The following is a 144,179-nucleotide window of genomic DNA, read 5'->3' on the forward strand; positions in this document are numbered from 1 at the left end:
TGGGCCTGAGGAGACAGCTAAAGCGTTGAAGGCACTGGACTGCAAAGCCAGATGACATGGGTTTGACACCTCAGTTTCCAGCTAAGACCAGATGCACAAGGGAGCACATGTGCCTAGAGTTTGTTTGCAGTGGCAGAAGGCCCTGATGTACCCATTCTCTCTCTCTCTCTCTTTCTGTTTGCAAATGGATACATAAAAATACTAAGAAGAAACAAAGGAAGCATTCTGAGCTGGAGAGATGACTCCGTTGTTAAAGGCACTTGCTTGCAAAGTCTGCTGCCCCAGATTTGATTCCCCAGGACCCACAAAGAAGGAGATGCACAAAGTGGCACATGCATCTGGAATTCATTTGCAGTGGCAAGAGACTCTGGTCCATGTATTTATTTATACTTATTCACTCACTCATTCATTCTCCATTGCTCCTAAGTAATATAAGAAATACTTAAAAAGAAAAGAATCAGGCTGTAGAGATGACTCAGAGTGTAAAGCACTTGCCTGCAAAGTCTATGGACCCAGATTCAGTTCCCCAGTACCCACGTAAGCCAAATGCACAAGGTGGCACATGAAACTGGAGTTTGTCAGCAGTAGCTAAAAGCTTTGGCAGCACTTTCTCTATTTCTCTCTTTCCCCTCTCAAATAAACAAATATTTTTTAAGACTGAATCATTCTGAGGCTGGAGAGATGAATTAGTTTTTTAGTGCTTCCCTGTAAAGCCTAAGGACCCTAGTTCAAGGCTCAATTCCCCAGGACCTACATAAGCCAGATGCACAAGGTGGCACATGCATCTGGAATTTGTTTGCAGTGACTGGAGGCCCTGGTATGCCCATTCTCTCTCTCAAATAAATAAAACAAAATTTAAAAAATAAATCATTCTGAATATAGTGAAAGTTTGTTTGTTTGTTTTAAGGTAGAGTCTTACCCTAGCCCAGGCTGACCTGGAACTGGAACTTACTCTGTAGCCCAGGCTGGCCTCAAACCCATGGCAATCCACCTACGTCAGCCTCCTCAGTGCTGGGATTAAAGGGAAGTGCCAACACACCTGGCTTGGTTATAATTGGCACACCAGAGCCTCAGCCACTGCAGTCGAACTCTGGACACTTTCGCCACCTAGTGGGCATGTATGACCTTGCACTTGCCTCACCTTTGCGCATCTGGCTGATGTGGGATCTGAAGAATCGAACATGGACCCTTCTGCTTCAAAGGCAAGCGCCTTAACCACTAAGCTATCTATATAGCCTTTGGTTATACTTTTTCACATCATTCTTGAGCCACTAAAGAGACTGCTTCTATGAACTTGGTGTACACTAGGACCCTAAGCATCAGGTCACAACACACACATACAGGTTTGAATGCCTTAAACTTCCTATTTCAAAATCATTACCTGTGCAGGCTTTTGGTAATTCTTTAACTTAATATTTGTACTGTTGGCCTCCATTAATATGCCTAGCTATGAATTATTCATCTTCTCTGCTATGTAACTTCCATACGGGTTAGTTGAAATGTATTTTCTAATTGACAGACATTTCAGATTTCTCTGTTACAGAAAGTGTGTGGTGGGTGACTTCATTCACTCCTTTTGGAGAATCAGTCTTGCCACCAAAGCCTAGCAGTTTGTTTATTCTCAAAAATTATTCTGTAGATGTGTAGTACGGCCAAGCCTATTCTGTGTTCAATTACATTTATTTTCTTCTAGAATTTATATACAAGGTTAAGTTTTTATGTGTAGACCTTTCCAGATGCTTAGTATGCATAAAAGAAAGAAATGAAGTATTTTATAAGCCAAGCCAGGGAAGAAGTTGAGGGCAGCAGGAGAAGGAATTGCTGGTTTATTTGATGTTTAGTTAACTTTTCCCCATTCCTCTCTTTGTGCAACCTTAAAACAATGCCAAGGAAATGCTTAACACTTTTAACATTTTTGAATGAATTAATAATTAACAGAAAAATATTAATATTTTATAATTTTTGGAGTTCAACCAAATTACAAAAAAACCTTGTGGGTATTTTGGTTGCTTCACAACTTCCTGTTAAATATGATGAAGGCTTGGAGAGATGCCTCAGTGGTTAAAGGTGCTTGCTTGCAACACCTGAAAGCTTGGGATCAATTCTCATGTACACAGGTAAAGCCAGATGCACAAGTGGCACATGCATTTGGAGTCCATTTGCAGAAGCTGCATTTCTTTCTTTTGTAAAATATTTTATTTTTATTTATTTACTTGCCAGAGAGAAAGAGGGAGAGAAAGAGAATAGGCACAGCAGGGCCTCCAGCCACTGTAAACAAACTCCAGATGCATGCGCCCCCTTGTGCATCTGGTTAATGTGGGTCCTAGGGAATTGAACCTGGGTCCTTTGGCTTTGCAGGCAAATGCCTTAACCTCTAAGCCATCCTTCCAGTCCCAGTTGTTTCTTTGTAATATTTTTATTGATTCTCTCCTAAATAAATAATTTAAAATACACGATGAAGATGAGAGAAAGCTTACACTCCCACACTCCCCTGTGATTTTGGGAGCCACATTGCTAGAACTTAAGAATATTTATCGCCCACAGGCAAAGACAGCCAATTAGAAAAGGCACAATGGGCATTGGGGAGGGAGCTTCTGGAAAGTTCTATCCTGCCTTCCTGTGGGTGAAGAGCTGTGATGTGCTGAAGCCAGCACATTGTGATTTGACACAGCCAAACACTAAATCATCAGGGATTTTGCAAGAGGGATGCTGAAGTGATTGAGACTTGAAATCAACAGCGTGTACCCTACAGGAATCATCACAGGCGATTGATGAGCACACCAATCTCTAGCTGCTTGTTGAGCATCCAGACCCCATCATGCCCCCCAGCCTCCCTCCTGGCTCCCTTCCACCCATCATTCCACCCATCGGGATTCTAAGTGGCAGCTCTGTACCACTCAGACCCTGCTCTCAAAGCAGCTAACGCCTGGTTTGTGGGGTTGGTTTGTTCATTTGGGTTTGTTGAGGCAGGCTTTCACTCTGCAGCCCGGGCTGGTCCAGAACTAACCTTCTAGCGCAGGCTGGCCTGAGCTCAAGTTCATTCTCCTCAAAACGACCTATGAGCATAGGACTAGAATTTCACTTCACTTTGGGCATGTAGTTTCCCACACAAAGCCTAGGCAAACAAAGTTCCTTGCAACAGTGAACATTTTTAAAAAAAGCACACTGCTGGGCTGGGGAGATGGCTTAGTTGTTAAGGTGCTTGCCTGCAAAGCCAAAGGACCCAGGTTTGATTCCCCAGGACCCATTTAAGCCAGATGCACAAGGGGGTGCATGCATCTGGAGTGCGTTTGCAGTGGCTGGATGCCCTGGTGTACCCATTCTCATTCTCTCTCTTTCTCTCTCTCTCTCTCTCTCTCTCTCTCTCTTTCTCTCTCCCTTCCTCTCTCTCTCTCTCTCTCTCTCTCTCTCTGCCTGTATATATATATATATATATATATATATATATATATATATATATATATATATATATATATATATTTTTTTTTTTTTTTTTTTTAAAGTAAACTGCTATCCAAGGTGTGGACATGTGAGCATCCTGTGCTGTGCAGGTCTCTGGTTTTAAATTTCTGCTCTGTGGCGGCCCCAGAGACATGTCCCTTCCCTCCTACAGTTATTTAATTTTAGCTCCTAAAGCAGCAAGAGGGAAAATACGTCACGGGACAACCTCAGGTTCCACTCACATGCCAACCCTTTGACTTTTGGTTTCCATTTTATTTGGAAACTTACAATTTGTCTCTGCTGCGTTGAGAACTTAGCCACGCATTTAAAATAAGCTTTAGAATACTTTACTCACCAGATCTAGGTATGTGCTTGTACTAAGGCCCCCAGGTGCCTTGACCAGCTGTCCTTTTGGAGATAGCAGTTGCCTCTTATAGCCATGAAGAGTGATTTAAAATAAATTATTTCCCTGGTGGAAATAGCTATGTCTAATGAAGTTGTTTTGGAAGAATAAGATGTTGTTTTCTACTTACTCTTCAAAAATTTGGGTATTTCCTGAAACTTGCCACTATGCATTGAATTTTAATTTGTAGAATTCTTTCTAAATTCAACAAAGAAATGCCTTTAAACAATAAATTTAATTTAAAAGAAACAAAAAAATAAATACAGGCTTGATTTAATGGCAAGTATTCCTAAGAATGTCACCGGAAGGTTAAAGAGCAATAAGCCAACCTGACATGATATAGTTGGTAGCTGGATGTGACGTCACGTGTCTTGAACCCCCACAGCGGGAATTAGAAGCAAGAGGGTTTCAAGTGGAAGGTCATCTTTGACTACATAGCAAGTTCAAGGTCAGGCTAGGCTAAATGAAACCTTGTCTCAAAATGAAATAATATACATTGGTGACAACATGAAATAAATTTTTTCAGCATATATGAGTTAATACCACAGCTAACAGCTGAGCTTCAAAGGTAGTTGTATAAAAAGATCATTGGAATATAACGTACGCCATTGCCACATTTCAGTTCAACTTCACAGACATAAGTCAGGCATGGTGGCTCATGCCTTTAATCACATACTCAGGAAAAAGAAGTGGGGGGGGAGTGGTCAGTAGTTCAAGGCACACCTGTGCCATGTAACAAAAACCTGTCAAAAATAACAAAATGCAGGAAGCCGGGCATGGCAGCGCACACCTTCAATCCCAGCAATCGGGAGGCAGAGGTAGGAGGATCGCCATGAGTTCGAGGCCACCCTGAGACTCCATAGTGGATTCCAGGTCAGCCTGGGCTAGAACAAGACCCTACCTTGAAAATAAATAAATAAAATCACAACAATAATACTGAGGCATACAAACAACAATTGTAATCTTTCTAATTCATGCCAAACACTAATCTGAAAATACCACAATTGTTCTCAGTGATCATAACTATTTGAGGTCATAGCTTACACAGAATGTATTGAAAGATAGCATATACAAGGAGTGGAAGTGATCGAGGGAGGAAGCTTCCTTTCACCAGGGCAGTTGAATTCTAGCAAGGGTTTTAGCAGCAAATGTAAGCCGACAGGGGAAGGTCATTGCCGACCACAGCACAGGCATCTGTCTGTCCTGTCGATGTGCAGCTCCAGGACACGCCTGGATGAGAGGCTCTGGTTGCAGAGCATGTTGGCTCATGGAATTGTAGCCAGAGCACTTGGCAAGATGAATCCTCAATGGTTGGGTTGATATATTTATTTTTTAAATATTTTATCTTTATTTATTTATTTATTTGACAAAGAAAGAGAGAGGAGGGGAGAGAGCAAGAGCGATAGAGAGAGAGAGAATGGGTACATCAGGGCCTCCAGCCACTACTAATGAACTCCAGATGTATGTGCCCGGTTGTGCATCTGGCTAACGTGGGTCCTGGGGAATAAAAACTTCCTTTGGCTTTGTAGGCAAATGCCTTAATTGCTAAGCCATCCCTCCAGCTCTGATATATTTATTCAACAAGAAAATATATGAAGGGCTGTTGAGATGGCTAAGGACCTAGGTTTGATTCCCTAATACCCATATAAAGCCAGATGCACAAGGTAATTCCTGATTCTGGAGATTGTTTATAGTGGATGGAGGCCCTGGGGCACCCATTATCTCCCTCCCTCTCCCCCGCTGTCTGTCTGCCTCTTCTTCTCTACCTTGTCAAATAAATTAATTAATAAAACATATATTTTTTAAAACAGAAAATATTTGAAAAGTGAAACAGGTTTCCCATAAAAGGAGACCAGCAAGTTATACCATCAAGTAGTAAATGCCAGGTTTGTGACTATCGAGCAGATAGTTGGTAAGGTCTGTGGTTTGTCAAACTAGAGCCTGTACTCGAAGGGGACAGGGGTGGTGTGTCATCTGACAGTTACAAGAGGGGTGCCCGGCCGTGGCTCCATCCTCTGTGTATGTGTTTATGTGCGGTAGTTCCAAACGTCTAAGTCTGTACTCTACTTATCTGTGCAAAGAGAAGACAATTATTGCATCTACCTCTGACAATTACGCAGCGTATGTCAATGTGTGTACGTGATTTAAGAAAGTAAGTGGAGGGGCTGGAGAGATGGCTTAGCGGTTAAGTGCTTGCCCGTGAAGCCTAAGGACCCCGGTTCGAGGCTCGGTTCCCCAGGTCCCACGTTAGCCAGATGCACAAGGGGGCGCACGCGTCTGGAGTTCGTTTGCAGAGGCTGGAAGCCCTGGCGCGCCCATTCTCTCTCTCTCCCTCTATCTGTCTTTCTCTCTGTGTCTGTCGCTCTCAAATAAATAAATAAATTAAAAAAAAAAAAAAAGTAAGTGAGTGGAATTTAGTAAATATGAAGCCGTTCTGTTCTGGCCGCATGGGTAATTCATTCTGGCTCTGCTGCTTATACCGTCTACAAAGTCTCTGTTCGGAAAAGCATTTTACATTGGCTGGGCGCGGAGTGCTCCGAGATGGTGGCAGTGGCTACCTGTGGCCGTAGCATGGGGCAAGGGTGGCTTGGCAGGTCCTAGGTTCCTGAGCAGCTGGGGTTGGCAGGAGCAACATCGCCCAGTTTCCAGAGGAGGGTTCCTAAGACCAGCGGTACGACCAGCGGCAACTGTCCTCTGGAGCCCGTCTCAGTGGGCCACGATAGCTGCGGAACGGACAGCTGCTGTTGTCAACTGGGTTCCTGGCCCTGGACCAGATCTTAGGCGAAGGCTCTCTTCTGATTGAAGAGGATGAATGTAGTATTTACTTGCCTTCGCTCCCCCAGGAGCTGCTGGTGGAGGGGTCGTGGTAGAGTATCTGCTGAAGGAACATAAGCATACGCACATCATCGTGATTTGATGGCCACTGCCAAAAAGAACTGATGGAGATGCATGGAGTCAGTACACACCCAAAGCTAATAGGAGCATGAGATTAGCTGGCCGTCACCCGTCATGCCCCAAGATGGCACCATCGGCTGGAACCAATGTTGTCTTCAATATTTCATCACTCAACAAGGAGACCTCAAGAACTATTTGAGTTTTGAAAAATAACATGGGTTTTTTTTTTTTGGGGGGGGGGTTTGTCCAGAAGTAATTTTGACACTTAAAGCAGCATCTTGTCTTTTGACCCTTAGATAGGTAAAGCTGCTTCTGCTTACCTGGCATGTAATTTATTAGAAAGGATTTGACGAATCTACAAAACCATTTGAAGAATAAGAACTCAATCTTGTCTCATCTCTATGGGAGGTGCATTTGCTGTACAAAAACAAAAAAAGTGGTGACACAGTCTTACTAAATTTCTCTGTGTTTTCCTTGGTCCTCTGTGAACGTCTCCATCAGCCTGCTCCAGGAGAATGCCAACGCGTCCCAGCCAGAATAAAGTCATTATTGCTCAGTTTAGGAACTCACCAGAAAAAGCAGTGGCTCTCCGTCTTTTACTGGTCCTGAGAAACCAGCCCCTCACATGAGGATTGTCCTGAGTCACACCCAGCAGGTTTCTTGGCGTAATAGCATGACTCGTGGTAAATCAGATGTCAACAATAGCTCTTAGATGAAAAAGGAAGCTATTCACCACCGAACAACGGCATTGGCCTCTAGACCTGTCAGACACAGGCTCCAAGCAAACAGCTCTGATCAGATCCATTAAACTAGCCATACTGTGGCATGATGTCTGGAGTCAAGAAGCACCCAGGCGTCTAGGTATTCCTCCTAAGGATGATGGTCAATGGTGTATGTAAATATTTTTTCTTTTTTAAAATATATTTTATTTATTTATTTGAGAGAGAGAAAGAGGGAGAGAATGGGCATGCCAGGGCCTCCAGCCACTGCAAACAAACTCCAGACACATGCACCCCCTTGTGCATCTGGCTTATGTGGGTCCTTGGGAATCGAACCTGGGTCCTTTGGCTTTGCAGGGAAGTGCCTTAATCACTACGCCACCCCTCCAGCCCTCACTCTGCTTCTTGACTGGGTTGCCTATGGCCAGCAGCTTTGCCTTCCTGCCTCCATGCCTCAACGGCCACGACGGACAGTGTCACCTGGACTGAATGGTATGCTGAAATCAATCCCTTCCCCCTTAAGTGGGTCCTTTGTTAGGTATTTTGTCATAGCAACAAGACAGTAACTAACACAAAGAAACTTAGCGTGTGTGATATGCTCATTACAGCAAGAAACATTAAAACATGAAATACAAGTTGTACATAAAAGCTTTTTATTTTTATTTCTGCAAAAGTCACCAAAATGTTAAGACATTTTGAAAAAGAAAAGTTGTGCTGTATATTGTGGGAATGAACTATGGAAAAGAACAGATCTTATAGCTCTTATAATAACTTTTCTGAGAATATTGCTGTGAGATGATTTCTAAATTCCTGACTTGTAACTTGCCCTGAAGCTCATCTTACCCCATGGAATCCATCTGCCTAAAGCAGTGTGGCTAGGCTTCTCTGCCTCGGTTTACCTGTGGCCTGACCAGCACAGATGGTCAGTATTGATGCGCAATGCTCAGAGCTGCTGACCGATCACACGCTGCGCTCTTTGCCCATTCCCCGGGGCCTGGTTGGGCTCTTGGCCAGAGCAGGCGTGCTGCAGGGGAGAGCTAGCGTGCCGTTGAGGACAGCACGGTCAGGAACAGGCTGCCCCAGCCCTGTGGAAGAGGACAGGCGGCTTTAGTGGGAGTGCACTTGTGAGCGTTGGTGGAGCGTGAGCTCTGTCTGCATCGGCAGAGCCCCGCCGGCTTCACCGCACAGTCCCTTCCTTTAACAAGTGTTGAAGGACTATGCCGACTTCATTCTCCGTGGGAGAATCTGTTCTTCTTTTCTCATTAGGTAGCGAGACCAGGGGAGATAAACCACCCCTCGCTCTTCAGCCAAGCCACAGTTGAATCCACAGAGGAATGGGGAGAGGAGCAAGAGTGCTGCTTCCAGGCTGTTCCTGACAATCAGCGCCAGGGTGCAGGAGACAGACCCCAAGGACACGCAACGCCTACCAAAGCAGAGATCCAGAGGCTCAAAGAGCTCATCACTGAAGTAGACTTAAAACTCACCCACCACGGCTCAGGGAATTTGGGCACAACAGGGGGCTGAAAAGATTGCAAGAGCCACAGGTTGCGATATCATGCCCAGAGCATTCCCTCCCCCAAAATTACTGACGCTGCTCCTGCAGCAGACGCAGCGTGTTCACCCTTGGTTGGAATGGCCCCAAGGGTCAGTTATCTCTACTCTCAGCCTCTGCCACAGACGCAGCTAGCCCACTCTTGGGTAACCCCAAAGGTTAGTTCTCCTTGTTCCCCAGGCTCAGCCATGACAAGCAGCTAGCCCACCCTCGGGTAGATGAACCCAACAGTCAGGCTCTGCTTCTGAAAGCAGCTAACCCACTCAGGTAAAATCCTCCGAGGGTTAGTTTCTGTAACTCCAGGGCTGGGCTCCTCAACTGGGCCATATCTAAAATAAAGGTGCACTTTGACATGACATGATTAAAAGTGGGGAAGACAAAATAATATTTTGGATTTAGAATTAAAGTTAATTGGCCTACCAAAGGTGTTAGGAAAGAACTTGAGTTACCCAAAGCATAGATTATTGTTCATCTGTGTGGTTCCAGCCAAAGTTAAACCAAGGCAGATGAGCCTGGTCACATTGCTTTAAGCAGGTGGGCTTCGTGATGGTAAGATTAACTTTAGGGTATCCCTAAACAACTGAAGTCAGAACACTGAGATTATGTCAACAGGCAGAATTCGGGATTGACTTTCCAGCTGACAGCTAGCTACATTCATACGAGGGGCCCAGGCGAGGCATGTATGAAAGCTTAGTGAGAGATTTTCATCTCCCATAGGTCTGAGATAAAGTGCTTGCATGAAACCAACACATTTCACCTTCCCAGCACGAAACACTTTGTTTATTATAAACACTGGTTGAGCTGTAAACTTCTTTAATTTTTTAAAATATATTTGAAAGCTAGAGGATGGATGGGTGCTCCAGGGCCTTTTACTACTGCAAATGGACTCTAGATGCACCCATCACGTTTTGCACCTGGTCTTACGTGGGTCCCGGGGAACTGAACTCAGACCGTCAGGCTTTTCAAGCAAGTGCCTTTAACTGCTGAGCCAAGTGTGTAAATTTGTAACCATTTAAATGTGTTTTGAGCATGTAGCATATGATAGTTAGTTGCATAGAAAACATTAGGATTTGGAATCATGCTTCCATGTTCTCAAAGTTTTTAACAAGTAAATAGGTAAAAAGTAAAAGCTACAAAGCATCAATATTGGGTTGGAGATCTAGCTTAGCCCTGCATCTCACCACCACCACAGCATAATGCCAGGTGTGCTGACGCACATGTAACTGGGAGGCAGAGGCAGAAGGCTAATAAGGTCAAGGCCATCCAGGAAACCAGCTTGAACCAACATGAGACCCTGCCTCAAAAAAAAAAAAATATATATATATATATATATATATAAAATATAAATATATATTATATATATAAATATATATAATATATATAACATATTATATATATATATTTATATGAAGTGTATGTTATATATATGTATATATAAATATATATATATACATATATATATAAACACATATATATATATACACACATATATATATATGACAAAAACTAAGAATCATTGTTACTCATGCCTTATATAGTTAACTACTGGGCGCTGGTTATTTAGATTGATTACAGTTTTCCTTTTTAATTAGTGAGTAGATACAGGTAAACAAAAATACGAAGTGTCCACATTCAAAGCATCTTGACAGGAAGTGAGCATTTTGGGGGGCAGGCTCCTGAAAAGCACAAAGCAGCAATCCGCATCTATGTGAGCAGAAAGACAGCGGAATGCTGACTGCACTTTTAAATCTAGCTTGCAAAGGGAGAACGGGCGTTTTCTCATTTTCGTGTGTAATTTTTCAAAAGGAAAGTAAAATCTGAACTATATTGGCTAGAGGTCAAAACGGGGCTCTGAACAGCTCATCAGATGGGCTAGATAGATAATCCATGTCTGACCCAAATAGACCCAGAGTGAAGAGGAAGTAAGATTTATGTCAAGGTTTCATGGTGGTTGAGGGATTACTTTTTCTTTTCTTCTTTATTTCTTTAAGTAGGAAGCAAAAAAAAAGACATACCCCACACAGAATAACAAAGACCACTGAGGAGAACTCTCAGGGAAAGCGGGTCTGGGAAAAAAAAACTACCACCTTTGCCAAATAGATATTTACTAAGGATATTCTGTGGATAATTAAATTTATTTTAAAATATTTTTGTTTTTGTTTACATAATTGGAACGAGAGAAAAAGATGCAGACGGAAAGAGAATGAGTATAGGTGTACCACGGCCTCTTGCTACTGCAAACGGACTCCAGATGCAGGTGTCACTTTGTTCATTTGGCTTTATGTGGGCACTGGAGAACCAAAGCCAGGCTGTTAGGCCTTTCAAGCAAGGGCCTTTAACTGCCAAGCCACCTCTCCAGCCCATAACTAAATTTTGTAACAAAGTGTTTGATGAAGACCTGGAGGGATGGCTTAGCAGTTAAGGCATTTGCCTGCAAAGCCAAAGGACCCAGCTTCGATTCCCCAAGACCCTTGTTGGCCAGATGCACAAGGGGGCGCACACATCTAGAGTTCATCTGCAGTGACTGGAGGCCCTGGCATGCTCATTCTCTCCCTCTCTCTCCCTCTCTCTCTCTCTCTCTCTCTCTCTCTGTCAAATAAATAAATAAAATATTTTTTTAAATGCCTGATAGAAATTGGAAGTTTTCCTTCCTTCCTGCCCCCTCCCCAGACTCTCCGGCAAGCGTTGCCTTCGTAGAGACGTCCCTCCGCCTCTGCTCTGGAGGAAGGCATGCGAGGCTCCAGCTTCATTTCCCAAGCGCACCAGTTCTACGGAAGACTTGCGAGATGTTCTCACCCTGTTTTATTCTTCAAATTTCACCGAGTTTGCTTGAACTGTCTCATATTAATTAGCTTTGTGTTGTCTTTACTATTCTCTGAAACATTACATAAGAAATTTTAAAAAGGAAAGACTTTATCGTTTTTTTTTTTTCAATTCTAACAGGTTTATAGTAAACGCAAGGCAGAAAATTAGCTGGTGTAAGCAATGTAAAAGGCCACTCTCTTCAAAGATGACGGCAGGTTCTCTCAAATGAGTGGGTTTGCTTCAGGAGCCTGTGTCCTCTCTAATTTGCCCAGGTTGGCCTGGAACTCGTGATCCTCCTGCCTCATCTTCCCTGGGGCTGATGTTACAGGCGTGAGGCACCATGCACTGCCCTGAAGTTCATTTTACTTATTTATACCATTTCTTTTCCTAAGAGAATGTATATTTGTATATCAAACCTGAAACAAGACAAAGGAGGTCAAGTGAATCTAATTTATATTTTGAGCACATAATTTAAAAATAAGCAGAAAGCTTAATGACTTGAGTTATTTTTTATAAGAGAGAGAGAGAATTGGTGTGCCAGGGCCTCTAGCCCAGCCATCGAACTCCAGATATGTGCATACGTCACCTGTGCACGTGTATTACCTTGTGCCTCGGGCTAATGTGGATTCTGAGGCACCGAACCTGTGTCCTTGGGTTTTGCAGGCAAGTGCCTTAACCACTAAACCAGCTCTCTAGCTCTGATTTGATTTTTAATTTCCCTCAATAGCCTTAACTCTCTCTCTCTCTCTCTTCTTTTATTTTCTAACTAAGGCCTGTTTTTCTTTGCCTCTAGTGAAAGAAAATTGTCTGTATCAAAACATTGTACCATAAGTGTTTAGAGATGTGTTTAGCAGTACTAAAAAGAGGTCATTATTGTGAAAAAAAAAAAAAAAGAGAGAGAGACTTGGAAGAAATGGAAGTGCTTTAAACACAGTCATTCCTGTATGTATGCATTCCTACAAAAGTCCTGGGCTGGAAATTCACTTATCAAGACAAAGGAGTTGAGAGGAAGAGTCCTTGGGACAGGAGGAGGCCAGAATGGTTTTCCTTTCGCAGATGGGATTGATGCCCCTCGGTCCCCTCCCCCTGTGAAAACACAGACTTCAAGGCACAGAGGCCCTCACCAGATTCCAGGGTCCTGACTCCAGATATCCAGACCCCAGAGCTGTGAGGCATCAGTTTCTATCTGTGGAGATGCCCTGCCCCACCCCAGTCTCAGCTCTGTGTGGCATTAGCACAAATAGAACCACAGGAAGAAAGACACATCCTCCTGTAATGGAGCTGTTTGCCTCCGCTACTTGCTCTGTGAGGTTATCTACATGAGTCTCCGGGAGCAAACTTCTGAGCGATGCTTCCCCTAAAAACATAAGACCCTACGAGGAGCCCCTGTAAGAGTGAAATGGAATTGACCATCTCGGCAAGCTTTAAATCTAAGCTAAACTTAAGCTTGAAGTGGGCTTGTCTGTTTCTTCTTCATGCTGGCTCCCTGTATCTTACCAAGTACACTTACATAGCATCTACCCTTAACTGTTTGGCACTTTTTATTTCTCTTTAAATAGTACTCTTCCTGGGAGAATTTTCTTTTGCTCGTTTGTTCAGTGGATCGCTGGGTCAGTGTAAGGCCTTCCCGTAGAACACTGGGCTTCCTTTGTTTCATTCACAATCATTGCTCACCAAACTTGTTCAAACTGTCAAAAGCACTGTTTTTATAGTGAAGACACTTAGTCAAGAATCACAAAAGGTCCCTATTGTCATTTCAATGGGAAAGGGACCTTGTGCAGAAATCAGATGGCAAGTCCAACTCCTATGGCCTATTAAGACTTCTCCACAGTTAAATTAATAATGAAGTAGGTCCCACAAGTAATCCCAGTGTTTGGAAGGCTGAAGCAGGAGAATCATGAGATCCAGGCCAGCCTTGCCCACATGTGGACATGCAGTCTCAAGAAACAGATATAGGGCTGGAGGGATGGCTTAGCGGTTAAGACGCTTGTCTGCAAAGCCAAAGGACCTCAGTTTGATTCCCCAGGACCCACATAAGCCAGATGCACAACGTGGCATATGCATCTAGAGTTCGTTTGCAATGGCTGGAAGCCCTGGCATGCCCATTCTCATTCTCTCTCTCTCTCCCTCTCTCAAATAAATAAAAATATAAAAATATTAAAAAAAGAAACAGAAATAAGGGCAGGAGAGATTACTTAGTGGCTAAGTTGCTTGCCTGCAAAGCCAAAAGACCCAGGTATGATTCTCCAGTACCCACACAAAACCAGATGCATAAGGTGGCGCATGCATCTAGAGTTTGTTTACAGTGACTAGAAGCCCTGATATGCCATTTTCTCTCGCTCTCTCTCTCTCTACTTCTTTCTCTCTCTAAATAAATAAATATTTAAAAACCAGAAATAAAAGCAAAAAATTCTCAAGATTAATAATAATAGCATTTACCTCATGGAGTTGTTTAAAAGGGTCAGGACAAAAAAGAGGTAATATATTAACCAGTGGTTTTAAAAGTGGAAAGCGATATGTAAATAGAGCAGTATTCATGTCCTTCTGGTGAAATGAGAACCACACACACACACACGTAATCTTATTTCCCATCTTCATTCTATAGGCACTCTGTCCTGGTCACTAAAGCTCGCTGTCCTAACATGTCACGCTTGTCTCTCTCTTCATTCTTGCTTTTTCATCCCGCCTGCTCACTTCTTCCAGTTTCAACTCTGCTCACCTGCCAGGTGAGATGTCTCCTGGCACCCTGACCTCCTACCTGCATGTGTAATCCTGTCACATTGCAGAGATTGGATTCACTGTCACATCAGTAAACTTGAAACAGCTGACCAAACACTTAGTAGATGTGCAGCAGATACGTGTTAGTTAGTGGGCTGATTTTCATATGAGTCCCTTCTCTCTCCTAGGAGGGCTTATGACAGTCATGAGTTAGCTTGAGACAGTAAAAGAAACTGTTGCTCAGTAATTTTGTGTGACAATTCGACTGGTGAGACATGATTCTTCCTGCTCCTCTGAGGGTGTTTTGGGATGTAATGTGAATATTTAACCTCTATAAAGTTGGAAGTCTTTTACATCAACTCAAAAGCCTTAGTAGACTGAAAAAGACTGACCCCTGTCTTAGGAAGAAATGATGCTTCTAGAATGAAGCTAGATCCTTATCTATTACCCCACACAACAATCAGCTCCCGAAAGGCCTTGGTGTAGGACCTAAAACTCTAAAAACTATCACAGGAAAATTACTTGAAGACATAAACATAGGTAAGGGCTGTCTTAAGAGGCCTGCCTCCATTCAGCAGGAAATAATGCCAACAACTAGTAAATGATATTAAACAGTTTCTATGAGGCAAAGGAAACAGTTAGTTGAGGGAAGAGTTGGTCTAAAGAAGGGGAGAAAGTCCTTGCCAGCTATGTATCTGAACATACAAAGAACTCAAAAAAAAAAAAAAAAAAAAAAAAAAAAACCCTGAAAGAACAAGAAGTAGAAGAACACTATGGATCAATTAGCATGGCCTCTCTGTTATACCACAATTTATAACAAACTATGGAACCAACCTAGGTGAGCAACCACAGAAAACCATGTAAAGAAAATGTTCTGTATCTACACAGTGGAAGTCTTCTCAGTCATGAGTAAGGATGAAGCCACGTCATCTGTAGGAAAATGGATTCGACTGGAAAGGGTCATATTATGTAGAACAAGCCAGTCTCAGGCAGAAAAATATCCTGTGTTTCCTTTCGTAGGTGGCTCCTAAATTTTATATAGTTACAAAAAATCACGTGTGTATGTGACATGAAGGTAGAAATAAGACTCTCTGGGAGATAAATGAAACTAATGCAGTGGGGGGGGGGGGCGGGATGGCTTAGCGGTTAAGATGTTTGCCTGCAAAGCCAAAGGACCCAGGTTCAATTCCCCATGACCCACGCATGTGTCTGGAGTTCGTTTGCTGTGACTGAAAGCCCTGGAGTGCCTATTCTCTCTCTCTCTCTCTTTCTGTCTTTCTCTCTGGTAAATAAATAAAAATAAAAAATATAAAGAAGACAGAGGATGTAGACAAAAAATTGGTAGGAGGAGGGACATGTATTCCACATAAAATACATACTAGGCAAAACTTTAATAGATGAATTGATTAAACAATGAACTCTCCTTGAGTACCTTACAACTGAAACAATGGCTTTTTTGTTGATTTTGACCTGAGTTGAAATGCTGACCATTCTCAGGTCCCCGCCTTGCTGGACTATGATATGGACTTCGCCATCAGCTTTGAATCTTCAGTTGTCGCCTTATTCTGCAGATATCGTGAATTTTCACCTTCCATAAGCATGTGCCAAGTGATCCAACTCCTTGTCGAAAACATATTTACTTATAAATATATGTACATACGTATATGTACATATGTACATACAGTGAGAATATATAATGTGGAACGTTAGTATACATTATACACAGATCATCATTATCATCATCATCATGCTGTCGGTTCTGTTTCCTAGGAGTAATAATCAGTGCAATGGGCTCTTTAGGGGGCTTTGTTTGTGGGATTTAAACAGCCTGATGCCAGGGAGGTGGTGCATGAGTATGATCCCGGCGCTTGGGCAGCTGAGGCAGGAGGACAGGGAGTTCAAGGCCAGCGTGTCCATATAGTGAGTTCCAGGACAGCTTGAGTGGCACCATGTGAGAGAGCAAAAATTAATTAATTAATTAGTAATAAATATAGTAGGCTGCTCTAAAAGCTGCACACAATAAGTAAATAAGACAATGCCTAAACAAAGACAAGAAGAGAAGGAAAATCCAATGGTCAAAAGTCCCAATCATGGGCTGGAGAGATGGCTTAGCGGTTAAGCGCTTGCCTGTGAAGCCTAAGGACCCTGGTTCGAGGCTCGGTTCCCCAGGACCCAGGTTAGCCAGATGCACAAGGGGGCGCACACGTCTGGAGTTCATTTGCAGAGGCTGGAAGCCCTGGCGAGCCCATTCTCTCTCTCTCCCTCTATCTGTCTTTCTCTGTGTGTCTGTCGCTCTCAAGTAAATAAATTAATTAATTAATTTAAAAAAAAAAAGTTAAGCCAAGCGTGGTGGTGCATGTCTTTAATCCCAGCACTCGGGAGGCAGAGGTAGGAGGACCACTGTGAGTTCAAGGCCACCCTGAAACTACAAAGTGATTTCCAGGTCAGCCTGAGCCAGTGTGAGACCCTACCTCAAAAACCAAAAAAAAAAAAAAGTCCCAATCATGGGCTTCTGCATGAGAAGGAAAAATCTCAGTAGCAGAGGCCAGTAAGTTAAAAAGGAAATATAAAGGAAGAGAAAGGAAGGGAGGAGGGAACTTAATAGGTTGGTATTGTATATATGTAAGTAGAATGATTGAGATGGGGAGGAGATATGATGGAGAATGGAATTTCAAAGGGGAAAGTGGGGGGAAGGGTATTACCATGGGATATTTTTTATTATCATGGAAACTGTTAATAAAAATTGAGGAAAAAAAAAAGTCCCAATCATGAGCACAATGTTGCCCTTTAAGAGAAAGAAGTGTACCGGACAGACCTCTCTCCTTATTGTTCTCTTTTCTTTCAGGCTAGTAGTTCCGACATCAGAACGACGTGTCTTGGTTACTTCGCTGACCTTAGAAGGGAGGTGATAACATTTTATTTATGGGAAGTATCTTTCTACGCCAGGCTCCAGGGAGAACTGCTCACAAGAGTTTTTAAGGGAGCATGAAATAATGTCATCAGTCAAACCAGGGAGGCTTGAAGGCTACGGGTGATTTGCATTTTCCCCCCATATTTACAGTCTTATCATGATCAAGGACAAAGCTGTGTGTGGGTATATTAAATAGTTTGCGATCATATTTTGAATACTTGATCTACTTACTAAATCATGCAGTTTATTACTCCCTATATTTCTTGAGTTGTGCTTTGGTACTATATTTCCTAGTTTATAAACATAAAATGCAAGTGTTTCTGATAACTCAATTTTTTACGGCTTAATATAGCTGTCCTCACAATCTGTCTCTTTCTGAATCTATATGGTTTAAGATGATACTTGATGTTAATTTTTTTAAAAAATATTTTATAAGCTGGGCGTGGTGGCACACGCCTTTAATCCCAGCACTTGGGAGGCAGAGGTAGGAGGATCGCCGAGAGTTAGAGGCCACCCTGAGACTACATAGTGAGTTCCAGGTCAGCCTGGGCTAGAGTGAGACCCTACCTTGAAAAAAGAAAAAAACATTAAATAAAAAAGGTCATTTAAAAAATATTTTATTAATTTATTTGAGGGGGGGTTAGTTAGAGGGAGAGAAAGAGCAAGAATGGGCCCACCAGGGCCTCCAGCGACTGCAAATGAACTCCAGATGCTTGCACCATCTTGTGCATCTGGCTTACGTGGGTCCTGCTGGGGATTTGAACCTGGGTCCTTAGGCTTCGCAGGCTAGTGCCTTAACCACTAAGCCATCTCTCTAGCCTGGTGTTAAATGTTTTGAGACAGAGTCTTAGTAGGTTAGCTAAGGCTTGATTTATTTATTTGCTCTGTCACTGCTTCCACAGTGGTCCTTGAGCTTTGGAGGGGGTGGTAGAGATGTCCCAGTGCTGAACATGACACTGTCACCTCCTTTCTGCACTCTGAGGAGTTGTTTTGAGTCACCCTAGTGGTCATCACTGTCCAGAAGAGCTGCTTCTCTAACAAGAAGTGAGCGTAGCATTATTAAAGGGGGATAAACTTAAGCATGTAAAGCGCAGTCTAAGGGCATAACACATCCCTTTATCCAGACAATAGCAGTGCAAACTGAGTAACTTAAACTGAGATGAGATTTCGTGCGCAGAGCCATCATGACAGGAGGGGCTCTCTTAAAGACAAGGATCCAAGCTGGCACGCAGGAGAGGTTCTCCTTACAAAACCAGCCTTCCCACTGCTTCCTATCCAATCCTTGACAAACAAGTGAGTTTTTGATAACATGAATTTCATACAAATCCAGGGCAGAGGTTGTACGTGGAACTCCCACTAGAGGGCAGAAAGCAGGGAAGGAAAACAAGACTGGGTTTCTAGCATTCTCAAGCCCTTAGGCAGCCGTAATAATAAGAGCTATCACTGTAGTAATAGCTGACATTTTCAAGATGACTACCACGGGCCAGGAACAGGTCTGCGGATCATGTGAAGTTTGATAAAAATCAATGCGAGGCAAAACGGAATTTAAGCAGTGGGAGACCATGAAGCCCATGAACGCACACTTTGCCCCTCTGCCCATGATAAACATACTTTATTTATTTGTGTTTTTCTCACAGGGAGAATTGTGCATGGTTACCATCTGGCCTGTGAGAGAGTAAAAAAAATGTTTCTTCTGGTCTCACACATTTGCAAGCTAGATTGTCTTGACGAAAGGGGTATTTATCTGGTTGATGTCATACACCACTTGAAAACAAAGATCTAGAATATGTTTCAGTTTGCAAGTATCGTATGGGGAAGTTTTGTGTCTGGGTTTATTGTGCAAGTTTATGTACAGTTGTGTGTGTGTGTGTGTGTGTGTGTGTGTGTGTGTGGTGTTGTTTCCCTAGTAATTTTGTTGTCATGGTAACACTAGCTTGATATTGCAGTGGGGAAAGGGTTAACAAGTGATGGATGAATTCACTCTTTAGACCCGAAAAAAAAAAAGAATAAAAAAGGAGTTGTCTGTTGAGTATACTGCAAGAGGGCAGTGAGCTAGGCGACAGCTAAAATACTGCCTGCCTAGAAATACACTTTATTGATGTTGAAAATTGCCAATACCATTAACTTATGGGGACTTTTGCCTGTTCTCTGGGTTTCCGTTGTGACAGACACTGTTAGGTCTGGACAGGCTCACAAAATGGAGTCCCTGGGGACAGCAGGATGGCAAGGGGGCGCACGGAAGAGGGTCATCCACCTTCCTGAAGGAACCGCCCGGCCATCATCCCTTCCTCGCCCAACAGTGGCCCAGGTCTAGGTTTCCGGCCCCTTGTCTCTCGGGTCACCTGGTCCCTGTTCAGGTCTCTCACCCTGGCTGTTTGAAATGGCCAATGAAAAGAACACAGGCGCTCTTTTCCCTTCCTCCCTTCCCCCACCTGGGGGGCTCTGCAAGTCTGGCATCTCAGGCTGGCTGCGCTCCACTCTTGGGAGCCAGGCCTGGCAGCTGAGTTTTGCCCTCTCAGGTTGGCCTGAGTTCAGGGCTCACCCCTCCTCCTGGAAGCCATGCTGGAGTGCCAGACTAGACCCCTTGGCTGCTTTTGGGCCCCCACCCCAGGTCTCGAGAAAGACGCACTCTCGACACCACTGGGTCTCTCATTCTCTGGTCTACCGCACCCTAAGGGGGGGGCCTTTGGATTCAGTTGCACCATCTCAGGACGCCCCCTCTTCCTCTCGCTCCTGAGCTCTCTTCTATCTTGCACCGCCTGCTGCTTCCACAGCCAGCAGCGTTGAGCATCGCGGGGTAACAATCGCCCTCCTCGCCCACTAACAGGCTAAAGAGCTGACAGTTGCCCGCGTGGAGGCACAGGCCCCACTCACCCTAATGCCCGTGTAAACCCAGCTTAGGCCCTGGTTAATTTTTCTCTCTCCCTTGTTTTGCTCTTTCCCTGTCTCCTTTAAGGCCCTGTGACTCTTGGGCCGCATCTTACCTTTCTGTGCAGCTCTGCCTGGCCACAGTATAAACTGGTCAATGGATCCAAGTGGTCTGAACATAGTACTTTTGATTTCCAAATTCTCACCGATTTAAAAAACTTCTGCCAGTGTACCGGCAGATGGTCCGAAATACCCTATATCCAAGCATTTTTCACCCTGTGTGCATGGCCTTCCCCCTGCTCTAGCTGCTTGTCTCGCCAGGTCCTTCTAGCCCAGGTCTCAGGAAGGCACTCTCACTCAGCCCCTGCCCCAAATTCGCCCTCACCCTTGGCTTTTGATCCGGACGACATAGAGGACCTCACCCCACCAACTCCTCCAGCTCCCTCGGCCTCTCCTGGCTCCCCTGCCTGGTAACAAGGTTTGATTTCGATCTCCGAGGTTGTAAATAGAATAGAAATTTAAAACGGGAATGCATAGCTTCTGAAGGAATGAATGAAGGAATGAATGTGTGAAGGGGAAAGGGTTGTCTGGAGTCTATAGGAAAAGTGCCCTTGAAATGAACGTGTATGTTTGAGTATGTACGTGGCTCACAGCCCTAAGGCTGCAGAATGATTTCGGTTCTGAGCAGTACCATTTCATTGTGGGGATGGTTTCCACTGTACAAGATGGCATAGCCAATTTTTACTGCTAAGTGTCCCCCAGAAGGAACACTGAAAGTGATTAAGATCATAGGCAAGAAAAAAATACCAAATTCTCCTACTCTTTTTTTTTTTTAAGAGTGACAGAGAGAGAGAGAAACAATCAGAGAGAGAGAGAGAGAGAGAGAGAGAGAGAGAGAATGGGCGCGCCAGGGCCTCCAGCCACTGCAAATGAACTCCAGACACATGCACCGCCTTGTGCATCTGGCTAACCTGGGTCCTGGGGAATCGAGCCTCGAACTGGGGTCCTTAGGCTTCATAGGCAAGTGCTTAACCCCTAAGCCATCTCTCCAACCCTCTTCTACTCTTAAAGAGTTGTAAAATGACAAGATCAGAAAGCTGCCTTGTAGCCCTGAGGGGAGACCAAAACTCTCCCTGGAATTTAGGAAGACAAACTTAGCTTCCCTGCCCTGAGAAGCCGGGGGGCTGCAGGAACAGGGAACCTCAGGATCCTGGCCCAACATGATGATGATGAATGCAAGTCGCTGTGAACAGATGGGGACTTCTCATAAGAAATTTGTAACTGTTTACATTTACTTTATCTTTCTATGCTTCTATGAAATTACTAACAAACCATAGCCTCAAAAATTATTCTTAAATTTAGAAGTACTCTATACTGAGTTTGTAAAGAATTTTTTTTTTAATTTCTAATAATCTTTGAACCTGCTTTCATATTTTAAAATAATATATATGCTTCAGGAAAGTTATAAGAAACAAAGTTCGAAAATCAATAAATGATAAATTCTGTATGTTTATTCTGGGTAAATAGTATTTACTCTTTATTCCCTATTTTATAAGGCAAATGGACCACATTTGGAGACACTGAACAGTATTTATCTGTCACACACTTAAAAAGCTATTTACTTCATGGTAAGCAGTAAAAGAAAAAAAAACTTAAAAAAAGTTATGTTGTGATTTAGGATGTAATACCTCAATTCTTCCAACAACGAGTCTTAATACTTTGAATTTAACTTATACCATCACTGAACAAGTTTACCAAAGTGCCACAGGCAGAATTATAGATTTGGTTAAGGTTTGAATAGTCATAGATTGTGTCATGAAATTTTGTGTATGCTTGTATTTTGATATAGTTCTATAAAATTGATGTGAGGAGATTAAAAATATTTCTTTTTGGCTCAGTAGCTAAAGGTGCTTGTTTTCAAAGCCAGATGCACATACGGAGCACACATTTGAAAACTGTTTGCAGCGGCAAGTGGCCCTGGCACGCCCATTCCCTCTCTCTCCATGAGACTCGTCTCCTTTTCCATGACATCATGGCAGGTTAGTCCAGTTCCTCTGTTCTTTGGGTATGTTAGATATAGCTGAATTAATTTCAGAAACTGACTTATAAATTTGATGGACATCTTATTTAGCTTTTAAAAGTGCTAAGTCATATATATATGTGTGTGTGTATATATATATATATATACATATATATATATAAATTTTTTTCTGATAAGCTGTAAAAATTATAAAATTTTGGGCTGGAGAGATGGCTTAGGGGTTAAACACTTGCCTGTGAAGCCTAAGGACCCTGGTTCAAGGCTCAATTCCCCAGGACTGATGTTAGCCAGATGCACAAGGGGGCACACGTGTCTGGAGTTGTTTGCAGTGGTTGGAAGCCCTGGTGCACCCATTCTTGCTCGCTCTCTCTCTCTCTCTCTCTGCCTCTTTCTCTCTCTGTCTGTCACTCTCAAATAAATAAATAAAAATAAACAAAAAATTATAAAAATTTTTATACCTTCATATTTAAGCCAAAATGCTAGTACATGATATAGATTTCTTGTTTATTTTTAATTCTGTCAGCAGATCTTTTGTTTATAGTTGACTCTCTATAGCCTCATGTGCCTTAAATATGTAAACTCTACTTTTTGTTACTATCAGACTTTTCCAGATATCAGGATATTGTAATTTTCTTTATACAAAGTACATGATGTTTGGCTGTCAATAAGCATGCATCACTATGCCTGGCTAAAACTCTGTAATTTTAAGATGGTTTTGTCTTGTTCAGCCTGGTTTTGCTGGATGATTATCACTGAAGTTGTAATCAAAGTTTTATAAAAAATGAATTATTGTAATTTTGTTCTTAGGGAAACTGAAAAAGCTCTGCATGTCTTAGGAAAATCCACTACATACAATGTTAATATAGTTTGTCTCAGCTTTATGTAACAGTCATAAATATTTCCTTAGCTAAGCCTTAAAATTGTTCAATGACAAAAGGTACTTATTGAAAAAATTACTTTGGGCTGGAGAAATGGCTTAGCGGTTAAGCGCTTGCCTGTGAAGCCTAGGGACTCTGGTTCGAGGCTTGATTCCCCAGGACCCACGTTAGCCAAATGCACAAGGGGGCACATGCGTCTGGAGTTCCTTTGCAGTGGCTGGAGGCCCTGATGCGTCCATTCTCTCTCTATCTGCCTCTTTCTCTCTCTGTCTGTCACTCTCAAATAAATAAAATAAAAAAAATTTAAAAGAAAATAAAAGAAAAAATTACTTTGTGTCCGTCATATTGTCTTTGATGTATGTTAAAATCTGGCTTGCTTAACTCAAGTTTGACAAGTTTTATTTTATTCTTGAGCTATTTATAATCAGTCTCAGTCAAGGTTTCACTTAATTACTTATGTCATTTCTGCTATCTTAAATTCATTGCTTATAAAGATATTGATACTTAAGACATGTCTCTTGCCCTGGAAAAATAATCTTAAATTGATGTTCTGCTTCCCGTTTGGAGAGTAATTGGTACATACCTTGGTATATAGAGTAGCCAAAGTTGTTTTCAAATATAAATGCCAAATTTTTATACTATCTTGTCTTTTTCCTGGCATACACTTCCTAGATTAAATCAATTGCCTTAAAGTTATTGGTAAAATAATTGATGAAAATGTTTTTAGGGGGTCTGGAGAGATGGCTTAGTGATTCTGAGGACCCCAGTTTGAGGCTTGATTCCCCAGGACCCACGTTAGCCAGATGTACAAGGAGGTATATGCATCTAGAGTTCATTTGCAGTGGCTGGAGGCCCTGGTGTGCCCATTCTCTCTCTTTCTCTATCTCAGGAGATGATGGGACACTTGCTAACCTCTATCCACTGGCAAGTTACCTGTTTTTTTGACCAGACAGGATATGGGGACACGGAGATAAATTGTGAATCAGGGTATCTGCAACAGGAGAGTCGCATCAGAGGAAAATTAGTCCTCCTGGCTTTCTAAAAGAGGGAGGGCCACTTGATCAGCGTGGCCTTGGCTTATCCTAGCAGATGACGATGCTGAGAGTCATAGAACTCTCACAGGTCCCTGAAAGTCTCTCCTACAGAGCCATTATTGACCACCAAAATAGACAGTTAGCTCTGGCAGCCTACATACATGGTCTTAATTACCCAGTAAGAAAAATATAACTACAATATAAACAATGATTCAGACTAATAGCTTCTCCTTCCTTGGTCCTTCCCCTGCCTCATCCAGGAATAAGTACACTGCCACCACAATGGGCGCTCTCAAACTTAAACTACTCTCTCGTGTTCCTACTCTTCCCCTGATCCCAAATTGCTCCTCCTACATACACTGATGCCCCCCTGCCTCGTCTTTTCTTGCCCTGAGCCCTCTATCTCCACCTCTGAGAGCTCACCCTGCCCTTGCACCTGGCATTCTGATGCCATCACTGTTGACAAGGGTAACACACTCCTTAATTCTTCCTTCTGTCCTCTCACGGGGTGTGCAGAGCCCATCTCCCTCCCCTTCTCTATAACAAGTATCTGCCAGTGACTGCCCCGAAGCCAGATCAGTGCAGGGATGGCACAAGAGAAGTCTCCGTTTCGTTCAGGACCAAGTCATAACAGCACGCTACACTCTGCCACCTCCAGCCACCACGGAACAGCCTCCCCATCACCTGCCCGGAAGAGAAACCCATTGACTGCATTATCCAGCCTCTCCAGTAAGAATTCATCACCCCTAAGGTCAGCACGAAGAAAGTAACCTTTCTCCCTTATCATTAACAAAAGACTGGAATGTTAGATCAGGACAGACTCCCAAAATGGAGTCACCAAGGACAGCGGATGGCAGCAGACATAAGGAAGTGGATTATCCACATTCCTCCATTATCCCTTCCTTGCCTAACAATGGTTATGGTTTCCTGCCCCCTGATCTCAACCGTTGCTATTCGAAATGGCTAATGTAAAGAACAAAGGAGTTCTCTTTTCCCTTCCTCACAGTCCCCCCCCCCCCCACTGAAGAAGCCCTAAAAAGCCCTCTACCTGAAAACTCAGGTGGGCTGGGCTCCTCTCTGTGAGCCAGCCCTGGCAGCTCATGCCTTTCCTGAATAAAAGCTTTCCTCTTTGCCTCAGAGTGGTTTGCGTGGTCTTGGTCACTCCCAAACCTTACAAGCACAAGATTCTGAAAAGAGGAAGCACTAATGCTGAGATACAAAGGAATTGTGGAATGTAAGAATAATCCATTTCACAGCTCTCATTTCATTTCATTTTCATAGAAAATTGTCACAGTTGTGCATTAAGTAACTGATTAACACAACAAATATTTTAGCCATCATCTGCAACTATGTGCTGAGCACTGGAAATAAAACACAGATGCATTAGATGATGGGACATTTTAGACTTAAAATGAATTAAGGTCGGTATAGCCCTGTGGCATTTTAACTGCTGCTCCTATGCAATAAACCAAACAAGTTTTTTTTTTTTTTTCATATCTCGAGTCACCAAGTTCTTCTTCATGTGATTATCGTTGCTACCCCTTCAGATCCCATTTCATTTCCCCCCAGACCTTCTTAAAATGCAATTCCCAGAACTCACTGTAGGTGCTGCTTCCCGCATTATTAAGTATGAGATGACAGATGGTGAGCTCTTTTTGAAAGTCAACAGTGGAGCGTGACTTTTAGGGACTTTCCATGTGTTTGAATAAGGATGCTGGGCTCCACTTTCCATCACGCTTTTTTAGTAATATTAGGGGGGACCACACAGGAGTTCCTTCAAACATTCAGAGGGCTTCCGGAAAGGAAGAACAAGCTGTTTTGTTGCTGATCTGCTGATTCAATTTTGGGGGTGAGGTCAAAGCTGGGCCTGTGACAGTGTGGCTTGCCTTGGGTTAAGTATGTAGTTTCTAGTCTGTGACAAAGACCTGGATTCCCTCAGGTGCCATTGATTCCAGGGTCAGAGGCTGTCAAACCTGCAGTGACATTCACACCATCCGCCTGATGTTCTAGCTTGCATTTATTATTTAATTTAATTTTGAAATAATTCATGGAGCAAAATAATAATAATTCATCAAGCAAAACACTACATATCCACGTGATTCCAAAGTCTTTTAAAAAATATTTTGGGCTGGAGAGATGGCTTAGCGGTTAAGCGCTTGCCTGTGAAGCCTAAGGACCCCGGTTCGAGGCTTGGTTCCCCAGGTCCCACGTTAGCCAGATGCACAAGGGGGCGCACACGTCTGGAGTTCGTTTGCAGAGGCTGGAAGCCCTGGCGTGCCCATTCTCTCTCTCTCTCTCTATCTGTCTTTCTCTCTGTGTCTGTCACTCTCATATAAATAAATAAAAAATTTTTAAAAAATCTTCAAAAAAATATTTTATTTGTTTGTTTGTTTATTTATCTTTCTGAGAGAGAGGAGGGCAAATAGAGAGAATGGGTACACCAGGGTCTTTAACCAGTGCAAATGCCCTCCAGCGCATGTGGTACCTTGTGCATCTGGATTTAACATGGATACTGGGGAATTGAACTTTTGTCCTTCGGCTTTGCTGGCAAGCACTTTAACCACTATGCCATCTCTTCAGCTCCCAAAATGTTTTTGACCCATCACCATCACACTCTTATTTCTCTATGTTCTTGTTGTCTTTGGTAACCCCTGCATTAAATTTCTGTTCATCATTTGCTTGCTTTCATAAAGTATTTAAATATGTGTGTTTAGAGCGTTTTGTTTTATGAATGTTTGAACTTCATTTTTCTTTCACTTTTGAACTTCAGATGATATTTTAGGAAGCCATGTGAGAGTGATGTCTCGTAAAGCTACTTGAATCTGTCCACAGAGTACGGGTACAGACACCGGAAGAGGACATCGTGTGACCTCCCTCCTCAATTGCTCTTTGCCTTGATTCCCTGAGACAAAGTATCTTCTGAAGCTGGGGTTCTCTGGTTTTTCCGTTAGACCGGCTGGCAGGGAGACCCAGCACGCATCCTTCCTACGCCCTCCTCAGCTGGGGTCACAGGCGTGGGCTGGGCACATCTGGCATTTTAGGTGGGTACTGGGCATTGAACTCACTTGAGTAGCCAGCACTCTTACATGCTGAGCGCCCCCTCCCCCTCCATTCCCCAATCAAAAGCGACTTTAAAGTCAGGTGTTTTCCTCCCTGTCCCATGGCATCCCATCAGCTTTCTTGCATTGACTTTGGACATTCACTATAGATATTATTGATATTACTAGGAAACTTACATGCATCTCTAGTTTTGTTTTCCCTTTAGTTCTGCTTAGAATATTTTCTACATTTCTCTACATTGCATCCCAGTGGTAAAATCACTAAGAAGTTGGAGGGCGACGTAGACGCGTGCTGCCTCACTCACTTTGGCATGGCCTTTTGCTTTAATTCGTCTGCTGCCTGCCTGGGTTACCAAAATTCTCTCGATGTCACGGCTCTCGGTCTCCTCGTGAACTGCCGTCGTTGCCCCCTGAGGCTGGCTCCTCACTCATCTCTCTCGGCATCGCCTATACCTTTCTTCCTTGTGACTGGTTACTTAATTATCTTCCCTGGCATCACTGTTATTATGCCTCATTGGGTCTGTTGCTTATTGATCTCAGTCTCACTGCTCTTATGCCTCCTGATGTCTTGGCGTCACCACTGTTGCGTCCTTTGGGATTGGTTACTATTTCTGTGAGCATCAGTGCTGTCATTCTGCCTTGTGATGGGTTATCTGATAAGTCCATGCGATATGATAAGTTAGATATTATAATTTTGACAAAATGTGTTCACAGATACTCTTCTTTTTTTTTAAATATTTTTTTAAATTATTTATTTATTTATTTGAGAGCGACAGACACAGAGAGAAAGACAGATAGAGGGAGAGAGAGAGAATGGGCGCGCCAGGGCTTCCAGCCTCTGCAAACGAACTCCAGACGCGTGCGCCCCCTTGTGCATCTGGCTAACGTGGGACCTGGGGAACCGAGCCTCGAACCGGGGTCCTTAGGCTTCACAGGCAAGCGCTCAACCGCTAAGCCATCTCTCCAGCCCTACAGATACTCTTCTTAAGTGTGGTAGAGGATATGTAAGGCACAGAGCTGGTCCCAGTTGTGCGTGTTCTGCATGCACTATTGAACTCACACACACTCACTACTGTACATGTTAACTAGATTCTGTGCCAAGAAACACTGGAAAATTCAAACTCTAGAGAAAAAAATGACTACTGCTATCAAATAAGCAGTAACTGTTCATGTAGAGATGCTTATCCAGCCAAATTGTGATGCAGATTGAATTATCTACAAAGTTAATGGGATCATCGGAATCACAAAAGCTTCTTAAAGCGGAAAGCTTTGTTCATATCAGGTTGCCAGGAAACCATCTTCACTTCTGACTTTCTCCTTCTGTACTTATAGAAGAGGGTTACCTGTCTCCCCATACCCAGACTTGAGCTCATCAGAGACATGAAATTGGATGGATGGTAGAACTGTATTTGCTTTAGGGCCAATGTTATCTGATCTCCAGCTACTCTACTTCAAAGATAAATAATTGCTGAAATAGGAAACATAAGGAATGGAATTTCACTGATAAGGTGCAGTTCTTAGAAAGTACTTCAGAAACTGTAAGAGTACTATAACTTTTAAAATGTATTCAGCATTAAGTTAAAGTAATTGTTTTCAAGCCAGGCGTGGTGGCTCACGCCTTTAATCCCAGCACTCAGGAGGCAGAGGTAGGAGGATTGCCATGAGTTCAAGGCCACCCTGAGACTCCATAGTGAATTCCAGGTCAGCCTGGGCTAGCATGAGACCCTACTTCGAAAATCAAAACAACAACAACAAATAATAATAATTGTTTGCTTTCTATTCATGGCATTATTTCTGGTAGGCTTTTTGTGTGTGTACGTCTGTTTTGTGCGTGCGTGTTCACATGTGTGCGGGCACACTTGTGTAAGCAGAGAGCATGTGTGTGTGCTTACATGCAGGTTGGAGGGCTGAGTGGAGGTTGGGTGTGTTCCTTGGTCACTCTTTACCTTGTGTTTGAGGCAGCATCTCCTCCTGAGCGTACAGCTGACCAGTGAAGAAAGACCAGGTAGCCAGAGAGCTCCGGGATTCTGTTCTCAGCTTCCCCAGCTCTGGGATTTGAGGCACAAGCTGCCATGCCCTGCTTTGTACACGGGTACTGGGGATGTGAACTTAGTTCCTCAGGCTTGCCTGGCAAGCCCTTTCTTTACTAAGTCATGTCTCCAGCCCTTTGCTGATTTTTTAAATGTAAAAATACTGTTAACTTTAAGGATTAAACATCTTCATGCGCTAGACAAGCTAGCACACATTTGCATTCCAGTACTTTGGAGGCAGAGGCAGGAAAATCAAGAACTCAAGATCGGAGCTGGAGAGGCGGCTTAGCGGTTGAACAGTCTTGCCTGTGAAGCCTAAAGACCTAGGTTCAGTTTTCCGGTACCCAAGAAAGGCAGATACTTGCAAATGGAGTTCGATTACAGTAGCAGAGGCCCTGGTGTGCCCAGTCTCTACCTGCTTGGCTCTCTTTCTCTCTTTCTCTCAAATAAACAAATAAATAAGAATAATTAAAGAATTCAAAACCACTCTTCGCTACGTGGTGAGACAGACACACACCAGCCTGGCCACATGAGACCCTGTCTTAAAAAGTAAATAAATGAGAATGCTGGCGATATGGCTCTGTGGTCGAAGGCTTGCCATCCAAGAATGAAATCCGGAGTCTAGATCCTGAGCTCCCGTGTCAATGCCAGGCAGGCACTAAAGAGGCAGATGCGGAAAATCCACGGGGCAAGCTGGCTAGCCAGTCTAGCCAGGTCACCCAGCTTTGGATCAGATGAGAGAGCCTGCCTCAGTAAATAGAGCGGAGACACTGCGGGAGACATTCCGCATCAGCCTCGGGCCCCCACATACGTGGGCTCACGTATGCAAACGCACCTGTAGACACATGCACGCATACATTTCATGCATACCATATAAACACACACACACGCACACACACCAAAAATAGAAGAAAAATTATTTCTGTTATGATTTCTAAAGTATTACTATATAATTTTTACTAAAAATAGCAGTGCTTGACCTCATGTGTCATTTCTGGGACGCTGAGAAGTCCCCGCCGCCCTGCTGGGAAGCCTGCTCGGAGCTCGAGGGCTGTCTCTGAGCTGGAAAGGGCTGGGTTGGCCCCAGGCAGGGAGAATTTCAAAAGCCGGTGCAAACCACTCCCAGGCCAACCTGAGCAGCTCAACTGGAGAGGTTTCCCTTTGTCATCAGACGTCCTGGCTCTTGCTAATTTTCTTCTCTGTGGGAGACGGGATCCTTCCGCCTCTCTTTGGTGGTTGAATCCCTTAGCAAACAACCTCCTGGGTTGATTAACTAAACACTGCTTTAGCAATCAGGAGTCTTCCAGAAGGAAGACAAAAGCGCTTTTCTAAGAACCCATATCAGAGCCACTATTGATTGATGTATTTATTTATTTATGACTTATTCGTTTAATTAGCCCCCACTTTCAAAACGTCACGCCCAAAACATCTAACATGTTCCTAAAACGAAGAATACAGTTTTTCTCTACAGCAGTTAAGGAAGAGAATTGAGAACATCACTATCCATGGCTAGACAGTAGCCACAGAGATGAGTTTGTTTTATGTGACTTTCATATTTTCAAAAACAAAATAACAAAATGTTTTCAATATAATATGAAATAGTGGTATTTTGGCTCTGTTTTCATATCAGCAAAGGCTTAGGTGAAAACTGAAGCTTTTACATCATGGACAGTAGAAAATGTTGTCTTTCATGCTTTCTTCACTGCAACATTGTAAAAACTGAGATAAAATTCCACACTGGCCCCATTGTAAGGACTGAGATAACACTTCGCGGGAGGACTTTGGAATTTCTGGTTTTGCCTTCGATGAGCTGCTTACCTGTGAATGCAAACACAGCGACATCCCTTGCAACTGGAGCCAGCAAAGCAGTGTTTACTCCGGCTGGGCTAAATAACTCTGAACTCAATGAGTTCACATTCCTTTCTAATTCGGGTGTTTTGTCAGCTAAGACTCCCTGGAGCTTTCACTACAGCTAAGAATTTTAAAGAATGGGCGAGGGCCTGAGGGTGTGGCGTGGGGTCAGAGCGGCTGCAGCTAGTATACTTGTGGTCCTGGCTTCACTCCCAGCACGGCAAATGACAGCAAAGAGCAATAGGGATGATGTAAATGACTGAGTTACTTCACAGCTACAAGTGTACAAGCAAGCCACGGAAAATTCTAAAGTAGAATATGCCAGAATTTGAAGGGAAATTGTGTTAGAACTACTAGAGATAAGGCAGCAAATGCATTAGATTCAGACATAAAATGAGAATGCAAACAAACAAACAAATAAACAAACAAACCTAGAGAAAATACAAGATATTTTGATTCTCTTTTTGTTTTTAAGGCAGGGCCTCACTCACCCAGGCTGACTTGGAATTCATTCTGCAGACCCAGGCTGGTCTGGAACTCAAATAATCCTACCTCAACCTCCAGAGCGCTGAGATTAAAGGGGTGCGCCACCATGCCTGGCTAAATCTTGTTTTAAACAATGAACGTTTTTCTAAGTCTGACATAATAAGCAGAAACTATTTTTTGAGTGATTAATTTGACTATACAACAAAACATTCCTGGTGATAATGCTGCAAAACAAAAGGCAGACTGGGAAAAGTTAATTTAAAAACACACATGCGCACACACACACACATATACACACACACTCACACACAGAGTGAGAGAGAGAGACATGTAAACAGACAATGGAAAAACAACCCAAGTAACTAGTTAGTTATTTTACCAAAAAAAGCAAATATAACCCTACCTGTGTTTCTCCTGTTATTAGAGTCCCATTATCTTTTGAATAGTCATCGTTTTAAGAAAGTTTTCTGAAAATTTATTTTTTAAAATCTATTTATTTGGGCTGGAGACATGGTTTCGCAGTGAAGGCACTTGCCTGAGGAGCCTAAGGACCCAGGTGTGATTCCCAAGCTCCCACACAGGGCAAATGCCTAAGGTGACAAGTGCATCTGGAGTTTGTTTTCAGTGGCTAGAGGCCTGGCACCCCCATTCTCACTCTCTCTCTCTCTTTCAAATAGTAAGTGAATAACATTTTTAAATCTATTTACTTATCTATTTGCAAGCAGAGAGATAGAAAGAAGAGTCACAGAGAGAGAATGGGCACACCGGGTGTGCCAGGGCCTCCGGCCTCCACAATGAGCTCCAGATACATGCCCCACTGTGCATCTGGGTTTACGTAGATACTGTGGGAGCGAACTGGGGTCCTTGGGCTTTGCAAGAAAGTGCCTTAACCACTGAACCATCCCTCCAGGCCATGAAAAAGTTGCCTTTTATGTTAGCGTACAGAGTAAGGTGTTTTATTGTAACATTTTCTTTCCTTTCATTTTAAATATTTTTTTTTATTTATCTGAGACGGCGGGTAAGAGAGAGAGATAGAGGGAACATAAATGGCCACGTCAGGGCCTCTAGCCACTGCAAGTGAATTGTAGATGCATGTGCCGCTACATGCATCTGGCCTACATGGAACCTGGGTCCTTAGGCTTCACAGGCAAGCATCTTAACTGCTAAGCCATCTCTCCAGCTTTATTCTTTCTTTCTTTCTTTCTTTTTCTTTTCTTTTTTCTTTTTCTTTTTTTTTTAATAGGGACTCACGCTAGCCCAGGCTGAAGAGGAGCTCATGCTGTGGTCCCAGGCTGGCCTCAAGCTTACAGTGATCTTTCTACCTCCTACCTCTGCTACTTGAGTACTGGGATGAAAGGCCTCGCCACTGCGTCTGGCAATTCTGACATATTCGTACATATATTTCATTATATTTTTTTTTCTTATTCATCCTGCATAGCTTTCTCATACTCTGGGAAACATCCGTGTTATGAGTTGTGTTTTCCCAGCTAGTCAGCACAAAAACATGTGACCAGCTAGTAACACAAACATGTAGCCCCCTCCATTCACATAAACACCCCTTTGAATTGATTCAGAAGTCAGCAGGAATAGGGAACTGGCTTCGAGAAGATCTCACTCTGCTGGCAGGTGTCTCATTTCATCGTGAGATATCATGATGGCCCACTCATGGCTCATCGCCTAACACGGAGAGATACTGGCGTTCCCCACGAGGCAGTTACAAAGGGTTTGCATTTGTGACCTCTGATGACTCGTGGAGGAGGTAGTGACCGAGGTGTTGCTGTCCTGCTTAGGTGAACAGCGCAGCTTAACTGAGGTTTTCTTACCTGCACAGACTTGAGTCTTCTCTTCTAGTGTGTAGTGTGATTTTTGTTGTGCCAAGTTCTCAGCACCCCCAGTGAGCACCAAGGAGAACCAAACACGTACGCAAGGGCAAGGAGCTTTATTCTGGGCTTAAGCTCGGACTCCTGACTTCACTAATGCAGTAGATCTGTGCAAGAGTCCCAAGTAGTGGGAAGGCTGGGTTTTTATAGGGATTTGAACATAGAAGAAGGGGATGGGTACATGATTGGTTGATTTAAACAGTGTACTCTTCTGATTGGCTTAGGATTTTGGCTGGCAAAGTTGGCGGGCTGGGGCTAGGGGAATTGAACTTATTTATCTATGACTACAGGAATGTATGCCGGAAGCAGTTTCCAGTAACTGTTAAGCCCACCCTTACCGGAAAATAAAACCTTAGACCTTGCAGGGAAACAGAAACTTAGGCCTACTGAGGATTCTGAAGCCTGTCATGGCATTCATCTGGTTCCTGAGTCCTTCAATTTTGTCCTTTTCAAGCTCTTTCCTTGGCTACTACAAGTTGCAATGATATTGGCATATAAAATCTGTAGAGAGAGCTGGGCATGGTGGCACACGCCTTTAATCTCAGCACTCGGGAGGCAGAGGTAGGAGGATTGCTGTGAGTTCAAGGCCACCCTGAGACTACAGAGTGAATTCCAGGTCAGCCTGGGCTAGAGTGAGACCTTACCTTGAAAAACCAAAAAACAAACAAACAAAAAAACTGCAGAGAGGAAAGACAAGAAATGGAAAATTGAGATTACTACTGGGGCCATGACAAGGCTTTCTCATCAAAGGGAAATGGTGAAAGAAGGCCTTGAGTGTCAAGGGGAAGGACTTGGGCGCTGGATGGCTGCTAATTCATCAGTTATTTAGAATGAAGTGTTATCTGACGTGGGCTTGGGTGTCAAGTGCTGAGTGCCAGAGCAGGGTGTTTAGCTCGGGAGTTCAAGTTCTGTGGGTCTGGCTGCTGGCTTCCAGTTGGGCTGCAAAACCTGCACTAAGAGGCTGTTCAGAGCATCCTTGGGGATGGGGAGAGAGCGAATGTGTTAATGACCAGATCGGTCCTGAAGCCTTGTTGAAGTCGCTGTCACAGCAACAAGAAAGTTCTTTCCGTTCTACAGGAACATGTTGTCATGAGCAGCCTCACAACTTAAAGGAGCCAGAAGCCAAACGGACATTCTCATCCTTGGACTATTGATAAGGAGGTATCTTGGGGACCTCTGTGAGAATAGTCTCTCCTTCCCTCCATTCCTCTCTCCCTCCCTCTCTTCCTTCCCTCTTCTTTCTTCCTCTCTCATTTACAACTCACAATAGGAATTATTTATAAAGCCGTGACCTCAAGCTCATGTATTCCTAGGTTCCTTCAGGAGAGCTCAATAGGAGTGGCAAGTCATAGCTTAGGAGGAAAAAATATAACAAGGCACTTTTGCTCATGGACTAGCTCAAGGTCAAGAATCCCTGTTCAGAAGGGTAACGTGGTGGACAGGCATGTTGAGCTCGGCACATAACCATGGCAGATGGCAGCATTGCTGGGCATGCTCAGCTTACACCATAAGGTTTTAGGTTAGAAACAAAAAGATGGGGACTGGAGAGACGACTCGGTGGCTAAAGGCACTTGCTTACAAAGCCTGAATGCCTGGGTTCAATTCCCCAGTACTCACATACATAAAGCCAGATTCACAAAGTGGCGCATGTGCCGGTTCCTGTGCAAAGGCAGGAGGCCCTTGCACACCCACATGGGCCTTCTCCCCCCTTAAATAAACAAACACATACATAAATGGTTAAAAATATGTTTTGAAGGTGTGTGTCGGAAGGGTTTCTGGTGAGGCTTTGGGTGACTGTGACGGGACTAATTTACTGCATCAAGCACATTACACTGACAGCCAGAACCTTGTGAGATGGAAGCAGCAGTTCCGCATCCATATTGTTAGAATCCAAATGTCTCCATTTCTGTTTTTCAACTGTGATTGTACCTCTCTGTTTCCCTCTAGTGTCCCAGGCCACTCCCCTAACTGTCATTTCCCCGGAATGACCATGATCACCCATCCCAATGGTCACTTCCTGGGAATGGGCCAAATCACCTGTCAAGTGGTGACTCCCCACCCACCCCGCCCCCGCTCCCAGCGCGGCCCAGGCCCTGAGGTGAGGGCCTTGCCCTGCGAAAACCCCACTTGCACGTACGTGCCCCCAGTCTGTAAGAAGAGTGAGTCCCGACCTGCCTAGGCCGAGTCCTTCTCAGGATTTTCCGGGCGGAGCCTGTCTCAGCGGTGGAGTTGTGGAGTCTTCCCTCTTGCTTCATGTCCTGTTGCTTTCCCAATGCAAACCACAGGCCCCCGACCTCCCTCCGCCCAGATGAAGTGGCTGCACCTCCACGAACCTATTTGAGTCTTGTGCAACTTCTAGGCTGGGATAGACTGCGGTTTCCTTACCAAAACAACACACATGGTACAATCGTATCTCCTTCCCTCGTTCTATTTATTATTTTATTATATGTGTATATAGGTATTTATATATTTGTTTTGTTTTGTTCTTCGAGGTAGGGTCTCACTCTGGTTCAGGATGTCCTGGAATTCACTATGTGTTCTCAGGATAGCCTCAAACTCTGGGAAATCCTCCTAACTCTGCCTCCCGAGTGCTGGAATTCAAGGTGTGCGCCACCATGCCTGGCTCAAGGGCACCCTGAGACTCCATAGTGAATTCCAGGTCAGCCTGGGCCAGAGTGAGCCCCTACCTGGCTACCTGGAAAAAGCAAAAAAAAAAAAAAAAAAAAAGAAAAGAAAAGAAAGAAAGAAAGAAAGAATACTTCTGGGGGCTGGAGAGATGGCTTAGTGGTTAAGGCACTTGCCTGCAAAGCCAAAGGACCCAGGTTTGATTCCCCAGGACCCATGTTAGACAGATGTACAAAGGGGCTCATGCATCTGGAGTTCATTGTCAGTGGCTGGAGGCCCTGGCATGCCCATTTTCTCTCTCTCTCTCTCTCTCTCTCTCTCTCTCTCTCTCTGCCTCTCTCAAATAAATAAATAAAAATAAAAATATTTTTTAAAAATAAATAACACTTTTTCAAGAGCAGAGGACCATCTTGCAGGAAATGGTTTTTATTCTTTAAATCCGTGTTTTTATGGACACAGGTACCAAGCAGTAGAAACTATGAATTTTTGTTTCTTATTCTTACTTAAGGTTCTTTGCATCTGATGTTTCTTCTTCGCAAAGAGTAAAGACTTCCACCAGCATTTACACAAAGGCTCATTAACTGCAAGACATTACTGTCCCCAGCACATTTCACCCTCATCATGACAAAGAACCAGAAAGCAAAGGCCACCCTGGCTTCACTCTGTCTTGGCAAGTTTGGCACGGGTGTGCCACATCCGTGCCCGGTGCACTGAGAGGTCCTGGATTCAGAGGTGGGCAAGGTAGTCAGAGGCTTGGTCCTGTCCTACATGGGTTTATGTTATGCACTTAAGTAAGAAACTGAAATCAGAAGAGACGTTGTCTAATGGCCAGAGGTGACCAGACTGGCTAATGGACAAGGGACAACGTGGAACACTGGGTTGCTGGAGCTGTGCTTCTCCCCATTCCTTCCTCTACAGACACATATTTAAGGAAAGAAGGGGTTTGATCTGGCTGAGATTTTTAAACTTTTAAAATTTTATTTGTTTATTTGTTTATTTATTTGACAGAGAAAGAGGGGGAGAGAAAGAGAGAAGGAGAGAATGGGCACACCAGGGCTTCCAGCCACTGCAAATGAACTCCAGACACGTGCCCCCCCCCACTTGTGTGTCTGACTAATGTAGGTCCTGGGGTATCAAACCTGCGTTCTTTGGCTTTGCAGGAAAACACCTTAACGGTTAAGCTGTCCCTCCAGCCCCTGGCTGAGAGTTTTAAAGCGGAAGTTTCAGCTTGTCACACAGGCAGCAAAAGGCAGAGAGAAAACAGGAAGTGGCTCTGGGCTATAGAACTTTAGGGTCCGCCCGTGCTGACACACCACCTTCAGCAAGCCTGTGCCGCAGCCTTCCCAAACAGTGCCTCTGTCTGGGGCCCAGTGCTCAAGCACATGTGCGCGTGTGAGGGAAGTTTTACATTCAAACCTCGACACCTGAATAGTTAGCATCTTAAAAGAGTTACAGTGCATTTGTAATTCAATACTGTGCAATAGGGATGGACGGATGGTGTGGTGGTTTGAATAGATGGCCCCCAATGTATTCAGTTCTTTGTTGTTTGTAGTTTGCATCTGTAGCCACCTGGCTGGAGGCGGTGTCACTGGGTGGATCTTAAGGTGTGGTGGTAGGTTTCAGATTGCAATCTAAAGATATGCAAAGTGTGCCTCGCAGGAGTTCCTGAAGTGTGCTGTGGCTTTTGACTTTTGGGCTTGTGCTTCTCTCTCTCTGCTTGGGCCTGTGAAAGCAGGCCAGCTTCTCCTGCCACTATGGAACTTACCCTGGATCTGTAAGCTTCAGTAAATCCTTCCTCCATAACTGTGCCTGGTCTGGAAGTTCATCTCAGCAAACCTAAAGCTGTCTGCTACAGATGGCTTAGCACGTAAGGTGCTTCCTTACAAATCCAAAGGACCCAGGTTTGGTTCCCCAGGTCCCACATAAGCCAGATGCACAAGGTGGCACATGCATCTGGAGTTTATTTGCAGTGGCTGAAGGCCCTGGAATGTCCATTCTCCGTCTGTCTCTGTCTCTTTCTCATATATAAATAATAAAAAAAATTTAAATATTGCACATTATAAAATATATCCCTTGTAGGGTAACATAAAATATTTCCCTTGTAGGATATCCTTCAGTTCTGACTAAATGCTAATGAGAATGGCCAACTTCCCTTAAATTTGATGCCTGGAACACTTTCCCATAGCCTCATTCTCCTGGCCCTATGCACTTATAACTTACATATGCCACTTCTAACTCGCCTCCTGTAGTCCTTACAGTGCCCAATGTCAAGACCTCGTATTTGGCACTGAACAGTAGGACTGGCCCATCACCATGCCGGATGCCTTGCATGGCGACCCTTTACTGGACATTTGCCTCTACACAGAAATGAGGGCATAACACAAGTCTGTTATCATACATTTCTACTGGGTCCGGCCTTAACCGCTCTGAGCACGAACTCCGACACGTGCGGTACACTGATGATGCCGCAGTAGGAGCGGAAATAACGGCTCAGTCAGCACTAAACAAGTGGAGCAGATGGCCTTTCTTGGAAACTTGCAATGGCATGTGGCAAACGCGTGTACCCTGTCTCCCCCGCGCTCCTCTCAGCATGGTAGAATGCACCTGGACACGTCTGAGATGCAATGTCTTCTCATGGAATGTGTCATCTTCTGAGCTAGAAAGCAGTGTTTGCGTTGGGAATGAATGGAAGATCTATGTTTGGAGTGAGGTGTATACTTTTTTATTTATTTATTTATTTTTTCTGAGGTAGGGTTTCACTCTAGCCCAGGCAGACCTGGAATTCACTATGGAGTCTCAGGGTGGCCTCGAACTCACGTCGATCCTCCTACCTCTGCCTCCCGAGTGCTGGGATTAGAGGCGTGAGCCACCATGGCAGGCTAAGGTGTATACTTTTGTTTCAGAAATAAAGTCTATAGTCTGGTTACAAACAAATAATTTAAAAAAAAAAATTAAAACTTAAGGCTGGAGCTGAAACATCTCTATCACACCCTCCAAGGTTCAGTGTCCATTACGGAAGAGGTGGCGGAAAGAATGTAAGAGCCACAGGAAGGGTCCCCCTCCTTACAATGCAACTGTCCAGAAAGAAATTGGCCTCAATATCCAAGACCTCGCAGTGCCTAGCAATACCTTCACAAGACCCTCATAATTGAAGAAAAAGATGATGACATCAAATTAAAAGAGAGACTAATGGAGAGAGGGAGGGGATATGACGGAGATCAGAGTCATGAAGGGGAAAGTGGGAGAGTGGAGGGAATTATCATGGTTTATTATCTGTAAGCATAGAATTTGCCAGTAAAAAATAAAAATTTAAAAAAATTAAGGCTGGAGAGGTGGCTCAGTGGTAGACGTGCTTACGTGCAGAGACGGATGGTCCAGGTTTGCTTCCCTAGCACCCGTATGAACGCAGATGAGCAAGTCTCTCATGTATCTGGAGTTCATTTGTAGTGGCATGAGGCCCTGACATGACTATTCTCTCTCTCTCTCTTTCTCTCTCTCCTTGTAAACTAATAAAAGTAAATAACCAAAAAATAAGAGCAGCTTCTTGTTGTCAGTGTGCAGCTTGGGGTTGGGTATTTCACATGTGCAGGACTTTTTGTTTTTATTCTTGGAAGAACCTCCTATATTTGGAGGGATTACAAATTAGGTGACCTGCCTTCCGCCTTGATGGTCAGTGCGCAGTCATTAGTCTGTCCAGCAACCAGTCCTGGGCATGCGACCTAGGCTGACCCACAGGCACAGGCCAGTGAGGCTGCTTTATGAATGAGCCACGCTGGTTTCCACTCGGTCGAGAAGGAGGCAGCAGGAGGAGGCAGGAAGCTCCTGGATACAGGCTGCATCCGGGATGCAGGGGGGCAATCCTGCCCTAGCGCGGAGGGTCCTGCAGTTCGGGTCTGACGGGAGAGAGAGGTGCCTGTCTTATCCACTCCAGACCAGACTACCATGTGGTTTTGGGTTTTCCTGGGAGTCTTAACTTCGAGTTTCTCTCTTCTACCATCTCGGGCCGTACCTGATCTCCTTTCAGAGATTAGAGTGCTGGTTGAACTAGCCAGACTAGATCTTGTTTACAAGATTTGCACGTGATATTTTAATGTACAAACATGCTCGCCTTGACTCCTAATACAAGGTGAACAAACTATGATGCTATTCCTCACCTTGTATATGTGAACATAGATCCAGGACTGCGTCTGGAGGCATCAATGGGGAGAAATAATTCCGCCTGTGGTTGGCAAGATTCCAACTTAAAACTGCTCTGAAGGACAACAGTGTGACTATGCTTTCAAAGCTTAAAACGCAGCTACCTTTCAACAAAAAAATTATTCCTATGATAAATCCTATGTAGGTATTCATATGGCCCACTGAATAAATGCATGCTGATTCAATGTTTGAATCGTTTGTAAACAGAATGCATGAAAATGAATCTAAGTAGAGTCCTTTGGGAACGGATAGATGGCTGAGCAGCCACAGAAACTTGGCTGTTTAAAAGGACATGGCTTTATAGAACTCAGTAGGCATTTTGTTAGGGTCAAAAAGCCAAGTGTGCGGCAGTGGGCATGAAATGCTACCATCTACGGGAAATAGGGAGGTGAACAGAAATATGGCATAGACTTGGAATGTTCCTGGAGGAAGGCAGCAATTGATTCTTCGCAACTCAAGGGAGGAAGACTGGGGGAGGGGCAGGAATGATGGCCCTGGAATTGCATCTTCAATCTCAGCACACTGGAGGCAGAAGCTGGAGGATCCTTGTGAGTTCAAGGTCACTGTGGGACTACATAATGAGTTCCAGATCAGCCTGGTCTAGAGTGAGACCCTACCTGGAAACAAGCAAAAAAAAAAAAAAGAAAAAAAGAAGACAAGCTTAAGGCTTGCAGATGTCTTTCTTCTATGCATCTGTGCAACTCTTAAGCAGTAAGAGCTGCGCGCTGGATGCTATGTCACATGAGACTGAAAAGTGATCAGCATATGGTCTCGGCTTATAGGGAGTCAAGTGATTAGACAAAGCTGATGGTACAACATCATGTGTTCAGAACTTAAGTCAGCTTTCTTCACTGTAACTAGCACTTGAGGGAGGAAAGGTTTATTTTGACTTACGGTTTCAGAAAATTTTTAAAGACTTTTTTTTTTATTTGAGACAGAGAGAGGCAGATACATAGGTAGATGGGAGAGAGAGAGAGAGAGAGAGAGAGAGAGAGAGAGAGAGAGAGAGGGAGAGAATGGGCACATCAGGGCCTCCAGCCAATGCAAATGAACTCCAGACACATGTGCCACCATGTGCATCTGGTTTATATGGGTCCTGGGGTATCAAACGTTAGTCCTTTGGCTTTGCAGGCAAGTGCCTCAACTACTAAGCCATTTATCCAGCCCCCCTCCCCCCGTCCCCCGGTTTCAGAAATTTTTATCCACAGTTATTTGGCCCTCTTGTTTTCATCCTGAACTGAGGCAGGGCCTCCTGGCAGAATCTCACAGTGGAGGAAACCTGTTGGTCTCATGATGGCTGGGAAGCCAAGTGAGAGACAGAGAAAATTGGCCCAAGGTCCCATCTTTCAAGGGCACACAGCCAGTGACCTCCTTCTCTCCCTTTATCGCACATCTCCAAAAGGTTCCAATGTCTTCTAGTAGTTTCACAATCTGGGAACCAAGCCCTCAGCACACAGGACATAGGGTGATATTCCAGATCCAAATTGTAGCAATGGCATGAGGGTGTGTGCCTGATGCCCTAGAAACCATGGAAACTCTGGAAAAGGGACAATCAGTAATACTCTCTGGGGAGGGGAAAGGAGCATTTAGAAATTGCACTGAGAAAGAGCAAGGAATGCCTGGAAGACTCAGTGGGGCACTTTATGTATTTTGGATATGTAGAGCTTGGGTGGGCATTGTTTCTATATTTGTATCCCACACTATGAACAATGTTAGATAGTGAACTCTTATCCTCCGAACAAACAGAGGTGAGTGGCTCAAGGTAGGCATTAGAAGAAGTCTGAGGAATCAGGCAAGGCTTTGTATTTAAACTCAGGCAAGGGCTGGAGAGATGGCTTAGTGGTTAAGGCGTTTTCCTTCAAAGCCAAAGGACCTTGGTTCAATTCCCCAGGACCCATGTAAAGCAGACACACAAGGTGGTGCACGCATCTGGAGTTCGTTTGCAGTGGCTGGAGGCCCTGGCGCGCCCATTCTCCCTCTCTGTCTCTGTCTATCTGCCTCTCTCTCTCTCAAATAAATAAAAAATTAATAAATAAAATATAAACTCAGGCAAGCCATAGATGCCCTGGAACCCTGCCTGCTCTTAGTTACTACTTACCACTTTAAGTGAAGGCTCAGGCTGGACGTAGCTCAACGATGTTATGGAGGTTCTGGCACCATTTTGCATTTCAAGCTCCTATTCTGAAAGACAGGCTTGTTACCAAATGATTGCAGATTTGCCTCTACCATGAGTGTCATGATTACTGCATTTAAGGCAAGACGAAGTTTCCTCCACTGAATGAGGAGCGTGTTTCTAGCAGACAAGACATGCTGTAGCATTTTGTGAGCTGTTTCCCTCCCTCCATAGGCCACTGGTATGGACCAGTCACTGCGGTTCATTACCTTGGGTGTGCTAGAACACTTCCATTCCTGAGGCACAGGCGTCTCCGTACATTGTGTGACAACTTAGCATACAAAAGCAGAAAGGTAGAGAACATGATGCAGCTGGTCATTATCAAAACCCCCTCAGAATTTTTCACACTGACAATATCTTGATCATGGGAATTTCAAATCTACTTCAAAGAGTTTCGTTATTGACACTTAAAACTATTATAACTGTTTTTTGAGACTGACCCTTTCTTATGTGATTCTGCCCCATTGATCTCTTTAAAAACATTTGGTTTCCTATGGGAGGTTAAATAAACATTCTTCTTGGGAGAATTGACATTAGAAATTTGAGTCATCAGTCACGGAGACACTGTTGATTCTCCAAGCCCAAATTAATTGTCCTGAAGTAACTTCTAAATTCCATTAAGGTACAAACATACATTATTCTGAAATGTCGGACACTGTAGTCTTCTTCTTGTATAGATGGGGAAAACATCAAAAACACCAAACTCACTAAGATTCTGATTGACCCTTTCAACTGCTTCCAACATTATTTTAATAGCTTTTGACCCTTGAATCAATATGAGATCCACTCTGACCCACAGAACGCAATAAACCAGAGCTAATTATTTCATTCACTAACCCTTAGCGTACCTGTCAGTAATTCCCAAGTGTGTGTGTGTGGGGGGGGGCAATGGTGATAGGAACAGTGTTTGAGAATTCTAAATAAAATGATTATACTAAGACACTCAATGGTACCAAGTGTAAATATTTTGCGAGCTGCAGCGCAGACTGAACTCACTCATTTCATAGAAGGACAGGCGTAGTACGTACTCCTGTAGATAAAGACGATTTGTTGACTTTTACACACACACACACACACACGCGCACACACACACACACACACACAAAGCAATATACGTGTAGTAATGTCACAGAGAGTCACTGAGGCTCCCTCTTATCTTCACAAGTGTACTTGGAATTGGCATTGCAATTTCATAAAACTGTTTTTGTTCCTGCATTTAGATGGTTCGCGATGTTCCTCATCTAGCAGACTCAGAAATACTTTCAATCTTTCTGTGACAGCTGATTTACCAAGGCTTAAGACCTATGGGGATAAACTTTATTTCTCATAAGACATGGTTCGACACCTAGTTCAGGACATCTGCAAAAGAAGCCTTTCTGTCTTCCCAGGAACTAATATGCGAATGTGCCCGCCCCTCTCCTGACTAGCAGGGAGCTCAGAAGAGCTCTGGGGCCGGCTTGCAGCATTCCACAGGATCCTGTCCCCAATTTTTCTTTATTGGCTTGTCTATGAAGCGACTATAAATAACAGACAGGAAGCTTCTCTTTGGGGAACAAAGTCTGGGGAAGGTCTTACCTGAACTCAACGTTCATTGAGAAATCCTTCTGTTTTACCAACTCTTCATGTTATTTTGTCCATGAATGACACAAGCAAGCTTAAGGAGCCATCTCTCAAACACAGGTAGGAAAGAAATACACAGTCTCACATGGTGGGGATCTCACAGATCAGACTTACATATTCCATCAGGGAGAAGAGGCACAATCAGTTGATCTGTTTGGTAGGTTTAATCTTGGTTTGGGGACTTTGGTTTGGAATATTTTTTTTAGACTTTTAGTACTATGTTCTTATTGGTGCTAGTGATAACATTCTTTGAATATTAAGATCTCTCTCTCTCTCCTTTTTTTTTTTTTTTTGAGGTAGGGTCTCACTCCAGCTCAGGCTGACCTGGAATTCACTATGGATTCTCAGGGTGGCCTCGAACTCACGGCGATCCTCCTACCTCTGCCTCCTGAGTGCTGGGATTAAAGGCGTGTGCTACCACGCCCGGCTGCATGAAGATCTCTTAAGAGTCTTAAATGCTTGTCAGCAGTGATTGAATAAACAAACTCTATGAAGTGTTAAGAACAAAACCTACTTGGATTTGAACACTTGGAAGGACCTACTGTCATTCCTGTGATGTTCAGATGAGTGTGAAACATGTTGTGATGAGATAAATTCCTAAAAGCTGGTCACATTCTCAGTTGAGTGGCAGGAGAGGGTGGGATTTTAAAATATGAGAGACACAGAGGCTGCCTTTTGGTATCCCAAACAGCAAGAGACACACATAACAGCGTCCTTGACATGTAAGCTCTACACCAACACATTCAAATCGAGTTTTCTCCCCTGCCCCTGCGACAAAGTTGGAGCAATCGCCCTTAGACAAATAAAGTTATGGAGTTCTCCTCATTCTAAAAGGAACCCTAGTTTTGCAGGGCCAATCAAAGGAGGGTTTTGTGTACTTCCTCCTTTAAGCTTTATAAACGGCTCTGTAATGCTGAAGAGCCAAAGAGGTTGAGTGTCCCAGGTCACACACTGTTCTTTGCATGCATAGCATGCTCGTATTTTTTTCTTGTTCCTTGATGCGATTTTATTTGGACAAGACCTACCCTGGGTTTTTCACAGGCTGGTGGGTGTTAGCATAATAGGACATCTTGCCTGGTACCTGTTCTTAAGTTTCTAAGAGAAGGGAAATGGGTGTGCTTGTGGTCTGGAAGCTCTTACTTTGATACTTTGGCATTGTTCGACACTTCAGAGTCCAGCCAGCTCGAAGCGAGTAAACAGAACCCTACACCCAGCTTAATACACCCCACGGAGAGTGTGTCAAGGCGTTCATGGCCCTGTGTCATGTGCCATGCAGGGAAAGGCCAGTTTGAAACAGAAAGGTCAGAAAAGCTGCACAGGGAAATTCATAGTGAAGACGCCAGCTTTATACGATAAGGAACATTTTGAAAAGTAGAATGGAGAAGAGCCAAGCCTGTCAGATATCTAAGTGTCAAAGTGTAACAACGTGGAAACTCTGAAAATACTTACCAAAACAAGAATCACATTTCCTTGTGAACCTGTTTTGCTCCAAGAACAAAAGAGACATCAGGCATTGGCTTCAGCTTTTCCATGTTCATAAACACACTAATTCCAGTGGAAAGATAACATTTCTTTAAGCGGGGTCAGCTCATTGAAATCAGGGTGAATTTCAGATGAAGAGTTTTGAATACTAATTGGGGAAAGGTCAGTCAAGGGTCAGCTGTGAGACGTGCTTGCTGTTACAATGCTCCGTGGGGTATAAGGAGACATTCGCAGTGAACCCTGAAATGCAGCAGGACCCACACGATGAGACAGGGCGGCTCAGCCCCGGCCCGGGAGGGTCATGGTGTGTCAGTGGTAGCATTTTAGGGCTCTAAGACTTCGCTCAAGTGGGGCGCGGTGGCGCACACCTTTAATCCCAGCAGAGGTAGGAGGATCACCGTGAGTTTGAGGCCACCCTGAGACTACAGAGTGAATTCCAGGTCAGCCTGGCCTAGAGGGAGAAGACTTTGCTCCGAGTGATTAGCTACTCATTCTAAATGCACATTTTCTACAGAGAAGAGTCTTTCTCTGAGTGAGTAGTTCACAATAAATGGCTATGAAGGTAAGTTCAGCATGTGTGTGCGTGTGCACGTGTGACACACACACATGCGCGTGTGCACACACCACACTCCTCCCTGCAGCTGCAGCTTCAATGTCACACAGGGCCAGCACTTGCTGGTGCTTCTGGGGCTGCTGAATGAATTGTCTCATTCACATTCATTCAATGTCAGTACACATAATCCAGATTCTTTCCTGAAGCTTCCCCCACATAACGTCAAGTCAGGAACATTTGTATTTTAGATATTTATAGATATTTATTAACCAGTACTGCCTCAAGTAATCCGTTTAGCAGTTCAATCTATAAAATCTAAATTAGTTCCTTTCTGCCTCCCTCCCTTCCCTCTCTCCTCTCTACTTCTCTTTCCTCTTTCTTTCTTCCTTTCTTTCTCCTACTGACCTGCTTTGAGTTTATGAATATTAAGCCTGGTCTTTAAAGAGTAAAGGGAACACAACTCACGAGGTGTATTTGAAAACACACATACACACACACACACACACACACACACACACACACACACACACGCTCTTTTATCGTCTTGTTGTGCCAGAACCCTGGCTACTTAGGAGGCTTGCCCCCAGAAGATGGAAGTCAGCTTCAGTAACATAGGTGGGTGACGTCTCAAAACAAACACAAAAACAAAACATAAAACAACAACAAAACAAGTCAAGCAAGCAACCCCTTTAACTGTGTTCTAACGACCTGAAGGATCATCTTACAGGACAGAAAGACAGGGAACTTTATGAGGACATGGGAAGGACAAGAAGATACCCCCCCCCCCCCATACACACACCCCAAGTCTGGCTGAAGCCTGCTGGAATGAAGCTCTCTCTCCTTTTAGCTATCCGGTTATGGAAGACAAGAGTCTTCCAGGGAGGTGGACTTTCCCCAGGAATCCCCTGCGGTGCTGAGAGGAGAAGCCTGCGCCGGCCTCCCTCCAGGAAGGAGATTTCACACCCTTACCACAACCTGTTGGGCCCCTTGGCAGCTGCCCCATGGGGGCAGAGATTATGAGACCGGGCAGAACCACACCTCTGCCCAGTCACCTGGAGGCAACTGACGCCTCATGTCAGGACCCCCAAACTGGATTTGGGATAATCTCTGACTGTCTTTGTTACTTTTTCCCCAATGTGGCTATACAAACTCTTTTCTCTGCTTTTCACCCTTGATTTGTTTCTTTAATTTGATTATTGAGGACAGGTGTTGGGGGTGGTGGTGGTGGTGGATTCATTCTAGTTTCTTAGAGCTGCCAAGGTCCATTCTGACCCAAACGACTCCGTAACATCACCAGCTAAGGAAGTGTCAAGGACTCCAACACAATTAACCTCATTTGTTTTGAGGGTTGCCTTCAAAGAGACTAAGTTCTTTTAAATACAGATATTTCAAATAAGAATGTTATAATAGCAATGCTTAAGGTTCACAGGCCTTTCTCCTTTCTCAGGTATAATCCGGCAGTTTTCTAGGAATATCCCGAGAAAGGTCATTAGAATTAGACGTGGTTTAGCTTTCTTGTGTAATCTGTTGGCCAGTGGTTTTATCTTATCAGATTGGCATCCCATCGAAGGCACCTCTGGAGCCTTCCCTTAATATCTCACTCATTGAAACAGTGGTAAAGAAAAACAAAAGCTTGTTAGCAGTTCTTTGAGATGTGACTTCAGGACCTCTAGAATGGTATACATGGCTACTGCTCAACTTCTCCTTTGAGAAGAAACCCACAATCTTGGGTGGGCTAAACCCATGCTTAAATTATGTTTTTTTAAAAAAATATCTTCTTAATAAATCACAATTGTGCTCTATACCAGCGTAGCTTCTCTGGATTATAGCTGAGTAGAGGTCCCTAAAGGATGAGGGAACTCAAGCGGCCTAGGGCTGACAATACACTCTTTAATTAACCTTATAATATACATTCTGTCTCCTCAGACTAGAGAAAACACTACTTTGTAGCTTTCTCATTTCTGTGGGAACATAACAGATTCCAAACTAGGGACCTTGGTGGATAAGGGATAACATTATCTTCTTCCCCTGTGTTTGGTGAAGGTCAACAACTTTGTGCTGGTCACACAGTATCTCCTTTCCTACTTTTTTTTTTTTTTTAAGGCTTTGTGGGCTCCAAGAAAACTGTTAAGCTGAACAAACAAAAGGCAAACAAAAGCAGATAAACTGTTGGAGTCCTGGGATTCTGAAACCATATTCCAGGGGGAACCGGCTTAGCTGTCAGGCACGGGGGTGGGGGGGGTGGTAATGGAGAGGGTAAGATGTGAGTAATTCAGTGGTCCCAAGGGTAAAGGCCGCATAGCATAGCGCCTTCCACTGGGCAAAAATCAGCCTCCAAACCAAGGAAGTCCCAAAATATCTAAGAGCAGAAGTATGCTTGCTTTTCCTCTTCTTTCTTTCTTTCCTTCCCTCTCTCTCTTTTCTCTCTCTCTCTCTCTCTCTCTTTCTCTTTCTTTCTTTCTTTCTTTCTCTCTCTCTCTCTCTCTTTCTTTCTTCTCTCTCTCTCTCTCTCTCTCTCTGTCTCTTATCCCATGAAAGCAAATCAACAGAACTGGGTCTCTGATGGACGCCAAGAGCAGGCTGGAAGGAGTTTCTACCTATCGCGGAGGAGACAGGCTAGCCATCACCTGCCAGGCGCCGCTCGCCATCTCCCCGCCACAACCTGGGCGCGCGGAGGGAGGGCGGAGGGACCGCGCATCCGGGCTGCATAATTGATGCAAGCGGGGGCCGGGCTTTGCTGGGGCGGGGCGGGTGACAGCCTCTGGGGCGTGGAGGCCAGGGCGGCCCTCCCACTCCGCCTTTTTTTTTTTTTTTCCTTCTTCTTCTTCTAGTGTCCAGTGCTCAAGACTTGCAGCGGGCGCCTGGCTACCGGCGAGCGTGCGCTGTGACCCCGAGTCCCCGCCCGCGCCATGCCAGCGCTCACCGGCCCGCTCCTGCTCCTGGCTCTCCTGGCTGCCCCGAGGCCAGGCCTGGCGGACGGCGATGCCTCAGGTGAGGTGGCCGGGGCGCAGGGTCGAGCGGGGGCGCCGAGGGACACCGGGGTACCGCGTGCGCGCCCGGGGATGCGCCGCGGGGATGCGGCTGGAGACGGATGCGGAATGCGCGCGGGCCGCGGAGGCGGCGGCCTCCCATTGGCTGGGCGAGGAGGGGTCCTGGGCAGCGGGCGGCTGGTACCCCGCCCGAGCGCCCCGCGGGCTTGCGGCTACTGCCAGGAGGGCACTGAAGGGTTTGGCCTAGGAAGAGGTGAGAGAGAGAGGCTGGGTGCCTGCGGGGGATGCTGGGGGGCTGGCTGTGGTCACCGTAGCAGGATTTCAGAAAGCCAGGTTCCCCAAGGCCAACCCCCATCCCCGCAGGGGGGAGAGAGGCTCCCGTAGCCCTGCTTCTCACCCCCTCAGGGCAAACAGCCTTAGATTTTTTTTTTTTTAACTGCTGAAAACACCGCAATTAACCAAAGCCCAAATAACTTACAGGGTGATAGTTGTGTATTTTTTTTTTCTTTTACACAGTGGTGTTTCTAAACAAAGTATTGTCTTTTTATTGTGAGTTGGAGACACGTTGGCTGAAGGATTTATGTGCAAAGATTACCAAAGACAAGACCAAATTTGCCCTTCTAGATTCACCTGTTTATGCTTTTTTTTTCCCTGTTTTTTTTTTTTTTTTTTTTGAGGGGGAGCGGGGTGGGCATGAGATTTTTCAAGATGGTATTTTGGGGAACCGCCTCGCTCCAGCGCAGGCGGATCTGGAATGCATAGTGGTTCTCCTACCTCAGCCTCTCCAGTCCTGAAATCGAAGGCGCGCACCGCCAGGCCAGGCCTCTTTCAAGTGATGTTTCAAAACACATTTTATTTCTTTACTGGAGAAAATTGTGAGAGAATGTGGCCTCTAGACACTTCCAGGTTTATGGGCCACCTTGTGCAACTGGTTTTGTGGGTGTGCTGGGGAATCAAAGCCGGGTTCTTGGACTTTGCAGGCAAATGCCTTCACTGCTGAGCCATCTCTCCATCTCTTGTTCGTACTTTTCATGTTGCATATATTCCCTGTGACCTGCTTTCTAATGTAAGTTCTTGTAACCCTCTTACCCATCAGGGTTAATTGATCCACACTGACCTCAAGTTATTATGAGGCAGGCCACCAGGGACTGAGACGAAGGCCTTACCCATTACAGGGTTCCCGTCCTATCACTGGAATTTATGTTCTTGTTCTTATGGCGTGTAGGTCAGTTGGACGTGCCATAAGGCAGGAGAGAGGCAGGTTGCAGCCCAGCCGCTAGAGCGCCCCTGCAGCCAGTGCCAAGCTCCGGTTCAGGCCCCAGAACCCCAGGAATCCCGGGGTGGTGGAGGTGCGCCGGCCTGGCACTTGCGGCCCGGGTCGGGCCTGAGAAGGAAGAGTTCCAAGTTGCCTCAGGTGTCATATAATGAGTTTGAAGCCGGCCTGGGTTCCGTGAGACCCTTTTAGACTCTTCTCAAGAAAAAAAAAAAAAAAAAAAAAGGATCAAAACAAGGAAAGATAGTCAAAGGGTCAAACTACTGTATAAGTCCTTGGAAAGGCCTGGCTGTGAAGTGTGGACAATCCTTTTGCAGTGCATCTGTCGCCATGTATCCATTTCCAGTCTCCTTTCCACGGTATCACTAGAAATTGCCCATTGCTGGTTCAGGTTCACATCTGAATAGCCACAGCACCCCCCTTCCCTGTCCTTTGCCTCTCCTCTCTCCCTCTTCCCGCCTCCTTCTTCTGCCCTCCCCTCTCCACCTATCTTCCCTTCCCTTTCTCTCCTTTCTTCTCCTTCCTTTTCCCTCTCCATTCTCCCACCTCCTCCTCCTCTTTCCCCTCCCCTTCTCTCCCTCCCTTCCGGTCTCTCTCTTTTCTCTCCCTTCCCCTTCTCCCTTCCTTTTCCCTCCTCTCTCCTCCTCCCCATTCTCCCTCCCACTCTCCTCTTTGCCCTGCCTCTGTCTTTACTCCTTCTTCTTTTCTTTCCTTCTCTCCCTCTTCTCTCCTTCCTCTCCCCTCCCCTCCTGTCTTCTCTCCCTTCCCTCCCCTCCCCTTTCTCCCTTTTTGTCTTTCCCTCCCCTCCCCTCCCCTTCTTTCCTCTCCTGTCTCCTCCCCTCCATATCCTCCCCTCCTCTTCCCTTCCCTCCCCTCCCCGCCCCTTCCCTTCCTCTTCCTCCCCTCTCCCTCCCTCCCTCCCCTCCCGCTCTTCTCCAGTTCTGATCTTGGTGCCCATGACCTCTCTGTGGGAGGCAAGCTTCTCTCTCATTGACCTGCGATGCCAGTCCTGGACTGTTGTGTAGAGGAACGGTTAGTCCCACTGTGGTGTCAGAATTGCCAAAGAGCTTTCTGAGCACTGATACCTGGATCTTGCCCTCAACAACTCAAATTCACGTGTCTTAGGAGTCAGCGTAAGGCTGAAACCCCCCCCCGCATGTGATTCAAGGCAGGTCACAGATCACATGATGTGATCCAGAGCTCACTGTTGTCTCATACTTTCTTGGCGCCAGGCTGAAGTTAGCACACACATCTGGTTTCTGGGGGAGTTAGAAAAAACAGTGAAGGTGTAAATGAATGTGGTGGGGGGGGTAACGAAGGAGTATGGTCTAAGGCATGGCCTTTTACGTGAAAATTATTGGATGATTGGCATGCATGGGCATGATTCAGACATGTAATTTTCAGTCAGAATTCAAAATGGTCAGGCAGTCACACGCCTTGTTTTCTAGCTTCTGTGTGAGATTCAGCTTCTTTGCCTGCAGTGGATGGTTTTGTGTAGATACTTGGAGCCCCGGGGGTGGGAACTGCAGCCAACAGGTGGCGGATCAGATGAGGAAATGCATCAGCTGTAATGGAGTCCCGGCTGGCCGTGAAGATGGTGAGGTGGTGCTGGGTGTGCTAATTGCGGTTGAGACAATGGTGGGAGGCAGGTGCGTGTGCACAGTGTCTGAATCTAAATAGTTCTGAGGAGCTAAAGGAAAGGTGTGCTGACCATTTGAGTCCTGGAGTAAAGTTGGATGTTAGACACGGGGACTCACCTTGGCGCCCTTGGGGGATAATATATAGCTAATATTGTGATGTCATTTTGCAACGATTACAGGGAACAAGATGGGTGGATGGGTGTGTTTTTTTTTTTAATGTTTTCAGTAGAACCTCTTGTAACTGGCATTTTAACTCGCGAACGGCATGCTCCAATATGTACTGATCAAGTGAGTACCATTCTGAGGCCTCCATGGTAGTGATGATGAGGATGGTGGTGATGATGATGAGGATGGTGGTGGTGATGATGAGGATGGTGGTGATGATGAGGATGGTGGTGGTGATGAGGATGGTGGTGGTAACGATGAGGATGGTGGTGGTGATGATGAGGATGGTGGTGATGATGAGGATGGTGGGGGTGATGATGAGGATGGTGGTGATGATGAGGATGGTGGTGGTGATGATGAGGATGGTGGGGGTGATGAGGATGGTGGTGACGATGAGGATGGTGGTGGTGATGAGGATGGTGGTGGTGGTGATGATGAGGATGGTAGTGATGATGATGAGGATGGTGGTGATGATGATGATGATGGTGGGGGTGATGATGAGGATGGTGGTGATGATGAGGATGGTGGGGGTGATGAGGATGGTGGTGACGATGAGGATGGTGGTGGTGATGAGGATGGTGGTGGTGGTGATGATGAGGATGGTAGTGATGATGATGAGGATGGTGGTGATGATGATGAGGATGGTGGGGGTGATGATGAGGATGGTGGTGATGATGAGGATGGTGGTGATGATGATGAGGATGGTGGTGGTGACGATGAGGATGGTGGTGGTGATGATGAGGATGGTGGTGATGATGATGAGGATGGTGGGGGTGATGATGAGGATGGTGGTGATGATGATGAGGATGGTGGGGGTGATGATGAGGATGGTGGTGATGATGAGGATGGTGGGGGTGATGATGAGGATGGTGGTGATGATGAGGATGGTGGTGGTGATGATGAGGATGGTGGGGGTGATGAGGATGGTGGTGGTGATGATGAGGATGGTGGGGGTGATGATGAGGATGGTGGTGACGATGAGGATGGTGGGGGTGATGATGAGGATGGTGGTGATGATGAGGATGGTGGTGATGATGAGGATGGTGGTGATGATGATGAGGATGGTGGTGATGATGAGGATGGTGGTGATGATGAGGATGGTGGTGATGATGATGAGGATGGTGGTGATGACGATGAGGATGGTAGTGATGATGATGAGGATGGTGGTGATGAGGATGGTGGTGGTGATGATGAGGATGGTGGTGATGATGATGAGGATGGTGGTGATGATGATGAGGATGGTGGTGGTGATGATGAGGATGGTGGGGGTGATGATGAGGATGGTGGTGGTGATGATGAGGATGGTGGTGATGATGATGAGGATGGTGGTGATGATGATGAGGATGGTGGTGATGACGATGAGGATGGTAGAGATGATGATGAGGATGGTGGTGATGATGATGAGGATGGTGGTGATGAGGATGGTGGTGGTGATGATGAGGATGGTGGTGATGATGATGAGGATGGTGGTGGTGATGATGAGGATGGTGGGGGTGATGATGAGGATGGTGGTGGTGATGATGAGGATGGTGGTGATGATGATGAGGATGGTGGTGGTGACTGGTTATGGTAGTATCAGTACCACTGAAGTCAAGGTCACACAAAAGTCCTGAAAGATGGGAGTTGTTTCAGTGAAGAGATGTGAAAGCTTGTATTAGTTGTCAACTTGACAAGACCTAAGATCTTGCGAAAGGATCCTGTACCTGAGGTTACCCTCCTGGCTTGCCACTGACTGATTATCTTGATTAGGTTAACTGAGGTGGGACCTCCTGCCTTCACCTTGGCCAGGGATCCTGGACTACAGAAAATAAAGATCTGACTGGCACCAGCCTTCTTTGCTCTTCTCAACTTCCTCACTGTGTTGAATGTGACCAGTTACCTCACGCTTCTGACTCAAGCCTTCCCTAACATGATGGACTATAAACTAAATCCTTTCTTCCCTTTAACTGTCTGTTTTCAAATATTTTTCTTTATTTATTTGCAAGGAGAGAGAGAGAAAGAGGCATGTGCCTTAACCTCTGGACCACCTCACCAACCCCACTTAAAATGTTTTGTGTTAGGTATTTTTGTCTCAGCAACAAGAACATAACCAATACAAGGAGACACCGATGTGGCAGCTGATGGCAGGATGTGGTATTAGCTGGACCTTCTGAAAAGTGTATCGTGGGGAGATTTGGCTGGGGTATGATGATGTAGCGGTGATGTGAATGTCAACTTCCTGATTTTAATGAAGCATTGGGATGATGTGGGATATTTCCTTTGCAGGAAAGATGCAGTAATATCTTAGATTGGCAACTTAACCTTTCACATATATCAAGGAGAAGATATCATGTTCCTTAAACGTCCATAAACAAACAAAAAAAAATTAGTTGAACATTTTCTGAGAAAGCTTGTTTTAACCTATGCATTAAACTAAAATAATAATAATCAAGAAATGGTCGTTTGGTACTATTTTTCCAAAGATGTCCTTAAATGAAAATTGATTATAAGTGCTGGGATTTCTCTTTCTCTCTCTCTGTTGTTCTTTTTTTTTTTTTCTCTCAAGGAAAGCTAGATTGAGTGAGTGAGTAAGAGAGGAACAGAAAGAATATGATGGGTGAGCATGGGCCTCCAATCAATGCAAACAAACAAGATGCACGTGCCACTCTGTGCATCTGGTTTTACATGGTGCTGGGGAATTGGACCTGGGCCACCAGGCTTTGCAAGCAAGAGCCTTTAACCACTGAGCCATGTCTCCAGCCCCTAGCTAGCTTTTCTTTAGTCTTAGCCTGCATCCCTTGAAGCTGCTTTTATACAACTAGCTTCCCACATTTTTACAGTGAGGTGAACCCTGGGAGTGAACAACTCAGCCCACATGTACTGACGTAGAATGAGAGAAAAAATGCAAACAAACCTTACAACATTTTGTTAAAGATCAACTCTCTTTCTAATGAGTTGCTATTACTATTCATGCATAACTAAATATCTCAAGTAATGTGAGTATAGAAATAATAGATGCTGTCTTTAAAGATGTTGCTGTTCTCTCATTGTGTTTAATTGTTATTGAATTTCCAAGTTCCTGAGGCTAGCATAACTACTGTGCCCTTAATTTCATGTAGTTTAGGGTGGCCTCAACCTATTTAGTCAAGGATGACCTTGAATTCCGCCTCTACCTCCCAGAGTGCTAGGATTACAGACATGCACCAGTGCACCCAGCAGAAGACATAATCTTTTTTTAATATAGAATTTTTACACTTGCACAGTTCCAAGAACTTGAAAGGAGAATTGGATTGCATCTGGAGCCAAAAGTGCTTCTGAGACTTAACCAAGAACAGTGAGCTAGCCCAAGAGCCATAGCTTGTTTACGTCTGGCATTGCACCCCTTCTCCAAGGTCCACACAACAAGCCTGTAGCAAGAGGGATTGCTTGTCAGGAAGGAGTGACAGGGTGTGCATGTTTTGAAGTGTTTGTAATTAGAGTGTGCAGAACAAGACCACAGGGTCCCAGGGCTCTCTGAAGTTCATAGAAGGTTGCCACATGATGGCCTGGAGAGATGGCTTAGTGATTAAGGTGCTTGCTTGTGAAACCTAAGGACCCAGGTTCGATTCCCCAGTACCCATGCAAACCAGAGGCTCATGGTGGTGAGTGCCTTGAGATTGTTTGCAGTGACTGTAGGCCTTGGCGTGCCCATTCTTTCTCTTCCCCCATCTCTAATAAATAAATAAAAATAAAAAAAAGAAAGTTACCACATGAAAGAACCAGATTAAGGTTTACCTGTTCGAACTGACATCTCTCAGTATGGCTGCTTAATTTTCATGTTAGGCTGGAAAATGCTTGGTTGTGGGGGTTGTTGCTGTAAAATACTTCAGGAGACTGTGTGAAAGTACACATTGTTTGTCATTATATTTGAAAAACAAACAAACAAACAAACAAACCTCTGGGTGTGGTGGTGCATTAATGCTCCAGGACCTCCAGCCACTGCAGTTGAACTCCAGATGCATGTACCACCTTGTGCGCATGTGCGGTCTTGCGCGATTCCATCACCTTGGGTGTCTGGCTTATTTGGGACCTGGAGAGTTAAACCAAGGGTCTTTAGGCTTTGCAGGCAAGTGTCTTAACTGCCAAGCCATCTCCAAACTTCACTTCCATTTTCTTGGCAAACTTTCTTTTTTTTTAAGTTTTTTATTTTTTAATTTAGTTATTTGAGAGCAACAGACAGAGAGAAGGAAGGAGAGAGAGAGAGAGAGAGAGAAAGAATGCTCGCCCCAGGGATTCCAGCCACTGCAAACGAACTCCAGACACATGCGCCCCCTTGTGCATCTGGCTAATGTGGGTCCTGGGGAATCGAGCCTTGAAGTGCGGTTCTTAGGCTTCACAGGCAAGCGCTTAACCGCAAAGCCATCTCTCCATCCCCAAACTTTCTTTTAAAAAATATTTTATTTTATTTGAGAGACAGAGAGAGAGAGAGAGAGAGGGAGAGAGAGAGAGAAACAGAGAGAGAGAAATAGAGAGAGAGAAAGAGAGAGAAAGAGGCAGATGAGAGAAAGAGAGAGAGAGAATGGGCATGCCAGGGACTTTTCAGCTGCTCAAATGAACTCTAAACACATGTACCATCTTGTGCATTTGGCTTATATGGGTCTTGGGGCATCGAACCTGGGTCCTTTGGTTTTTCAGGCAAGTTCCTTAACCACTGAGCCATCTCTCCAGCCCTCTTAGCTTCTTTCAACAAGTTCTTTCTGGGGTACAGTGTCCAGGACTCAAAGGATCATTAGCCTCCCTGTTTCCTTCTCTTATAGACAGTGGACAGAGGAATGTTCTGTGCCTAGAACCCAGAAGTACAATTCCATATACATTATCCACAAGCAAGATATTCCTCGGTGAATTGTTATTTTAAAGACATTAGATATTTTAAACCTAGATCTTGGCTTAAGTGGTTTTGCCATTTGGCACAGGATCATTTGGTTACATATCATATTGCTTCCATGAAGAAGGCAGAAATTCTGATTTCCAAACCTATCTGTTATATATTATCTGTTCCTGAGTTGTGGTGTTTGGTCCTTGTGTTGCAGGGTGATGTCTACAGCGCTGTACATCACAGTGTTAAAATGAAGAGTTATTCAAATAAGTATGTGTATTTATTACAGTCAATATGTAGATGAGGCAGAATATTATATTTAATAATAATATAATTATTATTGATTATAATAATAACATTAATAATATTAATTAAATGTAATATAATATAATAATATAGTATATAATAATATAATATAATAATGTAACAATATATAATAATATTAATTAAATATAATAATATTATGATTAATAATAATAATAATAATTTACAACATTTTCTTTGTGTCAGGGATTGAAACCAGAGCTTTGCACGTGCTAACAAGTGCTCTACTACTGAGCTATATCCTCAACCCTATTTGCACTTTAATATTTATTAATTTATTTATTTGAGAGAGATAAAGAGTGAACCTGGGTGAACCAGGGTCTCCTGCTGCTGCAGATGAACTCCAAATGCATGTTCCAGTTTGTGCATCTGCTTTATGGGGTTACTGGAGAATTGAGCTCAGAGTTGGCAGGCTTTGCAAGTCCCCTATGTGTACTTTTTGTTTTGAGAGAAGATTTCACTAAGTTGCCCAGGCTGGCTTTGAACTCACTTTGTATCCCAAATTGGCCAGGCCTTGAACTTGAAATCCCCCTGCCTCAGCCTTCTGAGTAATTGGAATTACAGGCTTGCACTACCAGGTCTGGTTTAGAGGGAATGTTTGTTCTTTTTCTGTCAACTAGTTTATTCGTTTGAGAGAGACAGACAAAGAGTCAGATAGAGATGGAGAGAGAATAAGCATGCCAGGGCCTGAAGCCACTGAAAACGAATTCCAGATGTGTGCGCCCCCTTGTGCATCTGGCTTACACAGGTACTGGGGAATTGAACCTGAGTCATTAGGCAAGTGACTTAACTGCTAAGCCATCTCTCCAGCCCTATTTATTCTTTTCAAAATAAGATTTAAATAGCCAATTAATAAAAGCAAATCTTAGTATTCCCTTGTAGTTCTGTAGCATTTCTTCTTATATCCTTCCCACTTTTCTTCTGTAAAACACAGCACAAGAAGTTAAATTTCTGAAAATTTTACCTTAATATATGTAGCAGATATCATAACAGTGATTTCACTTGAAACTGTTAATAGCATAAATGATAATCCTCCTGGCTATATATCTGTTTTAAAATATAATATGTGAAGAATAGCTAATTTTTTACATGAGTAATAATGGGTGAAAATTAGGATGCTAGTTAAAAGCAGGATACTGTACACAGAAGATAGTCTATCTTTCCTGCTGAGGGCGGAAGAAAAATTGTCTTTCTCCAAATCAGCTGTTAGGTTTTGATCTTTTATGTTGGTGTTCCTTTGTTTTTGGTTTTTCGAGGTAGGGTCTCACTGTAGCTGAGGCTGACCTGGAATTTATTATGTAACCTCAGGGTGGCCTCGAACTCATGGTGATCCTCCTACCTCTGCCTGCTGAGTGCTGGGATTAAAGGCGTGCGCCACCACGCCCAGCAGTGGTTTTTTTTTTTTTTTTTAAGCTACTAGCTGTAAAAGAATGTCAGGTGAAAAACGTCCAAAAAATGATAAAGAAAGGGGGGATTGTTGTAACTTGAATAACCCATATTGTGAACTCATTCTATATTTTATTTTATTTTTTTATTCTATTCTATTCTATTTATTTTATTTAATTTTTGAGTCCTTCCAAGGAAGGATAGCAAGACCACATCTGCCTGTGTCTTCTGCCAATTACACACAAATGTTCACTGAATCACATCGCACCCAGATGTCCTCTTACAGAAGCAATAAGGTTTCTATTCTCACTTCTTAGATTACAAAATATCTTGTCTAAACAAAGCCCTGACTTGCTGTTCTAGCATGTCTTCCCTTGCTTTTGAGAAAAAGGCATTTATGGATGTTGCCTCTTGAAGGAACTTTTAAACTTTTCTCAGAGAAAACATCACAGTAGCTACCAGTGTTCTTGTGCGCGTGGAGCCTGGTCAGGGGAAGACGGAGCCTGTAGACATCAGTGCTTTAGAGGGCATGCGCAGTGGTGTACATGTGGCTTACGGGTCTTTGGGGTGTTTTTGATATTTTATTTATTTATTCAGATGCACGTACTGCCATGTACATCTAGCTTACGTGGGTACTGGGGCATCGAATCTGGGTCCTTAGGCTTCGCCGGCAAGCAAGCGTCTTGACCACTAAGCCATCTCTCTACTCCCGCCTCCTTGATTGCAGTTTTTTTTTTCCTTTTTTAGATGTTTTTTAAAATATTTTTTATTGACAACTTCTATGATTGTAAACAGTATCCCATGGTAATTGCCTCCCTCCTCCCACTTTCCAGTTTGAAACTCCACTCTCCTTCATATCCCCTCCCCCTCTCAATCAGTCTCTCTTTTATTTTGATGTCATCATCTTTTCCTCCTATTATGATGGTCTTGTGTAGGTGTGTCAGGCGCTGTGAGGTCATGGATATCCAGGCCATTTTGTGTCTGGAGGAGCATGTTGTAAGGAGTCCTCCCCTTCCTTTGGCTCTTACATTCTTTCCACCACCTCTGCCACAGTGGACCCGGAGCCTTGGAAGGTGTGATAGAGATATTTCAGTGCTAAGCAATCCTCTGTATTCTCAGCACTGTGGTGCTTTCTGAGTCATCCCAAGGTCACTGCCATCTGAAAAGAGAAGGTTCTCTACCAAAAGTGAGAGTGGCATTAATACCATATGGATATGAACATTAAGACTGCTCACTGGGCAGTTTGATGAGCATAGTATATACATTTAGCCAGACTGCAGCAGACATTATACCCCTAAGGCGCATGACTACCCCTGTTGTATATTTTGAGTATCAGGGATGTATTCCCTCCCATGGAGCGGGCCTCCAGTCAAATTAGAGGGCAGTTGGTTTTCCCCATAACAGACGTGCCACTGTTGCACCCATTGGCTCATTTGGCCTGGCTGGCCAAATACAAGGCTTGCAGTGTCCACTGTTGAGTATCATCACTGGTGATTTCTCTCTCTCCCTTTGAACTTTATGCAGCATGGGTTTTTCAAGCTTTCTGTCAGCTGGTCTACATGGAGGAGGTTATCAGCTCAGTTCCAGCACAATTTTTCAGTGGCCTTGCAGCCCAAGTATGTGGAGTCTTCAGCAATAGGGTCTGACCATCTGTTCCTGGTGGGAAACCAAGGGCCTCGGCAATGGCCCGTAATGTTTTGGAGGCATCAGGGACCTCCGTGGTCAACAACTCACTGGAAGGTATCCAATCCCTGACACTGAAAATTCTCTAATAACAATTTGTGGCTCCTTAGTGTTCCCTTGTCCAAAAAATTAGGTTTCCATATGACTTATTTATAGCTTCTTAGATGTTGATTATCCTCCCTCCACCCTTTACTCATTTTCTTCCCCTGACCTCACTTAGGCCTTTTCACCCCCATTAATGTGTTCTTCTACTTACCATACAATACCATCCTATTAAACCTACCCCCAACTGTCTTCTTCCCTTTATATCTCCTTTCTAGCTTACTGGCCTCTCAGAGAGAAAGGGAGAGAGACAGAGAAAGAGAAAGAATGGGTGCACCAGGGCCTCTGCCCACTACAAACGAACACCAGACACATGTGCCACCATGTGCATCTGGCTTACATGGGACATGAGAATTGAACCTCGATTCTCAGGCTTCATAGCCATGTGCCTCAATCGCTAAGCCATCTCTTCAGCCCCTGATTGTAGTTTTAACTTAGGAACTGGTGATTGGACATGACCAAAGCAGCTAGTGTGTCATCTGGGACTCTCCAGATTTTTCTGCTTCCTAAAGCTTGTTTTCTTCTGTTCCTTCAAATTGCTATAGGCTGAGATTTTGCCCTTGTTCTCCTTTGTACTGGAGATCCTGGGCTGGTTTTTCCACAGTGGAGCCCTGGAAGAGTAAAGGAGGCCTAACCCTACCTTGGCACAGCTCTTGGCCCTGCCTTCGTCTTCCTCCCACTTCCAGAGTTGACTCCACACTCTGAAACTCACCTGCCGACTTGTCTGAGACACCCAGGCAGGTCACAGTTCACACAGGGAGGTGCTGCTTTGACAACTCAGTGACCTCCAATCACACGTTGTGGCCTAAATATAGCTACTTTTAGGGTCCAGGTGGGCTTGTAGGGATCAAGTTTATTCCACTCCTTACTCCTCACCAGCATGAGTCAGATACCTTCTGTGTGGGCTGGAGAGATGGCGTGGCGGTTAAGGTGTTAGCCTACAAAGCCAAAAGGACCTTGGTTCGATTCCCTAGGTCTCACATAAGCCAGATGCACAAGGTGGCACATGCATCTGGAGTTTGCAGTGGTTAGAGGCTCTGACATACCCATTCTCTCTCTCTTTCTTTCTCTCTCTCTCTCTCTCTCAAACAAATAAATTAAATTAAATTAAAAAAATAGATACCTTCTGTGTTTACTTAGTTCCATGGAATAAGACTGATACATGAGGGCTGCAGAGATGGCTTAGGGGTTAAGGTGCATGCCCACTAAGCCTAATGACCCTGGTTCAATTTCCCAATACCCACATAAACCCAGATACACAAACTGTTAACATGTGTCTGGAGTTCGTTTGCAGTGGCTGGAAGCTCTGGTGTGCTCATTCTCCCTGTCTTTCTCTCTTCTCTCTATCTATCTCTGCTTGCAAATAAATAAATTAAAAAAAAAAACAATGATAGAAGACAGTTTTCTCAGCTCATGCTCCTATTCTCCTATTGCCTCTGATGGTGTGGGTCATCACCGTCACTACCAAGGATGACGGGACACCACTTTGGTCCTGTGCTGTCACCGGGAGTACGGAGTGTGGTTAGAACTCTCACAATTGCATGTCAGCTTGTGTGACTGTCCACTGAGGCATATTTTTCGACATAATCACTGTCAGAGGATACTGTGGAGAGTTAGGTCTTGCTAGGTACCTGGCCAGCCTACCTTTCTTTCTTTTTCTTCCTCCCTCCCTTCCTCTCTCTCTCTCTCTCTCCCTCTCTCTCTCTCTCTTTCTTCTTCCTTCTTTCCCCTTCCTTCCTTCCCTCCCTCCCTCCCTCCCTCCCTCCCTCCCTTCCTTCCTTCCTTCCTTCCTTCCTTCCTTCCTTCCGTTTTCTGAGCTAGGGCCTCACTATAGCCCAGGCTAACCTTGGACACACTGTGTAGACCCAGACTGTCCTTGAACACTCACAGCGATCCTCCCACCTCTGCCTTCTGAGTGCTGCTTTTTTTTTTTTTTTTTTTTGGTTTGTTTTGAGACATGATGTCATGTATCCAGGCTGGTCTCAGCTCACTGTACAGCTGAAGATGACCTTAAACTCCTGATCCTCTTGCCTCCATGTTCCCAGTGCTGGCATCACAAGCTGCCGTCACCGCCTCTGGTTTATTTCAGGCTGGGGATGGGCCTCACGTGTGTTAGGCCAGCAGTCTTACATTTGAGCTACATTCCTAGTATTTTTTAAGGAATTGTTGTAGATGCCATCTGTAACATAGAAGCCACAAGAGCTATCAAGTATGATAATATGTTTTTCATACATTTAAGGAAAAGATGAGGCATCTAATTGTACACTTAAGAATAACTTTCTGAGCAGTGTTTCATTTATTTGTTTATTTATTTGACAGAGAAAGAGGGAGAGGGAGAGAGAGGGGGGGAGAAGGGGGGGGGGGGAGAGAGAGAGAGAGAGAGAGAGAGAGAGAGAGAGAGACACGGGTGGGCTGGGGGGGGGAGAGTGGGCACTCCAGGGCCTCCAGCCACTGCAAACAAAGTCCAAACACATATGCCCCCTTGTGCATCTGGCTAACATGGGCCCTGGGGAATTGAAACTGGGTCCTTTGGCTTTGCAGGCAAACACCTTAACTGCTAAGCCATCCCTCTAGCCCCTGAGCAGTATTTCTTTTTCTTTTCTTTTTTTCTTTCTTTCTTTACTTTTCTTCTTTTTTTGAGGCAGGGTATCACTGTGGTCCAGGCCGACCTAGAATTCACTATGTAGTCTCAGGCAATCCTCCTACCTCTGCCTCCCTAGTGCGGGAATTAAAGGTGTGTGCCACCACACCCGGTTCCTGAGTGTTATTTCTTTTTCTTTTGTGTGTGTGATTTTAAAATTTTATTATTTATTTATTTAATTGGGAGAGAGAGAGAGAAAGAGGCAGATGGAGAAAGAGAGAATGGGCACACCAGGGCCTCCAGCTGCTGCAACGAACTCCACACACATGCGCCACCTTGAGCATCTTGGCTTGCCTGGGTCCTTTGGCTTTCTGAGCAGTATTTCTTAAAGAATGCTTTGGTTTAATTTAAATTGAATAGAAGATTGGAAGAAAACAGTCAAATTTTATTTATTTGTTTATTTTGTTTTTCCAACTTTTTATTGGCAACTTCTACACATATAGGCAATATACTCTGATCATAATCCCTTCCCACAACCTTCCTTTTTTCCTGCCTCCCAAATCCCTCCTACACTGAATCCCTTCTTTTTTAAAACTGTTGTGCAAAAGATAAGGCTAGACATGGGAATGTTGAGGCAGCACGATTTATTTAGGCTGTAGGCTGGTTCAAAGGACATGAGTTCAAATCCTGGACCCCGGAAGTTCTTACAATTTATGCTTTGGATTGTAAGGTATAGTCAAGAGAACACATTGACTAGCTTGAGACCCAGAAAGTTTCACAAGAAATAGGTTTCTTTTAGCACAGGGGAAAAAAGGTACAAAGTTTATGTCTGAAACAGACAAAAAGGGGAAGGTCCTGTTAAGGAGGAGGGACCCATAACATGGGGAGGCTATTGCTAACCACAAGCCTGTGAGCACACTTTTGCTACCAGAAATGCAAGGAGAAAAGGTAAACTCTCCCCTGCCCCCCCCCCCCCCTGCCCAGGTAGGGTTTCATTCTAGCCCAGGCTGACCTGGAATTAACTATGCAGTCTCAGGGTGGCCTAGAACTCACAGTGATCCTCCTACCTTTCTGCCTTCTGAGTGCTGGGATTGAAGGCGTGTGCCACCACACCCAGCTGTAAGCTTCTTTTAAAAACAAAACCTTTGTTTGCCTAATTTTTTTTTCCCCCTTTACATCTTCTGTGTCATTTTCCCCTTTGAGACTCGTTATTGAACTCAGAGTTAAACTCCAGAGTTTCATCCTCTTGATTTAGGGCCTCATTATAATTCCATGGTTTTGGTTTTCTGTTCTAAAGTGAGCTGTATGGAAGATGTGCTCTCTCTTGTCCAAAGGGAAGCCACACAAGGATGCATCAGGCAAGGTCCCAACAGAAGTAGCACCATGCCAGTTAAGCTTTGAAATATTCCACAGGTGGTCCTCTAAACAAGGAACCAGGGGCCCAGCCCTTCGCTATTTATTTATTTATTTATTTGTTTATTTATTTATTATTTATGTTAAGAACCTTGAAGTGAGGACCCAGTTCGGGGGTCATTTACCTTTTTTGTGCAGTGAGAACATGATGAGGTCCAGCTATTAGCAATAAGAATGGAGACGTGTTGTGACGTCTGCCCACGTGAAAGGAGGGTTCCAGTTGAGCTTTCTCAGGACCGGTCTAGTCAGCTGGAGAAACTTCCAGCAAACCATGTGGCAAGGCCCAGCTGTCGACATTGACCAGGGGTGAGAGGGAGCATCTCTCTTAGGGACAGGCGTGATGCAGCGGGGTTGTAATCTGCCGCTGTGCACAGAGCCTCCGCGGGCTTCCCGCCCCACGTGTCAGCGGAGGAGCCCAGCGTGTCTGGAGTGCATCTGCCCCCGCTGCGGGGGCTTGCGTCTGCCTCAAGGAACCGAGGGCCTGCTTCTGCAGCCTTGACTGCGGGCGGGGTGCACAAAAGAACAACGGAAGCACCTCTCCAAAGAGGCTTGAAGCCGGGCGTGGTGGTGCACGCCTGTAATCCCAGCACTGGAAGACAGAGGTGGGAGGACCGATGCGAGTTCGAGGCCACCCCGAGACTGCATAGTAAATTCCAGGTCAGCGTGGGCTAGAGTGAAACCCTACCTCGAAAAACAAAAACAAAAACAAAAACAACAAAAAAAACCAAAGAGGCTTAAGAGGCTGGACATTTCATTTTAATTGTGACCCAAACTGACTTGGCCCGAAGGGATGTATACGTCTGTAATCTTTCTCCAGTCCACTGGCTGAGAGGCTAGAAGGGGTTTCCTCACATTTGGAGGTTGTGTCTTAGGACTGATTCTTCAAGTCCCTTTCAATCTCATAGCCTGATGGGGAGACAGCCTCCCATAGATTTTTCACAGGAAGAGAATCCAGTCTTTTTGGTTGTAGTGGAGCTGATCCTTAGCAATGCCATTGAACATGCTTCATCCCAACCGAGGTGAGTCTTCTGAAATAATTTGCCTCCTTGAGCCGTTAGAGGCCTATTATCCTTTCTATCTTGCCAGAGCTCTGTGGTCTGTAAGTAATTTCCGTTTAATAGCTAAGTTCTGGGGCCGTATCTGGATGGCAAAAGCAGCCCTGTTGCCTGCATCCATGGAGCTGGGCTTCCCAGACCTGGGGATGGTCTCCTGGAGGAGCAGCCTGGCCCCTCCTCAGCCCCTTTCCGTGTGGGGCAGGTATTAAGAGCATGCAGAGACATGACGTACCTGCAGCCGGGGAGCCCGGCAGCCTGGGAAGCCCCCCCCCCCTCCAGATCTTCAAAAGGAGCCCCTCCCCAGCTCTGCACTCCTGGAGGAAGCTTTGGCCCTCGTCCTGAGTCGCTGGGGACACGCGTCTCACCCCACTGACACACTTCCCAGGACATGCTTGAGGGTCATGGGACATCTTGGAGTTGACTCCGGGCAGGTTCATGTGTGTCCCTTGATGAAACTGCCTGACAAAGGGAAGGCCCAGCGCCTCAGGGATGGCTACTGGACCATCTGAAAGTTGCTGCCTTCCATCTGAGATACAGTCCCTGTGTTCAGTTTCCAGCCAGTCCTTTTAATGTGGGGAGTAGTCAGGTTTCCTGCCGGCCTGAGGGCGAGGGAACCGAGCAGGAAATTCTGTCATCCAAAATGACTTAATCTCCATATAAACACTATTCATAATCCTTTAATGTTACACGGTATCTTTCTGTTCCCCAGTCTGCAGTCGACACAAAAGCACTTAGACCAAGTTCTCTGCATGTATCTGACTTTTGAGAGAACCCATGATTGAGAACAGAACCTATAATAAAAGGTAACGTTGTAAAGTTAAAAGTGACTTTAATCTGCTAATGGCAACATTGGCAAGAGACAAGGTACAGTGTAACTTAATATAAATTATAATCTAAGATATAAATATAAGGTACAGTATAACCTTAACATAAAATATAATATGATAAAATATAAACACAGGGTACAGTATAACTTTAATATTGGTTGGCATAGTAAAATTAACTTTCATTTTAAAAGTGATCTCTCAGGAATTGTCATAAAGGCCTATTTTAAATTGTATTTATATGATTTAATAAACAGAAAATTACTTTAAAAAATAAAGGAATGGGCCAGGTGTGGTGGCACACGCCTTTAATCCCAGCACTCGGGAGGCAGAGGTAGGAGGATCGCCGTGAGTTCTAGGCCACCCTGAGACTCCATAGTGAATTCCAGGTCAGCCTGGGCTACAGTGAGAAACTACTTCAAGAAAAAAAAAAAAAAGGTAATGTTTTTGATAAGAGAATAAGGATCACACGTGGTGGCAGCATTTTGGGGGACGGAGCCCACTCACTATGCAATGACACCAGGAAGTAGTGTTTGGGTCAAGTGAGCAGAGAGCCAGGCCCATCCTACGCTCATGCTTTACCAGGTCACATCTGATGTTTTACCACGGGGGCGGGGAAATACAGTTCATACAGAAGCCTTTTTATAAAATTTTCAGAAATGTTAAAGTTTTTATTGGAACATAAAAGATGTACGTACATACAGAGAAAAATCACAAGGCATGAAAATATCATATTGGGTAGAAGAGACAGGAAAATCCCTGTAAACGGGAAAAGGTAGGTGTTCACACAGCAATCCCTGACCAGCAGAATATAAAGCACACAGGGCTCCGAATTTATCTGCTCTCAGCCTCTGGCTTTCATATTCTATCCTCGCATCAGACAAACAGGCTGAAATTACAGACAGTCATTAAGAAAGGCCCCTAGTGGCAATCTTACATCAAAAGCTGGCCAGTCGAGCTCTGTCGCTCCTATCTGATTCCTTCGTGTCCCTCTATGCTCCTTTATACTTTGAAAAGAGACTATAATTGTAGTCCAAGAAAATGGAAGTTGTTAGTGCAGAAAGTGCTATCTGAGTTTTTTGGTATATACACAAGATAGAAAAAAAATCATAAATGTATTCATATTTTAAAATAGTCCAATGTATTCTTGACTATGTATGGGGCGTATAAGACTTAAAGCTTCCTGGAAATGCTGTTTCTCGACAGTGTACAGTAGTATTTTAGCTGCTGTGAGCTGGTTTCTAAATACCATTTGGTCTCAGTAAAGATGTGTGATCCCATATCATTTGCCTTACAGACTCATCTTTTACACGTCTGCCTGTTCGAGAAGAAATGATGGCAAAATACTCCAACCTTTCCTGGGAGACTCATAACATCTTGCTGACAGGTAAATCTCTCACGTTTCAGACACTGCAGTGCCGAAACAAGGTGGAAGAAATTGCTTTTGACTAAGTTCCTACTTCAGTTCTCCATAGCGTTGCTTCCTAATATTCTAAAGTCAGGTGTGTGTGCATGCGTGCGTGTGGGCTCTCGTTCATGTTTGTGCAACTATGTGTGTGTGAAAGGGTGCGTGTGGTGGCCACAGAGCAACCTGGGCTGCTGTTCTTCAGTCACTGTCCTTGCCCGAGACGAGAAATGCCTTCTTACCTGACATCCTGATGGTTATCTACCTAACCCACGGAAGGCTTACTTCCTAGTCTCTCTTTTTTTCTGACTGTGCATGGGAACCAATGGCCGTTCCCACCGTTATGAGAACCACAGTGGTCCACAGTTGTCCACCACGTACCTGGATTTTCCTCTCCTAACATCGTCCTGGCCCAAGTCTGAGCCAGCACCAAGCTGTGGGGAATCCATGAAGCGGTGACCAAGCTGCCCGGTCATGTGCCTGTGGGCACTGGTTGGTGTGCCCAACTTCCCCACGTGTTTCTGCGTATCCTTCCCTAGCAAAGAAGCCTGGTTGTTTGAGGCACTTGGAGATTACATGTTTGGAGCTCTTACTTCGTTACTATTGTACTTAGAAAGTCTTTTTAAAAAGTCTGGGTTGGGGCTGGAGGGATAGCTTAGCGGTTAAGGTGTTTGCCTGCAAAGCCAAAGGACCCAGGTTCGATTCCCCAGAACCCACATTAGCCAGATGCACAAGGGGAAGCATGTGTCTGGAGTTCATCTGCAGTGGCTGGAGGCCCTGGCGTGCCCATTCTCTCTCTCTCTCTCTCTCTCTGTCGTCTTCTCTCTTTCTCTGTCAAATACATAAAAATAAAATATTTTTAAAAAGTCTGGGTTGGGCTGGAGAGATGGCGTAGCGGTTAAGTGCTTGCCTGTGAAGCCTAAGGACCCCGGTTCGAGGCTCGGTTCCCCAGGTCCCACGTTAGCCAGATGCACAAGGGGGCGCACGCGTCTGGAGTTCGTTTGCAGAGGCTGGAAGCCCTGGCACGCCCATTCTCTCTCTCTCCCTCTACCTGTCTTTCTGTGTCTGTCGCTCTCAAAAAAAAAAGTCTGTGTTGGCTTGTATTTAACAAATGAGATCTGACATTAGTTTTCAAACACTGACTCTCTGAACTGTGAGAGCTGTGGTTGCCTTCTCATCATAGAGCCTCATCTTCGGGGCTTGGAGGTTAAGGAGCTTGCTTGCGAAGCCTAGCGACCCATGTTTGACTCTCCAGAGCCCACATAAGCCAGATGCATAAAAGTGAGGCAAACGCAAGGTCACACATGCCCACTAGGTGGCACAGGCGTCTGGAGTTGGATTACAGTGGCGGGGGCCCTGGCGTGCCAATTCTCTTTCTTTCTCTAAAATTAAAAAAAAACCAAGAAACAAAAAAACAAAAAGTCTAAACTTTGGTGCAACATTGAATTTAAGTTTGAGGCCTAGTATATGTTTCTGCTAGGTTTTTTTTTTTTTGTTGTTGTTTTTTTTTTTTTGAGAGAGAGGCTTTCATACAGTGCAGGGCAACCTTGAGCTTGCTATGTACCTAAGCTGGCCTTCCTGCCTCTGCCTCCCAGGTGCTGGTATTACAGGTGTCTAGCACACCTGGTTGATGTCCGGATTTCTGGTGTTTTTCCGAGCGTGTTTGTGGGTGCCACATCATTGCTTGCTTATGAGCTCAGAGCACGGGGTGACTGTCATTTCTTTGTCATGTGTAGTCAGCAGAACATTACCATATTGTTATTCCAGATTTTTCTTCCCTTCAGGCCATTTTGAGCATCAACCTTTCTTTAGGGTTAAAGTGGTTATTTTTTAGAGAGAGAGTTAATTACAATAACTTTGTTACAAATTTGGACCAGAATGACATTAGCTTCTCTGTATAAATTTACTTAGTGAGAAAGGGAAATGTGGGCCCTGGGCCTTTGAGAAAGAAAACCATGGCCTTTGAATTAACAAAACAAACAAACAAACAAAAAAACCAAAAGAAAAATCTGGTTACATATTTATTTGATACTTTTTAAATGTTACGGATTTTTTAGGGAACTCATGGAATTGACTGTGTGCCATGTGTTCTTTTAAAACATAGTTTAATCTTTGTAACAATTCTCTTCATTAAGTACTAGTATTTGTGTTTTGTAGATGAGAAAAACACAATCAGATTAAGTGAACTCATAAAAGCCCCTGTTGGCGCTTGGGTTTGAACCCAGGCAGTCTGACGCCAGAGTTTATTCTGTGCCAACTAACTTTCCTAATGCCAAATTATTCATTACTTTCATCAGGATTGTTAAAGCAGCTCTGCCTGTTTTAAAGAGAATTATTGTAGTTTTAAAATGCCATAGTAAAGAACCCTGGGAATAAGTCCATATTAATTGCTTTAACCCCAAGTAGGTTAATCTTAGAAATTGTGTTTGCTGAATAAAGTTATTGACTATTTGGACTAAAAGGTCTCTATCTCTCTTTGCTATCACTGGGTTGCTTAAATATATCTTGTGATAATAGATTACTTTTACATCACTGTTCAAATTTCCTAATGTCAATATTTGTCAGTCTTTGTTTATATTACTGTGATTAGAGTGTTTCTATGTTGTTACTTTCAGTGTTTTTTTTTTCTTTCCCACTGTTTAGTGTATCAATGTTAAACAGTGAGATTAAAATGAAAACATCAGATGGTCACTTTCTTGATAAGCCTGCCCTCAGCTTCCAATCCGTTGACTCCATCACGTGTCGTGTTGACCAGCTGACATGTTTCTAGATGATTTGCCAAGGTCCTCTTGTGAGGGAAGGAGGCTGCTGGGAAAGAGGTGGCCTGAGCAGGCGTCAGAAGCACCCAGTGCAAGCCTTGGGAGATCAGGTAGCAGCTCGGTTGCCTAGACACCGAGAAGCCAGAGTCCTCAGGTCGCAGGGCCAGGCGCAGGGACACAGAGCGGGCTGAGACAGTGGTTGACGCTCTAGGCTCTCGGCTGCACAGGGTCTCCTAGAGGCGCCAGTGAACGGCAGCGGTTTGTGGTGTTTTTCTACAGGTATTCTTCAAGTCTTAGAGAAAGAGTAACTGCACAGAGAAGAAAAGAAAGCGTCTTAACATGCAGAGGTTGTGAAAGAGGAGAGGGCATGGGGCGACAGTAGCTGCAGGCAGATTTTGTCCTGAATCTACCACAGGTGTCATTGGCGGACAGATTACACTCTGGCTATATGATTATTCTTTTTTTGGGGGGGGGTGGATATTTGTGACTGTAGGATGTTTAGCCACATCCCTGGCCTTTATGTGGTAGATGTCAGGCCATATGCTCCCCTGGGACAAATTGATCTTGCTTGCTTTGCACAGAGAGAAGGTAGCTCAGCGTGTCAGCTCCAAGTTGCTGCAATGAAGTCCCCAAGGCAGGCTACGTAGGAAGAAATGAGGTTTGTGTAGCTTGGGGTGGGGGAAGGGTTTCAAGCTCTAAACAGCATGCGCAGTCTCCAGTGGATGCCCACGGGGGACAGCGGTGCCTGCGTGGGCAGAAGTGTCAGACGTGGAATCGTGCCGGGCCAGCTGGGTTCACATTCAGCCCTTCTATGACGGTCCCCTCACCAGAAGTCAAGGCTTTCCTTCCGAGATACCTGACCCTTTATAGGAAACCAGTGATCTAAGTGTCTCCCGTTAGGAATCGCTCACTCACTTCTTAAAGGACCCAGCCCCTCCTTCCTGACTACAGCGCCAACGCAGGGACCTTTGGAACATTAGTTTTCTAGCACCCTGAAGCTGTTTGCATCACTCCATTACAAAAAGACATAACTACAAAACACACACACACACACACACACACACACACACACACAATGGGGCTGGAGAGATGGCTTAGTGGTTAAAGCATTTGCCTGCAAAGGGGCCAGGTTCAATTCCCCAGGACCCACACAAGCCCGATGTACAAGGTGGTGCATGAGTTTGGAGTTTATTTGCAGTGGCTGAAGGCCCTGGTGTGCCTGTTCTCTCTCTCTCTCCTTCCTTCAGTCTCTCTCTCTCTCTCTCTCTCTCTCTCAAATAAAAAATAAAATAAAATTAAAACCACAGAGTTGCCAACATTTTGTAAGGTTTGCCACCAAAAAGTTAAGTTATAACATTGAAAAAGGTTGTTATGGCACTGAAAAAAAGGACAAAGCATCCAGGCCAGCTAGGTAATTGGTGGGCACAGGGCCTAGGGTATGTGGGACGGTGAGCCTGCTCAGTCCCAATCCCATCTCCGCCCTCCATCCTGCGAGTTTTCCAACTCTGCCGTCCTCTGAGGGTTCAAGGGTCACATCTGTAGGAAGGCTGTCATAGAGACACACTGCTTCTGTGTGTCTGGCATGCCTTATTGTTTCTGCTAACTTTTCTTGTCATGGTAACTGTTCTTTGTTCATCATGTTAAATTATTTATTGGTGTGTATGGGGACACCACTTTGTGCACCTTACGTGGGTGGCTTGGGAATTGAACCCTGGGCCAGCAGGTTTTGCAAGCAAGTGCCTTTTACCCCTGAACTATATCTTTCTAGCTTGTTATTTTTTTTAAACTTTTAATTATTTAATATTGAGTTTATTTAAAAAATATTAAAACACCATGTCCAGCACTCTAGTGTGGTAAAGATTCTGAAACTCCTCCTGCCATAGGGAGGCGTATCTGAAATATGAAAGTCCTTCTCAAGTAGACAGCGGGGGCACAAGAACGTCCAAGCAACAGCCACTGGTTAAACACGGCGACCCGGCCATCTTGCCTGTGAGTTGGTGGTGTGCTAGGTTGCCTTGTGTGGTGGCCGAGAGACTTCAGTTTCTATAGCCGTGTCGCACACAGCGTTTCCTGTGTGCAAGGAGAGGAGTGGGACTCAGACAGCTGAGCCTTCATGCCAGACTCACACAGGAAAGATTCTGGAGTCCGCCGACGGTGTGCACAGTGGGCTGCCAGCGTCCAGAGGGCAAGCTAGCTTCTCTTTTTTTTTTTTTTTTGTGGCAAGCCCAAAAGACTACCTTGTTTTGTTTGTTTATTTGTTTATTTTTATTTATTTGAGAGCAACAGACAGAGGGGAAGAGGCAGATAGAGAGAGAGAGAGAGAGAGAGAGAGATACAGAGAATGGGCGCTCCAGGGCCTCCAGACGCTGCAAATGAACTCCAGACGCGTGCGCCACCGTGTGCATCTGGTTTACGTGGGACATGGAGAATCGAACCTAGGTCCTTAGGCTTCGTAGGCATATGCCTTAACCTCTGAGCCATCTCTCCAGCCCACAGACTACATTTTTTTTTTTTTTTATGTGAGAGAGGGAAAGAAAGAGAGAAAAAGGGGGGGGTTGAGAGAGAGAGAGAGAGAGAGAGAGAGAGAGAGAGAGAGAAAATGGATGTGTAAGGGCCTTCAGCCCCTGCAGTCGAAGCCAGGCGCATGCGCCCCCTTGTGCACATGTATGACACTGTGCATTGCCTGTGTCTCTGTGCGTCTGGCTCACATGGGACCTGGAAAGTAGAACATGGGTTCTTAGGCTTTGTATGCGAGCTCCTTAACCACTAAGCCATCTCTCCAGCCCAAGTTGGCTTCTTTGATTAGCTTTATTCGGTGTTAAAAACAGAGCTCAGCTCGTTTTCCCATTACTGTCAATTGAAAACAATTAAAAAAAAAATCTTTAAAGATCTAAAAGAAGGCCCCAGGGCTGGACAGATGGCCAATGGACATCCAGACGCACAAAGTGATGTGTGCACCTGGAGTTCATTTGCAGGGGAAGAGGCCACGGTGTGTCCCCACCCTCTGATTGCAAGTGAATAACATAAACAAACAAATAAATAAATAAGTAAACGAATAAGGTATTAGAAAAATGCCCCAAGGGACACAAGCTCACCCTCAGGGAGGCTTAGGGCGCAATGCTGTGTTGCTGCAGGACCCAGCAGCCCACAAGGTGAGCGGCAACACAAGAGCCTGGAGGTAGGGGACGTAGGGGACGTAGGGGCAGTAGGCTTCGTCCCCAGGGAAACGGTGACCAGAACTGCTCCTCCCCGGCTGTGCAGGCACACTGACAGGGTGACCTGGGCGACTCAGGAGCCAGAAAGCCCCTGGGACGCTGCCAGCCCAGGAGCAGCAGGATGGGACCTTGTCAACGCGCACATGCCACAGACCTGCGAGCCTTGCGCGAGGAATGGTGAGACACAAGGAAGCTTGGGAGAAGGTCGTTGTAGCACTGAATAGACAAGGAGAAAGTGGCAGCCTGGGTGAGATCATAAACCTGGTAGTCCAGGTCCATTGCCACCCGTGCTTCAGGCTGTTTCTCCTCAGTGCTAACTTGGGGTTGGAGGTTTTTTTGTTTGTTTTCTCAAGCAGTTTATGTTGTGATGCAGTCCATAAAACCTACCACTGCTTGAGTGGACACTACATGATGTACAGTATTCACTACTGTTTTTGTTTATTTTTAAAAATATTTTATTTTTAATTATTTATTAGAGACAGACACAGAGAGAGAGAGAGAGAGAGAGAGAGAGAGAGAGAGAGAGAGAGAGAGAGACAGAAAGAGAGACAGAATGGGTGCTCCAGGGCCTCCAGCCTCTGCAAACGTATGAACTCCAGATATGTGCGCCACCATGTGCATCTGGCTTACATGGGACCTGGAGAATTGAACCTGGGTTCTTAGGCTTCACAGGCATGCGGCTTAACCTCTAAGCCATCTCTCTCTAGCCCTAGTTTTTATTTTTAAAATAATTTTTATTTCATTTTATTATCTTTCTGTGACACACAGAGAGAGAGAGAGAAAGAGAGAGAAAGAATAGGCATGCCAGGGGCCAGAACCTTTAGCCATTGCAAACAAACTCCAGACGCATGCGCCACCTTGTGCATTTAGCTTACATGAGTCCTGGGGAATCGAACCTGAGTCCTTTGGCTTCGCAGTCCAACAACGCCTTAACTGCTAAGCCATCTCTTCATCCACTTAAATAATTAAAAAAAAATTCAAAACATATTTTATTTCATTAAGAGAAGGGGGAGGAAGGAAGGAGGGAGGAAGATAAAGGGCATGCCGGGGCCTCCTGCCACTGCAAAGGAACTGCAGACTTTGCGGACCTGGCTCCACATTTCCATAGCAGTAGGAAGGAAGTCGTCTTGAGTATTGGGCTTGGAGCTAGGCCGTGTCAGCGCAAAGCCCACTCCCCGTGACATACCTCCCCCAGCAAGGCTCCACCTCCCAAAGCTCCCCCCCCCCCTCCCCCCCCCGTCAGATTCCCAAATTACCACCATCTAAGGCCCAAGTATTCCAAGCACATGAGCCTATGGGGACTTTTCATTCCAACCACCAATGTGTGTGTGTGTGTGTGTGTGTGTGTGTGTGTATTGTAATGCGTGCTTCAAAATTGCCCTTCAGTGCATCTGGACGCTTTGTTCCTTCCCACACCCACACCATTGAGCGTAATGTATTTTCCCAGCATCTTCTTGGACGCTAGAGGTTATCAGAACTTCTCATCTTAACGTGGGTGTTAAACCGTTGGTATTTTCTTATTCCTGGCATTTTGGATAGGGGTATACTTTTGCACATGCGTGCGTGTTATTTATTGCCTTTTTGCCAATTTAACTATGGGCTTTTAAGATTGTTATATGAGAAAGAGGAATAAAGTACAGATGCTATTTTTGGCTGGGCTTTTTATACCAGTTACAAATATTTCCCCCCACTTGCCTTTAATTTTTTAGAGTGGTTTTAAAATTTTAAATTTTTGTTTATTTATTTGAGGGTGAGAGAATAAAGGCACTCCAGGGCTTCTTGCTGCTGTGGACAAGCTACAGACACACACAACATTTTGTGTGTCCTGCTTGATTCACATGGGTACTGGGAAATTGAGCTGGAGCCTGTAGGCTCTACAAGAAAGCAACTCTAACCACTGAGCAATCTCCCTAGTCCTACGGTGTATTTTTTAATGTTTTTTTGTTTATTTTTATTTATTTATTTGAAAGTGACAGATGGAGAAATAGGGAGAGAGAGAGAGATAGAGAGAGAATGGGCATGCCAGGGCCTCCAGCCCACTGCAAATGAACTCCAGACGCATGCATCAACTTGTATAAATGGCTTATGTGGGTCTTGTGGAATCGAGCCTCCAACCGGGTCCTTAGGCTTCACAGGCAAGAGCTTAACTGCTAAACCATCTCTCCAGTCCCTACAGTGTTTTTTTTTTTTTTTTCCTTTTCATGGTACGGTTTCACTCTAGCCCAGACTGACCTGGAATTCACTATGTAGTCTCAGGATGGCCTCGAACTCATGGCGATCCTCCTACCTCTGCCTCCTGAGTGCTGGGATTAAAGGCATGCGCCACCATGCCTGGCCCTACAGTGTATTTTTAATAGTAAGTTTCATTATGTTTAGTTCTGTTATTTTCATCTTATTATCATTCATTTTTAACCGATCTTAAATGTAGTTTTATGCTTAACTAACTTCATTGTCATTTTGTACAGATGTTAGTATCTGAGTAACCTTAAGTGAGTAAAGTTTTCCTTTCCCCTACAGTGTTTAGGTACTGCCCACATTCGAAATGTTCATGTGGGCTTTTCTCTACTCTTTCACCACTTTTCTTTTGAAAGTACCATCTAGGGCTGGAGAGATGGCTTAGCGGTTGAGGGCTTGCCTGTGAAGCCTAAGGACCCCGGTTCGAGGCTCCATTCCCTAGGACCCACGTTAGCCAGATGCACAAGGGGTCACATGCATCTGGAGCTCATTTGCAGTGGCTGGAGGCCTTGGCATACCCATTCTCTCTCTCTCTCTCTCTCTCTGCCTCTTTCTCTGTCACTCTCAAACAAGTAAATAAAAATAAACAAAATTTTAAAAGTACCACCTAAAGTACTGTGTGTGTGTGTGTGTGTGTGTGTGTGTGTGTGTGTGTGTGTGTTCCTATATTTTTTCAACATAGGGCCCCACTGTAGTCCAGGCTGACTTGGAATTCACTATGTAGCCTCAGGTTGGCCTCGAAATGGCAGCTGTCCTCCAACCTCTACCTCCCCTGAATATTGGGATTAAAGGTGTGCGTCACCACACCTGGCTAATTAGGATGTGCTTAAAAAAAAAACCTCATAAAAGGTATGTCTTGGATTTTCACCAATTCATTGAGTATGTGGATTAATTTGGGGGAGATTATTATTTTCACAGTGTTGGATTATATTGCCACTTGTGGTTTTGATCTCATTTGATTTAGGAAATCTACTGCAGCTCATCTTAATTGTATTTATCTATGTTTGAATAGTTATTCTCTCTGCTTTCAAGAATTATTATTATTATTATTACTGTTATTTTGTGTGGTGTGATGGTGCATACTTTTTACCCCAGTACTGGGGAGGCAGAGGTAGGAGGGTCACTGTGAGTTCAAGGCCAGCCTGAGACTACATAGTGAATTCCAGGTCAGCCTGGGCTAGAGCGAGACTCTGCCTTGAAAATCCAAAAAAGAATGATATTTTAAAATTTCTTTTATTAAAAAAAATATTTGTTTATTTGAAAGGGAGAAAGAGAAGGAAAGAGGGAGGGAGGGAGAGAGTGGGCACATGAGGACCTTTCAACATTGCAAGTAAACTCCAGATGAGACCATGAATGCCTCCCTTTGTGCATGTGACTTTACACGGGTAGTGGGGAATTAAACACAGGCCACCAGGCTTTGTTAGCAAGTGCCTTTAACCACGGAGCCATCTCTCTAGCCCCAAGAATGAGTTTTAATCTACCTCTTGGTCCTATCTGTATAGGACATCGTAGTACTGAACAAATTTGTTTTGGCTGAAACAAATCACCTGAACGGAGAAATTATTTGAATCAAGAACTTCTTACACATTGTCTGAGTACCCTCTCAAATCCTTCCTCTGTAGATTTCTTGCTTGCTTCTCAAGGCAGTCCTGATAAGCCTGAATCGACAGGCAAGGTGCCTTACCTGTCTATACTAATCATTCAGTATTTCAAACACTATCTTCTAGGGACTACTTGCATTATTAAAATAAGCACAGTAAAATATAAATATATATCAGGAGCATGGTTTTCAGTGGCAAAGCAAGTGGATAAACGTCCTGGTGTGTTTCTCCAGTATTGCGGTTTACTTTCCAGTGAGGAGAGACTGGGCTTGAATCAGTGAACAAGTTAATTAACTTGATTATCCCGGGCTCCGTCAGGTGCAGGGGAGTCCGTGCACAGAGCTGTCTGAGCAGAAGTAGCTGGGAAATCAGTTAGCGGTTGCAGTATATGAGCTCTCACTGGGAAGGGGACATGGGGACATGGACTTAGGTGCGCATTTCTAGGCCTTCAGCATCTCTGGGAGGAGGAGGAGGCGTGGCTAGCTGCATTTGTGCCTTTCAGAAGTTGCAGCATGAGACATAAGTCAGTGGTCCAGGACTAACTTGCCGCGATGGACGCCTGAGCGCCTGTAGCTTGGAAAAGTTCATTACCAACGCAGCGGGCCTTGGCTTCAGTCCACGGCGTGATTATGGGCTTTCCTCTTGATTTGGCGTGTCCTACGATCTGTTTAACTCTTTTGATGAAAAGCCCTTTTTTTTTTCTTTCTCTCTCTCTCTCTGTGTGTGTGTGTGTGTGTGTGTGTGTGTTGGTGGGTAGGTAGGCATACCAGGGCCTCTTGGCACTGCAAACAAACTCCAGATGCATGCACCACTTTGGGCATCTGGCTTTACATGGGTGCTGGGAAACGGAACCCTGGCCTTGCAGGCTTTGCAAGCAAGTGTTTAATGTCTTCAGGGGCTGCACCGTCTCCCCAGCTTCTCCCTTGTAAACCTTGCCCAGTGTGCCTGGTCCATGTCCAGTCTCAGGCACCAAAACCGTCTAGAACCAGCATGCCAGGACATAATTCACTGAGTGGCTTTTGGCTAGCAGAACTGATAAAAGATTTCAGAACCTTCCAGAAATGCTTAGGACCTAAGGAAGCCAGGCAGCAAGGAGCACTGAAGTAGGATGGGTCCTGTGGTGTCGTTGGCGCTCAGATTCTGCCATCAGTGCCTCGAGGAGGGGCATGGTAGGTGTTTAGGCAAGTAGCTCGCGGTGTGTGCATGAAAGGCACGTGAGTGTAGGAAGCGCGGTTAGGTAGACATAGTGCACCCCTCTGCTGGGTCCTGCCAGCGTCTCGGTGATTAGTTTCTCAGTTCTGCCTGGGTCCTTAACGCCCGCCTCACTTTAAAGGTCTGGGTAAAGGATGCGATTAGCGGAGTGGCCAGTCACAGAAGGAATCCTGGGTTCCAGGCTTCTGTATTCCAAAGGCTGGTCTTTGCCTTCTTCCACACTAACATGGAGAGAAGGGTGTTCAGATTGTGACTATCCGAATGAGCGGTAAGTGCCCATTGCTGTAATTTTGGACTCGGTACTAGTTACAAACCTTATTTTATTTTTTTGTGCCTTTGTTGAGTTTTTATTGGCATATGTTTATTGTACATAATAGTTTTCATGACAACATTCTTGCACACCAAGTTATCATGAACTTTACTGTTTTATTAATTTTTTATTTAAATCTGGAGTTCATTTGCAGTGGCTAGAGGCCCGAGTGTGCCCATTCTCTCGCTCTCTCTCTCCCTCTTTCTCTGTCAAATAAATAAATAAATAAAATGTTAATAAATTGTTTAAAATATTTCTTTTTACTATTTATTTATTTATTAGAGACAGAGAGAGAGGGAGAGAGAGAGGGAGAGAGAGAGAGAAAGAGAGAGAGAGAGAATGGGAACATCTAGCCACTGTGAACAAACTCCAGACGCATGCGTCACCTTGTGCATCTGGCTTACATGGGAGCTGGAGAATTGAACCTGGGTCCTTAGGCTTCGCAGGTATGCACCTTAACCGCTAAGCCATCACCCCAGCCCTACTGTTTGATTTTAACAGGACGCTGGAACTGAGATAAATAACGTTTTGATGGGCGGGGACTTTGATTCTTGGGTTACTGCCCACTATTATTTTTCAAATCAAATGTTTCATTCCTGAAAAAAAAATGAAATACGTTTAGGAGGCTATATCTGTACTTTTTATTTCAAGTGATACTTAAATCAGTTAAAGGAAGTAGAGGTGAAAACCTTACACGCTTACTATCTGGTACCAACTGAAGTGGAGGAAGTCTGGCGTGGTGGACGTGTGAGTTGACTGGGCTGATCCGCAGCAGCCACTCGACAGCCCCCCGCCCCCACCCCCCACCCAGGGGGCATCCACGGAGCTGTCTCGCAGCTTGCTGCCCCCTTCACGGGAGAGCAGGGGTTCATGGCTTTGGAGCCTCAGTCCTCCTCCATGGAGGGAATGTCTCAATTCACTGACCTTTTAAAATTTTTTTTGGTTTATTTTTATTTACTTATTTGAGAGCGACAGAGAAAGAGGCAGACAGAGAGAGAGAGAGAGAGACAGAGACAGAGAGAATGGGCGCGCCAGGGCTTCCAGCCACTGCAGACGAACTCCAGATGCATGCGCCCCCTTGTGCATCTGGCTAACGTGGGTCCTGGGGAATCGAGCCTCAAACCGGGGTCCTTAGGCTTCACAGGCAAGCGTTTAACCGCTAAGCCATCTCTCCAGCCCAATTCACTGATCTTTTGAAGCATATTTGAAAGCATCATTGTATGTAGAGAATTTAATTGATTTTTTCCCCCATATTTAAATCAAGAGAACAGAATACATGTTTGTTTCCAATGATATGGTTTGCTATGAGGGTCTAAATGGGCCCAGTAGGATGCAAAATCTTAAGATTACAGGTTACCAAAAGGTCCACATTAGGACTTTTAATGATGTAATTATGAAACTAGAAGAGTTTAGGCAGATATAAATATTACTATATCAGCTTGAGAACTGTACATTCATTCATTTAATTATTATTATTGAGATATAATCTTACTATTTAGACCTTGAGCATTTAAGAAAATTATTTAATTAATTAATTTATTTGAGAGAGACAGGGAGAAAGAGAGAGCCCACTGCAGTCACCCTCCAGACACGTGTACCACCTTGTGCATCTGGCTTGCTTGGGTTCTGGGGGGTCGAAGCTGAGTCCTTAGGCTTCTCAGGCAGGTGCCTCAACTGCTAAGCCACGTCTCCAGCACGACCTTGAAATTTTGATCCTGCTGCCTGAAGCCCAAGTGCTGGGATAAGAGAACATTTCCGAAGAGAGTGTAGCACTGAGCAGTCTCTACGCTCCCACAAATGTAGATGTTGTTGGGCTGCAAGCGCGGTCATCTGGAGAGGCCCAAGACCAAGCGGGAAAGGAAGATCCTGGAGACCCCTGTTGTTAAGGCTCAGCACCACTGGAATTGTGGATGTGGCGCTCCTCACAGATGAGCAAACTTGAAGATTTCTTCAATTTTACTTACTGATCCCCCCCACACCCTTGTATGATTTAGCTTCTATTCATGCATTTCCATACCTGTGGCCTCTCTTGTCAGTGCTGTTTCTTCTTCAGCGTAAAATCTAGTCTGTCAGTTTTGCGGGTACACGGCAGCGTGCTCACAGGGCATTTCATGCTAGCTGCGTGCACTTTCCTCTTTGCAAACTTCGCACCTCGTCATTGCTTAGGGAAGCATTTTGTAAGGCTTGGAATGTAATTAAGAGCTATAAGATATTTCTCTACCCTTGGTACTGCACTCCCTAAAAATGCAGAGTTAGGAAATTTTTTTATGGAACTCAGTGCTTTCCCTCAGAGAAGATACTTTTCCTAACATGGTGACCGTGTGTGTGTGTGTGTGTGTGTGTGTGTGTGTGTGTGTGCGCGCGCGCGCGCGCGCGCGCGCGCGTGCGGCCCCAAGATAACACTAGGTATCATTTCTCAGGAACTTTGTACACCTTTGTTTGTGACAGGTTCTCTCATTGGCTGGTCAGTTGGCTGCAGGAGGACTCTTGAGACAGCATGCATGCACCAGGTCAGCAGTGGGGAAGGCCAGTCTAGCAGGCCTTGCTAGCTAGCATCAGGAGTCTCCTGGATCCACCTTCTATTGTTTTAGACACTTGTCGGGATCGTAAATGCACATGATCCCTCTGTTACTGGATTTCTTCCGCCGGGGCTGTGAATCCCAAGTCCAGTGGGGAGGCTTGCAGTGCAAGCATCTCTCACCACTAAGCTGTCTTCCTACCCTGTCCACTTTATTTTTTGAGGTGGAGTCTCGCGGAACCCCGAGCTCACTGATTTGGCTACACTAAGTAGCCAACTTGGGTTCTCATACTTGTACAGTATGCATTTTGCCCACTGAGTCACCTCCCTGGTCCCTACATTATCTTTTATAAAATCAAAAATGATTTGTACATCATTGCACAATTTATCAGGCACAGGGTTCATGTGTCAGTGCATATATACCATTAGTGCAAAATAACAATTCTGGCTTTAAAGATTTATTTTTATTTATTTATTTTAGAGAGAGAGAGAGATACAGAAATAAGCAGGTAGAGAGAGAAAGAGAGAGAGAGAGAGAGAGTAAATGGGGCCACCAGGACTCCAGCCACTGAAAATGAACTCCAAATGCATGCTCCCGCCAACACCCCTCCCCCATGCATCTGACTTACATGGGCCCTGGGAGCCGAGCCTGGGTCCTTTGGCTTTACAGGCAATCACCTTAACCACTAAGCAATCTCTTCAGCCCACAATTCTGGCTTTAAAGGAAATAAAGAAAGTTCTTTCTAAAGACACGAGTAACTGTGGTGCCCTGCGTATGGATGCAAGTTATCCTGAGCGCCCTTTTCCACTATGGAAGAGGTATTGCAAACTTCTGTAGTCAAAGAGCAGAAGATAGTCATGAGTTTATGGATTCCCATTTACTGTGGTGGTACCAGCAGGTAGGTGGGTTCTGTAGCAGAGCGGGGCAGGCTCATTGGTATAATTGGCATGTTATTGTAATCTCAGTTGAGTGGCTGACAGGGACCAGCGATCTGTCAAGGTTAGCTCTGCATCTAAGAGAATTATCCAGTGATCAGCAGGATGCTAGGCCAGATACAGAAGTGGACAGTAAGCGGTCTTTGAAAGGCCAAGATGACATCAGCTATTGACTTGCAGTGGACCATCTGCCCAAAAGGACGGATGGGTATCTAGATAGCCAAGGTCATTCAAGCTCAGTTCTTCAGTCAAAGTGTGGCTTCCAAAGAGGACTCTAGTTGACAATCCACGGTGGCCGGATCAAGGTCATTGACTGATTTCTTTGTGAACTTTCAAAATCCCCTAGCTGTTTTGAAGTCCCCAGTTAAGCACTTCATGGTTGTTCTCCCGAGCAATCATTTTTCTTTGTACAGCTATACACAAATGCCTGTTAACTGTAAGGGTCCGAGAATCACTGAAGGAAGACCCCAGACTCAAATAGGATGGGAAAACAAAGAGTGTTTATTCTGTAGAATCAGCCAGCATGCAGGGTCAACTGTTCATAATGTAATATGGTGACCCTGAGAGGAGTATGCAGGCCCCTTTTAAGCACAACTCGGGGAATTCCAAGCAGGTTAGGTAATCTTTTAAAATGATTGGCTAGGCAAGCAGCAGTTACAGTTGTACATCTCTGATTGGTTGGGGCCGAAGGTGCGAAGGGACATGTCTGGGCATGTTTGGACGTGTCTCTAAGAACTGACTCAGCCCCCAGAGCCCACCAGCTTGTTAGTGGTTTTTCCCAGAAGTCTCGCCTGCCTCTCCGGGAAACTGAAACTTAGGCCTAGCTAACGGGGAGCAAATTTGATTCTCTCATTAACTATCCCGAGGTTGGACACACCTGCCTTGGAGAAATAACTGAAAGGAATAAGGACGTGTTTGCGGCATAGTGTGAGTCAAGCGGAGTATCATGGTGAAAGGGAAGAGTTTAGTGGGCAGAATTGCTCAGCATATGGAGGCCAGGAAACAAACAGGGATTGGAAGTGGTCAAGAACATAAGTTCCGCCAACACAGCATGGCCCCTGTGATCTGCTCCCTCCTGTACGCCTAACCTTTCATTTCCATCACTTCAAAATAATGTCAACGTGTGGATCCATCGGCAGTTGATCCATTTCTCGTGATCCCGTCCCTTCTGAACGACGGGTTCCACTGGGGAGCAAGCCTTCACCGCGTGAGCTATTCCGAGGGCTTCTTCAGACCGACACTATGGAACACTCCGTGAATCCACTGTCAGTTCAAATTCCGTTGCAGTGCACAACGCTAGGCAGCTCTGTCAATTCTGTCTTGACCTGTGTCTTTTCCATGCCCCTGCCGATCCTTAGGAAGTGGGTAGTGGCAGAATATGACCTGTCCGTCCTACCTACATTACACATAAAGCAGCACTCTTGCAACAAATACCAAGATACGTGCGGCAGTTTGATTGGAGACTGTCCCCCGCAGCCGCAGGGGTTTGTGACTAAGCGTCCTGCGTGGTCCCCAGCTGGTGGAGCCTTTGCGCGCTGGGGCCTTGCTGGACGCTGGGGTTAGTCTTGCCCACTGTGCGTTCAGAGCGTGGAGATGTAGGCTGTTTCTCATACTTCCTCCACCATGATGAAGCCTCCCATCCAAACCGTAAACCTGAACTTAACCCTTTCTTCCCATAAAGCGGCCGTGTGCTTCATGGATAGAGTCGAGAGCCCTTCCGTCCACAGCCTGCCCGGCCCGGGTGTGCAGGGCCTCCCTGGAAGCTTCCCTGCCTGCTCTCTGAGTATGTCCAATTCGTCCTTCGGTGGCTCTCCCCTGCGACCCATTTAGCTCTGAGATTTTTAAGGAGATAAATATGATCGCCTTAGGCTTCTGTGATTGTATTAATGTTTGAAGGCCTCTCTTCAACTGTGTCTGTGAAGGAGAACATAAGAAACAGCCAGGTCTGTTTCAGAGGAATTCTCCTTCAAACAAATGCATGGGATATTAAGAGTCTAGCAAGAGAGAACTGGAAATTTAAAAAGTCTTACGTGTATTATAAAAGGGTTTAAATGTGAAAATATATATATAATTCGCCCACAAATATAATTTAAACAACATCTTTTTTTTTTTCTTATTGGTTAATAGAACATTCCAGTGAACCAGTAGAAAAAAATATCACCTTGGAAAGGCCTTCCTATGTGGAACTCACATGCCTGTTTACAACCTCTGGGGATCTGAATACAGTGAATGTGACATGGACAAAAGATGGTGAGCCACTCGAGAATAAACATGCCATCAATGCAACAGGAAGCACCCTGCACGCCCAGTACACGTATGTATGCAGTCCTGTGCTCTCCGTCTCGCTAGCCACACTTGGTTCCACTGTTGTCACTGATTACCACCCCCCCAGCGGGCACGTCCGTATTATGCTAATATTCTGATCTGCATGTCGACAGAGTTATTTCTACTTTTAGACTTCTGATTAATGGCAAGTCTTTGCTTTCATTAAGTGTTTCTGAGAAATAGGCCTGTATTAATAATTTGAATTATCTTTAGGTTCGCCGTCATTACCCACATGCAAATGGGGAGCTATTCTTGTTTCTTTGACGAGGAAATGCAGCTAAGGGGGACGTTTCATATCAAAGGTCAGTGTTAATAACTTCAGCATTATGTTCTTAAATCTCTAAGTCCCTTAGGGTTTAAATGATTACGGTAATAATAAGCATAATGCAGCTGATGGAAAAAGCCTATATTTTCCATTGACTCCCAAGAGGTCGCTTTGAAGAGGGTCTCTTCTTCTCTACTCAACCTCTCCCTTCCTGCTTCCCTCTCAATCGAAAATACAGATTTTAGTTCAAAAGGCCACCCGCCTAGGTTTTTATAAATTATAACAGTCTCTTAAATTTATTTACTTTCTTTAGGCCTCTAGATGTATATCTCTTAGGACAGTCCTAGAATCTGAGTTTCTCTGCTCCCAGGCTATGAGACTGTCATTTGAGACTCTACATCAATGGTGGCCCCAAGACCTGGGACATAGGGAACTGTATGTTATGCATGTAGAACGTGTGGCCTGTGTTTCTTACCATCAACGGAGGACATTGTCACAAACAGTCATGACTGTCACTCTCCATAAGGTGACAGCATTGTCTGTGTTCTGACCCATGCCAGCCAGCACAGCCCAGCACCTGCTCTATGACTGAACGTGCGCCAACTAGACTCAGCAGGTATCTTCGCTGAAGATTAAAGGCGGTGGACACAGTGGTGTGTGGTGTCTGTGCATGTGAAACACAGAGCACGTGATGAGGGCAGGCTCAGCTGAGAAGATGCTTCTCAAAGCGAGTGGACTTTGCTGGCTGGGAAATCCGCTAGGGTGAGCTAGTCACATGTGAGAATTGAGCACCTGTTACTGTCGGCTGCTCTGGGCTTTAAAAAAATATTTAATTTTTATTTATTTATTTGGCAGAGAAAGAGGGAGGGAGAGAGGGAGGGATGGGGGGGAGAGAGAGAGAGAATGGGTACACCAGGGCCTCCAGCCACTGCAAATGAGCTCCAGATGAATGTGCCACCTTGTGCATCTGGCTTACTTGGGCCCTAGAGAATTGAACCTGGGTCATTTGGCTTGCAGGCAAATGCCTCATCCGCTAAGCCATCCCTCCAGCCTTGCTGTGGGCTTTGAAAAAATATTTACTTATTTGGGCAGACAGAAAGGGGGTGGGCAATGGCTTCCTGCCATTATAAATGAACTCCAGGCAAGCACGTTAATATTTTATTTTTATTTATTTATTTATTTGACATAAAGAGGCAGAGACAGAGAGAGAGTGAGAGAAAGAGAATGGGCAGGCCAGGGCCTCCAGCCACTGGAAACGAACTCCATATGCATGCGCTACCTTGTGCATCTGGCTTACGTGGGTTCTGGGGAATCAAACCTGGGTCCTTTGGCTTTGCAGGGAAGTGCCTTAACCTCTGAGCCATCTCTCCAGCCTATGCTCTGGGTTTTTAAAACATTTCACATTTAAGCCCAAACAAATTTATCACAATTTAAATTTTATAATATACAATTCTTACCTTACTAAAACTTTTTTTTTTTACTTTGCAAATGTAAAAGTTTTAATCTTTCTGACTTTCATAAATATAAAATATATTTTATTTATTTATAAGCAATGAGAGAGAGAGAGAGAGAGAGAGAGAGAGAGAGAGAGAGAGGGAGAGAGACAGGGAGGGAGGGAGGGAGGGAGGGAGGGAGAATGTGTGCCAGGGCCTCAAGACCCTGCAAGTGAACTCAGGATGCTGTGAAAGTTGTTCTCCATCTTTCCTAAAAGTCGCGGAGGCTGACTAGCTGCCCCCCGTGAGAGATGGGTGCCACTGTCCCCAAGGCGTCGTCCCTGGCGGAGCAGCTCACGGTGCGCTTTCGGATGGCTCACTGTGTTCCCTCTGCTCTCGCCCGCACTGCCTTCCTGTGCTTCTGTCATTGCTCCAACTAGGGTAAAACAAAACCAAACACCATAAATCCCGTGCCCGTCCGTGACACACTTCGTTCTTTCTAACTGAGGAATGGGCGTCAGCCTTGGACAACTTTCATCATGCGTCACTTAACTTCGTGGAAGAGCAGAGACAGCCAGATGCTTTTCTGTTTCTTTCTCTTTATTCACTCATTCCTCTTCTCTTCTCCTTCCTTATTCACTCACTCCTCTTCCCTTGTTCACTCATTCCTCGCCTCTTCTTTCCCCTACTTTGTCTTTCTTGTTTTTCCTTTTTTCCTTCTAATCAGCAAGAACAGGCACTTCCACATATATAGTTTAGGATTTTTTTTTTTTTCCTAGTTCTGTAAAGAATGACGCTGGAAATCTGATGTGGGTTATGTTGAGTCTGTAGATTGCTTTTGGTATTATGGCCATTTTTCACAATATTAGTTCTGCCCGCCCGTGAGCATGGGAGGCCTTTCCATCTTTTAGGATCTGTCATTTCTTTTTTCAGTACCTTCAGGTTTTCATTGTATAGTTCCTTTGCCTTGGTTGTGTTTATTTGCAGGCTTTTTTTTTCTTTTTTGAGCTACTATGAATGAAATTGTTTTACTAATTTCTTTCTTAGTGTGTTTGCCAGTAGTTTATAGAAAAATTACAGATTTTTGCTTATTGATTTGTCTGTCCTGCTACTTAGCCAATCGGATCTAAGAATTTTCTTGTGACGTTTTTAAAGGTCTTTTAAAGAAAGATTCACGTTGTCAGCAAATAGGGGTAGTTTGGCATCTTCCTTTCCTACTTGTACCCCTTTGGACACAACTCTCTTCTGTTGTTCCTCGAGCCACGACTTCAAACTGGAGGTGGGGTAAGCGGGAAAGAGTAGCTGCCTTGAATCATTCTTGCAGATGCCTTCCGTCTTAACCAGTGAGCATTTTGGTGACTGTTGGCTTGTCATGTGCAGCCTGTATTATGTTGACGTGTGTTCCTTCTGTTCGTAATTCCTTTGGGGCCCCTATCATGCAGGGATGTCAGACTGTGCCTTCTGAAGAGCTCTGATGGGGGGAAGGCAGCATGGGCGGAGGAAAGGGGAGAAAAAGACATAGACACTGGGGAAAAGGCAGCCGGGGAAAAACAAATAATAATGGTATATATGTATGAAAATGCCACAATAAAATCTATTGCTTTTTATGCTAACAAAAACTAATAGTTCATAAAACAAAGAACAACAAATTTCCCCAGGTACACAAAATCCCCCAAAGCATGTTTTGATCAGTGTTCTTTAAATCTAGAAAGAAGTTCTCTAGGTCCATAGGAAATGTTCATTACGTCTTAGACGTTGCATGCTCCTAGGAAATACAACTTTAAACATTCTGTTTTCTTCACTTCCACTCATGTCACTGGCATTGTTCTCTGGAAGTAATCTACCAGCCATGCTTACTCAGTTTTAAGTGTTCACTCGGTGATTCACTTCTTTCTTTTTAGCTTTGCGAAGTTACTTTAATCATTATATGGAAGATTTTGTCTGTAAAGTCTATCAGAAATGTTTCTTTTTTCAACATATCAAACAACTTCACGTCAGTGATTGTTAGGGAATACCTCCTGGTTCCCTAACTGCTTTGAGGTTACCAAGCTGATGTTGGTTGCCATCAAGAGATCCAGCCTCAGCCCAAGTTTTGTTTCGTTTGTTTTTAAGTTTAATTTTTTTTTTTTTCAGCAAGGTCTCATTGTAGCCCACGCTGTCGCAAATTTGCTGCATTGCAAGGAAGATTTTGAATGTCTTATCCTCCTGCTTCTGCCCCCTAAATCCTAGGATCATAGGCACCTCCCACACCAGGTTTAAGTCAAATTTCTCAGGAATGCAAGGAAGTGAACTCTTACTCTTTAAACTTGCTTGAAGCACTTCAGTTCAGCTCATTTGTTTTTAATGCCCACTTAATGTTAATGTAACTTTTAAGTGTATGCTACAGCCTGGCAGTATTTATAATATTAATAAGTTGGGTCCTCACACAGCTTTCTTGGTAAAAACCATAATTCCCGTAATTCATCTAAACTGAATATGGCCTAGAGGGATAATTTCATTTGAGTAGCTTTGAAAGGTATTTGGGCAACTGTTCACATCACAGTTTAGTATTCTATTGGTCTGTAAGGTTTATATAATTATATATAATAATAAAAATAATAAAAGTAATAAAAATTATAAACATCCTCTATGGTTTGCTTATGGGTTTTTCTTAGGAAGAACGATCTTTTCTTCGTAGCACTGTAATTGAATGTAGATGAAAACCCTGTTCCATCCCTCACTTTCAACAGAGTTTAGACTCTAATTTTCTTCCCCCCACCTTGTCCAGCTGTAAATCCACAAGTCAAACCACAGCTCATGAGCCTTAACCCTTGGAATTGTTTGTCATACATGTCTCTGCATCTGTCTTTTATTGAGTTATTTATGTTCTGGGTTTTGATTCTATTTTTTTATTTTTGGTGTTATTTTGAGGTAGCATCTCACTGTAGCCCAGGCTGACTCGGAATTCACTATGTCGTCTTAGGCTGGCTTTGAACTCACACGGTTCCTCCTATTGCCTCCTGAGTGTAGGGATTAAAGACGTGCGCCACCACAGCTGGCTGCTTCTCTCTTATGGGAAGTAGATGATTTACTACTACAAGGGTGGAAACATCCAGTGTTCCTGATTAATATGATGTTCTGACTCCCCTCCAAAAAAATGTATTGTGTATGCCGCAAAAGTGCATTCTGGAGACTTGGGGTTGTTAACATGTGATCACATCCCATCCAAGGAAGACGGCAGATAGATGATCCTCATAGGGGGTCAAATATAATGAACAAGTTGCTGAAAAGTATCATAGCAGTCAGCAGTATTGGAAGCTCCGTAGAGAGTATGCAAAAATTAATTGGTAAAAATCAAGATATTGCCTTCCTGTCCCCAAATAACTGACTACTGTTCCTGTAATGCATAGACTACAACCCCATGGTGAACACCTGCAGCCCCCTCCCCCCCCCCCCCCCGGTGAGGGGCATCCCCAGCAGAATAAGGGTAGGGATGAGGGACAAGAGGGTACCAACACAGGATGGATCTCTATGAAACACTTTGATGATAATAATAATAATAATAATAATAATAAAAACATTAAAACATAAAAAATCAAGACATTGAATTCATGGTGAGATTTTGCTCATACAGAGTGTTTCAAGACTTGAAATGCATGGCTTAGTCACCTGTTAAGATGTAGCCAAGATTTTGTAGACTTACAGAAACATGGCATAATGGTGTGAGCTAGCACTTCAGTCCTAAATGCCAGTGTGCATGTCCATTAGCTGTACTTGCCTATACGGGAGAACTGCTTGCCTAATGTTTGTACCCAAGTGTCCTTGAACCCAGCGTGACACTGGGGCCAGTTATTCTCAGCTGCGACAACACACATGCAGATCTTCAGCCTTGCAACGCCAGGAAGCAGTTACTTTCACTGTAGCTCTTCCTGCTAGAGTCTTGCCCGAGTCAGCCATCTCATCATCCAGAAACCTGGCTTATTCCAACTACAAGTCCCTCCTGGGTCCTACCTTCTCCAAAATTTCAAAACATTAACAAGGCAAGTCAGACAACTGTCCAGACATGGGTAGGGGCCCCGCAGCAGCTGGGATCCCCAGGACAGCTTTACAGTCTTCCCTGAACGCAGGATGTTTTATTGCTTAATCCCCGTGCTGGGATGATGAGTCACCCATGCCAGAGCAAGGACTGAGCAATGACAACGTGGCGCCTCGTACGCATGTGAGCAGGGCGGCTTCAGAAGCAAATCCTTGCCTTAGCCAAGCTGCAGACTGCCTGGGCGACAGGCAAGGAAAGAGAAGAGAGGAACCGCAAACAGCCTCCGTTTCGGTTTCTCCGCTCTGGTCCTCAGACGTGGCCACTAGTCCACAGACGGCGGCCTCACCCCAACACTCAGCGCCTTGACAGCATAGCACACTCACCCAAGACTTTTCTTGGAAAACCCTTTCTAACTGACAGTGATCTGTCTCAAGCAGTTGCCTCATAGATAGCACCTTAATCATAGGGTGTCTTCTGATTCACTCAACTCAAGCATTGCCTTTGACCATTGTTTTGATTCTTAGCTTGTGTGATGGTTTGAATATAAAAATGTCCCCTGTAACCTCAGGCGTCTGTGATTAAGTTTCCCACTTAGTCTCCAGCTGGTGGAACCTTGGGAAGGTGGAGTCTTGCTGGAGGAGGTATGTTATTTGCACCAGTGGCACCCTGGATTAGTCCGGCTCACTGGGTGTTTAGAGCCAGTTCACTCTCCCTGTTCTCCCTCTCTGCTGCGGATGGCGATGGAGTGAGCTGGCTTCCTCCGCCACTACAAAGCTGTCGTGTGAACCCTTTCTTCTTATGAGCGCCTTGGATCACGTGTTGGTTCCAGTGATCATATAACTGCTGTAGCTGGTGGAGGTGGGCCAATATTTTGATCATGTTTCAACACATATTTTCTTGCTAAAGTATGACCCCCATCTTGAGGAAGAAGCATGCTGAGTTTGAGAAACAGGGTAACCAAAAGATAAACAAACTGGGACAGACAGAAACTGTAGCTCTGCTCTGACTTGAGCTTCACACGACAGGTTTCATAATCTTCCCAGCAGTGGGAGATGGAGACCCAGGGAGATGGGTCACCGGGTAAAGTGCTTGCCATGCAGACCTGAGTTTGGGCCCCAACACCCGTGTGAGGTGAAGGCATGGTGGCCTGTTCACACAGAGCTGGGGAGGCACACAGGGAACCCCTGGGGTTTACTGAATAGCTGAGTCTGTGACCTCTATGTTCAGCGAGAGACCCCATGTCAAAAACGAAGGTGGGGCCAGTTGAGGAGGACACCCTGCGTTGATCATTGGCTCTCACGCGTATGTTTAGTCATGTTCATGTGCTCATGGGTACGTATATGAGAACACATACACATGCCTGCACACAGCTGCCCTTCAGAGCTGTGTTTATCCTAAAGTGAGCTGAACATGGCTTGAGAAGGTACTGATCCACATCTACAGCCTCAGGAACTGTGCCTCGGTGCCACTGGAGGTTTGGAAGGAACCTGGTGACTCCAGAAAAATCTTTATTTTAGCCAAACTCTCACCTCGGATAAATCTGCAGATCTTTAGTCAATACATCTTTTGTTTCAAGCATTATTTTTGTTTATTTTTATTTATTTGAGAGTGACAGAGCGAGAGAGAGAGAGAGAGAATGCGTGCGCCAGGGCTTCCAGCCACTGCAAACAAACTCCAGATTCATGCACCCCTTGTGCATCTGGCTAACGTGGGTCCTGGGGAATCGAGCCTCGAACCAGGGTCCTTCACAGGCAAGCACTTAACCGCTAAGCCATCTCTCCAGCCCAGTTGACACATCTTTTAAAGTAGGGCTGAACCCCTGTCCCTGAAACAAAACAGAGACCTTCAGATGTTTCTGTGTTTTCATACTTCACTTATATAAGAGTGTCCCACCAGCTGTTGTATATTTTGAAAAGACGTATGGTTACAGAGCAGTTTGTTATGATGTCCATGAGCAACTTAGGCCAAGACTGGTCCTGTCATTCCTACAACAAAACCAGAGATAGAGAAATAGACCCAGAAAAGAGGATCAGAGCACATGATTACTGGCGAGCCAGGACCATGAGCCTTGCTGTCTGGATCTTTGGAAAACTTGAGCAAAAGGACATCTGGTTACTTGTTCTTCAAATCAGAACAGACTGTTCCTTCACAACCCACACTCTGTTTGGAACTTTGTACATGTGGTGGTTTGAATTAGGTATACCCCATAAACTCCAGTGTTTGGAATGTTTCCTTGATTCTGAGCTGAGGGCAGTTTGGGAGGTAGGGCCTTGTTGGAGGAGATATGTTGTTGGGGATGAGCTAAAGGGTGGCCTCGAACTCACGTTAATCCTCCTACCTCTGCCTCCCTAGTGCTGGCATTAAAGGCATGTGCCACCATGCCTGACCTCATCTAAACCAGGAAAGAAAACAGTGAACGTGGGCCTGAGTTTTGGTGCTTCCAGTTCCCCAGTTCTAGACAATCAGGCATGGTGTGGCCATGTGGGGTATATTTGTTACCCCCCAGCCCAAGGTGATCAACAAGGGGGGATGTAGGTTGAGAGAGCCCATCTTAAGGAAGTACATGACTGGGAACACAAAATTATCATGGGTACATCTGTGAATATGTGTGTGCTTGTATGCACACACACACACACATATCACACATAACACACCTCACAAACCCTAACGTACACATATGTATGAAAAGAGTACATTTGGGCTGAAATTTATTAAAAAATTTAGCTCATAATTGTATCAAAAATATGATCTGTTTCGCTCTGCCTTTTCTCATTAAAGCCAGTATATTGTGTAAAGGGCAATTTCCTTTTGAAACTATTATTTATTTGCCAGGAAGGATGGAGGGGAGGAGATAGAGAGAGCGTGCACAGATGGGCCCACCAGGGCCTCAAGTCACTGCAGATGAACTCCAGATGTATGCGCCACTTTGTGCATGTGGCTTTACGTGGGTACTGGGGAATCAAACCTGGGACCTTGGGCTTTGCAGGCAAGCTCCTTAATGGATAAGCCATTTCTCTGGCCTGTAATTTCCTTTTCCTTTTTAGATTTCATAATCACGAATCAAATTATCATTTCACATGTACTTTCTCCCTCGTATACTACCTAGATCTAGAAAACTGAGATTTTTCTTGTTGTACACTTTATTTATTACATACAGAGGGACAGAAGGGAAGGGAGAGAGAGAGAGAATGGGTGCGCCAGGGCCTCTGGCCGCTGCAAATGAACTCCAGATGCGTGCGCCACAATGTGCATCTGGCTAACGTGGGACCTGGAGAATCTAACCTGGAGACGTCAGCCCACCCGTGCTTGTTGGCTGAGAGTCTCAGCACGGGAGCTGGTTGCATTACCCACCTCCAGCCTGCCCCACCTCCAGCCTGCCCCACCTCCAGCCTGCCCCACCTCCAGCCTGCCCCACCTCCAGCCTGCCCCACTGGTGGCGTCTTAGAGACCCCTCAGTGGTGTTATTAAATAGCTAGTGGGGTGCCTACAAGCCCTGTGAGAGTTCACACCCGCGGTGGAAGTCAAACTGTAGACCATCCAGTTTCATCGTAGCGCGTTTCCTTGGTGACGAAAAGTGTGAGGACCGTGGACTGGAGGCGGCTCTGTCGGGATTACTGAAGCGCGTCGTTTCCCTTCTCCTCGCATCACTTCATTAATGGCAGAGTCGCAGATCAGCAGTCCCACGGTGACGGGCCGGGCCGTGTGGTACATTCTGCTGTGTCAGATCTAGTGAATTTGGCCCATTTTAACTTGTAAGGAATAAAACAAGGCTTGCCTCCCTAGTGTTGCATCATCCATCACCTAAGGGCACAACCTATAGAGAAACAACCTGTTTTTGATTCTTGTCTGGTGGTTATGAAAATTGAATTTCTTTTCCAGTGATGATGAATCATTTCCCCATTTTTTCAATCTTCTCAATTCGTACATCCCGCAAATGTTGTTACCTGAGGGCATAGCAGGAACCCAGGAGCCCTTGGAAAATATATTTAATCTAGAAACATTTCTGTAGCAACTGATATATATTTCATTCATTCTCTTCATGGTTCCTCTCATATAAATGTGATCCACAGAATGATAAGTGAAAAGCTTTAAATTATCTATTAAAATTGGTCAAAAAATGGACAGATTTAGACATTGTAATTTTTATCTGCTCTTCGCGACAGACAAACTTACAGTTTTGAGCCTCTTTTCTTTTTTCTCTGGATGGTTATAATGACCATATTCTAGAGCCCCAAGCATGCTAACAAGGACTCTACCACTGAGCCATGTCTCCAGCCCTCTTTTTCTCTGTTTGCCATTGCTTCTTGTTTTAAATATTATATTAACTTATTTACTCGAGAGAAAGAGGCAGATAGAGAGATAGAGAGGCAGGGAGAAAATGGGCATGCCAGGGCCTCTAGCCACTGCAAATGAACTACAATTGCATGTGCCATTTTGTGCATCTGGCTTTATGTGGGTGCTGGGGAATCGAGCCTGGGTCCTTTGGTCCGCTAAGCCATCTCCCCAGCCCCCATTCATTCCGTTACTTTGTGACTTTCTGTCATGTGCACACCTTCTGGAGACATCGGCCCACCAGCTCTACTGGCTTCTCATAAATCACTATCAAAGATTTTCCAGCCTTCAAGTTTTGCCTTCTTACTGAATGTCAGATTGCAGAACTTTGAGGAAAAATGACCGCTCTCTGGTAACATGCCAGAGAAGCCTGGGCACAGGAGCTGCTCATCCACACACGGGCATTTTTTGCAAACCTGTCGAGGTTGCCGGGCTCCCTCCTAGAATACCTCTCTCCCACTTCACACTGACGACAGCTATGTAGGATCTATGTGATGTCTACTTACTCGATCAACCAGGGAAGGGCATGCATCCGTGAGAAACTGAAGGGGAAAATGTTCTCAAATTTAGTACTTTTCTTTTTTTTTGCTTAACCAGTTTTAGTAACATACATTTCTTTAAACTTTTCCTAGTACCAAAAGTTCATGGAAAAAACAAACCATTGATCACTTACGTGGGAGATTCCACTGTCCTGAAGTGTGAGTGTCACGAATGCGCCCCTGTGAATTGGACCTGGTATGCCAGTAACGGAAGTATGCCGGTAAGATCGTATGTCTCTGACATGGAGAAAACCAAATCTCCTTTTAGTTCACAAATAAGATTATAACCGGCAGTTCCAAGGGAGGCTTATACTCCTTTTATCTTACAGGTTTATGTGTATTCATAAAGTACAGTGATAAGTGAATTTTCCATTGTGTTCTTCAACACGTTATATCCTATGCTCTCAATGTTATGTTAGGGTTAGCAATTTGTTTGAAATTTAAAAAAATTAAATTTTATTTTTTGTTCATTTATTTGAAAGAGAGAGAGAAGAGAAAGAGGCAGATAGAGAGAATGAGAGAGAGAATGGATGTGCAGGGCCTCCAGCCACTGCAAATGAACTCCAGATGCATGTGTGACCTGTGCATCTGGCTTTACATGGACACTGGGGAATTGAACCTGGGTCCTTAGGCTTCACAGGAAAGTGCCTTAACTGTTAAGTCATGGCTCCAGCCCTGTTTAAATTCTTTGAAAGGAAGTTACAATTCCTTTTTTGTCTGAGTGTGGGATCCTAGCACTTGGCAATATGTGTTAGGAATTTCCATGAGTTCAAGGGGTTCCTGAGCTGCACAGTGAGAACTAAGCCAGCCGGGCTTATATAGCAAGACAGTGACTTAAGGAAGAAAGGGGAAGACGCTGGAGAGACTGCTCAGTGGTTAAGGTGCTTGCCTTCACAACCTAAGGACCCATCTTTGATTCCATGTTACCCATTTAAAGCTAGCTGTACAAAGAGAGCTTGACATCAGCCTGGGGTGCATAACAAGAACCTGGTTTTTGTTTGGTTTTGTTTTTAAAAAATCCACATTTTTACTTGACCAGTTTAGAAATACTGCCATCACAGAAACCACATTTCTTGTCATTTCATGAAAGTAACTAGAAAACACCAATTAAAAACCAGCCTAGCCAGGCGTGGTGGCGCACGCCTTTAATCCCAGCACTCGGGAGGCAGAGGTAGGAGGATCGCCGTGTGAGTTCAAGGCCACCCTGAGACTCCATAGTGAATTCCAGGTCAGTATGGGCCAGAGTGAGACCCTATCTCAGAAAACCAAAACAACAACAACAACAAAAACAGCCTATTTATTTGATTATTGTTTATTTTGAGGCAGGGTCTCACTCTAGCCCAGGCAGATCTGGAACTCGCTCTGTAGCCCCAAACTGGCTTCAAACATAAAATGATTCTACTGCCTCTGCCTCCGGAGTGTGGGGACTCAAGGAGTGTGCCATCTCACCTGGTACAACCAGCCTTCTTTTCTAGTAAAATGTCCGTGACAGAACGTAATGTAATAACACCATTTAAAAAATGTAATGGAAATTTGTTGACGTGACCTTTGCTCTTAGTTTCCATCAGTAATTGTCATTGGTCTTCTTGGGCATCTCAGGACGTCCATGCCACATTCAGTTCTTTCTTATCTGACAGCAATGGCCTCAGAGAGCTGATATGAACAACAGAAGTATCTATATCTATATACATTATCCCTGGCTCCTTTCTTCACCAAACTAGCCTGGAATGGCTAGGAAATTTTAGGGCCTGTTCCTTTAAGGACACCCTTCTGTGGCCCTGGTGCTAATGAGCACTGACATTAAAGTACACTGAAAGAAAAACTGTAATTCTAGAAGGGACACGTGGACCAAATCTCACCACACACGCACGATGAAATAAAGATGGCGGTATTGTAGACTGTTCAAAGGTAGTAGAGAAAGAACTTGAGAAGTAGCCTGCCCGATATCTTAAAATGCTTTATTATTTCAGAGCTGAAGAGATGGTCTAGTGGTTAAGGCACATGCCTGTGAAACCTAAGGACTCAGGTTCGATTCCCCAGGTTCCACATAAGCCAGATGTACATGGTGGCACATGTATCTGGAGTTTGTTTGCGGTGGCTAGAGGCCCTGGCACACCCATTCTTTCTTTCTCTTTCTCTCCAATAAATAAATAATTAAATAAATAATCTTAAAAAAAAAGAAAGAAGAAAAGAAAATAGCTCCAGATCATGTATGCATTGGTAAGTCACGACCACTTCTGCTTGTTACCTTATTTGTGACTAACGAAGGCATCTGAAAATATTTGCACAAGACAGATTTATAAAAACAAGTGTCCACCGTGCTGTTTGGAATACGCTGCCTGAATTCCTCATGAATGAGGGGCTAATTTAACCAACAGTAGCCTACTTCAAATTAAAGTTTTAGAATATTAGTTTACATAGCTTTGTGATGCTCTCATTCTGCTATGTGAATCACTGCCTTTAAAAAACATTTTCGGGCTGGAGAGATGGATTAGCGGTTAAGCGCTTGCCTGTCAAGCCTAAGGACCCCGGTTCGAGGCTCGGTTCCTCAGGTCCCACGTTAGCCAGATGCACAAGGGGGCGCACGCGTCTGGAGTTCGTTTGCAGAGGCTGGAAGCCCTGGAGCGCCCATTCTCTCTCTCTCCCTCTTTCTCTGTGTCTTTCTTTCTCTCTGTGTCTGTCGCTTTCAAATAAATAAATAAATAATTTAAAAAAAAACAACATTTTCATTGACAACTTCCATAAGTGTAAAGAATATACCATGGTTACAGTCCACACTCACCACCCTCCCTTGTTCTCACCCCCAGTCCCTTTGCCACTGAGCCCCTTCTTCTAACTAGTTGTTCTTCTGTTCTGATGTGAGAGTAGCATTAGCTTAAGTAAGTAGATGGCGGTTCCGTGGGCATCATATGTCCATTTAGTCAGACAACAGTGGTCGTTTTCCCTTACAGGGCTGTGATACCTGCCCTCTCCGCCCCTCACATACACACAAGCCACAGGCTTTTCATCAGGTCTTCAGCCCCTGGCAGGAAGGCGCTCCAGTGGAATGGGCCTCAAGTCCAAGCACGGTCTTTTTCCTCCAGCCCTAAGCGCAGGTCTTCGTAGGGAGGGCGGGGGGCTCAGGGAGGGGGCAGGACCAGCACTAGGTCTTGCCGCTCTCTGCATCGGAAGCAGCCCTGCACTCACTTAAAGCGCAGCCCCTTTCATCTGTCAGCCCATCACTCCGACATTGGCATTTATCATAAGCATCCCAGGCCTTGCCTGCCCATGGCGTCAGGTCACTAATTTTTCTTTTTTTTTTTCTTCTGGAAGATAATAAACTCACAGACAGTTTTTCCTCAGGAAACCTCCGGGAATATTCACATGCATATTGTCATGTATGGAACAGGGCAGCTGAGTGATAGATTAGGAGAGGTAGCAGATGGCCTAAGAATAAAATTTAATTTAAATAGATTTAAATGGTATAACAGTTTCCGTATAGCTTAGTATGGCTCCTGTGAGCCTGGGGAGAGGGAAGGAGATTAAGACAGAGGAAGAGAAGGAGAGGGGGAGGGAGGGAAGGAGACAGAGAGAGAGAGAGAGAAGGGCATGAGAGGAAGGATGAGGGTCTAGAGCAGTCTAGAGATCAGCCATAGGGGGACGGCTCGGCCCTTCCCTCCACATCATCTCAGAAGGGCTCCCCTTGGGCCCGCTGTGGTGGCCTCCCATCGTCAGGTGGAGCTCGTTGACCGTAAGCCTGTGTTTGAGCAGCGCTAGCCAAGTATGAAGTAGAACATGAAACCCAGGTGGCAAAAAATGTTCAGCTTTTAATTCTCGTCTGATATTGCCAGCCAGGGGCCTGCACATCCTTCCTGGTGGTCAGACGTGTCTGACTTTGTGTCCCTCCTGGAATACCAAACTCAACGAGACGCAAGGTCTGTTTGATCTGCCCGCTAGCAAATTGATTATACCTGCCTTTTCCCAAGAAGTCGTGTCCTAGGCTGCGTCTTGTAGCTTTGCTCAGGTCAGATCTTGGAGGTCCATGCAACTAATGTCTCCTTGCATTAGGTTCCTATTGATGCCCACATGAGTGATAAGTATGACGTCAGTGGAGCCTATGCTAATGAGACCAAGCTCAAGATAAAGAATCTTCTGGAGGAGGACGGGGGATCCTACTGGTGCCAGGCGGTATTCCAGCTGGGTGACAGCAAGGAACACATTGAACTTGTCGTGCTGAGCTTCTTGGTGCCCCTCAAACCGTTCCTGGCGATCATTGCCGAAGTGGTTCTCTTAGTGGCCATTATTCTGCTTTGTGAAGTGTACACGCAGAGGAGCAAGAAGGACCCAGGTAGGAGTCTCTCTGCTATACACAATATCACCGCTTTCGTGTGTGTGTGAGACTTGGCATGCACACTGTGAAACCCTCTGGAATTCTCACAGAAGACTTTGCCATACTATTTATTTTTATTAAAACTTCTTTTCTTTTGCATGCGTGCATGGTGGGTGTATGTGCATGTTCCTGAGTATTCATGTGTGTGTGGGCACATGCGTGTGGGTGTGCGTGCACGGGAGCACACGCACATGCGGAGGGAAGAAATCGACAAGGGAGCAGACTTCCAGATGCACATCACTTTATACTTTGAGACAGGGCGTGGTCCCTACAGCTCACAGGTTCAACTAGCCTGCCAGTGAGCCCCAGAACATCCCTGTCTCTACGTCCCGAGCGCTAGAATTACAGGTTCATGCACGGTATGCAGGTGCCACTATGCCCAGCACCTTACGTGGGTATTGAGGGTCCCAACTTAGATCATCGTGATTGCATAGCGAGCACTCTGCCCACTGAGCAATCTCCACAGCCCGCTGAGTTTCTTCTTTCTGTAATGTGTGTCTGATGATGGGCTGTGGGGATGAGATTCAGAGAGTCCCTTCAATAATTTTGTCATGTATCCTGTACTTTTTCCTGATTTTGGTACAAATTTTTAACACTTGAAGAGACAGTCATCATAGTCTTTGCAAGTACCAAGGAGCTGAAGTATTGTTCACTAGAAATTGTGGCGTGCCGATTGCTGACCAGGAAGGCATGAAGGAGGCACAGCTCCCACAGGCGGCCTCCTCTTCATCCCACACAGGCCAAGCGTTCTAGTGCATGATTTAGTCGGGGGTCGGTTGAATGGAATGTGTACGCGCCACAAAAATAATACTTACTGGTCCTTCTTTTGTTGAACAGATGATGGGAAAGAATTTGAACAAATTGAACAGTTGTAAGTATTTTTATACATTGCTTACTTGATGAATAAGTACAGATGCATAATTAAATGAACATTTTGCAGTAAGAAACAAATAAAATGACATATACAGTGTGCATGCTGTTACCTGTCCACAGCCTTTAGTAATGAAATGTGACCCCTAGAGTCTGTCCCTCTGTCCGTTAATGACTCACCTCCATGTGCTTCTGCCTTTTCCTCCCTTACCAAGTGAGCTCATCATGGTACTGCCCACATATGCCTTCTTGGTCAGTGGCAATTCACTCATATAAATGCTCAAGAGGGTGTGATGCATAGTAAGCGATTCTCTACCGTGGCTATATTTTTGACCACTGAGGTGGCTCCTTAAAAGCTCGGTTCTTAGACCTTCCTGGTCCTGTGGGTGTCTGTATCTTCTGAACACATCTGATTCACTGTCACATTGGACATCACTGGACAAGAGCTGTATGAGTAAAAGGTGAAAGATTTATAGAGTCTGAAGAGAAACCAGAGCAGAAGAACTGTATCAGAATTACTTTGAGGGGGATATAAATTTTGTCGTGTGTTCTGCCATAACTTTCATTAGAGTGGCACATGCTTGATTTGGGAAAGTGGGTATTTCTGTTCTTCAAAGCCAGAGGGTAGAGGTGGCCAAGATGGGGATGAAAATCCTAGGCACAGTGCCCCAGGCTGGGAACCAAGGGCATGAGACCCGTGTGAGGAGGCAGAGGGGAACCTGTGAGATGGGCGTGCGGTAGTTTCCTTCTCATTTCTGGGACAAAACCCTGATCAAAAGCAGGAAATTGGGGCTGAAGAGATGGCTTGGCACTTAAGGCGCTTGCTTGCGAAGCCTAAGAACTCACGTTCAAATCTCCAGGTCCCACGTAGCCCAACGCACAAGGCCGCAAGTGCGCAGGGTCACACATGTACACAAGGGGGTGCACACATCTGGGGTTCATGCACAGCTGGGTGAAGGTCCTTGTGCACCCATTCTCTCTGCCTCTCTCTCTTGCTCTCTGCCTCTTTCTCTGAGAAAGTAAAAAAAAAAAAAAAAAAAAAAAATAGAAAACGGGAGGAAAGGGTTTATTTTAGCCTGTAGTTTTTGGGGAAGCTTCATTCCGTCAGGGAAGACATGGCTGGAACAGATAACAAGGCATCACATCTTGTCACGGCATCTGAGTGGCTGTCATCCAACTGAGCTCCTTCTGAGCACCCAGCGGACAGGACTCCTGATCCTTGGTGACAGGCTGTTTTCCTGCACGTTTCGGAGCAACACCAGACTTAGGAATATACGCCGATGCTTCCACTCATGCTCTGGGAAAAACACTTCTGCGTGGAACAGTTATCTGTAGCAGCAGGTCCTCTCTAAGCCGCAGCATAAAAATAAAGTCAGCATTATGAGTCAAACACTGTTAGGAAGAATGGATTAGGTATGTGTTGGTATTTTACACGACTTTCAATAGAAATGGCATAGCGAGTTAATTTTATGCACTGTAAACAGAAATATTCCTTTCTGTTTTTGACGCAGGAAGTCAGATGACAGCAATGGCATAGAAAACAATGCCCCCAGGCTCAGAAAAAATGTAAGTTACTTCCAAATGATAATCTAAACGAAAGGTAAAAGTTACATGGGTTTTACTAATCATTAATTTTTTTTCCCTAATTCATAAAATCGTCTGTTAACTAACTGTGCTTGAAAATACCTGCTTATCCTATGTTGTGAGAAACTATGGATTTTTACAAAAACAATTGATGGCAACTTAAAAAAAAAAACATTCCTTCCTGCATCATGATTAATGTGATGGATTACATGTAGATGTGTGTGTGAGTGTAATCACAACATGGTGATCTTTCTGCCTCAGTGTGACGGGATGATGGGATTACAGCCTACATCGCCATGCTCAGCTTTATTTCATGGTCTGTATGTACCATCTATTATAATACCTTAAGCTAGTTTATTTCAAATATTTTCATGTAGTTGCCACCTTTTTATCTCCTTGTAGTTGCAGATTCTTCACGTTTTCTTCTCGTATATTGTGATAAATCTGGTGTTATGAATAAGTTCCTAGTAGTTAATTTTCTTTACTGATTCAACATTTTCTACATTTGTTATTGCTAGAGCTGCTTGCTGTGTCAGTTGATGACACAGCCACTTACTAGCAATTATCTGTTAGGTATTCTAGAATGACGAGGAAAATGACGGTGTTTCATGATGCTTTATTTCATTCAGGAATCTGTGGAGCAATGAACGGAAAAGATCAAGAGTCATGGGAAGATGTACAAAGAATTCGTACTTCAGTCTTGTCTTTCCTTGTAAGAGCATCTGAGGTTTATTTTCTTAAAAGAAGAAAATTTATGCAACACAGACCCCAGCTTGTAAATAGTATATGCCATCACATATCCAAAGATGTCTTTTCATTTTGTAATTGTTTTACATTTAAGGCAAGGTAAACTAACCTAGGATAATAAATTTCTTCCTGGTCTAGAAGACTGGGACACACAGAAGAGGCACCAGCAAAACTAGTTAATAATTCTTAGAACAAATATCACTAAAGACCTCTCTACAACCAAAGAATTTACTAAAGAGAAGTCTTTTGCCATTTGTCTTAACAAGCCCCCACCTTCCCACCCTGCTTGATGTGATTATCTGTAGCAACAGTTGTAATGATTGTCACTCAAAGTGTATCCTGTGATGATGAAAATGTGTTTTCACTGAGGTGGATTGTGCTCCTGATAATGATGGATACTCAACAATGCCTACAGGAAGACACACTTTTAGTCCATAAGTGTTTGGCAAGGGAATAAAACCATATGCTTGCCGCAAAGTGTTGTTGGTACCAAATCAAACCCTCCGTCTCGATTCTACCTTTATTCCACTCATCACTACTGCTTCCTCGCTCCAAGCCCAAGTGCTTGTTTCTTTAAGTTGTTGTCACTACTGTTTTCCAGGGGGGTTGGACTTCTTTGGGTCCCCTTGGTATTGCTCAAGGATGCAGATCCGTGTATTCATTGTGCAACTTTGCTACCTGGATACCTTCATGCTTCAGAGTTTCTCAGTACATTGACTTGATTGATTAGACTTGTTCCCCGCAGCTAGTTAATTATATGAATAGGCATTTTTTTAGCCCTTCACAATGATGACTGTGACTGAATTCCAGGAGCTTCTTAAACAGAGCTGCAAATGCCTCAAGCTTAACTTCAAACATGGGCTCGTTTTATCGCACATATTTCTTGAACTCACTGTAAATCAAGTCAACCACATTTATTCAACTTTGGGTGGACACAAGGAGTCATCAGGGGCTTTAAGTGAAATGTTGAAATCACGCCTCAGGACATTATTTGGTGCTGAACGATTTCCATGCCTCTCTGTGTACAAGAGAGTGGGACTAAGGGCCTTCAGAAGGGGGGAAAAATAGGCAGGGGAGAACTCAGAAAGGTAATGAAAATCTCAGAGCTCTTTGTGATTAGGGGATTAGAGCATGTATAAGCAGAGCCCAAAGATTTACCATCAAAAGCTTGATAGAAATGTATGCCATGTGGGCATTGTAGCGGAGAAAAATGATCAGATTCTGGTAGGGAAAACTGTATCATTTTAGCTAATGTATATCAATACTGCTAGCATGAATAATACATTAAAATAGGGGTATAGAAGTTGTTTATGGTCTGTAAATGCAACCACGTGCAGTGTTATGATCTTGGAACATACTCCTTTGGGACAAGCATCTCCTCTCTTGGCCTTACAGCCACACATTTGTTTGGCTTTAATTCCTGATAAACTTGACAGAAGTTACTCTAAACATTTTGAGTTCAGTGAAAAATTTGTCACACTTACCATTTGAGTAAGCGCCGTTGAAAGCCGCCTGTGAGTAGGTCTGCACAAAACCCAAACCAGAGTTCCTCCGCCTGCCCTTCTGTCGCTCAACTTTCTAGGCTAAAAATTGCCACCCATGATCTGGAATATTTATGTACTAAACCTGTAAATTTAAGTGGCACAACCTACTATTTATTGTTTCTATCAAGGACAAGTTCTCTCAGTAGAAAATTTCTTAAGCAGAATTTTAAGTTGATTTTCAGTCTTCCAGAATCTCTCTGGAGGACTTGTGGCACATCATCATCCCACTGTTTGATGAAAGAATGGATTATCTAAGCTCACAGAGATGAAGAGCGGACTATCTGCAGACAGGGTGCAACGAGAGGACAGACGCCAAGCAGCAGAAAGGCTGAGGCAGGAGAGCTAACCGGGGAAATCTGCTCCTCTTTCCAGCTGATGGGGCTGTCCAGCATAAAATTCGACTTAGTAATTCATAAAATTCCCAGTAACTTTATACACAGCTTGTAGTAATGTGCAAGTCTCCATTTGCAGTCTCAGTGCTTTCCCTAGCATCCAATGAGGCTCAAAACTAAAAATTCATTATGAGATGTTTTTTTTTTTCTTTGCCTATTGGACCTGACTCTCCGGCCGTGTACCTGGCTAAGGGTTTGTTCACTAACGCTGCTACCTCCCCCACCTCGCCCCTGCAGCTGCGACAGCTGAGCTCTTGACTTGTCTACCTCGCACCTGCTCTGCGACCCAGTCTTTTTCTCTAAATCGTGAAGGTCTCAGTTTGCACCTTCATCTGTCAGGTTTCAGGATAAACCTCTGTGAGCTCATCTTAGCCATTTCTTACTACGACAACTCACTCAATCACTAACTTCCCTCCAGTGGGAAATTTGTCTTGGGACAAAGAGCCTGGCCACAGAATGCTCCACTTTTGCTGGCGTCTAGCTCATGATTAGTGTTCAAGATCTTTAGCGCCTTGGGGAGACCCTCATGCCAGAGAGGCATGGACTGACTTTTGCATTCTGAATTCTCTGGTTCTTTGCATTTGCTGCCCTGTATTCTAAGTTAGCCTCCTTTCTGGATTCTCACTTATTTCTGTGCCCTGTGTTTATTGCAGGGAGATATGCTACAGGTGTTATAAAGTATCTGTTAAGTGGTTAGATGTTTAAGTAAAGATCAAGTAGGCTAACATACTTAATAGAAAAATAAATAGCAACAATTAGACATTAAATTATTTCATGGAGAAAGTCAAATTATGTAACTTCCTCAACTGTTCTAGAAAGTACGTTGCTTTCAGCTCTTTTAAATTTCGAATGTCCTACAAGTTTCATGAGCAGTACACACTAACTTTAAATATAAAGAATTTAATAACTATATTTCCTTGGCACGCTACTGTTGAGAGCGGATGCTTGGCCTGATCCATTAACATTCCCATCCGCTGTCTCTCTCTGATTGTGTCAAATGACACCCAAGAATATCTCAGAATTTATTTCAGAACTTAATATTAAAGGAAACATTTTAAAATGTTTTACTGTTAAGTTTTGGTTATTGAAACCATGCATTTCATCATCAAAATAAAATCTATTGTTTCTGTTTTGTTTATTCCCAGGCCCTCATTCCTGAGGCATTTAAATAGGTCTATGCAAAATTATTTATTAGTCAAGATATTTCCCTATAGGAAAGTGAATATCTTATAATTAAGAAAATCTATGCAAAGAATTAGGAACATCTCATTAGCATTGTTCAGCTTTAGAAACATAAGTTCAAATTCATGTATGGATTCCAGTATTAGTATGAATAAATAAATTCCAGACAGGCACAGTGACTTACTTCTACATTGATCTGGAAAGAAAAATTACCAAATGGAGGCTGGAGAGATGGCTTAGGGGTTAAGCGCTTGCCTGTGAAGCCTAAGGACCCCGGTTCGAGGCTCGATTCCCCAGGTCCCACGTTAGCCAGATACACAAGGGGGCGCACGCGTCTGGAGTTCATTTGCAGTGGCTGGAGGCCCTGGTGCGCCCATTCTCTCTCTCTCTCCCTCTATCTGTCTTTCTCTCTATGTCTGTCGCTCTCAAATAAGTAAATAAAAAATGAACAAAAAAAAAATTAAAAAAAAATTACCAAATGGGTAAAAGCAGAATGACAAAGTTACTTTGGGATTTTAGAACACACTTATTTATCTACTCTCTACTTGATTTTGATTGATTAGTCACGAGTCTACCCTGCTGTTACAGAGAAAGAGCACACGTGAAGTAGACGTGCCTCTTTGATTATAGAAGGACGCATTTGCACCGAATCTCAAAAGTCAGTTACGCGCCTGCTGTCGCAAGTAAAGATCAACCGTGTTATTTAATACTGAGAATTGATGTCTACTGAGTGGCATCTGACAGGCATTATGCAAATTTCTGTGAAATATTTTATCTCATTTAATCTCCCATATCCTCCTATGTTATAAAACTGTTGTTGTTTTTTTTTTTTTTTTTTTTAAATATATCTGGAAAGGGAAGATTAGCATAGGTGGACTGCCCAGAGTCACCTTCTGTGCAGGGGTAGAACTGACTGGGGCTGAGATCCAGCGTCAGACTCAGCAGTTGGGGCATTTCCACCCTGTCGAATGGCTCTGATTTGCTCGTTAGACCATTATGCATCTGTCTACATTTGCTTTTTAATTATAGTCTTTCAGCTGGTCAGTTACAGGTCAGGGTACCAGAAGCTCCATAACCTTACTCAAGGTTCACGGTACCCAGTCTTGTGTCCCTAAAGTGGTGCTGAGGAATCTACACATATGATTCTTTTCCTTTCTTTTCTAATTTTACCTGTCAGTAGGGAGAATGACCATGAAATTGGTCATCCAAACATTAAAAGGGAGAGATGGTGCTGTTTATAATTTTACCAGGATAAGTGTAAAACAAAGCCCTTTGGCCCCACACAGCCTGAGGGAGGAACCCGGTCCTCTCTGGGTGTCTGTCACACTTACTGCAAGGAGTTTGCATGACCGACAGACAGTAACTTTCAGGGAAATAGTCAGTTTTAGGTAATGTAGGGAAATAGACATTTTCAGTAAATGTCAGATGAGTGTTAATATGGAGAAGTGCCTATAGTGAGATTGTTTATTGAGTTTAAAGTTTCATTACTTTCCACATGTATCTAATACGATTAAGGTTTGTGAGCATTCAGAAGTATGATTCACAGGTTGCCAAAGAGTTGGCAGAGAGAATCATGTTTCACTTGTCTGTGGAGTGACTGGACCATTCTTTGAATTTGTGTATCTTCTGATTAATGTCCTGTAATAAAATGTCTCTAATTTCCAAAGAATCAGAAAGCCCGAGTATGCCTTTATTACAAAATTTGCCTATGAGCTCATCAAAAGTCAAAAAGAGTGTTGCCAAGATTACTTTTAATCCCATGATCAACCAACCCATAATATGTGTATTTCCTACTCCCGCACCCTTCAGTGGGGGAATGTTAGGGAAACCTACTTAGAGTACTAGGATTAAGATCTACATGCATATATTACTTTGGTCTGTCATCTTTTATGTTTAAAACCATCTTAGGGAATTATCATGGTTTATTTTCTATAATTATCAAAGATGTCAATAAAAAGTTAAAAAACATTTTTTTCATAAAAGTTGATTTGCTATCTGATTTTAATTCACTTCAGAAAATAATTTGTCTCAAATTATTTTTGTAAAGTTTATTGGATAAAAATGAAAATATTTGATTTACCACATATGTATTTAAGTGTAATGCTATTCAATGTTGCAAAAAATAATGGCTATATTTTGTACCTCTTAATATAGAGATTTGTTTGAGAACCTAGTTTTGTTTAAATTAAGAGCCATTGATAATTATGAAAAAAATTCCTAATAATAATATTTTGTTTTCTTATCAGCTATGCTTAAATTCCCACCAATGCTTTTCTATATTGTGTAAGTAGCATGGAAAATATCAAGACAGGAATGTTGTAAAATGTGTGTGTTGCATATATATTTTATATGCAATTAAGCTCAATAAAAATGTACTTGGTAAATTAAAATATTAAGTATGGATATATATTTTTTCAAATTTTTCATTTTAATAATGATTTAAAAGTCAATACAAAAGTAATAGATAATAGGAAGTGCTTATTTTATGTGTATACCTAAAAATTTTGTTTTATTATTATCACTCTCTAGCCCAACATTTACCAAAGCTGAGTCAGGAAGCAGTTTTCAAAGTGTACCAAAATATATTTTGAAAATTTAGGTGGAAAACATGACCTTGATAAAAATAAATATTTAAAATAAAATTGATGCCTAGAATAAATCTCCTTGTTGCCTGGGTATTTTTTTTCAACTTTACATCCAACAGAACTTGTTGCAAAATATTTATTTTTTTTTCAAACTTTATCCTATGAAAACATCTACTGTGAGGCTAGAAAGGTGGTTCAGTGGTTAAAGACGTTTGCTTGTAAAATCTCATGGCCTGAGTTCAACTTTCCAGTATCCCTGTAGAGTCACATCCACAAAGTGGCATATATGTCTGCAGTTTGTCTGCAGTTAGTCTGTGGCATCTCTCTTTCTCTCTCTTATTCTCTCTTTCTCCGTGTTTATCTCTCTGCATGCAAATAAATAACCGAAAACATTTATAAAAATACATACTGTTATGAAAGAGAATCAGTGTTCCAAGTACAACAACTTAATTGTAATAATTAAGGAGAAAGGTAATAGTAAGGAAGATACTAGATTTGGTTATATATTTTTTGACTTAAAATAATTACATGTACATTAAAATGGTTAATGCCTAAGAAGGAAGTGTTCTAAAGCATAAGTAGTCAGTGGAAAGAAAGTTAACAACTGCATTTTTAGTGGTTAGTTTATTTAATTTGTACACGGTTTTGTATTTATGAGAGAGAGAATGGCTACACCAGGGTCTTCCATCAACAGCAGTGAACTCTGGACACACGCACCAGTTTGTGCACCTGGCTTTATGTGGCTACTGGGGAATCAAATCCAGGCTCATAGGCTTTCTAAGCAACTGATTGTAACCACTTAGCCATCTCCCCAGCCCATGGTTTAAACACCATAGGCTGGAAGGTCAACTTCTGGGTATATGGAACAGGTATTTTTGTTTTCCTAGCAAATGCAGCTGCTAACGATAGGCCTGGCAGAATAAATAGTGAAGGGTTCTGACGTGAACCAGGGACACATGAAGAGTTGGGAGCCAGGGACTAAAAAATAGTCAACCCTCCAAGAAAACACAAACCAAACAGCTTAAGCTGCAATGTATATAATCAAAGTATTAGCCAAACAAAATCTGAAAGAACTGAGAGAAAACACAATTACAGTTAGAGACATCAACAGCCACTTGTAAATAACTAGGAAGAAAAATAGTGTGTCGCTGGGTGTGGTGGCTCACTGCCTGTCTTCTCAGAATTTGTGAAGTTGAGGCATGGGTCATGCTATAAATTTGAGGCCACCCTCAGCTCTAGCTATGACCTATCTATCTATCTATCTATCTATCTATCTATCTATCTATCTATCCATCCATCTATCATCTATCTATCTATCTCTCATCATCTATCAACACTTATCTATCCTCTCCCCCTCTCTCTCTCATATATATATATGTATATGGTTTCAGACCAGCATTGGCTACAGAGTGAGAGGGAAATGGAGCTGGGAGATGGCTCAGTGGTTGAAAGCTTTTGCTTGCAAAGCCTACTGCTGGGGTTCAATGTCCAGATGCACAAAGCAGTGCCTGTGTCTGGAGTTTGTAGGGACAAACGAGGCAATGGACACCCATACTGACTCTCAAATAAATAAAATAATAGCAATAAAAATAGCAATAGTAATAATAAAAAAAATAATAATAAACTTAAACAAAACAGCAGGTATTTAAAAACATCAATAAACAGATTTGTAAGTAGCCCCAAAACAGGAAAATATACACAGACACGGGAACATATATCTAGATAAATCATAAAATCTTAGCACATGTTTTCAGACCAAAACGGAGTTAGATTGCAAATCAGCTGTAGAAAGAGAATGTGAAAATCTCCACAGTTACATTTTAGGATTGAGGAGGGCTGGGTGTGACGGAGAACACCTTTAACCCCAGCGGTCTGGAGGCAGAGGCAGGAGGATCACCATGAGTTCGAGGCCACCCTGAGAGTACACATGGTAGATTCCAGGTCAGCCTGACTAGAGTGAGACCCAACCCCAAAAATCAGAAAACCAACCAACCAAACAAATAACCCTGAGGGGCCGAGGGAAACAGGAACATGGAGAGGGAATAGAAGGTTTCACTCACACACACACACACACACACACACACACACACAAAAAAAAAAAAAAAACAAATACTTGAAAACATAAACTACAGAGAAAATTTAAAAACTATTTTATTTATTCATTCATTTATGTATTTGCAATAGAGAGAGAGAGAGAGAGAGAGAGAGAGGCAGATAGAGGAGGGAGGGAATGGGCCCACCAGGGCCTCCAGCCACTGCAAACGCACTCCAGACTAATGCACCACCTTGTGCATCTGGCTTACCTGGGTACTGGAGGATCAAACCTGGGTCCTTAGGCTTTGCAGGCAATCACCTTAATTGCTAAGCCACCTCTCCAGCCCAGAAGAACTTTTAAGGAAGTTTAAAAAATACACTGGATAGAAGGAAAATGAAAATACCAAAACTTACTGGACCTTATTATCAGCCATGTTGAGAGAGGCATTAATGACATTACATTGTGATGTTATCAAAGAGGAAAAAAATAATCCCTCAAGTTCTTGTGTCTCCACCCTGAAGAGTGGACAGAGGGAAAGGGGGAAGAGACCAGGGTTTATTCACGTGAGAATGCAATGGAAGTTCTCAGCCCTGGATTCTTGATGGCGGTGGGATAAGGACCAAGGGGTTGCTGTCCAGTGCTGCAAGGCATTGCAGCTCCGGACCCTTGGCAGGCCTGGGGATACCAGGCAAAGGGGGTTCTGATGAAGCTGGGGTGGTGAGTCCCCGAGGCAGAAATGGCGGCACTGCCCCCCAGGCGGGCACCTGAGTTCTCTGCCTCCAGGAACCCATCCTCAAGGCACCTCTGAGCAGGTCTTCTCCCAGTGCCAACAGGAGCATCCAGCCAGAGGCTGCTTGCTGGGGCAAAATTCTTGAGGACCGTCCAGAGCCTGGTAGCCTGAGAAGGGAGCATGGACCCCCCACAAAGTTCCCGCCGGGTGGCTTCACGACCCTGCTACCAAAGGTGACAAAGAGGAAGCAGCGTGTGGCAGGCTGAGTGGGTGACAGAGAGGCTTTTGCAGGCCGGAGAAGGGCTTCCTGCCCCCAGGCTCCATGCTCTCTGGCTCCTGGGACCCCCAGGAAGGGGCACAACAGTTCGCCAGGGAAGGCGTTTTCCACCCGCTGCTGCAAGCAGTGTCAGGGGCTCCTTGCCTGCTCCAAATCGACCTGAGCTTCCACCTAGAGAGCTAGGGAAAGCGAAATAATTTAAATCCAAAGCAGCTGGCTGCGCTGGCCGAGAGTGACACATGCTATGACTCCACAATGCTGAGCGGCAGGAGCCAGTGGACAGAGGCGGTAATGAAGAGAAGCGGGGAAATCAATGAGCCATGCAGAAAATCAATGGGACCAAAACCTGTTGTTTTTCTTTAAAAGATTAATAAAATTGACAAGGCTCCAGCAAAAGGATAAAGAAAAAAAAAAAAAAAAAAGCAAATTCTGAGCTGGAGAGATGGCTTAACGGTTAAGGTCTTTGCCAGCAAAGCCAAAGGATCCCAGTCTGACTCTCCAGGACCCACGTTAGCCAGATGCACAGGGAGACGCACGCGTCTGGAGCTCGTTTGCAGTGGCTGGAGGCCCTGACGCGCCCATTCTCTCTCTCCCCCCCCTTTCTCTCTCAAATAAATAAACTTATTTTTTTTAAAAAAAGAAAAAGCAAATTCCAAAATCAGAAATGAAGTAGGCAGTATCCTGTGAACACCAGGAGGAGAATTAAGAAATAATGGAAAATGGGCTAGAGAGATGACTTAGCAGTTAAGACACTAGCCTGCGAAGTCTGAGGACCCAGACTGGGCTCCCAGAACCCACCGAAGCCAGAAGCACATGGTGGCACATGCTTCGGGCGTTTGTTCCCGGTGGCTGGAGGCCCTGGCATGCCCATTGTCATTCTCTCTCTCTCTCACAAGCAAGTAAATAAATAAAAAATTTGAAGAACGAAATAACAGAAGTGACTTACACGTAGATCATCATTTAGATGTGGTGAGCCACACAGTTACCACCATCCATACAATATGTCCAAATTACTGTCTAGCTCTGCCACTAGAGGCAGCCCTCAATTTAGGCTGGTTGGCTTTATTTTGAGAGATTAGTGGTGTTGGGGATTGAATCTTAGGGTCATGTACGTGCTAGGCAGGTGAGGTAAAACTTACTACTCCACAGTGTGTGTGTGTGTGTGTGTGTGATCTACAGTTGCACGTGTGTGCATGTGTGTGGAAGTCAGGGCTTGACACGGGATGTCCTCCATCACTTTTCACTTGAACCCAGACCTTGCCAATTGGACTGCTCAGTTGAGCTGGACGTCAGCCGTGAGCTACAACTCACAGTTCAATAAGGATCAGAGAAGCAGCGGATATTCCACAGGGCACAGTAGGATACACAACATATTCAAAACTTTACCGTGAAAGATGATTTTGTCTGCACACAGGCCGTCTGTCAGGCTGACTACACACACCTGTGGTGGTTGAAAGGTTAGAAGTATTCAATATGATTTCAACTCGCATTGATATTTTCAACTATGTATTTGCTTACTTATTTGAGAGCAGAAGAGAGAGGGAGAAAGAAGCAGGCATTCCAAGAAATCTTGCCACTCCAAACGAACTCCAAACACACGTGCCACTCTGCATCTGGCTTTCCGTGGGCACAGCAGAGTCTGAGCCAGGCCTTCAGGCTTTGCAAGCAAAGCACCGCCAACTACTGAACCCCACCCCCAGCATGACGTTTCCAGCTCCTCATGAGCTTATCTGGCCTCGTCCTATTGCAAAGCTAAGAACTCTTGAGGATGGCAAATAAACACACAGAATTGTTCAGTCTTCTGGCCGTTAAGCAAAAGCCAAGTAGGATCACAGTGAGATGTCACTGTGTACAGATGAGAATTATCAAATAAATAACACTGAAATACCAAATGCGGGGGGCGGGGGGCGAGCATGCGCAGGAAAGCGTATGGCCGAACACATAAACTACACAAAGCAGTTGGATTTTAAACAGACTTTATAACTCTGCTCCACTTCGAGTTTTAAATGTTCCTCCAAGGGCTTGGTTCACTCAACTCAGCGTTACTGGGAGGCGGCGGAAGCTTTGAGAAATTTGCGCAAATCAAAACAGAGTTGGCCAGCCTTCTAACCATTAAGGAAATGCGAATTAAGATCACAGTGAGATACCATTATGTGCACATGAGAAGAACCAAAATAAATACTATCAGTATCCAGCCGATGAAGATTTTGTGAGGACCCTGCCCATGAAGAGGAGGCTGACATTTCTTTCTCTCCTTCTTGTACTCCCAGCGAGGTGAGCAGCTCCTCAGTGTGCTGGAGGCCATAATGGCCACGCAGTGATGGGGCCGGGCAGCCCCACACTGAAACGTGCGCAGCCTCTGCGCCCCAGCAGGGTCAGAACTGTCCATCCACCTGGCAGTTCTCAAGTCTCCAGGTCTTCTCCACATGAGCAAAGCCTTGAAAACGTGGATGCAGGGAAAGGTCTGCATTATGAGATTTATTTTCGGGCGAGTTGACAAGAGCGATAGCCCATCCTCTCTGTCTGTCTCTCTTCTCTCTATCTCTCTCCGCTTGCAAATAAATCAACAAATCTTTTAAAAAGACAAGGGTGAGAGCAAAACCGAAGTCGGGAGAAACTTCTTCTCTTGCCAGCCTTCCTCTCCACCTTGCAGTGCAGGGAAGGGGGAGAGGAGAGCAGGAAAATCTCGCCCACGTGGGGAGAGTCTCTCAGAGGAAGGGGCAGGGAGAGAAGGGGTTCACACGCCTGCTTCAGGCCCATGTTTCTGAATCAGACGTCCAATTAGAGTGAGACTCGTCGCTAGCCTCCGGTGCCTAGGGAGGGACTTTGGTGGCTGGAAGACCTTGGAGGAACAGTGAATTAGGACGGACCCATCCATGGGGCCAAGCCCTTGAAGCTGGAGAAGAAACAGAAAGTTGTGAAGGAATAATTTCCTTTAGCCATCTTTGATGAGATCTAATCACGTGGAGTCCTGGCCCTGGAGGATGTGAAAGGTGACAAGTGTCTGGAGTTAGTGCCTAGCTAACGATCAGGACCCATTGGGAAAAGGGCACTGTATCTTTGGTCTCAGCATTACGAGTCAAAATAAGATTTTCCTCTTCATCAGGGAATCATCTCGGCTATTTGTTAAAGTGTACACAAAGCTGCCATAGAAAGTAGCCAGCTACGGGGCTGGAGAGATGGCTTAGCGGTTAAGCGCTTGCCTGTGAAGCCTAAGGACCCCGGTTCGAGGCTCAGTTCCCCAGGTCCCACGTTAGCCAGATGCACAAGGGGGCGCACGCGTCTGGAGTTCGTTTGCAGAGGCTGGAAGCCCTGGTGCGCCCACTCTCTCTCTCTCCCTCTATCTGTCTTTCTCTCTGTGTCTGTCACTCTCAAATAAATAAATAAATAATAAAAAAAAAAAAAAAGAAAGTAGCCAGCTACGAAAGCGAGCAAACTTTTGATACAGCCATCAGGATGGATGTTAAGGAAGTTCTGCAGTGTTAAAGTTAAAACCCTAGCTCAGGAGATAGGATTCCTATTACCTACGATTCTCACAACAAGGAGACTGTAGGTACCAGATGCTGCCAGGGTGAGAATGGTGGAGGACATCGAGGTCAATATGAACTACAAACCAGCATCCTACCAGACTGTGGCGGGTGCGTTCGTTTCGTATTTTGGTGATGATGAATCTGTAGGATAAAAGAATTGTGCACATGTGCATTATAGCAATGTCAATATTCTCTTTAAAAATAGTTGAAAGCAGAGAGAAAAACAGAGAGAGAAAGAGAACAAAATAGAAGAAAAAAACAAAGAAAGAGAAAGAGAAAGCAAGGCAATATGGGCACATTATGGCCACTTGCCACTGGAAACTCCAGATGCATGTACCACTTTGTGCATCTGGCTTTATGTGGGTGCTGGGAATTGAACCCCGGCCATCATGCTTAGCAAGCAAGTGCCTTTACCCAGTGAACCATCTCATTTTCCTTTTGATATTATACTGTAGTCATTAAAGGAGGAAAATAAATAAATAAATATCAGTGAGAATCACTGGTAAAGAGCAAAGGACAAGGTCAAATAAGCCCTGAATGTATATATTATATAATGCCTTATCAGATAGTCTCTGCAAAAAAAAAAAAAACCACCTTGTATTCCTATTTCAATGACACATTTAAAAACTCCACCCTATCACTGAATGATTGACAATATTTATATATAAACTTGATAAAAATCAGTGTGCCTGGGATCTTTGTTCTTTGCTATGGCAGCTATATAAGAGAGGGAAATTACATATCTCAGATTGCTGATTGTACTTAGCCACAGCTACAATAGGCACTTCATGCTGAAAAAACTGTTACTTTACTTCAGAAATAAAGAGATTACCAGGGTTGCATGAAAATCTTGCACATGCATGAAACTACATCTGCACGTAACAAATACTCATGTTCCTGTCACCGCTCTGTCACCTCTGCATCTGCCCTGTGTGCTTCCTTCTTTGAATAGACATTCTGCAGCCATTGTTGTCACTACAATGTGGAGCAGGAGATAAGGGGCTCAGGCGGGTTCACAGTTGTTTGCCAAGCAGGAGGCAGAGTTTGTGGCTAGACAGCATTCAACAGCATGTGTTTAGGATGTGACTCCATGAACCAGACCCTTGCCTATTCCAGCAGGTGGTGGCAAACTGATCAAAATTTTATGCAATGAAATTCTTCTATAGTTTAAATATATTTTATTCGTGTACTTGAAAAAAGCAGACAGAGAGAGCGAGAAAGAGTATGGGCACACCAAGTTCTCTTGCCCCTGCAAACAAAATCCAGATGCGTGGGCCACTTTGTACATCTGGCTTTATGTCAGCACTGGGGAATCAAACCCAGGCATCAGACTTTGCCAGCAAGTGCCTTGAACTACTGAACCATATCTCCAGCCCAGATTCTTCTATACTTTAGAAGGCAAGATTCCCAAAGTGATTTCTGAATTAAACTAATTCTGCTTGGTGTTACACTGTAACTTCCTGTGTTTATGCAAACAAAAATCTTCATCTTAAGCATAAGATATAGTAGTTAAAAAATTACAAAATTATGTTTCTCAAAGCTTTTTTACAAAATATTTTTGAATGATAGGAACACTTAACTTGAGACCTACCCTCAAGATATTTTTCAAACACAATACTGTATTGTTTACTACTGGCATATATTGTCCAGTAGATCTGAAGAATTCGGTCAGCTTACTAAACTGAAACTTTATACTGTTTGAACAATCACCTGTTAATTCACCACTCCCAGAACTGTTTCTATGAGACTGACCGTGTTAGGTAATTCAGAAGGGGAGTCACGCAGCACAGGAGAACCTGACCTTCCGTGACAATCTCCCTTTGCGTAACGTTCTCCCGGATTACTTACGTTCTGACATGGGCCACAATGTCCTTCATTTTAAGAGCTGAATAATGTCCCCCTGTGTGTTTATCTTGTGTTTTCTTTATCCACTCCTCTGTGAATGGACATTTAAGTTGTTCCCAAATCTTGACTCTTGTGACGAATATTGAAATCAACATAGGAATGTAGGCATCATTTTGACATGGTGCTTTTTTTTTCTTTGCGTGTGTGCATGCGTGTGTGTTGTGTGTCTTTGTATGTTTATATACATGTCTATCTGGGGTGTACTGTGGAGGCCAGAGTTTGACATCAGTTACTGTCCTTGATTGGTGTCCTCTGAATTTACTGAGCAGAGTCTCTCAGTTGATCCTAGGGCTCCATGATTCAGAGTCTAGCTAGGCAGCTTGCCCTGGACTGGGGGTGGAGGGGCGTCTCCTCTCTCTGCTGCCCAATTACTAGGATTACAAGTGGGCTGCTGCCCCCCCCCCCCCAGCATTTACATGGGTGCTAAGACTCTGAAGTCTGGTCCTCATGCTATTGCCGCAAATCCTTTATCAACGGAGTCATCTTCCCACCCCACATCTTGAGATCTGGATTCCAATATTTTTCAAAATATATTTTATTTATTTACTTATTTGAGAGAGAGAAAGAGGGAGGGAGGGAGGGAGAAAGGGAGAGAGAGAAAGAGAGAGACAGAGAGAGAGACAGAGAGAGAGGGAGAAAATGGGCACACCGGGGCATCTAGCTGCTGTAAATGAACTCCAGATGCGTGTGCCCCCTTGTGCATCTGGCATATGTGGGTCCTGGAGAGCTGAACCGGGACCCTTTAGTTTTACGGGCAAGCACCTTAACTGCTGAGCCACCTCTCCAGCCCTGGATTCCAGTAGTTTTGGAGGTACGCAGCTCAGATGGCTGCATCATGTGGTGGCGACTTCCCACGCCTTTGCTCAGGTCCCATCCATCTGCGTCAGAGTCCAGTTAGGGTTCGAGTGTTCCCACGCCCTCATCAACACAGTCTTCCCGTGATTTGGGGTTGAGAGCCATCCTAACAGGTGCAAAGTGACCAGAACTTCCTGACCAGGGATGCTGGAGCGTACCTTCACACAGCTGTCAGCCACCTGCCCTCTTCTTTGGAGAGATGTCTACTAAAAGCCTTTGCACACTGAAATTTATTTTAAAAACTAACCCAAGGAAGGGTAGGACTCTTATGATGCAATCTTTGGGGCACATTTACCACGCACACAAATTCCAGTGAGGTAATATGATGAGAAGTACTGATTGGTAGGGTCCAGGTGAAGTCCTGGATTGCAGTTGTTCTAGTATAATTTCTCACTACATCTCTCCAGTCCAGGACTTTTCTTTTACACTGGCGTACGAGTGACTGACATGGTCTTGTTTGTTATTGGTATATTCAGGTCTTCACCTTGATTTTTATAGTGATAGATTGTATGTTCTACAAGCTTACCTACTTGTCCCAGGTGATCCAATTTCTTGACTCATTATTATCAATAATTTTAATATATTTATTTATTTACAAGTAGAGAGAGAGAGAGAGAGAGAGAGAGAGAGAGAGGGAGAGAGAATGGGCACACCAGGGCTTCCAGCCACTGCAAACGAACTCTAGATGCATGTGCCATTTTGTGCATTGGCAATAGGTGGGTACTGAGGAATCAAACCTGGGTCTTTAGGTTTTGCAGGCAAGAGCCTTAACCATAATGCCCATGACCTCACAGTGCCTGACACTCTCTACACAAGAGCCTCATAATGGGAGAAAACGATGATGACATCAAAATAAAAGAGAGGCTGATTGTGAGGGGGGATGTGATGCAGAGGGGAGTTGTTAAGGGGAAAGTGGGGGACGGGAGGGAATTACCATGGATTATTGCCTATAACTATGGAAGTTGTCAATAAAAAAGAAATAACATAAAAGGGAGGAAATATATAAAGTTCATCACAGCCTTGTTTCCTTACACTGTTGGCCTTCAAGTGCAGCCCAGGAATTCCAGACCTGCTTGAGCATCTCCTGTTCCGCTCAGCACTGGACAGAGCAAAAGGACGCTGGTCAGTGGGAGGGAATTGCTCACAATCCCTTCATTGACTAACCTGGCTACTGCCCCAGGCTTCCAATCTTTTATTTATTTTTTTTTAGGTTTTCTTCCAGAGCCTGTAATCTCTGGCTCCCTCTGGTGTTTGTGAGACTTTGTGGGCTCTTCAGTGCCGACTGGGAAGTAAGGAAGGGACCCATTCTTCTTCAGGAGGGTCCTGAGAAGCTGGGGACGCTGGAGGCACTGGGGAGTGTCAGTTCGGTGTCTCGTGCCCACCTGGCGTATCTGTACCTGCCGTGCAACGGTGGGCTCCCTTTGCCCTGTCCCTGCCTGTGCTGGGCCTCTGGGAAAAAATGGCAGTCCTTCAAAAGCTACTGTGAGGTGCCACTGACCTCCACCCGTCGCCACAGAGGACAGTGGCAAGCTGAGAGGCCACCGGCCCACTCTCTGCCTCCTCAGTAGAAGTCACAGAGCAGTGTGGTCTGTCTTGGTGCTGAGCTTGGCCTGTTTGGGGAAGGTTTGACATGGATGAAGGAACATTGTTCTCCTTCATCATTTCAGAGTGGTCATTTTTGGCTTTTTTTTTTTTTAACTTGTCTAGGGCACTGTAACAGCTCATCGACGTTTATGAAAGCACTATGGGACGTGCATCACTGTTAGCCTGCTGGCTCTCTGTTTTTTTTTTTCAGTGTCATTAAAGAACAGCAAGATATGACAGAAATGTTACACATTTACTTACATAGGTAAAAGCACCACTAAGAAAATGAATCATCAGCCAAGAAACTTGTACGTCCATCTGCATCCTTATGACACAGTGAATTGTTAGGTTTGGTAGTGTTTTCCTGATCTTAACAACTGAGGGGTGATGCAGTTGGAACTTGGAATCCCCAAACGCATCCATGAGACTCAGCTGTAGAAAGAAATGGTGGATGTTTCCTTGTGTAAGAAGCACACGCGTTATCTAACGTTTGGCTCTTAGCCTACTTTCTAAGCCACATGACAGGTGTCCGTAACTGTAACTTTTCTGCTCTCAACCTACCAATTTGCTCAAGTACTGCTTCCTTTGTACCTATGTCTCCACCACTGCGCACGCAGACTAAATGGACTTCGAGTAATGTAATGATATATTTCCAGAAAGCCAATCATGAGCCACAGGATTGGGCTTGAGCTGGAAGCTTCTCATCCCAAATGATAGTTATTAAAAGACAAGCACTGAATGCTCTTGCTTTGGGTTGACTTAAAAAGTATGGTGTCAAACAACCTATTTATTACACTGTGAATTTTTTTTTTTTTCAAAATTCCTGGGAGCTGAGGCAAACTGTTTTATAGCCATTAAGTTGAGATCATAAACAAGACCTTACATGTTCATTTTATCTCAATTTACCCTAAAATTTCATTAGAATAAGGTTTAACTTATATGTGACAAACATTAGCCAGTATGTAATGAGGGAGAGGGTTGAGCATCAGTCAGTTTTGTATTTCATAGTAGCCTTGAGAACCTTCAACACATATATTTGGGGAAGGCAGAGATTTAGAGAGATCATAATTTCAAGCCATCTTGTTTGTTTGGAGTTAAGGAACACTTGGGCTGAGTGGATGGGACCTTTATACATTCGTGCTTTAAAAATATTTTTAATTTAATTTTTATTTATTTATTTGAGAGAGGAAGAGAGAGAGATAGAGAGAAAGAGAGAGAGAGAGAGAGAGAGAGAGAGAGAGAGAGAGAGAGAGCGATCGAATGGACACACCAGGGCTTCTAGCCACTGCAAACAAACTCCAGAGGTATGCACCACCTTGTGCATCTGGCTTACGTGGGTCCTGGGGAATTGAACAGAGGTCCTTTGGCTTTGTAGGTAAGTGCCTTAACTGCTAAGCCATCTCTCCAGCCCTGTACATCCATATTCACTCACAAAGTCTCTTCAACCTCAAATCGTAGTTTTAGAGCTTTGAAAAAGAGTTTAGGAGTTTATGTAAAAAAAAATTCAAATTTAAAATATATACCTTTTTTTCTCATTCCATCCAACTTCTTATTGACATACAAGTGTTTTTTTTTGTTTTTTTAATAAAAGCACACTAATATTTTGCTTGTTCAAATTTATAAGCTTTTGTTTACATAGCATTCTCAGCATCCCTTAAGATGGAATTGTTATTATTCAACTATATTTTATGTACATTATTTCATTCCAATCATGAGGATGCCTATAAATGCTATTTGAGAGCATTCCACAAATATTTACTGCGGCTTCCTTTGTATATTAACATTGTAAATACACAGATCAAACAATAAGTCTGTCTTTAAAGAATTTACAGGCTGGTGCTGGATAGAAAGACAAGCAAGGATTCTCAACAGGATACATTAAATATGCTTTTTTTTTTCCTAACTAATCCTTGGAATAAAAATAGAAAAAGGAGTCCTGCAGCCTGCTTTAAAACGGGATCACTCTCCATTGGCTTTGCTGCAGAAAGACCCGCCTAATCAAACTCTCAGTGTAAGCTCTTCCTGACGTCTATTCTCACGTCCCGGCTCCTAAGGGTCAAGCCCCTGGGGATTGGCTCTCTGCCCTCCTTCTGGTTCTGCGATGCTGGGGTTCCTTTCTGGGCCACCAGATGCCTGTTACAGTCACCGTCACACTGCTGGCAGAAAGCATCCCCACATAGGCAGCTGACTGGAAAGGAAGTTTTTTATTTTAGCTTACAGACACAGGGAGATGCTCCATGACAGTACAAGAAAACGTGGCATGAGCAGAGGCTGAAAACCACCTCTTGGCCAACATCAGGTAGACAACAGCAGCAGGAGAGTGTGCCAAACACTGGCAAGGGGAAACTGGTTATGATACCTATAAGCCCGCCCCCAACGACATATCTCCTCCAGGAAGCTCCAGTTCCCAAACTGCCACCCTCTGGAGACCTAGCATGCAGAACACCCGAGTTTGTGGAGAACACCTAGTTCATCCCGCCATCCTTTGTTAGACTTAGGTTGGGTCATAGATCCTGGTCACCCTTCTGAGTGGTCACTCAGGAGTCTTGATTGTGAATGCTCTTCCCCCCACTGGGCAGTCCTTTGTGAAGTCAGTTCATAGGGGGTTGGTCCTGTCTTCATGCATCATGTCGCCAATGATGGCCCCCACCCCTGATTGGTCCTCTACCCAGAAATGTTTCACATGTTCCCTGGTGGGCTCTGGCCCTGAGCTGCTTTCTGCCTTGATGGTTTGCAGTCAGTTGTTTCTCCTCGTCCAGGTTCCAGTTTCCAGTCCCCAGGCACCTCTCTGAGCTTCCTGGGACTATAATCACAGAGGGACTCAGGTAATTTAGCTGGTAACTTAGTAGGGGGCTTTTTTCCTTCCTCTTTTTTTTTTTATTAGTTATGCACACAGTGTGTAAACAGCCATATTGGTGCCATCATTAGCCTCCTCCCTGTCTTTCCCCCTCCACAGGGACCCTCCTCGTTGGGAAGTGTGGGTCGTGTATTACGGGGTTAGCCATCAGTTATAGGTAGGAGGCAACGTCTCTGTGCATAATGTCCCAACATGTGTCTCTAACAATCTTTCTGCCCCCCTCTTCCACGAATTTCCCTGAGCCATGAGGGTTCGTTTCAGGTCTGCTTCTGTGATGAGGACTCGGGAGCCTCTGTGTCTCTTTAAGATGGTGTCTTGATGCGGCTCTGACTGACTATGGAGGGGAAAGGGGTTGTTCAAGGATATCTCCTTCCTTCTCCCAGCTTTGCAATGCCTGCTATAAAGAGTACACTGCCAGTTCTCTGGGACTCTTTGTCTTAAGAATAGCCCTGGAGATTCCTTGTCACCAGGAGGAGGGACTCTTCCCAGGTCACACTTCCTTCTTGGAGAAACCCTGTTATGCTTTGAGTGCGTATGTGTACACGTGTGTGTGTGTGTGTGTGTGTGTGTGTGTGTGTGTGTGTGCATGTGCGTGCTGGTTTGATTTAGGCGTCCCCCATAAACTTAGGTGTTCTGAATGCTCAGTTCCCAGTTGATGGAGACTTGGGGATTAACGCCTCCTGGAGGCTGTGTATTGTTATGGGTGTTATAGCCAGTTTCCCCTTGCCATTGTTGGACACACTCTCCTGTTTAGGGCTCAAGGGCGGCACTCAACAGCCACTAAAACTCCTCAAGTCAGCGGCTTTCTTGAGTCTGTCCTTACAACCTGCAAAACACTTGATAGGCATAGACAAGGTAGAAGAGCAAGCTAAGCCAAGCTTCTTGTTGTTCTTAAAAAGCAAAGCAGAAAGGCCCCACGCTAGCCAGGGATGTAAACTAGGCATCGGGCCTGGTTTGATTGGATTGGCTACTTTGAATATGCATGGGGGAGGGGCTGTGGGAGGGAGCTCCACCCATGGAGGTATAAATTAAACATCAAGTCAGAGTGGATTTGATTTATTATTTTGAATGTGTATGGTGCTTTGAGTAAAAAGGAGCAAGGTAAGGGGATGAGGCAATAGCCTTGTGGTCAAATGTACTGGCTTGCAAATGTAAAATGGCATGTAGGTATCTGGTATTCATTCGCAGGGGTAACAGACTCTGGCACACACATCCATCGTTTTTAAAGGAACAAAGGCAATGGTTGTGGTCAGCTGATTAGCGAGTCAGGGCTTTTTGGAATTCAGTCCCTGGACTCTTATTTTTGAGCTTGTCATTAGTGGTAATCTTTTGTGGCCTATAACCCTGATTACATGCAAAATTGGGGGCTATATTATTCCTAATTCCTATTAGTGATGCCCTCAGCTAAGGTGAGTCTTCTCATGTCAATTAACCCAATCGAGATAATCACTCACAGGCAAGCCCAGAGGCTAATCTAATGGACCTAACCCCCTGTAGGTGATTTTAAGCCTTGTCAAGTAGATAATCAATGAAAACCATCACTAGCAGTATAAGAGATGATGAACAATTATTGAATATTTAATTAGAAAGTTTTTCAGTAACTTGCACAATTACATTGGGTATGTTAAGCAACTGAGACATTTAGTTTAATGAGAGTCGGCCAGCCTGCTCCGTTTAAGAATGGTTATGGATTAGATGTGATGACTGACTCAGAAGTTGTTGGTAGGGTTAGTGAATTGGAACTTTTCAAGGCTTCTTTCCCTCCTGGTCCACTATGGAAGTTAGTACCCTAGCTTACGAACATGAGTGATGGTGGAAGTCTATTCTTACCATTGTGAGCTGAAAAAAAACATTCAGTGCCTTATTTATTTTAAAGAAGCGTATTTTCTTTCTTTATTTTGTTATTTATTTTGAGAGGGAGAGAAAGAGGCAGAGAGAGACAGAGAGTAGGTGACACCAGGGCCTCCAGCCACCGTGAGCAAACTCCTGGCACGTGCGCCCCCTTGTGTGCATGTGCAACATCGCGGACTTGCGTCACTGCGTCTGGCTTACATGGGATCTGGAGATTCCAAGATTCTTAGGCATTGCAGTCAAGCGCCTTAACCTCTAAGCCATCTCTCCAGACCCATATCCTCTTTTTAAATATTTGCATCTTCCTAATTTCATCTTGTATAGTGGTTAACTGAGAACAGAGAAATATTTGTGTTGTGTAAAAGATAAGTCCTTTAAGCATTTTAAATTTTTATTTATTTTTCTATTTGAGAGAAAGAGGCACTGAAAACAAACTCCAGAAACATGTGCCACCTTGTGCATCTACCTTACATGGGATTTGGGGAATCGAACCTAGGTCCTTTGGCTTTGCAGGCAAATGCCTTAACCCCTAAGATAATCCTCCAGCCTTTCTAACGTTTTAAATTCTCCATGTCTTTGAAATGTCTCTTTCAGAGAGGATGAAATATTTCAGGCTTTAAACTTTATAATCACAATGTTTACCCGTGAAAAGGTTACCATATGCTACCAAATGTTAACGGGGAGCTCAATTTTAACGAGTCATAGATGATTGGTTTAATTGAATATATTTCTTCCATAGTCATTATCTTGAATATTCTTTTGCCAGAATATTGCTATTTTCATCTGCCTAAATGGTCCCAGTCCCAAGGGACAGAAGCAACTTTGCTTTGATTTCTCTCTACATACTGATGGAGTAAGAATTTAATTAAGACTATGGAGAAAGATTAAAAGAAGAACGGATTGCACAAATAATATTTGTCACTAGTGAGTTAATTAATGGAGTGCATCTGGGGCAGGGTAGAGAGGCCAGCAAAGTCATAAAGAATCATTAGGAATGTTCCGAATTGTGACATTAGTTATTAAAATGGAACTAGAAGCCAGGCATGGTGGTGCGTGCCTTTAGTCCGAGCACTTGAGAGGCAGAGGTAGGAGAATCGCCATGAGTTCAAGGCCACCCTGAGACTACATAGTGAATTCCAGGTCAGCCTGAGACAGAGTGAGAGTGAGGTGAGACCCTACCTCCAAAAAAAGAAAAAGAAAAAGAAAAGAAGGAACTAGAAGTGGGGACTAGGAGTCTTGATGGTCAGTGAGCCAGCGACAGTAAACGGAAGCCATTATATGACGGATTTTCGGTAATGTCTTAATTTTTCTCTGCATATAATTTCAAACACAAAACACAACTGTCCTTGGGAGATTTATACTGAGCACGTTTGTTGGGAGGAGTCATAGTGGAGACTGTGGGATCCCTTCAGCCTCCCTTTGTGATGGAAGGGAAATTTTCCTGGCTCTTGTGATAATGTCGCAGGCTGTGCAATTACATTTATTATATTTATGTGATTCAATGAGGTTGCAGCTGATATGGAGATTTATAGAACTATTTTTTTTCTTTGTTTAAATGATGGATATAAAAATAATGTAATCAAAGACAAGTCTAGCTAGGAAGATAGGACCAGAAGATTCTAGAAGCATGAAGCAGCAAACCAATAGAGTCCTTGTCTCAAAGAAGTGGAAGGAAAAGACAAACACTCTGAGGTTGTCCTCTGACCTGGGCACATGCACACACATCTACCCACCCACACACACATAAATTTTAAAAGAGAATTTAAAAACATAGTGAAGAGAAATAAGCTCTGACCTTTTGTAAGCAACTTTCGAACTGTGGTTTGTTTTTTGTATCCAACAAAACATAACTCATTACTACTAACCTTTTGTAAAGCTTGTGATAATTTTTCAACTTAATAAATATATTATGACATTAAAAAAATAGACCTCTTTTCACTGTTTTCTTTTATTTTACTTCTCTAAAGTAATCATCATTACAAATGTTTTCTGAATTATTCTAGGTTTTTGAAAAGCAACAAAAGAAAGCTGAGGTATACCTATTTACATATTTCTTGCACTTTACAGAAAAGAATTCTTATAATAGATGTTGTTTCACACCTTGAGTTTTATGTTTCAAAATATATCTTGGAGATACTTAAATATCAGTTTCCTTTTATTTTCTACAGTGATTATTCTTATTGTAGCATTCTACTTTTATTTAGCTAGTCTTCTCTTAGTAGAACCATTGCTTTTAGCATTTTCTGTTTTTAATTTTTTTCTTATTTTATTTATTTATTTATTGCAGAGAGAGGGTGAGAGAAGCAGATAGAAAAGGAATGGTCATGCCTGGGCCTCCAGCCACTGTGAACTGACTCCAGATGCATGTATCACCCTGTGTACCCAGCTTACGTAGGTCTTGAGGAATTGAATCTGGGTCCTTAGGCTTTGCAGGCAACTGCCTTAACCACTAATCAATCTCTCCAGCCCAGTGTTTTATTTTGCTTTTGTTACCTATTTATTCTTTTTTGAAACTACAAAAGTGCTGAAATGAAATCCTGATGCATATGTTTTGATAGAACTAAACATGTCTATATGGTAAAATGTGAACACTTGGATTTCTAGATAACAGTAAAAAAAACATTACTAAATTATCCACTGGAATTGTTGGCCGTAATATAGTGAGTGATGGTGCAAAGGGCTTTCTGTAACCATGCCAGCAGTAAAGGTCTTTTTGCCTGAGCAACACCTTTACCTGCAGCATATTTAGAAGTCAACACTGAGAACGTGTATGTCATTATTCCTCATTTAATGGTTCATGCCACACATCGGAAGTGTGCACATGGGCAATAGCGCTTCTGCATCTCATAGTTATAAAGTCAAAATCTGTAAAAAGGTGGCATGAGCTTAAGGAAACGTACACACAGAGCATACTGAAGCAGGGGATAGACATTCCAGCCCATTGTCGAGCAAAGTCTCAGTTGCTTTTACGTAATTGTTGAAGTCACGAGTAACAAGTGCCCAAACCTTCCCTTTCTAAAGCTAGAACGTGTGCTGGAGCCCAGTGGATATTATTTTTATGATTGCTTACACTTGTTTGTTGGAGTGAAATGGCCAGGGAATTGAAAGTTACTTCCGTGAACCCCATGTGCTTTCCTGTTTATTGCTATTGTTAGGTCATCATCCTGTTGGGGATTTTAGATTTCTCTCAGGACTATCAAGTTTATTGTAACCACAGGCTGACAATGAGAGATTAAAGCAATGGAAAGGCTCAGGTATAGGGCTCAGAGCACAGGTATTGTCTCAAAGAATTTCTAGTGCAACTCTAGCCATTGAAAAACAAATAGTCTCTTGTAAGATTAAAGCTCATGTGTGTGTGTGTGGTTTGAGGAAGGGTTTCACTCTAACCTGAGACTCACTCTCGAATCACAGGCTGGCCTCTAACTCACATTGATCCTCCTACCACCTCTGCCTGCTGAGTGTTGGGATTAAAGGCATACGCCACCACACCTGGCTTCATTGTGATTTTAAGTCAACTAAATGCATTTAATATGTGGATGCTGAGCATTGTGACAGAATAAAAGCTTACATCTCAAAAAACGATTGTAAAAACCTTGCTGTTTCCATTGAAATCAAGACTACCTTTTGTCTATTTGGAAAATAAGGTTCTTTCTGACTTGAAGACGGTAAGTACCCAATGTGTTTTCACTGTTCCTGCCTGCCTGTGATTTTGTGGTGCAGTTGACTTGGCTGGCGTTGGCTGTTTTTTAGTTTTTTACATTAATCCCTTCTGGTATTTTATAGGTCCAGAGTCAAACATTAATTACAGTTGAATGGAAAATTCCACATTTCCAAATGGCAAAGACATAACAGGAAAAGCCTTTATTCTTTTGATTGCATTTGCCAGTGTTGGAAGGCTGGCTTTCGTCGGGGTCCAGAGAAACGCTAGGCGGAATGCTGGGCATCAGTGCCAGTCCCCACAAGCAGAACACCGTGCATCACTTGGCGAGCTCAGGGGACAAGTACATAAGTAGAGAAGTCTCGCTGTAATTCTTAGACCCGGCAGGAGGCTGTGCATATGCTCAGCTGCCTGCTCTCTGCTTGCGCTGGATGGAGCACTTGCAGAAGGCAGAGAGGCATCATGACTGACATACCAGTAGTAAAAACCACCAACAACAGAATCTCAGATCTGTGCCTCACCGGCCACCTGAGGCTAAGAGGGACAGCATGGTGGAGGGATTGAGGCCCAACGCAGATGCCCGAGGCAGAAGGAGACTCACAAGCACTTACCCGCTCCGCGTCACAGCCGAGGGACTCTGAACGCAGCCCGTTCTGTTTTACATCCACAGAGCCTGTAATGAGCGAGACAGAGCATCGCAGGACATCTGTAGGAGGGATGGTGACACAACCTGAGCTGTTCTGGACGGCTCTGACTTATTTCAAGATGTTTCCTTCTTGGTACATTATGTGTGAGAATTGCAAGCAAGATGCGGGGGGTAGCATTGACCTTCTCATTGCTGGTACAGAATATGCAACCAGAAGCAGCTCATGGGAGAAACGAATTTATTTTGGTTTAAAGTTTTTTTTTTTTTTTTTAAGGTAGGGTTTCACTGTAGTCCAGTCTGACCTGGAATTCACTATGTAGTGTCAGGTGGCCTCGAACTCATGGTGATCTTCTTACCTCTTCTTCCCGAGTGCTGGGATTAAAGGTGTGTGCCGCTATGTCTGGCTTTGGTTTAAAGTTTTGAGGGGACATTTCTTCATAGTGGAGAAAGGTATGGCAGAGCAGACAGCTGGGACATCACATGTTGCCTCAGAAAGCTGGGCGTGGTAGCACATGCCTTTAATCCCAGCACTGGGGAGGCAGAGGTAGGAGGACCGCCATGAGTTTGAGGCCACCCTGAGACTCCATAGTGAATTCCAGGTCAGCCAGAGCTAGAGTGAGACCCTAACCTCAAACAAACATAAAACCATGTTGCCTCAGAAACAAAGAGAGAGTGAGAGCAGAAAGAGGAAGTTAACTTTGAACACCGGGTGTGATGGATTAATACACTTGAAGGCTCTCACTGACATTCTCCCAGGAAGGCTGTACCTCTCAAAGGCCCTGTTGGCTGGGGACTCTGTAGTTGCTAAATCACAGACATTTGAGGCTATGGGGGTATTAAACAGTTAGGCCATAGACTCATGATACTCTTCTTATAAATACCTTTTTAAAACAAACTTAGTTTTAAATCTTTATTTACTTGAGAGAGTCAGAGAGTGAACGGGTGTGCCAGGACCTCCAGACACTGCAATCAAACTCCAGACACATGAGCTGCCTAGTGCATCTGACTTATGAGGGTCCTGGGGAATTGAACCTGGATCCTTTAGCTTTGCAGGCAAGCACTTTAACTGCTAAGCCATCCCTTCAACACTCACGACAACCCTGCAATGCAAAATTCACTCAGTCCGAAATTATTTTTATTTTTTTATTTTAGAGAGAGAGAGAGAACTGGCATGGCTCAGCCATTGAAGTTGAACTCCATGCACCGGTGCCACCTAGTGGGCATGTGTGATCTTGCACTTGCCTCACCTTTGTGCATTTGGCTTATGTGGGATCTGGAGAGTTGAACATGGGTCCTTACGCTTCACAGGCAAGCGCCTTAACTGCTAAGCCATCCCTCTAGCCCTCCGTCCAACTTTTAAAGTCCCATAGTCTTCACCAATCCCAACAACATTCAAAAGTCCAAAAATCTCATCTGAGATTCAAGACAGTCATGTATTCGTGGACCCTATTAAATCAAAACACAAGTGTCATACTCTTGACACCTGACATTGCAGATTAAACTTTTCTGTTGCGAAAACCAGGTATGGCAAGGAAAGACTGGACAAACACAAGCCAGAAAACATCAAATATTGAAGCTCCCATGCCTGGCGTGGAGGACATGAAAGCCTCTGGGCTCCCGCTGGTTGCTTTTGTAGGGCAAAATCAACATGAGCCAGAGCCAGCAGCTTCCCTTCACGGCTGCACCATAGCCTCGACAGCCCCAGAACCCGGGTCCCCACTGCAGCCCTTGATCCACATTCACAGCTCCACGCCTTCATTCTCAGGGTTTCTCCATGCAGGTTCTTCAACCTGGCCTTTTGTTACCACATGCCTGGGGCTCCTGGAACCACTGCATTTTTCCTGCATCTTCCATGCTTCTGAAACCAGTACCAGATAAGCGACCACATCAAATTTGTGAATCTAGTGGCATGAAGGTAGATCTCGAGGAGCCGGAAATCCCTTCAACATTCTTTCTTCAGGTCCCCTACTTAAAAAAAAAAAAAAATTGCATTTTTCACTAGCTTGCACTTCCATGGGCCAGGCTTCACCCTCACCCTCAGGCACTTTTCCCCATTGTCACAATGCAGGACAGCTGTCCCATCTTTAATGTGTTCATCAAACTTTCCCCTAAAAATGTATATTATACTTATACCCATAGATTGATTCCAAAATAAAAAAAAAAAAAAAAGGAGAGAATGGCTGTAAAGATGGCTCAACAGTTAATGTGCTTGCCTGCAATGCTTAGCAACTCTGGTTCAATTCTCCAGGATCCACGTAAGCTAGATGCACAAGATGGCACATGTGTCTGGAGTTCATTTGCAGTAGCTGGGGGACCTAGTGTGCCCATTCTTTCTCTCTCTTTCTTACTCTCTCTCCCTCCCTCCTTCCCTTTCTCTCTGTATCACTTTACTTGAAAAAAAAAAAAGAATTGGGCATCCTTATCTCCTTCCTGATATTAGAAGAAAAGCTTTTTAACGTATCACTAATAAGTACGGCATTAGCTGTGAGCGTTTCCTATATAGCCTGTGTTATGCAAAGGATTATTCCTTATGTGCCCAGTTCATTGAGTAAGCATCATGTATGAATCATGTATGTGTGTTGAATTTCGTGACTCTAGATTGGAACCCCAATAGAGGACCTATAGTTTGATAGTAGTAGATGAAAACTTCTACGCCAGCAACATCTTCTTTTACATGTCTTTGATAAAGGCATTCTAATGTCAGCATCTCTTTCTCTCTATGTCTCATCACATACTGTGCCTGTTTGTAGTATATTAAAAAAAGGATACACAATGAAAAGAAAAGATAGAGAAAACAAAGTGCCATGACTTGAGTGTATCCCATAGTTTTTTTTTTTTAATATTTTTTATTTATTTATTTGAGAGTGACAGACACAGAGAGAAAGACAGATAGAGGGAGAGAGAGAGAATGGGCGCGCCAGGGCTTCCAGTCTCTGCAAACGAACTCCAGATGCGTGCGCCCCCTGGTGCATCTGGCTAACGTGGGACCTGGGGAACCGAGCCTCGAACCGGGGTCCTTAGGCTTCACAGGCAAGCGCTTAACCACTAAGCCATCTCTCCAGCCCATCCCATAGTTTATTACAAATTCATCACCAATATGAAGCAAGTGTTACAAATTGGACCCTTTAGGCAGTTACTGAACCAGGAAGACAGACCCCTCAGGAATGCAAGCACGACCCTAAGAAAAAGCTTGAGGGATGGGCTGGAGAGATGGCTCAGAGGTTAATGTGCTTGTCAGCAAAGTCCAATGAACCAAATTTGATTCCTCAGTAGCCATGTAAATCCAGATGCACAAAGTGGCACAGATATCTGGAGTTTTGTTTGCAGTGGCTGGAGGCCCTGGCACACCCATTCTGTCTGTCTGTCTCTCTTCTTTCTATCTCCTTCCTGCAGATGAATAAATAAAAATATTTTTTGAAAAGAGCTTGAGGGGGTAGGATACTCCTTCCTGTCCATTCAGCATTGCCAAGATTCCAAATTCATCCTCACCCAGAGTATGCCTCATCTTGGAAGTAGACAGCAGCCTTACTGGCCCCTTGACCTTTGCAGACTCTAGTGATGTGAGAACTAAATCCCTGATATTTATTCATTACTCACCTTACACATTTTGTTATCTCATGTGCAGATGATGGGTCATGGTAAGTAACAGTGTGGGCTTCTTGTTGGTGGAGTCAGTACTGTGACGTTCAACACACCGCATCTCAGACATAACAAAATTCTAACAGCATTCTGTTCAAGAGACATTCTCACCCCTCCTATCACGAGTTCTCTGATGGAGTCTGAATGATGCGTTTTGATGGCTCCTCTACCCTATACCTGTGGAAAATGCCAGTAGCCCACACACATGCTGAACATTACATGATTCATACACTCCTAAACTGTTTAGTTCTCAGGAAATGACACAGAGAAAAGACCCTCAGATGACTGTGGGCATACTGTGATTAAGCTACCACTTAGTCATTTCTTAAAAAAAAATATTGTCAGTAGACAGTATTATATATATATCTTTTATTCTATACAAGTTCCTCAGGTTTTCCTGTTGTTACCTTATTTTGTAACAGGAAGTTACCTATTTACATATTTCTTGTGTTTTACAGAAAAGAATTCCGTGATCAAGCATATCCTAGATAGCTTTTACTTTTTCTTTTCATGTCCTTATATATTTTCCTCAAGTAACAATGAGTCTTTAAATGAAAAGGGAATGCTTAATCAGACCAGTATGTGCTCACAGTCTCCATGAGAAATGGAGAAGATTATGATGATATGTCGAGTCACGGACTGCCTTCAGCCCGTGGTGGAAAGAACAAAGGCCAGTGAAGGGACAACTGTCATGTAGTCTTCCCAGTTCGCTGAACACAACACGTTTAAATGGTCACTAGGCATTCTTGGGCATGAGTACAATTTGTAAGTGCATCGAAGGTTACAACACTTCCTCAAAAGTAATTTAATGATTTTAAAATAACCAGTGTGGACTGGAGAGATGGTTCAGTGACCAAAAGGACTTGGTTGCAAAATCCTGAGTTCAATCCCCCAGTATCCACGTAAAGCCATATACACAGGTGGCAGATGTGTCTGGAGTTCCTCTGTAGTGGCAGTAGACCCTGGCATGCCCATATCCAAACTATCTCACTGTCAAATGAACAAGTCACTATATGTTTTTACAATAGTCAATCTGATCATTATCTCAAAAAGATACCCACTTTCCTATGTCTGCTGTAATATTACACATGACATCCAAATATGGGAGCAGACTAAATGTCTGTGCGCGGGAGAAGGGAAGAAAGACATCACGACATCTACGCAGGGCAGAGCTGCTTAGCGGCGGCAAGGAAGGTCTATCATTTGCCATCATAGCAATGGCACAGAAAGACATTATAGCTTTTGCAATACGTTAGAGGTATTAAGAAAACACTGATCTCACTTACATGCTGTTGCAGTCAGGTTCCCATTGCTGGTAGAAGTCATCCAACCAAGAGCAGCTTGTGAAAAAAAAAAAAAAAAAAAAAAAGAGGTATATTTTGGCTTACAGGCTCAAGGGGACACTCCACGTTGGCAGGGAAAATGACGACATGAACAGAGGGTGGAAGCCACTCCCTGGCCAGCATAAGGTGGATGATAGCCACAGGAGTGTGCCAAACACTGGCAAGGGGACACTGGCTATAACACCCATAAGCCCGCCCCCAACAATACACTGCCTCCTGGAGGTGTTAATTCCCAAATCTCCATCAGCTGGGAACCTAGCATGCAGAACACCTAAGTTTATGGGGGACACATGAATCAAACCACCCCACATGTGGAGTTTAAACAAACCCAATTTGTATTCTAGACACGAAGAATAGAATGGTGGTTCTACAGAGGGTGGAGAAGTAAAAGAAATGAGGAGGTGTTGCCTCAGTGTACAAAGCTTTAGCTATATAAGATGAGTATGTCATAGAAATTTGATATACAGGGCTGGAGATATGGTTCAGCATTTGAGGTACTTGCGTGCAAAGCCTAATGACCTGGGTCCAATTCCTCATTGCCCATGTAAAGTCAGATGTACAAAGTGGCACATGCATCGGGAATTTGATTGCAGTTGCTAATGGCCCTGGTGTGCCCCCCTTAGCTCTCTTCCTCACTCTGCTAGTACATAATTTAGAAATTTGATATACAGCCTGGAGCCTTAACAATATTGTACTTTATACTAGAAATTTCCTAAAGGTATACAATTTGAATGTTCTCACCACATACCACAATAGATAACTACATGAAAATATGCTAATTTGGTTTGCTTCATTAGTTCATTTTCTTATTTATTTGACAGCAATAGACAAAGAAAGAGGCAGATAGAGAGAAATAGAGAATGGGTGCGCCAGGGCCTCCAGCCACTGCAAATGAACTACAGATGTGTGCGCCCCCTTGTGCATCTGGCTAACGTGGGTCCTGGGGAATTGAGCCTCAAACGGGGGTCCTTAGGTTTCACAGGTAAGCACTTAACCGCTAAGCCATCTCTCCAGCCCTTGTTTTATTTTTTAAAAAATGTTTTATTTATTTATTTATGAGAGAGAGAGAGAGAGAGAGAGAGAGGGAGAAAATGGGGACACCAGGGCCTCCAGCCACTACAAACAAACTCCAGATGCATGCACCCTTTTGTGCATCTGGATTATGTGGGTCCTGGAGAATTGAACCAGGATCCTTTGGCTTTGCAGGCAAACGCCTTAACTGCTAAGCCATCTCTACATTCCCATAGTTCATTTTCTATATATGTATGAACACATCATACTGTATACCTTATACATACATATATTTCCACATACATGTAAGAAACCTATTTTGTAAAGTTGTTATATCACTGTACCAGAAAATTATCAGTTTTTCCTATGTGAAACTGGTTTAAAATATTACCCTGCAGTAGTAATTAAATAGATTTAAATAATATTTTGTTAAATCTATTGCTTAAACTTCTAAAGACTGGAACCATCATTTCATTTTAATGGCCACACATAGAAAGTATTAAATATTGTTAAAAAGTATAAATAAAAATGATTAAAAGGATAACTAGTCATTTTTACTTCACATGGGAGAACGAGATCTGATCTTCCTCTTTTTCATAAAATGGAAATAAAATGAAAAAATTCTAACTGCAACCTTAAAGTCGGCCAGCAGGTGTCAGACTTACACTGTATCATATTTTTGCAACTTTTTTTTTTTTTTTTTTTTTTTTTGGTAGAACTCTAATATATTGACTGTAACGGGGAAAAAAGCACAGCACTCTTCCATGGGTCTAAAGAACATTTAAAATATAATTCTAAGTAAGAACTATCTGTCCCCTGGCTGTGGAATGCCAATCTGAATAGTAATTTGGTGTTATTTATAGTGAGTCAGCAAAGCACATTTATAGGTAAAAAAAATTTTTTTTTTTTTTTTGGTCTTTTGAGGTAGGGTTTCACTCCACCTCAGGCTGACCTGGAATTCACTCTGTAGTCTCAGGTGGCCCCGAACTCGTGGCGATCCTCCTACCTCTGCCTCCCGAGTGCTGGGATTAAAGGCGTGCGCCACCACGCCCAGCATAGGTAAATTTTTTTAAAAAAATGACTTTTAAAGTCGCATATGTGTGGATATATGCCACTTAGCACAGTGACGTGCTTTGAGAAATGCCATTGTCGATGGCGTCATAGAACACTGTCACACAAAGTGGGGTGGCAAGCGTCACTCTATCTGAGATGCAGTCCAGTGCTGGCGAGCACCCCTGGGTACCACTGGGTGGATATAAAATGGGTGTGGTGACAGCTAGAGCCAGCTCACCAACATTAACAGAGTCTGTATGCCAACGCCTCATAGTGTTAGTAGTGATATTTATGGATCATTGCCTTGTGTTTAGATATTTCCTTTATCTACACCTATATTTTCTCAATTTTCTAAACTTTCTCTGATTACGTATGCCATGCCAAAATATAGATACTGCAAAGAAACATTGTTCTAAATTATTTTCTGTTGAAACTGAACTCATTTATTCTCACTCAGCAATCTGAGAAAATAATGGCAACAGTGACAGGTCTTTTAAAAAGAAATGTGGCGTTGGCTGCTGTGGTACTGGTGGTGATTCATGCACTGCCCCTCCTCTGCTTTCTATAGTCTCTCTCTCTCTCTCTCTCTTTCTTCTTCCTTCCTCCCTCCCAGTCTCCCTCTTTCTTTCCTCCTTCTTTTTTTTTTCGAGATAGGATCTCACTCTAGCCCAAGCCGATTTGGAGGTCACTTTATAGTCCTGGCTGACCTCAGATTCCCAGTGACCCTCCTACCTCTGCCTCCTGAGTACTGGGGTTAAAGAAGTGTGCCACCATGCCTGGCCAATCACACTGTTTTATTGAGCACTTGTTTTGCCTCCAAACATGGCGAGTGACTTTCTGCTTTTGTGATGCCCCATAGTTTTTGTATTTTATTTCTTGTTCCATTTGTTAGGGTTTATTAAACAGTACATACATCGATTTATCTAACCCTTGCAGCAGTCTTACAAGATAGGGCTGCTACTTGTTAAATTAGGAAAGTGAGGCACAGAGGAGATGAGCAAGTTGCTCAGTTAAATGAAGCAGAGCCCGGAGTTGAAACCAAGCAAACAGACGTCATCCTCTTAACTATTCTGCTAACCCTCAGAATGCCAGATGAATGGATGGCAACACCTTACAGTGATAATTATTTAGGAAATTAGTTGGACACTGTGGTGATTTGGCTCAGGTGTCTCCCATAAACTCAGGTGTTCTGAATGCTAGGTTCCCAGCTGATGGAGATTTGGGAATTACCACCTCCCAGAGGGGGCGGGCTTATGGGTGCTATAGCCAGTGTTTGGCACACTCTCCTGTGGCTATGGTCCACCTTATGTTGGCCAGGGGGGTGATGTCCACCCTCTGCTTATGTCGTCTTTTTCCCTGCCATGATGGAGCTTCCCTTGGAGCCTGTAAGCCAAAATAAACCTTTTTTTTTTTTTTTTTTTCCCCAAAGCTGCCCTTGGTTGGGTGATTTCTACCAGCAATGTGAACCTGCCTGCAACAGACACTAATCTCATTCTACAAAATATAGCTGAAAAATGTTCAAATTAATTGGGATATTTTAGGTGTAGTGACTATGTATGTGTGTGTGTGTGTGTGTGTGTGTGTGTGTATTTCTTTTTTTTTTTTTTTCTGTGTGTCCCTCCAGAGAGGAGGATGCCCCAAGGATGCGGTCAGCAGGCGCCCTCTCTGCCCGTCACATCACACATGCTCTCTGCGGTCCCTCGCTGCTTTCCAGACAGGAAATGGTGGGGTATGTCACTCCCAGGGGATCAGTCACCCAGGCTCTGTCAACTTATCTGTCGTCTTGAGTCTCTCTCCCTTGGCTTCTTGTCACTGCTGAGCACACGTCTCCTTGTCTCTCAGATTCTGTCCTCTCTTACTTATAATTCCTCCCTCGAGCCAATGAGCAAGAGAAACAGCACCAAGTCAAGCGACATGACCACAAAAATAGCAGCTGGGATGTAGCAGAGCAAAAGGGGAACCTGGAAGAAAATACCTGAAACAGTACCGCTGTTTCATAAATAAATTTCCACACAAGCTACAATATTAACTTGTGAGAATGAAATTTCAAAGATCAAATGTATCACTAAAATATGTTTATTTATTTAATTATTTATGAATGAAGGGAAATATGAGTGGTCATGCCTGAGCCTTTAGTCGCTCCAAATGAACGTCAGACACATGCACCACGCTTGGTGCCTCTGACTGTATATAGGTACCGAGGAATCGAACCCAGCCCATCAAGCTTCGCAAGCAGATACTTTTCACTGCTGAGCCATCAACTTAGGCCCGAAATAGATGCTTTTTACTTCCGTACACTTCCAATTGTTCTCACGCCACGTTACTTACACAGGCGGTGCTTCTCATAAGTGCCCAAATGCATGGGCCTCATGTTTTGCATAAAAATGTCTTCCTCAGGGAGGCGCACATTTTGTGCCTTCTCTCTTTGTTTCATGAAGGTGATGTGGGGAGGATTCAAGGGGGAGGGATGAGCAGGTGAGAGGAGGAAAGAAGGACAGCAGAGGAACTGAGCGGAGAGGTGACACAAAGGCCGTTCTGTCACGATGAATCCATACTTCCCCGGAGGCTGCAGTTTCTCAGCTCCCCACTGTTGGGAGCCCTTGCCCCATATTTCAATGAGTTTTGTTTTTCCCAAGCTTTGTTAAATTTTGTATCCTTTAGAAAATATTTCTACCCTTTGCTCTGTTTATCAAACTCACACTTTCTACTCCCCATAGCATATATCTTTCAGTGGACTTCCCATCCACCACATTGCCCTTTGTTTGACTGAAGGACTGTTTCCGAGGAGGGCTTAGCCATACTGGTTACTAGTAGCTAAATTGTGCAGGCTACTACACAAATGCCTAGAAAGTTGGCTTTGGGCTGGAGAGATGGCGTAGCGGTTAAGCGCTTGCCTGTGAAGCCTAAGGACCCCGGTTCAAGGCTCGGTTCCCCAGGACCCACATTAGTCAGATGCACAAGGGGGCGCACGTGTCTGGAGTTCGTTTGCAGCAGCTGGAGGCCCTGGAACGCCCATTCTCTCTCTCTCTCTCTCTTTTTCTCTCTCTGTGTCTCTTTCTCTGTCTGTCACTCTCAAATAAATGCATAAATAATTTAAAGAAGTTGGCATCTGTGAAACATGGTGCTGTCGACAGCTTGGGCTTTCTGTCTCTTCTTTCTACTCCTTGCTCTCTCCCTCCCTTTCTTTTCCTAAAAAACATTTTATTTTATTCATTTATTTGAGAGGGAGAAGGAGGGAGGTAGGGAGAGAGAGAGAGAGAGACAGAGAGAGAGAGAGAGAGAGAGAGAGAGGGAGAGGGAGGGAATAAATGGGCACAGCAGGACCTCTAGCCACTGCCGAATAACTCCAGACACATGTGCCACCTTCTGCCTCTGGCTCTAGGTGGGTGCTGAATGATTAAGCTGGGTGCTTTGACTTTGCAGGCAAGCTCCTTAACTACTAAGCCACCTGTGCAGCCCCTCCCCTCCTTTCCCTCCCGTTCTTGATGTAGTACCCAGACTCGCCTCTGCCTCAGCTTCCCCAGTGCCTGAGACCACAAGCATGCAGCACAGTGGATGACTTCATATTTCTAGTCATCTATTGAATTAGGTTGCTATAGTTGGCAATGAACTGAAAATAAGTATATACAACAGAGGTTTTTGTTGTGATGGTTTTATTCATGTCCTTGCATACTTTTTTAAAGCGAACTGCCCACTTGCCAATGCATGCAGCGTGAGCGGGAAGGGTGCAGAGTGCTCCGAATGCTCCAGGCGGTGCCTTCACCTGTATGCTGCTAGAATGCATTTGCAAATACAGAGACACGCAGGTATACACAGCGCAGCTCTCTTGAAGGCAGTTCTCTAACAAGGTGTACAAAGATGGCTGGTTTTGGAACTGCCAAGATTATTTATTTATTTATTTTGCTGTAGAAAACTCGTGAGCAAAATGCTGTCTATTCCCATACATGCTATTTTCTTATCACTTGGCACAAAACACCTGGGAACAACTCATAAAAGGAAGAATTTATTTCGGGTGTCAGCTTCGGAGAGTTTGGGCCGCGTTCACTTGGTTGCATGCTCTTGGATAAAACGTAATGGCAACGGAAGCAGGTGGCAGAGGGGTGCTGAACTCAGGGTGGACACGAGGGGATGGCCAGATGGGGAGGGGACAGGGCCCTGTGCCCAGCAAGGACCTGCCCCTGCGCTTCCCCCTCCTCCAGCTGTGCCCAGCCCCCTGCAGCTCCCTCAGCCTTCCAGAGTTGCCCCACCGCCTGGGACCCAAGCAGCCCAGACCTGAGCTTCGTTCCAAAGGGTTAGGAAACCCACGGCCACGTTGAATCACAGGAATACCCCTTCTATCACTATCAGTGTTCAGTTTTGGTTACTTTCATGTCACGGTCACAAAAGTACTTGAAAGACTAAGTTAAAGAAGGATATATATTTTTTTATTAATTAATTTACTTTTTAAAAGCCTTTCAAAGTGTTCTTACTCAAGAGTCTCTCTGTCCCACAGTGTTACACAGAACAGCGTGGTGGAGGGAGAATGTGACCGAGGACTTGCTTAGCTCACAACGGACAAGCAGCAGAGGAGGAGACAGCGAGGGTCTAGGGATGATGCATAGCCCAGGGTCCCATCCGGATGATAGACTTCCTCCAGGCATGACCACTTCCAAAAGATTCCTCAGATTCTCAAAATGCTCGTATATATCTGCAGGGGTTAGAGGCCCTGGTGCACCCATTCTCTATTTGCCGGCCCCCCCGTCATAAATTAATTAAAAAATATTAAGACTCTCACTCTTTCATGATGGTCAGAGACAGCTCTTACCTGGACACACTGAGCTGAATTTGAAATCTGAAATTAAGCGCACTGACACTGCCAATGCGACTGGAAAAGAGTCCTCTCTTTGTGTTTATCTCCTGCCTTCTTTCACTCCACTCAGAAGCCCATTTCTGAAACACCACATGCGTACATTGTCTTAACTACTCAAGCCATTCCCCCAAGTCTTTTGCATGCTGAGCCCCAGTTTGGATTGGCTCTTTATTTGTATTGTCTATTTTTCTATAGTGCAGTCATCAGGTTTCACATTCTCTGTCTATGCCTTCTCTCACATGGGTCGGGTATCTTGTGATGGCTTTATTACCACGCAGAGGAAGTTTTCATTGAAGTACTCAAAATGGTTCCTCCATGGGTTACTTTCCCATAAGGGTTCCACATTTCATCATCACTTTTTCTTTCCTTCTTTTGATTGCCCTCCCACAGCTCAGCAAAGCATGCTTGTTAGTTGTGGAGACTGACCCTTGCTGAGCTTGGTTTGTTTCTTTCAGCTAGGACCCAGGCCTGGCTGAGTACTGAGCACACAGCAAGTGTCTGATTCAGTGAGTCCATTCAGCTGCTGAATGAGGAACAAGAGGAGCTAACTGGCTCCTAGGAGAAATGAACTTGTCATCTTAGCTTAATGAGTAGAAACCCTTGCATGTAAATCTTATTGTCAGGGTTACACGTATTTTAAAGGGAAGCCTTCAGCATCAATAGTTTGGATGTGATATTTCTCAAATACTACTTTCTTTTTCTTTCTACCATCTAGTAAATTTAAATGCGGACAGTTTGAAATAATAATTGAGCTCAGATGAAAGGGACTAAGACTGTTTGTCAGGCTTCTGAGTCAAGTCGGCACCTGGAGTCTGACAGAAGAAGCGTTCTCTTGAGCCCCAAAGGTGTTGATGGCGATGAGATTTGGCCCGAGCATGCAGAGAAGACAGATACAAGTAGTGTCACACACAGCGCAGGGACATCCCTTGTCACCAAATGAGGTACCTGGGGGAGCTCAGCTACTGAAAACCTGTGTCTTTTTCTCAGAATTTTAAGCCACAGTGACCTTGAGAGTTGACTTCATTGTACTGGCTTGTCTTACCTCATTCAAAGTTCCCTCTATAACCGCACAGAGAGTGCATGGCCAATCTGTGATCTAGAAGGTTTTGAGTGTCTGGATGTAGCCCATTATATAGCAAACATAAATTCTGAACATAATTATATGTTGCATGATGATGTTTTAATGATGGAACGTATCTTTGATGGTGGACCCAATGTGGTCATGCTGGGGAGGAAGGATTCCCTTGGCTCATAGCTGGTATCATCCATACTTATCCCATTGTGGCACAACACACCACTCACATGTTTCTGGGCATGCTAGTGAAAACATGCTACAGCACTGTTAGATGTATGACACATGTAATTATGTACAGCACATGATTCTTGATATTGATAGTAAAAGCCCATGTTACAGGCTTAGGTGTGTATTATACCTTGTGGTCATGGCACATTGCATATTGTACTTACAAAATAAAGTGTTACTGTGAAACTCCATGCAGTACAGTACTGGCAGGGTACATGAGGCAGAATACCACGCCTCTTAGTTTCTAATTGCATCAAGAGGCCATACTGGCTGACTGGCCCATGACCTCCAGGTTTGTGCAAATGCCCTCTATGACACAGAGTCAAATGATGACATACCAGGGCACTGCTATTCTTACTGTAATAAAAGCAGATTTCTTAGCAATAGCTTTTCTCTAAGGAAAGTAGTAATATTGAGAGAATATGACTTTTTTTTTTTTTTTTTTTTTGCATTTCGAGGTAGGGTCTCACTCTAGCCCCAGCCTGATCTGGAATTCACTATGTAATCTCACAGTGGCCTCGAACTCATGACGCTCCACCTATCTCTGCCTCCCAAGTGCTGGGATTAAAGGCATGTGCCACTATGCCCGGCTGAATATGACATTTTTGATAATGGTGATTTATAGTATTTTTTTCTTTCAGAAACTAATAAATATCACAAGAATCTTAAATTTTGGGGGCAAGTGTGAAGGATCCTTCCAGGTCTAATGTTTTGTGAGTCTAAGAGGGGAAGGGTCTATCTGATGGTTAAAACAGCAGTCCTCCTAAGTATTTACAGGAAATGCACAATGAGGTTTGATGACAATCAGCATAGTCACCACTGAGCATGTGCAGTCTAAAGAGGAGCCTGCTTAACTTCATTTCATTCCCAGAAAATGTCTGTGGAAAAGGCAGTGCACTTCTGCTCCACGGCCAAGTGGGAAAATGAAACATCATGAGACCCACGCTGACCCATGCTGCCAGAGAGTAAAATGCAGAACTGAGGTTTGGATGAGAACATTGGCACATGCCTGTGTGCCTACCACCTGGGAAACAGAAGCAGAAAAATCGGAAGTTGGAAGCCAGTCTGGCCGCATAATGAGACCCTGTCTAAAAACCAATGAAAAAGCACCTAAGCTCTGGATCTAGGCAGTCTGACTGCAAGAGACCAAGTTTCAGAAACAACGTCACATCAATGTACTGAAAGCTATTACGCGCTTCTACAAGGTTTTGCCCGAGGCGGCCGGTGTTCTACTTACTCCTCAGCCCACGTACCTGATAAACTATTCTCCCTAAAAATGATTTTACCTGAAACAAACTCACTCCTCAGTGTCGGCGTCAGTAGAAATTACAAAGGTTATGTTTAATGCTAGGTGGTAGTTAGCTAGTCAGGGCCATGCACAGGGCTGGAAATCTCACCACTAAAGGGGTGGAGGCAAGAAGATCAAGTGTTCAAGGCCAGCTTTGACAACTTTTGAATTCGAGGCCACACTTGGCTACCTGAGCTCCTGTCTCAGAAAGCCTAAAAATAAATTTACAAATGAGAGAGATTATAACTTCTTTTTTAAAAAAAATGTTTATTTTTATTCATTTTAGAGTAACAGACAGAGAGAGAAGGAGGCAGAGAAAGAGAGAGAGAGAGAGAAAGGGATTGAGAATGGGCATGCCAGGGCCTCCAGCCACTGCAAACGTACTCCAGATTCATGTGCCCCCTTGTACATCTGGCTTACATGGGTCCTGGGGAATTGAGCCTCAAACAGGGGTTCTTAGGCTTCACAGGCAAGCGCTTAACTGCTAAGCCATCTCTCATATTATAACTTCTTTATAGTCTCTATTCCTTCCCCCTAAACATGAAGAACCAGAAATGGGTAGGAGGGGAACCTAACTTAATAAAGTTAATAATTCTGCCCAATCAGGCTAAAATAACATTACTTCATTTAAAAAGCACAGGAAAAAGGGGGAATTCAAGAAAACTGCCAGCAAAAAGTAAAAAGTTAATTTTTTCAGGTGGAACCAAAGCAGCATATTTCACAATTGTTCCTTAGCCTTTTCTAGAGTCTGGAAATTTTCTAGCACAGAGAGTTTCCACCACTATCTGGACGCTTGGAGAACACAGAGCACTGCTCCCTAGTTTTTCCAATATTATTAGGAGAAGTGACCTTCCCAGTTGAATGACTGGTGTTTTCCTTCAGCTGGGGGCTTGGATCTAGG

General features: G+C 44.1%; 1 protein-coding gene across 1 annotated transcript; it reads left to right on the forward strand.

Moving 5' to 3' along the window:
* The first annotated feature begins 49,116 nt into the window (after positions 1-49,116).
* Positions 49,117-103,638, forward strand: Emb (embigin). Its single transcript, XM_045139050.1, has 9 exons — positions 49,117-49,212; positions 67,789-67,878; positions 84,810-84,996; positions 85,221-85,309; positions 95,685-95,812; positions 99,639-99,918; positions 100,798-100,831; positions 102,342-102,396; positions 103,044-103,638. Exons 1-9 carry the CDS (start codon positions 49,131-49,133, stop codon positions 103,059-103,061), a joined length of 963 nt encoding a protein of 320 aa, XP_044994985.1. The 5' UTR covers positions 49,117-49,130; the 3' UTR covers positions 103,062-103,638.
* The last annotated feature ends 40,541 nt before the right edge of the window (positions 103,639-144,179 follow it).

This window comes from Jaculus jaculus, chromosome 20 (assembly GCF_020740685.1).
Source record: "Jaculus jaculus isolate mJacJac1 chromosome 20, mJacJac1.mat.Y.cur, whole genome shotgun sequence".
In the NCBI taxonomy this organism is placed as follows: domain Eukaryota; kingdom Metazoa; phylum Chordata; class Mammalia; order Rodentia; family Dipodidae; genus Jaculus; species Jaculus jaculus.

What these genes read in the sequence shown, in the direction of transcription:
- Emb (XM_045139050.1), top strand. Translation starts at nt 49,131, where the DNA reads ATGCCAGCGCTCACCGGCCCGCTCCTGCTCCTGGCTCTCCTGGCTGCC. An exon ending in TCATAACATCTTGCTGACAG is followed by an intron (nt 67,879 to 84,809) that starts GTAAATCTCTCA and finishes ATTGGTTAATAG; the next exon opens with AACATTCCAGTGAACCAGTA. An exon ending in ACCCTGCACGCCCAGTACAC is followed by an intron (nt 84,997 to 85,220) that starts GTATGTATGCAG and finishes AATTATCTTTAG; the next exon opens with GTTCGCCGTCATTACCCACA.